We start from the raw sequence: 140,400 nt of genomic DNA, 5'->3' as shown, positions 1-140,400 counted from the left end.
TTATTCCTTCAATAGCTCCATCAACAGAGATTATTTCTCCAACAACACATGTGGTTTGACTGTCAACCAGGACACACAGGCCCTACAAGATCCCAGCCCTCCATCACGGATGCCTGAGCCCTCCCATTTGACTGCACCCATGTCTGTCTGTGCTGGTGCTCTGCCCTGCTCCTGTCACCCGAGGCGTCCTTAGGGTAGGAATGCCAAACAGGCTCCAAGCGAGGTGTCAACTCTGAGTAAATACAAGAGGCTGCTAGGAGCCCCCAGCTGAGGACTGAGAGGCAGGCTGTTTCTGGGTTCCATGTCAATGAATGCTCTGATCCATTAGCAACGTCTGCCATGGCAACGCCCATTAGGAGTACCTGGAAGGAAGGTTTTGGGAACAGATTCAGAAAGGAACAAGGCGTGTCTGTTCCATTCTTCCCCTAGGTGGCTGTTTTGCCAGCCAGGCTGTGCTGTCTCAGTGGCCAGGTGGCTGAGGAGGAAGTCTCAAGGCCACAGAGTTGCAAGTGGCTTTCTGGGGCCTGCAGGGAATAGCACAGGCCCCAAGCTACAGGAAGCTCGCAAGGGCACCCACGCCGGGTCCTATGGGGTTCTGCATACGGCAGGCCACCTGGCATTATCAGCTCTTGACCCTTTGGAGTCCGTCTCATCCAGGAGAAGACAGCTGGCTGGCCTCAGAGCGTTAGCTGCAACTTGGGGATAAAAACATTTACCTCTGGATAAGCTTAGAAACTTTCCATCCAAACAAAAAGGGTGTATCTTCTATATGTTGCCAAGAAACCTAAACTGAGGACAAGGACAGTTTTACTTTAATCAAGTTCCAGAATGAGGGTGCACAGCTTCAAAGAGCAGTCTGTAGCAGAAGACGCGAGGGTGTGTGTAAAGCCGTGTGTCTAGAATATATCAAAGGAAACACACACCACCCCAGTGTGGCCTTTGGCGAAACCTCGATGCTGCTCCATCCCAGGGGCAGGCAGCTACTTCGTCCAGCTGACTTTGGGAATGTCGTAATGCTCCGTGAGTGTGTCCAGGTGTCTGTTAAAGTCCTGGGAAAGTGGAGTGGAAGGCCGGTGTCAGCACAGACCCAAGCGGGGTGCTGGGGAGAAGAGGCACTGCCCAGCCTCATCTCTCCCACATCCCATCTCTCCTGGCCCCTCCTCTCAAACTCACCCTGCCAGGCCTTACAGATGCCTGAACCCTGGGCTCACCTTTGAGTAGCCCTAGGGAAGTCTCATTTCTGTTGGGTAAGCTTCCCTTCTCATCAACATGCCAACAGCTCCCTCTGCCAGGCTGTCAGCCTCTGGGCCCAGCTGGGACCCTGAATGCCTCAGCCTCCCCCACCGGACACAGTGACTCACCTCCACTCTCTGCTTGTGGGTTTTGGATGCTTTCTTCAGGATCCTTTCCATTTGCTGAAGAGAGAAGAGACACGGAGGTGAGTTTACAGGCTCCACACAGCCCAGGCCGGCATGGGATGGAAGATGGAGCCCTGGCCAGCCCAGCTCTCACGTTTACAACATCTGGAGGTTTCAGGCTGTGTGCCTTACCCCCTCCCCCTCAGCTGCACTCAGGCTAGTCCAACAGGGAACCCAGGTCAGTTACCAGCCTCGTGAGTGGCAGAAATGAACCAGCAATGCCTGAGTGCGTACCATGAGCAGATTCTGCTGGGAGCTGTCAGCACGCTTCCTGCATCCTGAGGTGACACTTCCCATCCTGATGTCAGGGCTACAAGACTAGGATCACCGTCCCCAGCGTGACTCTAAAATATGTATCCTGCACAATGACCTGCTCCAACCTTCACTTCAAACACTCAATGACACCTGGAAAGGTCAGTATCTGGTAGCAGCTGGGACTGTGGGCTGGGCACGGTGGCCCATACCTGTAATCCTAGCACTTTGGGAGGTTAAGGCAGGAGGAGAGCTTGAGCCCAGGAGTTTAAGGCTAGCCTGGGCAATGTGAGGAGACCCCAACTCTACAAAAAAAATCAGCTGATTGTGGTGGCACATGCCTGTGTTCCCAGCTACTGGGGAGGCTGGGGTGAGAGGACTGCTGGACCCAGGAGGCTGAGGCTGCAGTGGGCTATGATCACACCACTGCACTCCAGCCTCGGCAACAGAGTGAGAGAGACCCTGTCTCAGAAAAAAAAGTTGGGAGTGTGGGACACAAAGCCAGACAGATCTGAGGCCACACACTTCCTGGCTGGATGACCGTGGCCCATTCTTTGGTGGCCACCATGAACCCTTCTGCCTATTAGTCATTGCTCGTGCAGTTCCCGTGCCTCTGAGCTGGCTGTGGACTCAGTTAACTCAAAAGAACACGGTGCCAGTTCTGGGTCCACGCATAAGACCTGGCAGTGTTAGCTTCAAGCCCTTGGAAGCCAGTTGCTGTGCAGGAAGTCTGATGGCCTTGCTGGAAAGAAAGGACCTGGAGGATGAGATGACATAAAGGGAGAGGCCACGAAAGAAACACCAAGAGGCCGGGCATGATGGCTCAAGCCTGTAATCCCAACACTTTGAGGGCAGAGGCGGGCAGATCACTTGAGGTCAGGAGTTCGAGACCAGCCTGGCCAACATGGCGAAACCCTGTCATTACTAAAAATACAGAAATTAGCCGGGTGTGGTGGCGTGCACCTGTAGTCCCGGCTACTCGGAAGGCGGAGGCAGGAGAATCACTTGAACCTGGGAGGTAGAGGTTGCAGTGAGTGAGATCGTGCCACTGCACTCCAGCCTGGGAGACAGAGCAAGTCTCTGTCTCAAAAAAAAAGCAGCAGCTGAGGCACCAGTTGGCAAAGCCAACTTAGATGCTTCAGCACGGCTGCACCTGCAGACTCCAGGCCCAGCTGCCGTCTGACTGCACCAGACTCCAAGTGAGGTCAACAGGAGAACTACCCCACTGAGCCCAGTCCACCCAGAGCACCATGAGATATTATTAGTAGGGGCCACCTGGCTGCTCCTCTCTGTCCCCTCTTCTCCTTGTCTCCCTCCTTCTGTGTCCAGTCAGCCCCCCCCGGCTAATTTTCCCACTAAGGGGTGCACCCTGCCCATCTCTGTCCCTCTTCCTGCTGCTGTGAGCACAGCCGAAGCCTGTGTCTCCTCACGAGAAGCCACACTGACTTGTCCAACTGCCACACAATGCCAGGTACCTGGCTGGGCTCTACCCACAAGTGTGGCACCCAGCTAATATTTTAGTGTTTGCAGAGACAGGGTGTCGCTATGTAACACAGGCTAGTCTCAAACTCCTGGCCTCCCAAAATGTTGGGATTCACTGTGCCTGGCTGACTCCACTTGGATTGGATTTCTAATGGGGCACCCCATTTACCTTTTTTTTTTTTTTTTTGAGACAGAGTCTCCCTCTGTCACCAGGCTGGAGTGCAGTGGCGCGATATGGGCTCACTGCAACCTCCGCCTCCTGGGTTCAAGCAGTTTTCCTGCCTCAGCCTCCTGAGTAGCTGGGACTACAGGCAGGCACTACCACACCTGGCTAATTTTCGTATTTTTAGTAGAGACAAGCTTTCACCATGTTGGCCAGGAACATCTCAATCTCTTGAGCTCCTGATCTGCCTCAGCCTCCAAAAGTTCTGAAATTACAGGCGTGAGCCACCACACTCAACCTCCCATTTACCTTCTTTAAAACTCTAGCTTTGGTTCCCATCCCTTGACCCCCATCCCAGAAAACCTGCTTTACCTGCAATCCTTCCCACCCCAGTAAACCTTCATTCATCAAACTGCCCAGCCCAAAGACTTGACTCTTCTTTCCTTCCCAGCTTACATCCAACCCATTCATTCATCCAGGGCTAGATGAACGAAGCTAACCCTGCATTCATCCTTGAAAACCTATCCCCAGCCTGTTACCTTCCACTGGCTCCACCATGACTGCTCTACTCTGAGCTGCCGTTATTAGTCTCTTGATAGTTGCATCAGTCTCTCATCCTGGCTCCAGCAATAAAATCTCAGCCCTGCCTCTGACTACAGCCTCAGGGTTAGAAGGGACAGAAATGCATTCACTTGGCCAGTCTCGGTGGCTCACACCTGTAATCCCAGCACTTTGGAAGGCTGAGGCAGGTAAATCACTTGAGGTCAGATCATCAGGACCAGCCTGGCCAACATGGTGAAACCCTGTATCTACTACAAATACAAAAATTAGCTGGGTGTGGTGGTGGGCGCCTGTAGTCCTAGCTACTTGGGAGGCTGAGGCAGGAGAGTTGCTTAAATGCAGAAGGCAGAGGTTGCAGTGAGCAGAGATCGTGCCAATGCACTTCAGCCGGGATGACAGAGCAAGACTCCAGTTCAAATAAGAAAAATAAAAAAAGGCTGGGTGCGGTGGCTCATGCCTGTAATCCCAGCACTTTGGGAGGCTGAGGTGGGCGGATCATGTGAGGTCAGGGGTTCAAGAACAGCCTGGCTAACATGATGAATCCCCATCTCTACTAAAAATACAAAAAAGTTAGTCGGGCGTGGTGGCAGGTGCCTGCAGTCCTGGCTACTCGGGAGGCTGAGGCAGGAGAATCGCTTGAACCCAGTAGGCGGAGGTTGCAGTGAGCCAAGATGGCACCACTGCATTCCAGCCTGGCGACAGCGAGTCTCCGCTCCTCTCAAACACACCCAAAGAAACGTATTCACTTGTTAAATCCTTACCACAACCCTGTGAGGCAGACTTTAGTGCTACTTTAAGTAAAAGGTAACTAACTTGCACAGAGTTATGCTGCTAATTCATGGTAGAGGCAGAGTCAAACTCAGGTCTGTCCTGCCGGAGCTAGCGCGTCCGTGTTTTCCGTATGCCTGAATTAGACCTGGGAGTAAGGAGTCCATTTTCCCTAGTGTCACCATACAGAATCACCTCGACCAGGGATTTCTCAGCCTCGGTACCACTGATATTTGGAGTCGGATTATTCATTTTTTTTTTTTGAGATGGAGTCTCACTCTGTAGCCTGGGCTGGAGTGCAGTGGCCCCATCTTAGCTCACTGCAACCTCTGCCTCCCGGTTCAAGCAATTCTCCTAAACTCAGCCTCCCAAGGATTACAGGCACCAGCCACCATGCCCAGCTAACTTTTGTATTTTTTAGTAGAGACAGGGGTTCACCATGTTGACCAGTTTGGTCTTGAACTCCTGACCTCATGATCTGCCCACTTTGGCCTCCCAAAGTGCTGGGATTACAGGCATGAGCCACCGCACCCGGCCTGGAGTTGGATGGTTCTTGGCTGCAGCTGGCTGTCCTGTGTATTGCAGGGCAAGAAGCATTATCCCTGGCCTCTAGCCACTGTTGCCGGTAGTCCCTGCCCCAACCCAGCTGAGAACCAAAAATGTCTCCAAACCTTGAGTTTAGGGGAGTGGAGACTGCACCCGTTGAGAATCACTGACCTTGACTGATTATTCCCTCTCCCCAGCATAATGAACCAAGTTTATTTATGTTACTATGAACTCTTTTGTTCTCCATTGCATACCACACATTTATTGTGTTTAATATCAAGAAAAAACAATTGATTGGAGCCTTAAAATACAACACAAAGTCGTCATGGGCATGGCCATTAAATATCAACAACTGAGACTGGGAGCAGTGGCTCACACCTAGAATCCCAGCACTTTGGGAGGCTGAGGCAGGAGGATCACTTGAGGTCAGGAGTTTGAGACCAGCCTGGCCAAAGTATCGGTGAGATTGTGTCTCTATTAATCCCAGTTACTCGGGAGGCTGAGGCAGGAGAACTGCTTGAACCCGGGAATCGGAGGCTGCAGTGCTCTGACCCACGCAAAACAAATAAATTTTTAAAATATACAACGTCTGAATCTGCCAAAAAAAAGTCGTCATGGAAACCACCTTTGCGGTGACTTCGAGCAGTGAGCACGGTGAAACCTCATCTCTACTAAATATACAGAAATTAGCTGGGCATGGTGGTGGGTGCCTGTAGTCCTAGCTACTCGAGAGGCTGAGACAGGAGAATCGCTTTAACCCAGGAGGCAGAGGTTGCAGTGAGCCGAGATCACGCCAATGCACTCCAGCTGGGCAACAGAGTGAGGCTCCGTTTCAAAAAAGGGAAAAAAAGGTCATTTAATATCACTTAATATCAACAGCAGACATCCACTGAGCATTTATGCATTGCTTTTTACCTTCATGACTTCCTCTAAAGTTCCCAACCCTCTTAAAATAAATTACTACCCTAACTCGCACAAAGAAGGAAACTGAGGCACGGAAATAATAAAGTCACTGGCCTAGTGTCGCAGGGAAAATGAGCCACAGCGCTGGAATCCAAACCCGGGTCTCCAGCTCTGGCCTCTTTTCAATGCCAGCTCTAGCTCTCCCCTCTGCTGTCCACTCTGGCCAGCGGAGTCTTCGCGTCCTTGGAGCGCCCCAGGCAGGAGACGACTCCTCTCTCACTCAGGCACAGCATCATCTCCCCGTAATTAAGGTCTCCTCTGACTGCTCCCCTGCCCTCCGAGAGTCCCAGCCCTGACCCCAATTTCGAGTCTCCTGGCGCCGGACGTCCCCGCCGTCCCCGCCGCCTTCTGCTTCTGCTCACCCGCTTCTCCTGCATTTTCTCGAAGGCCGCCTGGGCCGGGGTCCGCTTGTCCAGGCCGCGCCGCTTCTCCTCCTCGTTCTTTTTGCTCGTTCCCATTGCTTCCAGGAGTTTCGCTTTGTCTTTGTCCTTCTTTTTCTTCTTCCTGGAAAATGAAACAAGGAGGGGTCGGTTGAGGGCGGGTCGGAGGGTCAGGGCCAGGGTTTCCCAGAAAAGGTCTAAGGGGAGTGAAGACGGAATTCCGCAGGCCCTAGGGCCTCACCGCTTAGTCACTCCGAGCTCTGCGACGCCTTTCAGCTTCAGGGGTCCCTTTTGAACCTGCTCGTAGGCCTCCATGACACTCCCCAGTGGTTCAGTAGATGGACTGCCACACTTCCTGTTTGCAAATATCATTTCCGCCCGAATGCCCGCCTTGCTTCTCTTTGATTGGCTGAGCTACAGGATGAGCATACGTTCTTGGTTCTGGACCCGCGACACTCTTCGGGTAGTGGGCGGGACGGCGAGCCAAGCGAGTGTGCGCCCTTCTCATTCAGTCTCCTGCCACACTTCCTTTCTCCCATCCCTTAGACAGGGAGCTGGAAACCTAACCCCTTTTTGAGCGTTTTGCCCGCTTTTGCGTGTCCTATTCTCTCTCTCTGTTCTTTTTTCTTTTTTAGAGACAGGGTCTTGGTCTGTCACCTAGGCTGGAGTGCAGTGGCGCGATGTTAGCTCACTGCAGCCTCGAACTCCTGGACTCATGAGATCCTCCCTCTTCAGCCTCTCCAGCAGCTGGGACTACAGGCGGGTGCCACTGAGCGCGGCTAATATTTTAATTTTTTTGTAGAGATGGGGGTCTTGCTATCTTGTCCAGGCTGCTCTCAAACTCCTGAGTTCAAGCCATCCTCCTGCTTCAGCCTCCCAAAACACTGGATCACAGCCCTCAACCATGGCGCCTGTCCCCTGTTCTGGGAAGCTGGACCTAATTTTGTAAATCTACTCAGTATTCATTAATTTTTCAGCTTTTGGTAAATGACAATATTATGTGGTATGTTAAAATAATTAAAAATCAATTTTATGAGGCATATTTTACATACAGTAAAATGCAATCAATTTTATTCATTTATTTCTTTAGTTGACACAATTGTATATTTACTGTTGTTCACAATATGATGCTTTGAAGTACGGGTGCATTGTGGGATGGCTAAGTCTAATTACCATGTATGACCTCAAATACTGATTTTTTTATGGTGAGACCACTTAAAATCTCTCTTAGCAATTTTCAAGAGTATAATACATTGTTATTAACTATAGTCACCATGTTTTAAAATAGATGTCTTGAACTTATTTCTCCTCTCTTTTTTTTTTTCTGAGACGGAATCTCGCTCTGTCACCAGACTGGAGTGCAGTGGTGCGATCTCAGCTCACTGCCTCCCAGGTTCAAGCAATTCTCCTGCCTCAGCCTCCCGAGTAGCTGGGATTATAGGCACACACTACCATTCCTGGCTAATTTTTGTATTCTTAATAGAGATGGGGTTTCATCATGTTGGCCAGACTGCTCTCAAACTCTTGACCTTGTGATCTGCACAACTAGGCCTCCCAAAGTGCTGGGATTACAGGCGTGAGACACCGTGCCCAGCCTTCTCCTCTCTTAACTGAAATTTTATGTCCTTTTTTGATTCTCAGAAGTGAGATCATGTGGTATTTGTCATTCTAAAATATACCAATTTGGTCCGGGCACGGTGGCTCACTCCTGTAATCCCAGCACTTTGGGAGGCTGAGGTGGGTGGATCACTTGAGGTCAGGAGTTCGAGACCAGCCTGGCCAACATGGTGAAACCTCGTCTCTAGTAAAAATATGAAAAATTAGCTGGGTGTGGTGGTGTGCCCCTGTAATCCCAGCTACTCGGGAGGCTGAGACAGGAGAATTGCTTGAACCTGGGAAGTGGAGGTTGCAGTGAGCTGAGCTCTCACGACTGCATTCCAGCCTGGGAGACAAGAGTGAAACTGTCCCAAAACAAACAAGCAAACAAATGAAATAAATAAAAAGCTATGTGCATGTACACATCCCATATTAAAAAAAAAAAACACAAAGTGCAGAAGGGGTTAAAGAGAGAAAGGAAGGACCAAGTGCAGTGACTCCTGCTTGTAATTCTAGGGCATTGGGAGGATTGCTTGAGGACAGGAGATCAGCCTGGACAACTTAGTGAGAATCTATCTCTACTATTTAAAAATATACATTAAAAAAAAAAAAATATATATATATATATATATACACATATATTTTTAAAAGGTCAGGCATAGTGGCTCATGCCTGTAATCCTAGCACTTAGGGAGGCAGCGGTGGGCAGATCACCTGAGCTCAAAAGTTTGAGACCAGACTGGGCAACATGGAGAAACCCCATCTCTACAGAAAATTTAAAAATCAGCTGGATGGGCCAGGTGCAGTGGCTCACGCCTGTAATCTCAGCACTGAGGCCGAGGTGGGCAGATCACAAGGTCAGGAGATCGACACTATCCTGGCCAACATGGTGAAACCTCGTCTTTACTAATTATACAAAAATTAGCTGGGCATGGTGGTTTGAGCCTGTAGTCCCAGCTACTCAGGAGGCTGAGGCAGGAGAATCACTTGAACCTGTGAGGTGGAGGTTGCAGTGAGCCAAGATCATGCCACTACACTCCAACCTGGGCAACAGAGTGAGACTCCGTCTCAAAAAAAAAGAAAAAAAATTAGCTGGTTGTGGCGGCATGTGTCTGTAGTCCCAGCTACTTGGGAGGCTGACGTGGAAGGGTCACTTGCATTTGGGGGAATAAGGCTGCAGTGAGCTATGACTCTTTTCAGTGTGAAGTGTGTATATGCAACATCTATATATCTGCAATGTTCTTTTTTATTTCTGTCCTTAGCTTTTTATTTTATTTTATTTTTTGATAGAGTCTCACTCTGTTGCCCAGGCTGGAATGCAGTGATGCAATCTCAGCGCACTGCAACCTCCACATCATCCTGGGTTCAAGCGATTTTTCTGCCTCAGCCTTCCGAGTAGCTGGGATTACAGATGTGAGCCACCATGCCCAGCTAATTTTTGTATTTTTAGTAGACACAGGGTTTTGACATGTTGGCCAGCTGGTCTCAAACTCCTGATCTCAAGTGATCTGCTTGCCTTGGTCTCCCAAAGTGCTAGGATTACAGGTGTGACCCACCACGCCTGGCCAACTTTTCACTTTAGTAAAATATCTTGAAGTGTTTTACGTGGCAGAAAGCTCACCTCCACTGCACCTACCTGGAAGGCTGGATGGACTGGGGCCGAATAAACCAGTCTTTAATAGATGGCCATATTCATGACCACAAATTTTTTTTTTTTTTTGGAGACAGAGTCTTGCTCTGTTGCCCAGGCTGGAACACAGTGTTGCAATCTTGGCTCACTGCAACCTCTGCCTCCTGGGTTCAAGCGATTCTCCTGCCGCAGCCTCCCGAGTAGCTGAGATTATAGGAGCATGCCACCATGCCCAGCTAATTTTTGTCCAGTTAAAATTTGTATTTTGAGTAGAGATGAAGTTTCACCATGCTGACCAGGCTGGGTCTCAAACTCCTGACCTCAGGTGATCTGCCCACCTCGCCTCCCAAAGTACTGGGATTACGGATGTGAGCTACTGCGCCCAGCCTGGTTTTCTTTTTTTAATTCAGGATTTTTACTGAGGATATATTCAAAGCTCTTCAAACTCAATGATAAGATAAAGCCATGTGAAGATATGATACCAAAGGTAAACAGTGGCAATTAACACATGAAAAATATATCATTAGAGAAATGCAAGTTATAATCACCATGGTATACACACCTGTTTTACGGAATTCTGTTTTTAAATTTTTAATTAAAAATAAAAGACAGCTGGGGGTGGTAAGTTTATGCCTATAATCCCAGCACTTTGGGAAGCTGAGGCAGGAGAATCACTTGAACCTGGGATGTGGAGGTTGCAGTGAGCTGAGATTGTGCCACTGCACTCCAGCCTGGGTGACAGAGCTAGACTCTGTCTCAAAAATAAACAAACAAACCAAAAAATAGAGACAGGGTCTTTCTGTGTTGCCCAGGCTGGTCTCGAACTTCTGGGCTCAAGTCATCCTCCCATCTCAGCCTCCCAAACTGCTAGGATTACAAGCTGGAGCTACTACACCCAGCCCTTAGAAAAAAGCAGTATAGTGTGTGTGTGTGTGTGTGTGTGTGTGTGTGTGTGCGTGTGTATGTTTAAATCAGACTTCAGGAGGCCAAGGTTCATTTGAGTTCAGGAGTTCAGGACCAGTCTGGCCAACATGGTGAAACCCTGTCTCTATTAAAAAAAAAAAAACAAAAACCAAAAATGAGCTGAGCGTGGTGGCATGTGCCTATAATCCCAGCTACTTGGTAGGCTGAGGCAGGAGAATCGCTTCAACCTGTGAGGTGGAGGTTGCAGTGAGCCATAATCATACATGCATTCCAGCCTGGGTGACAGGAAGGAGACTACATCTCCAAAAAAAAAAAAAAAATCAATAGCGATAGGATATTATTACTGTGTTGTCCAGGTTGGTCTCAAACTCCTTCCTCCTGAAGTGTTAGAATTACAGGCGTGAGCCACCACTCCTGGCCCTTTCTTTCTTTTCACCCTTTCAGCACCGTGTGGTTTTCTCACATGGGATGTATACACACACACACACACACACACACACACACACACACACATATATATTTTTTTTGAGACAGAGTCTGGATTTGTTGCCCAGGCTGCAGTGCAGTGGTGAGATCTCGGCTGACTGCAACCTCTGCCTCCTGGGTTCAAGAGAGTCTCCTTTCTTAGCCTCCTGAGTAGCTGAGATGACAGGCGCCTGCCACCGCACTCAGCTAAATTTTGTATTTTTAGTAGAGACGGGGTTTTGCGGTGTTGTCCAGGCTGATTTCAAACTCCTGACCTCAGGTGATCTGTCCACCTCAGCTTCCCAAAGTGCTGGGATTACAGGTGTGAACCACCACGCCCAGCCTTTGCATATATCTTTTTAACGTCAGCAGAGTACTATGGAAATTTTTCGTTTCTTCTCTGTTCACCTCTGTATTAAAAACCTAGTGGGGGGAAAAAAAGCCTGTTATAACAAGAAGAATGTAAAAAGACTGTGCCTACCAAGAATCTGTGAAGATGTGGTAAAACTAGAACTCAAATGTACTGCTGCTGTGAATGTGAAATGGCTTAGACGGTTTAGAAATCAGTCTCACAGTTCTTTAAGAGGTTAAACATTCATGGCTGGATGCGGTGGCTCACGCCATAATCCTAGCACTTTGGGAGGCCAAGGCGGGTGGATCATGAGATGAGGCGTTTGAGACCAGCCTGGCCAGTACGACAAAACCTGTCTTTACAAAAAATACAAAAAGTTAACCGGGCATGATGGCGCATGCCCTAGTCCCAGTTACTCAAGAGGCTGAGGCAGGAGAATTGCTGGAACCTGGGAAGTGGAAGTTGCAGTGAGCCGAGATGGCACCACTGCACTCCAGTCTAAAAAAAAAAAAAAAGGAAAGTTAAACATTCGCTTACACTATGACAAAATAATCAAATTCCCAGGTTTTAACCCAAGTGAAATGAAAGAATAGACCCAGATAAGATTGTGTACATAAATGTTCACTGCAGATTTATTTGCAATAGCCAACAAATTAGAAACAGCCCTGATACTGCCCCTAGATAAATGAAGGGACATGATGCGTGCCCACACATCTTGTCTGAATTTTGCAGCTAATGGAATTGCTAGGTCCAAGGTTATGCACATCTGTACATTTTATTTCTCATAGCTTTTGTCCAAATTGTGCCAGGGAGGTTTTTTATGAGGGGCGAGGAGAGGGGAGTGGTGAGAAGACGAAGGACGTGGAGAAGCAAACGTCCCCAAATCTACCGGACAGAAGAAAAAGAACAAAGGGGCCGCCTTTCTCATTCCTACCTGCAGGGGGCAACAAGCCACTGCCTAATTCTCCGTTCACAATTGGATAAGACGTTGGAGAGAGAAGGGGCTTCTGGTACCAGGCTATCGGGACTGCCAGCACTTTTGTGTCAAAAGAAAGGCGATCTTTTGTCTGGGCACAGTGGCTCACACCTGTAATCCCAGCACTTTGGGATGCCAAGGTGGGAGGATCGCTTGAGGCCTCGGAGTTCAAGACCAGCCTGGGCAACATAGCAAGACCTCATCTCTGCAAAAAGTAAAAAATTAGCCAGGTGTGGTGGGGCACACTTGTTGCCTCAGCTCCTTGGGAGGCTGAGGCAGGAGGATCACTTGAGCCTGGGTTTGGGTGTTAGAGGGTGCAGTGAACTGTGATCATGTTGATGGATGCACTGTAGCTTGCACAATAGAGCAAGACGCTATCTCAAAAAAAAAAAAAAAAAGGAAAAGGAAAGGATTGTGTTGAGTCTTGAATACAAATTTAAAAAATAAATAAAAAGAAATAGTCATGTACCAGTGTTAACTTCTCAGTAGTGCTAAGTGTGCTGTGGTTGTATAAAATGTTAACATTGGAGTCGGGTGTGATAGCTCACACCTGTAATCCCAGCACTTTGGAAGGCCGAGGTGGGTGGATTATTTGAAGTTAGGAGTTCGAGACCAACCTGGCCAACATTGTGAAACTGTGTCTCTACTGAAAATACAAAAATTAGCCAGGTGTGGTGGTGCACACCTGTAGTCCCAGCTACTGGAGAGCTGAAGCAGGAGAATCGCTTGAACCCTGGAGGCGGAGGCTGCAGTGAGCCGAAATTGTGCCATTTGCCATTTGACTCCAGCATGGGTGACAGAGTGAGCCTTCATCTAAAAACAAACAAAACGTTAGAGGAAGCAGGTCAAAAGGCTTACGGGAGTTATCTGTATCATCCTTGCAATTTTATTTATTTATTTATTTTAAGATGGAGTCTCACTTTTATCACCCAGGCTAGAGTGCAGTGGCACCATCTTAGCTCACTGCAACCTCCACCTTCCAGGTTCAAGTGATTCTTCTGCCTCAGCCTCTCCATTAGATGAGATTACAGGAGTGTGACACCACACCTGGCTAACTCTTGTATTTTTAGTAGATTACAGGCATGAGCCACCATGCCTGGTCCATCCCTGCAATTTTAATGTACATTTAAAATTATTTCAGCAGCCAGGTGCGGTGGCTCAAGCCTGTAATCCCAGCACTTTGGGAGGCCAAGGCGGGTGGATCATGAGGTCAAGAGATTGAGACCATCCTGGTCAACATGGTGAAACCCCGTCTCTACTAAAAATACAAAAAATTAGCTGGGCATGGTGGCGCGTGCCTGTAATCCCAGCTACTCAGGAGGCTGAGGCAGGAGAATTGCCTGAACCCAGGAGGCGGAGGTTGTGGTGAGCCGAGATCACGCCATTGCACTCCAGCCTGGGTAACAAGAGCGAAACTCCGTCTCAAAAAAAAAAAAAATAAATAAATAAATAAAATAATTTCAAAACTAAAAGTGTATTACGAATAGAGGCTAGGTGTGGTGGCTCATGCCTGTAATCCCAGCACCTTGGGAGGCTGAGGTGGGCGGATCCCCTGAGGTCAAGAGTTCGAAACCTGCCTGGCCAACACGGTGAAACCCCATCTCCACTAAAAATACAAAAATTAGCCGGGCATGATGGCAGGTGCCTGTAATCCCAGCTACTCGGGAGGCTGAGGCAGGAGAATCACTTGAACCTGGGAGGCGGAGGTTGCAGTGAGCCAAGATCGAACCACTGCACTCCAGCCTGGACCACAGAGCAAGACTCCATCTCAAAAAAAAAGGTAAAGAAAGAATCTGTAAAGGATCTGTAAAGAATTTGTAAAGTGCAGCTGGGGCTGGGCTTTCTAGACAGCTTTGCAATAATGTCAAGCTTGCTGGCTGAGCTCCCACTTCAGGAATGTTGCTAAGCGCATAGGATTCCACACCCCCATTCCTCACATCCTAAGGGATTTTCTTCGCAGCCACTGCCTCCATTCTGTGAGTTTTGAAGATGATGCTTTGAATGGGTGTGCATGTATAGGCAATGAGAATGCTCCAGCAGCACTTTCTAGATGCATCTTGATTCTGGAGGTATTAAAATGTGGAACAAAATGTGTATGTTTAAATGGAGGGGAAGTAAGTTTTTTTTTTTTTGAGACGGAGTTTCACTCTTGTTTCCCAGGCTGTGGTGCAATGGCGCGATCTTGGCTCACCGCAACCTCCGCCTCCTGGGTTCAGGCAATTCTCCTGCCTCAGCCTCCCGAGTAGCTGGGATTACAGGCACGCGCCACCATGCCCGGCTAATTTTTTGTATTTTAAGTAGAGACGGGGTTTCAACATGTTGACCAGGATGGTCTCAATCTCTTGACCTCGTGATCCACCCGCCTCGTCCTCCCAAAGTGCTGGGATTACAGGCGTGAGCCACCGCACCCAGCCAGGTTTTTTTTTTTTTTTATTAAACTTTTAATTTGAAATAATGGAAGGCTCACATGCAGTTTTAAGAAATAAACAGGCCGGGCGTGGTGGCACATGCCTGTAATCCCAGCTACTCGAGAGGCTGAGGCAGGAGAATCACTTGAACTCAGGAGGCGGAGGTTGTGATGAGCTGAGATCATGCCACTGCCCTCCAGCCTGGGCAATAAGAGTGAAAATCCATCTTAAAAAAAAAAGTTCCTCTTCTTGCTCTTTTATGACCGTACATACTTATCCCCTCACCCCCATTTCTGCGCAGCTGGCAGCAAAAGATCTGTTCTCTATTTCTCTGATGTCATTCATTTTAAGAATGTGACATAAATGGAATCATCCAATATGTAACCTGCTAGGATTGGTTGGTTTTCCACTCAGCATAATTCCCTAGAGGTTCATCCAAGTCGTAATATTTATCTTGTCTGTTTCCCATAGTTTTCTATGGTATGGATTCATTTGCTTAACTATTCACATGTGGGTTGCTTCCAGATTTTGGCTATTGCGATAAAACATCTGTTACAGATTTTTATGTGAACACGTTTTCATTCCTTGGGAATTGCCCAAAAGTGTAATTGCTGGATGCTATGGTAGCTGCATATTTAAGACACATTTTTAAAAGTTTTGATAAAGGCCGGGTGCCGGGGCTCCCAGCTGTCATCCCAGGCACTTTGGGAAGTCAAAAACAAAAATCGTGGTAAAATCTGGGCATGGTGGCTCATGCTTGTAACCCCAGCACTTTGGGAAGCCGAGGTCGGTGGATCACCTGAGGTCAGGAGTTTGAGACCAGCCTGGCCAACATGGTGAAACCCTGTCTCTACTAAAAATGCAAAAAATTAGCTGGGTGTAGGGCAGGCGCCTGTAATCCCAGCTACTCAGGGGGCTGAGGCAGGAGAAGTGCTTGAACCCAGAAGGCGGAGGTTGCTTTGAGCCGAGATTGCGCCATTGCACTCCAGCGTGGGCAAACTCCGTCTCAAAAAACACTGTGGTAAGAACACTTCACGTGAAATTTGCCGCCTTCTTCTTCCTCTTGTTTTTTTAGAGTCAGGGTCTGTTGCCTGGGTTGTAGTCCAGCCGCACAATCATGGCTCACTGCAGCCTCAACTTCCTGGGCTCAAGCAATCCTCCCACATCAGCCTCCCAATAGCTGGTACCTCAGAGCATGCCCCCACGTTTGGCTAACTTTTGTATTCTTTTTTTTGTAGAGACAAAGTTTCATCACGTTGCCCAGTCTGGTCTTGAACTTCTAGGATCAAGCGATCCACCCACCTTGGCTTCCAAAGTGCTGTGATTACAGGAGTGAACCACCACGTGGCATAATGTTTTTATTTGGGTTATTTGTCTTTCTATTTTTAAGATGTAAGAGTTCTTAGCTTTTATTATGGTTTGTTTTTGTTTTGAGCTAGAGTCTCACTCTTGTCCAGGCTGCAGTGCAATGGTGTGACCTTGGCTCACTGCAACCTCTGCCTCCTGGGTTCAAGTGATTCTCCTGCCTCAGCCTCCTGAGTAGCTGGGACTACAGGCATGTAGCACCACACCTGGCTATTTTTTGTATTTTTAGTAGAGATAGGGTTTCACCATGTTGGCCAGGCTGGTCTCGAACTCTGGACCTCAGGTGATCCACCCATCTTGGTCTCCCAAAGTGCGGGGATTACAGGTGTGAGCCACCACGTCTGACCTATTGTGGGTTTTGTTGTTGTTGTTGTTCTTGTTTTTGATGGCGTCTCTCTCTGTCGCCTGGGCTGGAGTACAGTGGTACAATTACAGCTTACTTTATCCTTAAAGTCTTGGGCAATCGATCCTCCCTCAACCTCCTGAATCGCTGGGACCACAGGCATGTGCCACTGTGGCCAGCTTTTTTTTTTTTTTTTTGAGACAGAATCTGGCTCTGTGGCCCACACCAGAATGCAATCTCATTGCAACCTCCACCTCCTGGGCTCAAGCGATTCTTCCCTCAGCATTTCTAGTAGCTGGGACTCAGGACCATAGGTGCATAGATAGCACCTATGGCTAATTTTTTGCAGAGACAGAATTTCACTATATTCAAGCCTGCCTTGGCCTCCCAAAGTGCTAAGATTATGGGTGTGAACCCCTGTGCCTGGGCTAATTTCTTATTTCTTTTTTGTAGAGATGGGGGCCTCCCTATGTTGCCCAAGCTGATCTTGAACTCCTGGGCTCAAGCAATCCTCCACCCTCAGCCTCCCAAAGTGCCGGGATTACAGGTGTGAGCCACAGCACTAGGCCAAGAGTTCTTTACATATTCTGAATAGTAGTTCCTTATGAGATATATGATTTGCAAATACAGTTAGCCCTTCATATCCACAGGTTCCTTATCCATGAATTCAATAAACCATGGAGTAAAAATATCTGGAACCAATAAAATAAAAATGCATAACAACTATATAGCATTTATATTTCATTAGATATTATAAGTAATCTAGAGGTAATTAAAAGTATATGGAGAGTTGGGCACAGTGGCTCACACCTGTAATCCCGGCACTTTGAGCGGCTGAGGTGGGCTGTTCACTTGAGGTCAGGAGTTCAAGACCAGCCTGGCTAACATGGTTAAAGCCCGTCTCTTCCAAAAATACAAAAATTAGCTGGGTGCTAATTCCAGCTACTCAGGAGACTGAGGCAGGAGAATAGCTTGAACCCGGGAAGTGGGGGTTGCAGTGAGCTGAGACCATGACACTGCACTCCAGCCTGGGTGACAGAGTGAGACTCTGTCTCAATAAATAAATAAATAAATAAAGTATATGGAGGATGTGCATAGGCTATATGCAAATATTACATCATTTTATTTAAAGGACTTGAGCATCTGAGCATTTGCCCCATTCTGTGGGCATGACAGGTTTTTGTGTGAACCTAGTTTAAATTTTTAAAAAAATTATACCTTATTTTTTAAAAGCAGTCTAAGGTTCACAGCAAAATTGAGCAGAAGATACAGAGAGTCCTGGTACACCTGCTGCTTCCAAGCTTGCCTGGCTTCCCCTGCGATCAAGATCCACCCCCCCCCCCGCCCCCCGCAAGTGCATGTCAGTAGCAAGTTTGTTACAATTGATGAACTGACATTGATACATCATTATCACCCGGAGTGGATAGTTTACATTAGGGGTCACTCTCAGTTGAACATAGGTTTTTATTTCCCTTGGGTACACACCCAGGAGTCTTTTTTGCTTTTTTTTTTTTTTTTTTTTTGAGACAGGATCTTACTCTGTCACCCAGGCTGGAGTGCAGCGCAGTGGAGTGATCACAGCTCACTGCATCCTCGATCTCCCTAGCTCAAGCAATCCTTCCAGGTAGCTGGATGCCACCATGCCTGGCTAATTTTTATACTTTTTGTAGAGATGGGGCTTCACCATGCTGCCTAAGCTGGTCTCTGACTCCTAAGCTAAAGTGTTCCTCTTGCCTTGGCCTCCCAAAGTGCTGGAATTACAGGCATGAGACCCCACACTGGGCCCTGAGGCTTGTGGTAAGGTTAATTCTATTTAAAAAAAAAAAAAACAAACCCAGCCATCCTATTTTCCAGAGTGTCTGTACTATTTTTCATCCCCACCAGCAATGTATGAGCATTCCGGTTGCTCCAGTCCCTCACCAACACTTGATATCGTTTATTTTTATTTATTTATTTATTTGAGAGAGAGTTTCACTCTTGCTGTCCAGGCTGGAGTGCAATGGCACAATCTTGGCTCACCACAACCTCTGCCTCCTGGGCTTAAGTGATTCTCCTGCCTCAGCCTCCTGAGTAGCTGGGATTACAGGCATGTGCCATCCTGCACGGCTAATTTTGTATTTTTAGTAGAGATGGGGTTTCTCCATGTTGGTCAGGCTGGTCTTGAACTCTCGACCTCAGGCGATCCACCTGCCTCAGCCTCCCAAAGTGCTGGGATTAAAGGCGTGAGCCACCACGCCCAGCCAATATAGTTATTTTTTAAAAAGTCATTCTTGGATGGCTGGGCATGGTGGTTCATGCCTGTAATCATAGCATTTTGGGAGGCTGAGGTTTGTGGATCACTTGAGGCCAAGGGTTCAAGACCAGCCTGGGCAACATAGAGAGACAAAAAATACAAAAAATTAGCCAGATGTGGTAGCATGTGCCTCTAGTCCCAGCTACCTGAGAGGCTGAGGAAGGAGGGTCACTGTAGTGAGCCATGATTGTACCACTGCACTTCAGCCTGGGTGACAGAGTGAGACTCTGTCTCAAAAAAAAAAAAAAGTCATTTTTTGGGGCATCTTTCAAGCCTGATCAGGGTCCCCTTTTACAAGATGACTGCACAGATTTGGTAGAGGATGCTTGATGAGGCTGAGGCAGGGAAGCCTGAAGGGAGATACTGCATAATTCAGGCCAGGGAGAGAAAACACAGCTGAGACCCACAATGAGAAGGGCGTGGAAGGCTAGGCTAAGAACTTTAGATCCCCAGATTCTCCACCCAAGAGGATTCTGGGCCTTAATAAAGTTGGTAGCTCTACCCTTTGGCCTGGAATCCCAGCACTTTGAGAGGCTGAGGCGGGTGGATCATCTGAGGTCAGGAGATCCAGACCAGCCTGGTCAACACAGCAAAACTCTGTCTCTACAAAATACAAAAATTAGCCAAGCATGATGGTGGGTGCCTATAATCCTAGCTACTCGGGAGGCTGAGGTAAGAAGCACTGCTTGAACCCGGGAGGCGGAGGCTGCAGTGAGCTGAGATCGTGCCACTGCACTCCAGCCTGGGTGACAGAATGAGACTCAGTCTCAAAAAAAAAAAAAAAAAAAACCCTTAGAAGATGCATGGTGTACAGTATAATTTTATAATTCTTTCTCTTCCCTTTTTTTAAAATTTTTTGAGATGGAGTCTTGCTCTGTCTCCCAGGCTAGAGTGCAGTGGCACAATCTCAGCTCACTGCAACCTCCACCTCCAGGGTTCAAGCAGTTCTCCTTACCTCAGCCTCCCGAGTAGCTGGGATTACAGGAGTCCACCATCACACCTGGCTAATTTTTGTATTTTGTAGAGATAGGGTTTTGTTGTGTTGACCAAGCTGGTCCCTAACTCCTGACCTCAGATGATCCACCAACCTCAGCCTCCCAAAGTGCTGGGATTCCAGGCATGAGCCACCGCGCCTGGTTAATATATATTTTTAGAGATAGGGTCTCACTATATTGCCCAGGCTGGAGTGCAGTGGCTATTCACAGGCACCGTTCCACTACTGATCAGCATGGGAGTTTTCACCTGCTCCGTGTCCGACCTGAGCCAGTTCACCCATCCTAGGTAACCTGGTGGTCCCCTGCTCTCAGGAGGCCACCATACTGATGTCAAACTTAGTGTAGACGTCCAATCAGCATAGTGCACCATAGCCCAGAATTCCTGGGCTCCAGCGATCCTCCTGCTGCAGCCTCCCAAGTAGCTGGAACTACAGGCATGCACCACTGTGCCTAGCAGAATATTAAAGGCTCTGACAATTCCTGCAACAGAGAACTCTTATCCGGCGTTATTTAACCCACTGTTTATCAACTTCAGACCTTGGATCACCTTTTTCAAGTCACAACGTAATACTTATAATAATGACAATAACAATAGGAATAATAATAATAGGCTGGGCAGGGTGGCTAACAATTGTAATCCCAGCACTTTGGGAGGCTGAGGCACAAGGTTTGCTTCAGCCCAGGAGTTCGAGACCAGCCTGGGAAACATGATGAAACCCCATTTCTACAAAAAAATACAAAAAAAATCAGCTTGGCGTGGTGGTGTACACCTGTGGTCCCAGCCACTCGGGAGGCTGAGGCAGGAGAATTCCTGGTCTCAAGCAGGATGAACCGCATGCTTCGTCCTCCCAAAGTCCTGGGGTTAAAGGTATGAGCCACCTCGCCCAGCCAAAACCTTTTTTTTTTTTAAATTAAATCTCAGATCATGGCCATGTGCGGTGGCTCATGTCTGTAGTCCCAGCACTTTGGGAGGCCGAGGTGGGTGGATCAACAGGTCAGGAGTTCGAGACCAGCCTGACTAGCATGGTGAAACGCCATCTCTAATAAAAACACAAAAATTAATTGGGCGTGGTGACACGCACCTATAATCCCATCCACTCAGGAGACTGAGGCAGGAGAATTGCTTGAACCTGGGAGGCGGAGGTTGCAGTGAGCCAAGATCATGCCACTGCACTCCAGCCTGGGCTACAGAGTGAGACTCCATCTAAAAAAAAAAAAAAAAAAAAAAAATCTCAGATCCTGAGAGTGACGCTATGAGGCAGGTATAACGTAATTTTCATCTCATGAATGAGGTTTAGAGGAGTCAGATGACTTGTCCAGGGCCACATAGCCAGTGGACAGAGAGCTGGAATTTGAGCTGGGGTGTGCCCATAGTCCCTCCACACATCCTGCCTGTCCCTTGAATGAGCCCCATACCCCCAGCCTCACCTGGTGGTGGCAGGTGTGGTCTCCCCACGGAGGGCTTCTCTGTGACATCCCATAGCCCTTATCCTCACCCGTGGACACATTCAGGCTGCAGTCCAGAGAGCCTGTAATTTGAGTCTCATCAAGCAGGGGGTGACGACATGGGTGGGCAGGTGACAGCCAGGGCAGGGAGATTTGCCCAGTCACTGGTACACAACAGCCTGGCAACCCGTGTGGCTCCGAGGAAGCTGGGGCTTAAGGGGTGCATCCTGGAGCCTGGGGTGTGGCTCATACCATGGGCAGCAAGCAGACGGTCTTCACTCATGAGCAGCTGGAAGCATATCAGGTAGGGGGGGACAGGATTGGTCCTCAGTGGGTTTGACAGCTTTGGTTTCCCAGTCTGGGAAATGGGAACAGAATCCCTTCATCCGGGTATACCATCCACCAGGGTTCCTGGTTGGGCTCTGTGTGTGGCGGCACCGGGCCTTCTGTGTGTTGAGTGTGGGATGAGGGAGGAGGTGGGGGAAGGAGGCCCCAGTGGCAGGGTTCGGGTTAAGACAACACCTCTCTCCGCAGGACTGCACATTCTTCACGAGGAAGGAGATCATGAGGTCAGTCCAGGGAGGAAGGGAGCGAAGATCTGGAAAATCAACTTTCTAGTCATTGCTGGAGGATATTTGCAATTTGGGTGTGTGTGTGTGTACATTTTCTTTTTTCCCTCCCTCCCTTCCTTCCTCCTTTCTTTCTTTCCTTCTTTTTTTCTTCCTTCCTTCCTTTCCTTTCTTTTTCTCTCTCTCTCCTCCTTCCTTCCTTCCTTCCTTTCTTCTTTCTTTCCTTTCTTTCTCCCTCCCTCCCTCCCTCCCTCTCTCTCTCTCTCTCTCTCTCAATCTCTCTTCTTTGAGACAGGGTCTCTGTTGCCTAGGCTGGAGTGCAGTACTGCAATCAGGGCTCATGGTAGCCTTGATCTCCCAAGCTCAGTTGATTCTCCCCCTCAAGTAGCTGGGACTACTACTTGAGGGGTGCACCACCATGTGTGGCTCATTTTTGTGTTTTTTTTTTTGTAGAGATGGGAGTCTCACCATGTGAGACCCAGGCTGGTCTTAAACTCCTGGGCTCAATCAATCCTCCTGCCTCAGTCTCCCAAAGTGCTGGGATTACAGATGTGAGCCACCATGCCCAACTGGTATTTCCAATTTGATGGGACTCAAATGGGGAAGGGGCACAGGTGTGGTCAGTGGATGGAGGCAGAGACAGAAGAGCTGAAAAGTTCCATCTTGTCATATTGTCCCAGTCTCTAGGCTTATGAGCTTGGGCTTGGGAGCTGTGGAGCATGTGTGTGAGCAGGAGAGAGACCATCAGCATGTTAGAAAGATTCTCCTGAGGCTGGACGCAGTGGCTCACGCCTGTAATCCCAACACTTTGGGAGGCCAAGACGGGTGGATCACCTGAGGTCAGGAGTTCCAGATCAGCCTGGCCAACATGGTGAAACTCTGTCTCTACTAATAACACAAAAATCAGCCAGGTGTGGTTACGGGTGCCTGTAATCCCAGCTACTTGGGAGGCTGAGGCAGGAGAATCACTTGAACTCGGGAGGCCAAGGTTGCAGGGAGCTTAGATTGTGCTACCGCACTGCAGCCTGACACAGTGGCTCACACCTGTAGTCCCAGCACGTTGGGAGGCCGAGGCGGGTAGATCATGAGGTCAGATTGAAACCATCCTGGCCAACATGGTGAACCCTGTCTCTACTAAAAATACGAAAATCAGCTGGACCTGGTGGTGTGCGCCTGTAGTCCCAGCTACTAGGGAGGGTGAGGCAGGAGAATTGCTTGAACCGAGACCTGGGAGGTAGAGATCGCAGTGAGCTGAGGTTGCATCACTGTAGTCCAGCCTGGAAGGAAGGGAAGGGAAAGGAAAGGGAGAGAAGGGGAGGGGAGGAAAGGAAGGAAGGAAGGAAGGAAGGAAGGAAGGAAAGGAGGGAGGGAGGGAGGAAGGAAGAAGGGAGAAAGAAAGAAAGAGAGAGAGAAAGAGAAAGAAAGAGAGAGAGAGAGAGAGAGAGAGAGAGAGATTCTCTGGAGGCTCGGAGCCCAGGTGCAAAGTCCAGAGCCCGCTCTGGGTTGTGGAGTTGGCATAGGTGAGGGTGTGGGGAGGCGGCCCAAGGTGGCTGCAGGTCCCTGGCGTGACCCAGCAGGATGGGCACGGATGAGTATCCCACATCATCACTAGGCCTGTAGGGCCATTGTCCAGAGGCCCCGACCCATGAACTCGGAGCTGTGAAACCCAAGCTGGGCAGGGTTCGGCTGCAGTGTGATCGGGGCCAAGGCCCCATGTGTGTAGTCACAGGACATCCATTATTGATGGCCACACCTTTTACTAGTGAGCCCCATTGTCTGGGTGAGGACAGCTTGCAGGGTTACCTTGGCCATCACGATCAAATTACTGATGGGGAAACTGAGGCTCAGGCAGGGCGATGTTGACCCCAGAAAGAAGGGTAGATGGGCAGAGTCCCAAGGAGGTTGAAGGTTGACTGACGTTTCATCTGTCCCAAGCTTCTTGCTTGTCAGCCAGAATAACCAAGGCAAAGAGCGGGAGAGGAACCTGCTCAAAGCCACACAGAAACCTAAAGCCAGGGTGTTCCCTGAGGGGATCCCGATAGGGAACTGGGTGGTCAGGATGGACGTTCCCGGTCTCCCTATTCCACCTTCACCGAGTTCCTACTCATCCTATGACCCAGGGACTCATGTCTCTCTCAGAGACAGTCCCCAGCAGCTTGGGGACCTCAGACCCACCAAGGATGGTCTCTGCAAGGTTGCCGCTCAGCATGCCCTCATGAAGGGATGGCGTCAGCAGGTGAGGGCATTTGAGTGAAGAACTGGCCTTACAGTCTAGATAGTGTGTGTGGTATTCAGTTATTTAGAAAATGCCTTTAGTCAGCCCTTTAGAAAAACGTGAATATTAGCTGTTTGCCTCTGCTCTGTCCCATTGAGGAAACCCTTCCTCCCATTTTTTTTTTCGAGATGGAGTCTTGTTCCTGTTGCCCAGGGTGGAGTGCCATGGCACGATCTTGGTTCACTGCAACCTCTGCCTCCTGGGTTCAAGTGATTCTCTGCCTCAGTCTCCCAAGTAGCTAGGATTACAGGTACCGGACGCCACGCCCAGCTAATTTTTTTGTATTTTTAGTAAAGATGGGATTTCCCATGTTGGCCAGGCTGGTCTCGAACTCCTGACCTCAGGTGATCCTCCTGCCTTGACCTCCCAAAGTGCTGGGATTACAGGAGTGAGCCACTGCACCCAGCTCCTTCCTCCCATTATGAGGAGGGGAAGGGAAGATATGAAAATGAGGGTACCAGCCGGGCGCAGCAGCTCACACCTGTAATTTCAGCACTTTGGGAGCCGAGGCAGGCGGATCATCTGAAGTAGGGAATTTGAGACCAGCCTGACCAACATGGAGAAACACTGTCTCTACTAAAAATACCAAAAAAAAAAAAAAAAAAAAAAAATTAGCTGGGCATGGTGGCGCATGCCTGTAATCCCAGCTACTCAGGAAGCTGAGGCAGGAGAATCGCTTGAACCCAGGAGGCGGAGGTTGAGGTGAGCTGAGATCACACCATTGCATTCTACCCCAGGCAACAAAAGGAAAACTTCATGAAAGAAAGAAAGAAGAGAGGAAGGGAGGGAGGGAGGGAGGGAGGAAGGAAAGAAGGAAATAGGAAGAAAGAAAAAAGAGAGAGAAAGAAAGAAAAAAAAGAAAGAAAGAAAAGAAAGAAAGAAAAAGAAAACAAATGAGGGTATCTTTGGAGGCAGGATCTTGCTGATAACATGATGATATCCAGAGATGGTAAATTATGTAGGATTGTCTGAATGCTTGCTGTGATCTGGCCATAAGCACCCTCCCTTCTCCCAACTTCATCTGCCTTATAAACTCCTACTCATGCTTCAAAGCCCAGCACCAATGTCCCCTCTTCCAGGAACCCCCTTCTCCTCCCTAGCTTGCTTTCCCCAGTCCAGTCTCCCTGTGTCCTGTGGCCCTCTCTGCACCTTGGTCCTGCCCCGAGGGAGGTAGAGTTGCCTGTGTCAGACTCTGTATGCTTGAGGTCCAGGCCCAGGGCTGAGGGTTCTTGAGGACCTGGTATCACTTGGTCTGCAGTGGGCAGCTGTGAATGTGAAAGAGAAGGGACTTGGTTGGGCACGGTGTCTCGGGCCTGTAATCCCAGCACTTTGGGAGTCCAAAGCAAGTGGATCACCCAAGGTCAAGAGTTTGAGACCAGCCTGACCAACAAGGTGAAAACCCATCTCTACTAAAGATACAAAACAATTAGCCAGGCGTGATGGGATGCACCTGTAATCTCAGCTATTCAGGGGGCTGAGGCAGGAGAATAGCTTGAACCTAGGAGGCAGAGGTTGCAGTGAGCTGAGATCGAAGCACTGCACTCCAGCCTGGGCGACAGAGCAAGACTCCGTCTCAAACAAACAAAACAAAACAAAAAAGGGACAAGCCTCTTGCCTACTCCCTGCCCCCAGCCTCTCTCAGCTTTTTTCTCCCCACATCAGGCTCTTCCATCGGTACCAGGACCTGGCCCCGCAGCTCGTGCCCCTCGACTATACCACCTGTCCTGATGTGAAGGTGCCCTACGAGCTCATTGGCAGCATGCCCGAGCTGAAGGTATGCCCAGGCCATGGGACAGGCAGGGGAAAAATTACTACAGATGTCTCTCGTTGCATTCTTATGAGGTGGGTGTTGCAGTTATCTTCATTTTACAGATAAGAAAACTGGCTCCGAGAGGTTAAGACACTTGTTCATGGTCACACAGCTACAATGCGACAGAGGCAACGTTAAAACCCAGAGCTCGCCAGTGTGGTGGCTCACGTCTGTAATCCCAGCACTTTGGGAGGCCGAGGCGGGTGGATCATGAGGTCAAGAGATGGAGTCCATCCTGGCCAACATGTTGAAACCCCATCTCTACTAAAAATACAAAAGTTAACTGGGCATGGTGGCACACCCCTGTAGTCCCAGCTACTTGGGAGGCTGAGGCAGGAAAGTTGCTTGAACCTGGGAGGTGGAGGTTGCAGCGAACGGAGATCGCACCACTGCACTCCAGCCTGGCAACAGAGTGAGACTCTGTCTCAAAACAAACAAACAAAAAACAAACCTCAGTACAGGGTGTGTTGCATGTCAAGTACTCAGAGAATGTTAATTCTTTTTGTAACAGGAGCTGCTAAATGCAGGCTTTCTCAGTAGGATGTTTGACACATGATTTGTGCCTTTGAGGGGAACTCGTGGATTGAGTGACTGTGAGTAGGATTGATTTTATTGGAAGTGACAAAAACCTTATTTGAGAGGGACAGAATGGACTGGATCAGAATGGATCGCCCCTGAGCAACAACAAAAAAAATCCAGGGGCAGGGACAGTGTCAGGCATGGCTGAAACCAGGGGCTCTGATGATGTGCTCAGGAATCTTCCCCATCTCTCGGCTTCTCCCTGGAAGAGGTTTCAGTCTCAGGGAGCCTCTCCTCTTGAGGCTGTGAAAAGACCTCTCAGTCACTCAGCTTTAGCTTCTGTGAGCTCTGCAAGCAACAGAAATCAGATCCTCTCCCTCCCAATTTTTCAGAAAAATGTCCCAGGGCAGCCTCTGATTGGCTAATTTGAGTTACATGCCCATCCCAGAGCCAATCACTGTTGCCAGGTGAATGGAACTCTATGATTGGCCTTGCCTGGGTAATATGGCTGCTCCAAGAGCTGGAAGTGGGAGTCAAGTTTGCTCAGACCACAGGGGCAGAAGAAGGTGGAGTTGTCCAAAGTCCTGTCCGGGAACTGTGGGAGAGAGTGAGTCTTGACGGAGGGTACTTGGAGGTTCCCATAAAATGGGTGCTGACAGTGAAACCACATGGAGCCCTAGAGACCCTGGGTGTCGGAAGATGGCCTCCCAGCTTCCTTTCTCTCCCCAGGATAACCCCTTCCGCCAGAGGATCGCCCAGGTCTTCTCTGACGATGGGGATGGCCACATGACCTTAGATAACTTTTTGGACATGTTTTCCGTGATGAGCGAAATGGCTCCCCGTGACCTCAAGGCCTACTATGCTTTTAAAATTTATGGTAGGTGCACAGCCCCGGGGTTGGGGATCATGAGCATGGGGTGGACAGTGGGAACTGGGTGGGGGGCACCTCCATCACATACATCTCCCCAAGGGCTTTGAGACCCTGTGTGGTCCGGTCCTCCACCCCACTCCAATGCCTCCCCACCTCATTTTTTTGCTAACTCTATTCCAGCCACAGTGGCTTTGCTGTTCCTCAAACACACCACACTCTTTCGGCCTCTGGGCCTTTGCCTCTGCTAAACTCTCTGCCTAGAACACCTTTCCCCTGGTTCCTTCTTTATTTATTTATATTATTTATTTTTTTTTTTTGAGATGGAATTTCACTCTTGTTGCCCAGGCTGGATTGCAGTGGCTCAATCTTGGCTCACTGCAACCTCCACTTCCTAGGTTCAAGTGATTCTCCTGCCTCAGTCTTCTGAGTAGCTGGGACTACATGCATGCACCACCATGCCTGGCTAATTTTTGTATTTTTAGTAGAGATGGGGTTCTACCATGTTGGCCAGGCTGGTCTCGAACTCCTGACCTCAGGTGATTTGCTCACCTTGGCCTCCCAAAGTGCTGGGATTACAGGTGTGAGCCACCGCGCCCGGCTCTCCTGGCTCCTTCTTTTTTGTTTTGTTTTGTTTTGTTTGAGATGGAGTCTCACTCTATCGCCCAGGCTGGAGTGCAGTGACATGATCTCAGCTCACTGCAACCTCTGCTGCCTGGGTTCAAGCAATTCTCCTGCCTCAGCCTCCTGAGTAGCTGGGATTACAGGTGCCTGCCACCGTGCCCAGCTAATTTTTGTATTTTTATTAGAGACGGGGTTTCACTATCTTGCCTAGGCTGGTCTTGAACTTCTGATCTCATGATCCCCCTGCCTCAGCCTTTCAAAGTGCTGGGATTACAGGCGTGAGCCACCGTGCCCGGCCCCCTGGCTCCTTCTTATCTTTGAAGTCTAGGTCGAAAGTACTCCTCTCCCCATTCACCCCACCAATCCCACCATCCTATTTCTCTTCTAGCACCAGGCAATGCTGCTTAATTTCTTGTTCACTGACCTGTTCACTTCTTATTGACCCCAAAGGTACTGACAGTATCTATTTTGCTCACTATGTCTTACATGCCTGGCTCAGTAAATATTTGTTGAATGACTGAATGAAAGAAAAGCAGTTACCTTAGTGCCTGGCACCTTGTGTGTTTGTTTGTCTGTTTGAGATGTCTTGCTCTATCGCCCAGGCTAGAGTACAGTGACACGATCTCAGCTCACTGCAACCTCCGTCTCCTGGGTTCAAGTAATTCTCCTGCTTCAGTCTCCCAAGTAGCTGGGATTACAGGCACCTGCCGTCACGCCCGGCTAATTTTTGTATTTTTAGTAGAGATGGGGTTTCACTATGTTGGCCAGGCTGGTCTCAAACTCCTGACCTCAGGTGATCCACCTGCCTCAGCCTCCCAAAGTGCTGGGATTACAGGCATGTGTCACCCACCCAACCCTAGTTTCCCCTTCTGTAACATGGGCACAGTATGTGCCCACAGCCGGCCCAGCCTGCCTGCCACCTGCTGGCACTCCCTGTCTGTCTTGCTTTGCAGATTTTAACAATGATGACTACATTTGTGCGTGGGACCTGGAGCAGACCGTGACCAAACTGACTCGGGGGGAGCTGAGTGCCGAGGAGGTGAGCCTGGTGTGCGAGAAGGTGCTGGATGAGGCTGATGGGGACCATGATGGGCGGCTGTCCCTGGAAGACTTCCAGAACATGATCCTCCGGGCACCAGACTTCCTCAGGTGACGCTCTTCACCACGTCCACAGTTCATGTGCACATCTGACGGGGCTCTGACGGAGACAGTTCGCAGACTGTTTCTGAAGATTCCTTTATTCGTTCTTTTGCAACTGGGGAAATTTCTCAATTTCCCTGGTCTCAGTCCTTGCATCTGTGAAATGGGGAGAATTTGGGACCCCAGGCACCTCTTGCGGGTGGATGCACCTCTTTTTTTTTTTTTTTTTTGAGATGGAGTTTTGCTCTTGTTACCCAGGCAGGAGTGCAATGGCGTGATCTCGGCTCACCACAACCTACGCCTCCTGGGTTCAGGCAATTCTCCTGCCTCAGCCTCCCAAGTAGCTGGGATTACAGGCATGCAACACCATGCCCAGCTAATTTTTTGTATTTTTAGTAGAGATGGGGGTTTCACCATGTTGACCACGATGGTCTTGATCTCTTGACCTCGTGATCCACCCACCTCGGCCTCCCAAAGTGCTGGGATTACAGGCTTGAGCCACTGCGCCCGGCTTTTTTTTTTTTTTTTTTAATGGAGTCTCACTCTTGTCGCCAGGCTGGAGTGCAATCTTAGCTCACTGCAACCTCTACCTCCCAGGTTCAAGCAATTCTCTGCCTCAGTCTCCCGAGTAGCTGGGATTACAGGAGCGTGCCACCACGCTCAGCTAATTTTTGTATTTTTCAGTAGAGATGGGGTTTCACTATATTGGCCAGGCTGGTCTCAAACTCCTGACTTCAGATGATCCACCCGCCTTGGCCTCCCAAAGTGCTGGGAATACAGGCATGGGCCACTGTGCCTGGCCTGGATGCACGTCTTTCAGCAAGGAGAATGTGGACTTCAGCCCTTACTGCCTGAACAATTTGCAGTGAAAAGACTGTGCAACTGTACTTGGCAGCCTTGGGGGAAAATCAACCCCCACTGCAGGGCAAAGAATGGCTGATAGGCTAATCTGCCCCGAAGCCTGCTCTTGTACCTCCTGTGAGCTAAGAATGGCTTTTATATTTTCAAAAGGTTGGGAAAAAATCAAAGAACAATAATATTCCAACCAGGTGTGGTGGTTCACGCCCTTTAATCCCAGCACTTTGGGAGGCTAAGCAGGGAGGACCTCTTGAACTCAGGAGCTTGAGACCAACCTGGGCAACATAAGGACAGCCCATATCTACAAAATAATAAAAATAAAAAAACAGCCAGGCATGGTGGTGTATGCCTGTAGTTCCAGCTACTTGGGAGGCTGAGGCGGGAGGATTGCTTGAGCCCAGGAGGTCAAGGGCACAGAGAGCTCTGATTGTGACATGGACTCCAGCCTGGGTTACGGAGTGAGACCCTGTCTCAAAAATAAATAAATACATTTTATACATTTTAAAAATTAAAAAAAAAAACTTGGCCGGGCATGGTGGCTCATGCCTGTAATTCCAGCACTTTGGGAGGCTGAGGTGGGTGGATCACCTGAGGTCAGGAATTCGAGGCCAGCCTCGCCAACGTGGTGAAACCCCGTCTCTACTGAAAATACAAATTTTAACTGGGTGTGATGGCAGGTGCCCGTAATCCCAGCTACTCTGGAGGCTGAGGCATGAGAATTGCTTGAATCCTGGAGGCGGAGGTTGCAGTGAGCTGAGATCACACCACTGCACTCCAGCCTGGGTGACAGAGTGAGACTCCATCTCAAAAAAAATAAAATAAAATAAAAAAATGAAAGGCATGTGCTCTCAACCCCTCTGGGGGTCCCCCTGCCTAGGGTTGTTTGAGGGGTCCACATGGCATCCTTCCTGCCTGACCCAGGGACTTCCCGTGAGCATGTTGAGGGAGAGGAGGAAGAGGGATTGTCCACTCCTTGAAGGCACTGAGTCCTTTTCTCTCTGTACACAGCACCTTCCACATCCGAATCTGATGGTGCCACAGAGGAGCCGGGCTACAGGAGGGAGGGTGACCCCTCACCTGCTGTGGACTCTTGTTTCTGGGAATAAACAGAAGTCACCAAGTCATGCCTGCTGGGAGGACGCATTTTCCCACCTTAAAACTGGAAGATGGGAGGGAGGCAGCCTAGAATCTTATCTTTGACTTTGCTGTGTGACTCTGGGTGTGGCCACACCCTCTCTGTGCCATGATCTCCCTGTTTGTACAAGGAAGGGGTGACTCCTAGATCGTCTTCACTGTGAAGCCTGGAAATACCTTGTTGGTTGTGGGTGTCCATGGCGGAGATGAGGTGGGGAGATTGGGCCCATGCTGTCCTACCCGAGGCTCCCACTCCGAAGGCCAAACCTCACCCTTGACTGCCCAAGTTGCCTTTTTTTTTTTTTTTTTCTGAGAGAGTCTCACTCTGTAGCCTAGGCTGGAGTGCAGTGTCATGATCTCAGCTCACTGCAACCTCTACCTCCTGGGTTCAAGTGACTCTCCTGCCTCAGTGTCCCCAGTAGCTGGGATTACAGGCACCTACCACCAGGCCTGCCTAACCTTTGTACTTTTAGTAGAGATGGGGTTTCGACATGTTGGCCAGGCTGGTCTCAAACTCCCAACCTCAGGTGATCTGCTCGCCTCAGTCTCCCAAGGGGCTGGGATTACAGGCGTGAGCCACCGTACCTGGCTCAAGTTGCTTTTTATTCCTCAATCCCTGCGTCATCAAAGGGACTGAAACTTACTCCTGGCTGATTCAGTAGAGCTGCCAAGAGGAGGCATCTGATGGGAAGGGGTGGGAATGTCATTCACTGAGGTGGCACTGCACTTTACAGTTTATGATGCATCTGCCCCCTGCCGTGACATTGACCCCCATAACAACCCTGCAGGATCGCGCCCTCATTTGGAGGGAGGAGACAGACTTGCCTAAGGCCATGCCACAAGTCATTTGCAGGGGCGGGCTTGAAGCCAGGTGCCCCTCATACCGGATCCCACCTTGTACATTTGGGGAACCCCACGGCCCCTCCACCTGGGGTTGTCCCAGGGCTTCCATCTATGCCCCAGTCGGTCCAAGGAATGCTCACTCCTGCAACCAAGACCAGCCCCTTGGAACCTTCCCAGACACCTCCACTGTAGGTATGTCACATTTAGAGTCCTTGCTCCCATCCTAAACCCCTAATTAATAAAGCAGCTACTGAGCCGGGTGTGGTGGCTCAAGCCTGCAATCCCAGCACTGTGGGAGGCCGAGGTGGGCAGATCACCTGAGCCTGGGAATTCAAGACCAGCCTGGGCTACATGGTGAAATCCCGCCTCTACCAAAAATACAAAAATTAGCTAGGTGCTGTGGTGGATGCCTGTAGTCCCAGCTACTTGGGAGGCTGAGGAGGGAGGATTGCTTGAGCCCAAGAGAGGGAGGTGGTAGTGATTGGAGATCGTGCCACTGCACTCCGGCCTGGGCAATAGAGAGAGATTCTGTCTCTAAATAAATAAATAGGCCAGGCGCAGTGGCTCATGCCTATAATCCCAGCACTTTGGGAGGCCAAGGAGGGGGTGGATTATCCAAGGTCAGGAGTTTGAGACTAGCCTGGCCAACATGGTGACACCCAGCCTCTACTGAAAATACAAAAATTAGCCAGGTGTGGTGGTGGGCACCTGTAATCCCAGCTTCTTGGGAGGCTGAGGCAGGAGGATCAATTGAACGGGGAGATGGAGGTTGCAGTGAGTTGAGATTGTGACACTGCACTCCAGCCTGGGCGGCAGAGTGAGACTTTGTCTCAAAAACAAAGAAAAAAAGAAAGAAAGAAAAAAAAGTCCGTCCAGAGACGTCTAGATTTGCCAAAGGTCACACAGCCCCACAACCAAGGATTCTTTCCAGAACCCTCCACCAGGCACAGCCCTGTGATGCCTCCCTCCATCCCCTGCCTTTTTTTTTTTTCCCCCAGAGACTTGCTCTGTTGCCCAGGCTGGAGTGCCGTAGCTTGATCTGGGCTCACTGCAATCTCAGCCACCCAGGTTCAAGCGATTCTCCTGCCTCAGCCTTCCGAGTAGCTGGGATTACAGGTGCCCGCCACCACACTTGGCTAATTTTTTATTTTTAGTAGATATGGGGTTTCACCATGTTGGTCAGGCTAGTCTTGAACTTCTGGCCTCAAGCGATCCTCCTATCTCGACCCCTCAAAGTGCTGGGATTACAGGCGTGCGCCGCCTCGCCTGGCCTGCAGTGTACTTTTAGACAATAGGACAAATAGATGACATGGGAAGAGGGCTTGGTGATTCACCTGGCTCCAAATGCTGGTGCTGACACCCACAGCTCTGTAGCCTTGCTCATGCTGCTTCTCCTCTCTGAACCTCAGTCTCTTCTTCAAAACGTGGAGGATAACCCTACCTAAGGGGCTTGCTCTGGGATAGAAAAGAATGGATATAGCGGGTCCGGTGCAGGGGCTGACGGACAGGAGGTACCGCAAACCATCAGGATCACTCTGATGATTATTGCTAAAATAACCAGCTCACCCCACGGGTGACTGTAGGAACAGACTCCCAAAATGTCTTTATTCCATTTCCCGGGTTCCCAGAGACTCCCGAATGCTGTGGTCTGGGGCCATGGAAGAAATGTTAGGACATCCAGGAGTGTGGCAGCCCCTGGCACCAACAGTCCCAGAGCCGGGGTGGACCCGTTCTCTAGCAGTACCCGGGGGCAAAGGGTGGCGGTGGTTGGTACTCCTCTGGGAGCTGGTCATTCTCAGGCTCTGCCAAGCCCTGGCACTCCGGCTTGGACTCCTGGGAGGATACAGCTCTCACTACCGTTTGGTGCCAACTCCTGTCCCCTGAAGTCACCTCATTGCAGCTGGCTGACCTCTCGGCCTTCCTGGTGGGGATCTTTCTGTCTTTTGGCGCATGAGGCTCTGAGGGGTTTTCAAGGGACGTGGCCACAAAGGGGTCTGTGTAGACTCTGTCCCCTAAGGTGGTGTCCCCTGATGGTTCTTGGCTGCCTTTTCCGGTCCCAGGGCCTGAGGTCACCGTGGATCTCCGGACATCCAAGAGTGACGACAAGTTCACAGTGGCGAGGTGGGTTTTCAGCTGCTGCTGGACCCTCTGGCCTCTCTTGGGGAGCATTTTGAGGTTCCTCCAGAGTTTCTGACGGGCCTCTCCAAGAGGGGCTTTTGGGGGGCAGGAGGAAGTGGCTTCCTCAGAGGTTATTCTGTTCATCTCTGCTGACAGCTTCCTTTCCTTTGATTGGTGAAGCAGGACTGGCTTTGGGGAGGGCTGAAAATGAGAGCCCGTGAGGCCTGGGGCAGTTCGCCCACCAAAGCACCACATCTGTCACAGACGTTGGAGCCAGGGTTCCACCCAGATGCCCGGGGCTGAGAAACGTCCCCACGTGAACCCCCAAATCTGATCCCATTCCCTATCCTTCTCATCTCAGTACATGGCTTCATTGTCTCACTGTCTCCCTCAGGGGTTGACAAACTTCTTTTTTTTTTTTGAGATGGAGTTTTGCTCTTGTTGCCCAGGCTGGAGCGCAATGACACGATCTGGGCTCATCGCAACTTCCACCTCCCGAGTTCAAGTGATTCTCCTGCCTCAGCCTCCCGAGTAGGTGTGAGTACAGGCACGCGCCACCATGCCTGGCTAATTTTTGTATTTTTAGTAGAGATGGATTTCTCCATGTTGCCCAGGCTGGTCTCGAACTCCCGACCTCAAGTGATCCGCCTGCCTCAGTCTCCCAAAGTGCTGGGATTATAGGCATGAGTCACCGCACCTGGCATGTTGGCAAACTTCTTTTCTGAGATGGAACCTCACGCTGTTACCCAGGCTAGAGTGCAGTGGTGCAATCTCGGCTCACTGCAACCTCCACCTCCCGGATTTAAGCGATTCTTCTCCCTCAGCCTCCTGAGTAGCTGAAACTACAAGCACACTACCATGCCTGGCTAATTTTTGTATTTTTAGTAGAGACAGGGTTTCACCATGTTGGTCAGGCTGGTCTCGAACTCCTGACTGCAGGTGATACCACGGTTTCCCAGAGTGCTGGGATTACAGGCATGAGCCACTGCACCCGGCCTGGCAAACTTCTTTTACAAAGGGTCAGAGAATAGATATTTCAGCTTTGCAGGCTGTACCATCTGCCTCAATTACTTAGCTCTGCTGTTATAGGGGAGCCAGAGATTACATGTCAACCAACGAGTGTGCCCGGGTTCTAATATAGCTTTATTTATAAATATGGACCTCTGAATTTCATCTGATATTCACAGGTTACAAAATACTATCTTTACAAAAATGTGGGGCCAGGCGTGATAGCTCACACCTATAATCCTAATGCTTTGGGAGGCTGAGGCAGGAGGATTGTTTTGGGCCAGGAGTTTGAGATCAACCTGGGCAATGTAGTGAGACCCCATCTCTTTTTTTATTTTTTTTGAGATGGAGTTTAGCTCTTGTTACCCAGGCTGGAGTGCAATGGCATGATCTCGGCTCACCACAACCTCCACCTCCTGGGTTCAGGCAATTCTCCTGCCTCAGCCTCCTGAGCAGCTGGGATTACAGGCATGCACCACCATGCCCAGCTAATTTTTTGTATTTTTAGTAGAGATGGGGTTTCACCACGTTGACCAGGATGGTCTCAATCTCTTGACCTCGTGATCTACCCACCTCGGCCTCCCAAAGTGCTGGGATTAAAGGCTTGAGCCACCGCGTTCGGCCCTGAGACCCCATCTCTACAAATTTTTCTTTTTGACAGGGTCTTGCTTTGTCATCCAGGCTGGAGTGCAGTGGTGCAGTCATGGCTCCCTGCAGCCTCAACCTCCTGGTCCTCCCACCTCAGCCCCCAGAGTAGCTGACTACAGACATGTAATACCAGGCCTGGCTAATTTTTAAATTTTTTGTGGAGGCAGGGTTTTGCTATGTTGCCCAGGCTGGTCTCAAACTCCTGGCCTCAAGCAGTCCTCCTGGCTCAGCCTCCCAAAGCTCTCGGATTACAGGTACGAGCCACTGTGCAGACCAAATATCCACTTCTCTTTCCACCAACCCTGGGCTCTCATTCTCGTCCCTCTCACCTTGACACTGTTCCCCACTCTGACCCCACTTCCTCCTTCTTTTCATCTCCACCAGTGCCCCCGAAAGCCCCTTCTGCACCAAGTAGCCACAGGAAACATTTAAAACCACTAGCCCTGACCGGGCACGGTGGTTCATGCCTGTAATCCCAGCCCTTTGGGAGGCCGAGATGGGCGGATCATGAATGAGGTCAGGGGTTTGAGACCAGCCTGGCCAACATGGTGAAACCCCATCTCTACTAAAAATACAAAAATTAGCTGGGTGTGGTGGCAGATGCCTGTAATCCCAGATACTCAGGAGGCTGAGGCACGAGAATCGCTTGAACCTGGGAAGCGGAGGTTGCAGTGAGCCTAGACTATGCCATTGCACTCCAGCCTGGGTGTCAAAGCAACACTCCGTCTCAAAACAAACAAACAAAACACCAGTCCCGCCATGAACACATCTTCCTGTGGCTCCCTGGTGCAACTGGAATAGAATCCCAAATTGGCCCCTGCTGAGCCTGGGGTTCCGATTCTGACAATCTCTTTCTTTCTCTTTCTCTCTCTCTCACTAATCCCACTCCATCTATATGCTGGCTTTTATTGTTGTTTTCCAAACAACCAAGTCCCAGGACTTTTGCAAGCACCATTCCCTCTGCCTGGAACGTCCTCCCTGTGTCTGTGTATTTGACTGGCTCCTCCTCACCTGGACATCTCAGCTGTATGCCACCTCCTCTAGGAAGCCTTCCCTGACTGCCTTCCCCCACTTGCACTCCGCCCCTCCACTGACGTCCATCACACCAGCCTGTTTCATTTGTACCACTGTCATAACTTCCCAGAACACTTAGGTTTCAACACAGAGGTCCCTAAAGGTCTCCCAAGCCCCAAGATGCTGTGATACATTCATTCATCTACTTCACAGAGTCCTTGGTTAAGCACCTTCAATATGGCAGGTCCTCTCAGAGGGGTGGGAGAAACAGAGGCAAACAAGCCAGATGGATTCTCCAGTCTCTCAGAGCTCACAGTCTGATGGGGGAGGGAGCATGTAAGCCCATAAGTAGACAGGGTTGGGGGGAACATTTTTAGGAAGTCACTGCAGTAAATAAACAGGATAATGTGAAGGAGAATGTGAAGGCGTTGCTTTAGGTCTGGAGCCTGGGGAAGGAGGCACTTGAAGGAGAATTGAATGAAGACATGGGACATCTAGGGGGAGGGCACAGAGTTTGTGCAAAGGACCTGAGGTGGGACCGGCACATGCAGAGACCCTGAGGCTAGCTTGCTGTGTCTGACAGCAGATGGTACGGCAGCAGGGCTGGCGCTGGTAGGTGATAGGCAGAAAGAGGAACTGAGATTGCAGTTAAAATTTTTTTTTTGTTGAGGCAGAGTCTTGCTCTGTAGCCCAGGCTGGAGGGCAGTGGCGTGATCTCAGCTCACTGCAACCTCTGCCTCCCAGGTTCAAGCGATCCTCCTGCCTCGGCCTCCCAAGTAGCTGGGATCATAGGCGTTCACCATCACGCCTGGCTAATTTTTGCATTTTTAGTAGAGACAGGGTTTCACCGTGTTGGCCAGGCTGGTCTTGAACTCCTGACCTCGCGATTCACCTGCCTCAGCTGCCCAAAATGCTGGGATCACAGTCGTGAGCCACTGTGCCCAGCCTGCAGTTTGAATTGTAGTCTCAGTGTTGGGAAATCACTGGAAAGGTATGAAGCACCAAGCTGTAGGATCTAATTCTCATTCTAGAAGGAGCCTCCTCTGGTAGCTGTTGGCCACCTCTGCTCCTGCCCCTCCGCCAGGTGGGAGGTGCCAGCCTCCTGTCATATACATACCTCCTCAGGTGCAGACACCCGGCAGGCAGCTTCCTCGGCCACTGCGTTGGAGTAGAGAAAGAGATCCTCATAATCCACATTGGCAGGATCCTTCTGCAGGGCACAAGGGACTATAGCTCAGTACTAGGGAGGGGGAAAGGTTCTGGACCGACCCTGGAAGGCAGGTCTCAGGGACCGTCCTTTGAATGGCAGTTTCTTAGTACCTAGGCCACATCCACTAAGCGTTATAAGAAAATATGCCCCACCCACAGCCATTTCTTGGGGGTTGGGACACACCCACTGAGCCTTCTAAGGAAAGGTGCCCTGCCCACAGCAGTTTCTTCGGAACTCACTGAGCCTTCTAAGGAAAGATGCCCCGCCCACAGGAGTTTCAGGGGACAGGCCACACCCACTGAGCCTTCTAAGGAAAGATGTCCCGCCCACAGGAGTTTCTGGGGGGCAGGCCACACCCACTGAGCCTTCTAAGGAAAGATGCTCCGCCCACAGCAGTTTCTTGGGAGCTAGGCCAGACCCACTGAGCCTTCTAAGGAAAGATGCCACACCCACTGCAGTTTCTTGGGAGCTATACCAGACCCACTGAGTCCTATAAGGAAAGATGCCCTGCCCATAGCAGTTTCTTGGGAGCTAGGCCACACCCACTGAGCTTTCTAAGGAAAGATACCCCGCCCTCAGCAGTTTCTTAGGGGCTAGGCCATGTCCACTACTGGGTCTTCTAAGGAAACATGCCTTGCCCACAGCAGGTTATTGGGAGTCTATAGGCCACACCCACTGAGCCTTCTAAGGAAAGATGCCATTCCTTCATTTGAGCCAAGAGTATATCTGGCACATGAACCCTTGTAAAAAAAATCAGCCTGTTGACATGGGCCTGGAGGGTGGAGCGATGGGGAATCGGGGACCACAAGGGACATGGCCGTGGGGGGCAGAGGGACTAGGAGGGGTGGGGTTGTAGGGACCAAGGACCATGAGAGTGACAGAATCAAGAGGAGCTGATGGAGATGTGTGGAACAAAGGGGTCCGGGGGGCTTGGCCCCAAGGAGATGGCTCTGAACCACGTGTCCCCCCCCTCACCTGCCTGCAGGGCTGTGTCAGCAGCTCCCCGAGTGCTTCAATTGGCTTCTGCTTGTGGAAGGTGACCAGGGCATCTAGCGAGGTGTGGGCCACCTTCTCCCCAGGGATCATGAAACTCCCATCATCCAAGAGCTTCACCATGAAATGGCAGCAGCTGCTTTGGCCTCTGCAGAGACACTGCAAGAGCTGGAACATCTCACTCTCCCTCATCCCTGCTCCAAGTCCCCAGCCCTTGGGCTGGCAGCATCACTGCTACAGCCAGACTATCCCAGGTTCCCGTGCAGGCTTCTTCACTCATTGGCCATTCAACACCCAGCAGGTTGCTAACCTCACTGTGCCTCAGTTTCCCCCATTTATAACATAGGGCTACAAAGGCCGACCTCAGATCAAACATGTTACTACAGGCAAAAGCTTAATTTATTGCCTGGCTAGGGGTAAATAATCAATAGAAATGATAATGAAAGCTGGGCACAGTGGCTCACTCCTGTAATCCCAGCACTTTGGGAGGCTGAGGCTGGCTGATCACTTGAGGCCAGGAGTTCGAGACCAGCTTGGCCAACATGGTGAAACCCCATCTCTGCTAAAAATACAAAAATTAGCCAGGCATAGTGGCAGGTGCCTGTAATCTCAGCTACTGGGGAGGCTGAGGCAGGATAATCGCTTGAATCTGGAAGGTGGAGGTTGCAGTGAGTCGAGATCACACCACTGCAGTCCAGCCTGGGTGACAGAATGAGATTCTGTCTCAAAAGAAAAAAAAGAAAAAGAAAGCAAGCTCCAGCCTAAGGCTGTGTTCCTGGCACACAGCAAGTGCTCAATAAATGCCCAGTTAACCAATAAATGTATATTAATGTCACTCGATGTGCTGACTGTATCTCATTTAATCCTCACATGAATACGCTGAATTAAAATGTGACATTCCTTTACTGGAGGCACAGAGAGGTTGAGTAGCTTCTCTAAGGTCACACAGCATGTAATGGCAGAGCTGAGCCTTTTCCCACTGTGGGTAACTGTAAAATTGAGCCACTGGGTTTTTATTCCTTTGGCCTGGAATCCTCCGGCTTTGTCTGGCTTCCAGGTCTTAAGGAGCTGGGCTTTCCTGGGTTTCCCTAACACACAGTCTGGGAATTGCTAATTAGATTGTGAGGAGTGGAGGGAGAGAAGCCACCAGCCAATCTTAGGTCCCCAGCAGTCCCGGTTCTCAGACCCACAGCCTCAGTTGCTGCCACTCTCTGAGAAGCAGTAACCCCTTTCCCACTCCAAGGAAGCCCCAGAGCCCACCTGCCCCTGCCCTGGCCCCTGGCCCAGGCCTTACTTGTAGGAGAGTGTGTAGCCCACGTGGCTGTGGCTGACCCTGATGAGAAAGGATCCCGGTGGCTGTGACTCCAGCAGGTTCTCAGCCTCCCTGGAAGGGCACACACAGAAAGGAAATGACACAGTCCAGCCACCCCACGTACCAGTCAGACTCCTGGGGCCATGGGGTCATGCATGCAGAAGACTGGTAATTTCATTTTTCTTTTCTTTTTTTTTGAGACAGTCTCACTCTGTCACCCAGGCTGGAGTGCAATGGTGCAATCTCGGCTCACTGCAGTGTCAACCTTTGGGTTCAAGTGATCCTCCTGCCTCAGCCTCCCAAGTAGCTGGGATTACAGGCATGTGCCACCACGCCCAGCTATTTTTTGTATTTTTTTTTTTTTTGAGACGAAGTTTCGCTCTTGTTACCCAGGCTGGAGTGCAATGGCGCGATCTTGGCTCACCGCAACCTCTGCCTCCTGGGTTCAGGCAATTCTCCTGCCTCAGCCTCCTGAGTAGCTGGAATTACAGGCACCATGCCCAGCTAATTTTTTGTATTTTTAGTAGAGACGGGGTTTCACCATGTTGACCAGGATGGTCTCGATCTCTTGACCTCGTGATCCACCCGCCTCGGCCTCCCAAAGTGCTGGGATTCCAGGCGTGAGCCACCGTGCCCGGCCTATTTTTTGTATTTTTAGTAGAGACGGGGTTTCACCATGTCGGCCAGGCTGGTATCAAACACCTGTCCTCCAGGGATCCACCGGCCTCAGCCTCCTAAAATGCTGGGATTGCGCCCAGCCTGTTTTATTTTATTTAATTAATTAATTAATTTATTTATTGAGATGGAGTCTCACTCTGTCACCCAGGCTGGAGCGCAGTATCGTGATCTCAGCTCACTGCAACCTCCGCTTCCCAGGTTCAAGCAATTATCTGCCTCAGTTTCCCGAGTAGCTAGGATTACAGGTGCCCACCACCACGCCCGGCTAATTTTTGTATTTTTAGTAGTGACAGGGTTTCACTGTTGACCAGGCTGGTCTCAAACTCCTGGCCTCAACTGATCCGCCCGCCTCGGCCTCCTAAAGTGCTGGGATCACAGCCAGCCTGTTTTCTAAATGAACAAACACCCCAAGCCCATCTTTTTTTTTCTTTTGTCAGTTGTTGCAGACGCTGAGCTATTCATGGACTAGGGATGTTACCACAGAGGACCTAGGAGACCTCCAAAGACCTTGATCCCAGGCCAGACCTCCTCCCAACTCCCACAGCACCTGCCTGCCTTCCCAATGTCTGGAATCTCCCGATTAAGGCACCTTTGGGTAGATCAAGGTGTCACAAGTAACAAAGAAGGACCTGTGTACTCAGATGCATTCAAGTTCAAAACCCAGCTCTACTGTCCATCAGCTGCGTGACTTCAGGCAATTGTCTATCCCTTTCTGAACTTCCGCTTCCTCAAGGGGAAAGTAAAACCCACTTCCAAGGCTGCTGTGAGAACAGAAAGAACTTGCAACGTAAGTGTGACAGCTGCTGCCTGGTAAGTGCTCCCAAAATGTTTGCTGTTATTATTACTATTACTCTCTCTACCTCTTTTTTTTGGACACAGAGTTTTGCTCATTGCCCAGGCTGGAGTGCAATGGTGCGATCTCGGCTCACTGCAACCTCCGCCTCCTGGGTTCAAGTGACTCTCCTGCCTCAGCCTCCCAAGTAGCTGGGATTACAGGTATGTGCAACCAGACTCAGCTAGTTTTTTGTATTTTTAGTGGAGATGGGGTTTCACCACGTTGGCCAGGCTGGTCTTGAATTCCTGATCTCAGGTGATCTGCCCGCCTTGGCCTCCCAAAGTGCTGGGATTACAGGCATGAGCCACCATGCCTGGTTAATTTTTGTATTTTTAGTAGAGACAAGGTTTCACCATGTTGTCCAGGCGGTCTCGAACTCCTGACCTCAGGTGATCTGCCTGCCTCAGCCTCCCAAAGTGCTGGGATTACAAGCGTGAGTCACTGCACCTGGCCTAAAATTCCTTTAAGAGATGGAGTCTCGCTATGTTGTCCAGACCAGCCTTGAACTCCTGGGCTCAAGCAATCCTCCTGCCTCAGCATCCCAAGTAGCTGGGACCAAAGGTATTGCTACTGTGCCCAGCTGCTTCTTTTAACATAGCTACGAAATTTTATTTAAATTGCAATGTGCAGCTCATTTCTGTTGGATAGTGAGGCCACAGAGCTCAGAAACCATGACCAACACTACTTCCTCTCTGTGGCCTTCACAGAATTTTCTCAATTTCCTGCATACAGAGAGTGGCAATAAATGTTCTTTTCTCCATTCAGTTAGTGCTGTGCCCACATCCTCAGAGGTCACACCGTCTGAGGTAGAAAGGACACACTGGGGCCAGGTACAGTGGCTCATGCCTATCATCCCAACACTTTGGGAGGCTGAGGCAGGCAGATCACTTGAGGCCAGGAGTTCGAGACCAGCCTGCCCAACATAGTGAAACCCCATCTCTACTAAAAATACAAATATTAGCCAGGTGTGGTGGTGCATGTCCCAGATGCTCTTGAGGCAGGAGGATTGCTTGAACCTGGGAGGCGGAGGTTGCAGTGAGCTGAGATCACACCACTGCACTTCAGCCAGGGCGACAAGAGTAAAACTCTGTCTCAAAAAAAAAGAAAGGGTACCCTGGTTGTATCTTGATGGGTTGAGAGCAGCTGCTTGGGATACCGTGTCAGAAAGATTTTGGCCAGGCACGGTGGCTCACGCCTGTAACCCCAGCACTTTGGAAGGCTGAGTCGGGTGGATGGATCACTTGAGGCCAGGAGTTCGAGACCAGCCTGGCCAACATGGTGAAACCCTGTCTCTACTAAAAATACAAGAATTAGCCGGGTGTGGTAGCATGCACCTGTACTCACAGCTACTTGGAAGTGAGGCGGAAGAATCACTTGAACTCGGGAGGCAGAGTTTGCAGTGAGCCAAGTCTGCGCCACTGCACTGCAGCCTGGGCGACAAAGAGTGAGATCCTGTCTCAAAAAAAAAAAAGAAGAAAGATTCTGAGGCTGCATTCTGCTATCATTGATTGGTAATGCCTGGCCTGGGCGAGGTGTGGGGTGCTGCCAGGTCCCTGGCAGTGCTGGCCTTTTGGCCACTTATACAGAGAAAGCTGAGGCCTAGAGAAGGCAAGGAACTTTCCCCGGGTCACACAGTGAGCCCACAGAGGTGGCAGGATTCAAGCCTGGGAGTCCAGAGCTCATTTTAGCCTCTTGCCGCACTGAGCTGAACTAAGCCCAGAACTCTGCAGTTAAAACCTGCCCAGAGCAGAGGCAGACAAGGAAAGAGGTGGGTGGGCCGGGGGAGGGCGTGGGTATGTCCTCACTCTCTTGAGATTGCACCATGGAACCACTCGGGGACCACGTCTTGGGCCAGCTGGCCCACCTGGGTGTGCACGAACCAGTCCAGCCGTGGGGGTAGTGGTGGGGGCAGCTTCCTGGCCTCTGTCATGGCTTCCTGGAGTGGGGCGAAGGTCACCTGGGTAGGGAAGGGAGGGAAGACAAGAATCAAGCTTGATGCACCTCTTATTTTTGCTCTATTCTTGCAGCTCATGGTGCCTCCTCCTTTGAGAAGTCCTCCAGGCCGGACAGAGCAATGGGCTTAAAACTGGCTTGTGAGGGCCAAGTGCTGTGGCTCACGCCCTCCCTTTGGGAGGGCAAGGGGATGTGGACTGCCTGAGCCCAGGAGTTCCAGACCAGCCTGGGCAACACAGTGAGACCCCATCTCTACAAAAAAATTAAAAAATTTGGCCAGGCATGGTGGCTCATGCATGTAATCCCAGCACTTTGGGAGGCTGAGGCAGGCAGATCACCTGAGGTCAGGGGTTTGAGACCAGCCTGGCCAACATGGTGAAACCCCATCTCTACTAAAAATACAAAAATAAGCTGGGCATTGTAGTAGATGCCTGTAATCCCAGCTACCTGGGAGGCTGAGGCAGGAGAATCACTTGAACCTAGGGGGTGGAGGTTACGGTGAGCCAAGATCATGCCACAGAGTAAGACTCATTCTCAAAAAAAAAAAAAAAAAAAAAATTTAAAAATTAGCTGGGTGTGATAGTGTATGCCTGTAGTCCCAGCTACTCAGGAGACTGAGGTGGGAGGATCTCTTGAGCTCGGGAGGTTGTGGCTGCAGTGAGCCGTGGTTGTGCCACTGTATTCCAGTCTGGGGAACAGAGCAAGGCTTTTTGTTTGTTCAAAAACAAACAAGCAAAAACACCGGCTTGTGTAGCTGGACATGGTGGCTCATGCCTATAATCCCAGCACTTTGGGAAGTCAAGGCAGGTGGATCACCTGAGGTCAGTAGTTCAAGACCAGCCTGGGCAACATGGTGAAACCCCGTCTCTATTAAAAATACAAAAATGAGCCAGGAATGGCTGCACATGCTTGTAATCCCAGCTACTTGGGAGGCTGGGGCATGAGAATCCCTTGAACCTGAGAGGTGGAGGTTGCAGTGAGCCGAGATTGTGCCACTGTACTCCAGCCTGGGCAACAGAGTGAGACTCCATCTCAAAAATCCAAAAACCAAACCAAAACACAAAAACAAACAAAAATCTGGCTTGTATTTCCTCAGCACCTACTATGTGCCTGGTACTTTTTATCTATTGTATTTTTTTGAGACGGAGTTTCGCTCTTGTTACCCAGGCTGGAGTGCAATGGCGCGATCTCGGCTCACCACAACCTCCGCCTCCTGGGTTCAGGCAATTCTCCTGCCTCAGCCTCCCGAGTAGCTGGGACCACATGTGTGTGCCACCATGCCCAGCTAATTTTTTGTATTTTTAGTAGAGACGGGGTATCACCATGTTGACCAGGATGGTCTCGATCTCTTGACCTCGTGATCCACCCGCCTCGGCCTCCCAAAGTGCTGGGATTACAGGCGTGAGCCACTGTGCCCTGCCTGTTATGCCTTTATTGCAAGAACTAGAAAGTTCCTTTTATAAATAAATCTTTTGAAATTTAAGAATAGAGTTTTTAAATATTAAGTGAATATCAATGTCCCCAGAGGAATAAGGAAATGGCAAAGTGGCAAGTGAATGAACAAAATGGCCGACCCAATAGTAGTGGGTGTCAAAAAGGGTTGCCCTGGTTTCTTTTTTCTTTTTGAGATAGAGGTTCATTCTTCTTGCCCAGGCTGGAACACAGTGGCGCGATCTCGGTTCAATGCAACCTCCGCCTCTCTGGTTCAAGGGATTCTCCTGCCTCAGCCTCCCGAGTAGCTGGGAATACAGGCGTGCACCACCAAGCCCAGCTAATATTTTTTTTTTTTTTAGTAGAGACAGGGTTTCACCATGTTGGCCAGGATGGTCTCGATCTCATGACCTTGTGATCCACCCAGCCTCCCAAAATGTTGGGATAACGGGAGTGAGCCACTGCGCCTGGCCCTTTCTTTCTTTTTCTTTTTTTTTGAGACAGGATTTCCCTCTGTTGCCCAGGCTGGAGTGTGCAGTGCTGCAATCACAGCTCACGCTCACTGCGGCTGCAACCTCCCAGGCTCAAGCAATCCTCCTACCTCAACCTCCCGAGTAGTTTAATTTTTTAAAATTTTTTGTAGCGATGGGGTCTCGCTATGTTGTTCAGGCTGGTCTCGAGCTCCTGGGCTCAAGCGATGCTTACATCTCAGCCTCCTAATGTACTGGGATTACAAGCATGCGCTACCATGCTTGGCTGCCTTGGTTTCATTAAACAGGAAAATGTGGCTCCAGATGGTTGCTTCCGCCACCAACATCACCACACACAGTAGCCACTGACGGCACACCTGCAATGTGTCAGGTGCATCATTAATTCACACACTTTCTTGATAATTTTAAGCAAGAGGTACCACGGGACTCTGAGCATCAATGACAAAGCTAGAGAAAGAGAGAAAGCAGACTGTTTTGCAAAACAGAATTAAGTGAATGTAAAATGAGCCAAAGGATTACATCTTGCTAGATAGTTCCTTCAAGATCCCCCTTGCTCACCCTTTTGCTTTCTTTCTTTTTTCTAGAGATAGGGTTTCTCCATGTTGGCCAGGCTGGTCTCAAACTTCTGACCTCAGGTGATCCACCCGCCTCTGCCTCGCCAAGTGGTGGGATTACAGGGGTGAGCCTGAGCCGCTGCGCCCAGCCTGCTCATCATTTTTTTTTTTTTGAGATGGAGTCTCACTTTGTTGCCGAGGCTGGAGTGCAGTGGTGCGATCTCAGCTCACTGCAACTTCTGCCTCCTAGGTTCAAGCGATTCACCTGCCTTAGCCTCTTGAATAGCTGAAATTACAGGCATGCGGCACCACGCCTGGCTCATTTTTGTATTTTTAGTAAAGATGGAGTTTTACCATGTTGGCTAGGCTGGTCTCAAACACTTGATCTCAAGTGATCTGCCTGCCTTGGCCTCCCAAAGTGCTGGAAGTACAGGTGTAAGCCACCACGCCTGGCCACTCACCCTAAATTCTGTCCTCAAACGGGAGCTCAGTCCCCCACACACTGGCCCCATCTAACTTTTCACTACCTCAAAAGGTCTTTTTGCTGGGCTGTTTCTATGAGGAGGTGGGGCCTGTTGACCAATGGTATAGTCAATATTGACTCTTTTTTTTTTTTGAGACAGAGTTTCGCTGTTGTTACCCAGACTGGAGTGCAATGGCACGATCTCAGCTCACCACAACCTCCGCCTTCTGGGTTCAAGCAATTCTCCTGCCTCAGCCTCCCGAGTAGCTGGGATTACAGGCGCGTACCACCGTGCCCAGCTAATTTTTGTATTTTTAGTAGAGACGGGGTTTCACCATATTGACCAGGAAGGATGGTCACGATCTCTTGACCTCGTGATCCACCCGCCTCGGCCTCCCAAAGTGCTGGGATTATGGGCGTGAGCCACTGCGCCCGGCCTGACTCTTTTTTTTTTTTTTTTTTTTGAGACAGAGTCTGGCTCTGTTGCCAGGCTGGAGTGCAGTGGTCCAATCTCAGCTCACTGCAACCTTCATCTCCCAGGTTTAAGCAATTCTTCTGCCTCAGCCTCCCAAGTAGCTGGGAATTACAGGTGCCCACCACCATGCCCAGCTAATTTTTGTATTTTTTAGTAGAGACAGGATTTCACTTTGTTGGTCAGGATGATCTTGCTCTCTTGACCTTGTGATCCACCCACCTCAGCCTCTCAAAGTGCTGGGATTACAGGCCTGAGCCACTGAGCCCTGTGTCAATATTGACTTTCTCCAGCCAGACATCAAGCATACGCTCTAGGGTGCGGCCTGAAGGAACTCTGAGGTTTATTAAGAAATGTTTAATATAGCAGGGTGACAAAGCGATTAAGAGCCTGGAATTGGAGGCTGGGCACAGTGGCTCACGCCTGTAATCTCAGCATTTTGGGAGGCTAAGACAGGTAGATTGCCTGAGGCCAGGGGTTCGAGACCAGCCTGGCAACCATGGTGAAATCCTGTCTTTACTAAAAATACAAAAATTATCTGGATGAGGTGGCACACTCCTGTAATCTCAGCTACTCAAGAGGCTGAGGCAGGAGAATTGCATGAACCCACGAGGAGGAAGTTGTAGTGAGCTGAGATCGAGCCACAGCACTCCAGCCTTGGCAACAGAGTGAGACTCTGTCTCTAAATAAATAAATAAGATAAAGTAAAATAAAAATACAAAAATTACAGTGGTTTGTGCCTGTAGTCTTAGCTCCTTGGGAGGCTGAGGCAGGAGAATCACCTGAACACAGGAGGCAGAGGTTGCAGTGAGCTCAGATCGCCCCACTGCCCTCCAGCCTGGGTGACAGAGCGAGACTCTGTCTCACAAAAACCCCTCAAGAAACCCCACCACCACCACCACCACCACCACCAAAAAGGCCCAGAATTGGAGCCGGATGGCCTGGGTTCAAACCCTAGCTTCCCACTTAGCCACTGCGTGACCTCGGATAAGTCACTTAACCTCTCTCTGTGCCTGTCTTTCTGTCTTTAATCTGGGGATGATATTTACCTAGGAATGCTTAGTTAGCGCTGCATATATATAGACATATACATATTCATGAATCCAGTTGTGACCTAGCATGCGATAATGCTGACAGGCTTATTCTTTTTTTCTACTTGGAAAACTCCTATTTATCCTTCAAAACTCAGTAAAAATGTCCCCTCCTCCAGGCAGCTTTCCTGCCTCTCCCCCCCAGACAAAGCCCTGCACCCCTCTCTGTCCCCAGTGTTCCCCTTTCTTCCTCCCTTTGGTCCAGCCATGCCGCATGGAGGTAGAATATATCTGGCTATCTCCACTAGCCTGAGGGCCTCCTAAGGATCAGGGCCTAAGGATCCGAGTCATTGTTGTTTTCTGGGTCCTGGTGCTGGCCTGGCAGAGAGGAGGTTGCAAGAGTCTTTGCTGATGAACAGCTATCTAGTGATGAAAGAACTCACGCTGAAATTCAAACTCCTGACCCTGGCTGGGGGCCTCCTCTACTTCCTCACTACCCACATTCCAAACCTAAAGACCTCCCTGCTCTCTCTCCCGCCTCTCCACACCTTTGCTCATGCTGTTTTCCTGCCAGGACTGCCTTTCCCCAACTCCGGCTCCATTTTCCAGTGGTGACCACAAATGCCCCTTCCTCCCAGAAGCCCTCCCCCATGCAACCAGAAAATCCCTCCCGCTACCCCAGGCCCCACCAGCCCTGTCCCTCCTTCTGGACTAGCCCGGCTCCTACGCTCTGTCTCCTCGAGGGCTGAGAGGAGGGCTGAGGCTCTTGGGGCACCTACCTGGGAGATCCTTGGATGGCCGAGGCCCTTGCGGTGGCTGTGGCAGTGCTGGCAGGAGGCTGGGTTTCGATTCAGGGTCCCCACGTCAATGGGGCGGGGCTGGCTGCCCAGATGAGGTTCCTGTTTCCTTAAGCAGGTGAGCCCTGGGGGCGGGACAAGGACAGGCCCAGTCACCCTGTCTGCAGTCCAACAAAGCAGCTGGTGCCACAGGTGCAGGGACAGCTTGCTCCTGCCTTGCCCCCAGCAAGCCATTATTGAGTGCCTACTGTGTGCCTGCTCCTTGGAGGACACAGGGGTGACACCGAGACAGGTGCAGGGCCCCGCCAACTTCTGGCATCTATAAAATAACAAGCCGTGAAGAGGAGGAACACGCCATTCCAAAGGGAGAACAGGCGACGGGAGCAGTGGCTCATGCCTGTAATCCCAGCACTTTGGGAGGCTGAGGCGGGTGGATCATTTGAAGTCAGGAGTTTGAGACCAGCCCGGCCCACGTGGCAAAACCCCGTCTCTATTAAAATACAAAAATTAGGCCGGGCATGATGGCACATGCCTGTAATTCCAGCACTTTGGGAGGTCAAGGAGGGCAGATCACCTGAGGTGAGGAGTTCAAGATCAGCCCAGCCAACATGGTAAAATCTGATCACTACTAAAAATACAAAAAATTAGCTGGGCATGGTGGCAGGCGCCTGTAATCCCAGCTACTTGGGAGGCTGAGGCAGGAGAATTGCTTGAACCAGGGAGGCGGCGGTTGCAGTGAGCCAAGATCGCACCACTGCCCTCCATCCTGGGCAACAATAGGGAAATTCCATCTCCAGAAAACAAAACAAAACAAAACAAAAATTAGCCAAAGGAGGCGGTATGCACCTGTAATCCCAGCTACTCGGGAGGCTGAGGCACAAGAATCGCTTGAACCCGGGACTCGGAGGTTGCAGTGAGCCAAAATCACAGCACTGCACTCCAGACTGGGCGACAGAGTGAGTCTCCTTCTCACGAAAACAAAAACAACAAAGAGGGAATAGAGGCCAGGAGCAGTGGCTCATGCCTGTAATCCCAGCACTTTGGGAGGCTGAGGCAGGTGGATCGCTTGAGGCCAGGAGTTTGAGACCAGCCTGGCTAACATGGTGAAACCCTGTCTCTGCTAAAAATACAAATATTAGCCAGGCGTGGTGGCGGGTGCCTGTAATCCCAGCTACTCAGGAGGCTGAGGCAGGATAATCGCTTGAACCTGGGAGGCAGAGGTTGCAGTGAGCCGAGATCATGTCACTGCACTCCAGCCTGGGCAGCACAGGGAAACTCTATCTTCAAAACAAAACAAAACAATCCAAACAAAAAAAACCCAAAGAGGGAACAAGAAGGGGGAGCAGCAATTACGCAGTCCCCCAGAGGTGGCCTCACTGACCTGGAGGAAGGGGCATTTGGGGGTGAGGTGACATCTGGATTTGGGGAGTGTGTGCTGCCAAAAGAGTGTATTTTTTGTAGAGATGGGGTCTTGCTATGTTGCCCAGGCTGGTGAGGGGAAGAGCAGGCACAAAGACCTTGAAACTGAATGCAGCCTGGACAAGCTGTGATCTCAGGGCCCGCAGAAATCCACACCAGGACTTCCTCAATTACAAAGTGTTCAAAAATATTTTTATTGATTGATTAACTTATTTTAGAGACAGGGTTTCAGTCTGTCACCAAGACTGGAGTGCAGTGGTACAGTCATAGTTCACTGCAGCCTTGAACTCCTGGACTCAAGGGATCCTCCTGCCTCAGCCTTTCAGGTAGCTGGGACTACAGGCAGGCACCACCACACCTGGCTCATTAAAACAATATTTTTGCTGGGTGCTGTGGCTCACGCCTCTAATCCCAACACTTTGGGAGGCCGAGGCAAGTGGATCACCTGACATCAGGAGTTCAAGAGCAGCCTGGCCAATATGGTGAAACCCCATCTCTACTAAAAATACGAAAAATTAGCCCGGGGTGGTGGTGGGCACCTGTAATCGCAGCTACTCAGGAGGCTGAGGCAGGAGAACCGTTTGAACCTGGGGGGCGGAGGTTGCAGTGAACCGAGATCGTGCCACTGCACTCCAGCCTGGCAACAGAGAAAGACTCTGTCTCCAAAAAAAAGAAAAGAAGAGGAAGAAGGAGGAGGAGGAGGAGGAGGAGCAGAAGAAAAAAAAACTCAGGGAAAGCAGCCCCACTCACTGTAAAGAGGCTCCAAGCTCCAAGGTGGGGAACCAGGGCTGCCAGTGCAAATGTCTTCATTCTTTTGAAGGCCTCCCTCTCGGGACCACCGATGTGGTCCAGGCTGGATTCCTTCTTGTGTATTTATTCTTAGGAGGTTCAGTGTTTTTCTTCTGATTTTAAATAAGCTGAAGCCCTCTGGGAAGGCCTACTCAGCATTGGGTCCTGGGTACAGGCCTGGTGTGCCTAGCAGATTGGCCAGCCCTGGCTGTGTGCTCAGGCAGACAGGCAAAACGACTTCCTCCTCTCCTTTTGGGCAGAAAGGGCTCAGATCCTGCTGGGGGCCTCCCCACGGGCCTATCACACTGGCCCAGCTGGGCTAGATAAGCTCACCTACTGTAAGCCCACCTGGGTGCTCTGTCACGCCCCCGTTCCCCCTCAAGGCAGCAGAGGCGCCTTGTTTGCCCTCTGAGGTCAACAAAGCTAAAGCAGGGGACACATGGCACCTGGCTTCTCACTCACCTGTTGTGTGTCCTCAGGTGAATTGCTCAGCCTCTCTGAGCCTCAGTCCCGCATCTGTGAAATGGGCATAATAGCCCTCCTTAGTCAGGTGAAGATGATAGGCGTGGCAACCCTCCAGCACAGCGCATGGAGATCAGTTGTGAGTGAGAGAATCAGCACTCTTTGTTGTGACTTAATTCAAACAAGGCCTTTGTGTTTGGCTCGGGGAGACACTGGCTTGGGCTTCAGACCTCAGAGGCTGAGCCGCCTTGGGCAACTTGCTTCACCTCTCTGTGGCCAATTTCTTTTTTTCTTCTCTCTCTTTTTTTTTTTTTTTTTTTTTTTGAGACAGAGTTTCACTCTTGTTGCCTGGGCTGGAGTGCAATGGCACGATCTCAGCTTACCGCAACCTCTGCCTCCTGAGTTCAAGTGATTCATTCTCCTGTCTCAGCCTCCTAAGTAGTTGGGATTACAGGTGCCTGTCACTGCGTCTGCCTAATTTTTGATATTTTTAGAAGAGACGGGGTTCACCATATTGGTCAGGCTGGTCTTGAACTCCTGACCTGAGGTGATCTGCTCACCTCAGCCTCCCAAAGTGCTGGGATTACACTGTGAGCCACTGCGCCTGGCCTTTTCTTCTCTCTCTCTCTCTTTTTTTTTTTTTTTTGAGACAGGGTCTCTTTGCTCTGTTGCCCAGGCTGGAGTACACTGGTGTAATCTCAGCTCACCACAGCCTCTACTTCCTGGGCTCAAGTGATCCTCCCATCTCATCCTCCTGAGTAGCTGGAACTATGGCACACCACCACCACACCTGGCTAATTTTTGGATTTTTTGTAGAGATGGGGTTTTGTCATGTTGCCAGGTTGGTCTTGTTCAAGCGATCCTCCTGCCTTGGCTTCCCAAAGTGTTGGGATTACAGGCGTCAGCCACTGCGTCTGCCCTTTTTGTTTTGAGATGATGTCTCGCTCTATCACCTCAGCTGGAGTGCAGTGGTGTGAGCTTGGCTCGCTGCAACCTCCACCTCCTGGGTTCAAGCGATTCTCCTACCTCAGTCTCCAGAGTAGCTAGGATTATAGGCATGCGCCACCACTCCCAGCTAATTTCTGTATTTTTAGTAGAGATGGGGTTTCGCCACGTTGGCTAAGTTGGTATTGAACTCCTGACCTCAAGTGATCTGCCCATCTTGGCCTCCTAAAGTGCTGGGATTATAGGCCTGAAGTATTCTTTTTTTTTGAGACAAGGTTTTGCTCTTGTTGCCCAGGCTGGAGTGCAAGTGCAATGGCGCGATCCTGGCTCACCACAACCTCTGCCTCCCCAGTTCAAGTGATTCTCCTGCCTCACTCAGGCTCCTGAGTAGCTGGGACTACAGGCACTCGCCACCACACCCAGCTGATTTTGTATTTTTAGTAGAGATGGGGTTACTCCATGTTGGTCAGGCTGGTCTCGAACTCCTGACCTCAGGTGATCTGCCCACCTCGGCCTCCCAAGGTGCTAGGATTATAGGTGTGAGCCACCGCACCCAATCCCCACTTTTTTTTTTTTTTTGGAGACATGGTCTAGTTCTGGTGCCCAGGCTGGAGTGCAGTGGTGTGACTATAGCTCACTGCAGCCCAAACTCCTGGCTTCAAGCAATCCTACTGCCTGGGCTTCCCAGAGTGCTGGCATTACAGCTGTGAGCCCGGCCTTCACTTCTCTGATCCTCTTTGGAAGGTCTGATCATCAGGGGTCTTATTTGCATGGGGTTTAGAGACTCCAGGAACATTCGGGTACGTCGGCCTAGCTCCGGCCCAGCCCCATGAGACCCCACCAGGAAGGGCCCAATCTCCTTCCCCTGATCTGCTTGGCTGATGTAGTCTCCCACAAACTAACGTTTTCCGTTCAGATGTCACAACGGAATCACCCCCACACCCCTGTGTCCACAAGCCTCAGCCCAGCAAACGGGTATGTGGCCCCAGAGGAAGGAAGGGTGTGGTGGGGAAAATATCTGCCTGGAGGGGAGATAAGGGGGCCAGAATGCCAAGGACGCCCCCCTCTCTGATGTCAGCTTCTCCAGGGAGACAGATCTGGGCTTCTGAGCAGAGGCCGCAGCTGGTAAGCGGGCCATTCACAGCCTCATGTGGGGTGGCTCTTAGGGGAGGTGGCTATGATGCCATCTCAGTGCTGGGGAAATGATGGGACCCTACATGCCAAGGAATGGGGAAGTCCTTAGGCTCTGCGGACACTGGGCTTGATGCAATTCTTACACAGTTTTTTTTTTTTTTTTTTAGGGAGTCTCGCTCTGTTGCCAGACTGGAGTGTGTGCAGTGGCGAGATCTGGGCTCACTACAACCTGACTCCCAGGTTCCAGTCATGCTCCTGTCTTAGCCTCCCGAATAGCTGGGATTACAGGCATGCACCTCCATGCCCAGCTAATTTTTTATATTTTTAGTAGAGATGGGGTTTCACTGTGTTGGCCAGGCTGGTCTCAATCTCCTGACCTCATGATTTGCCCGCCTCAGCCTCCCAAAGTGCTGGGATTATAGGTGTGAACCACCGCGCCCGGCCTGATGCAATTCTTTTTAGAGACAGGGTCTTGCTCTGTCGCGCAGGCTGAAGTGCAGAGTATCATCATAGCTCACTGCAGCCTCAAACTCCCGGGCTCAAGAGATCCTCCCGCGTCAGCCTCCCAAATAGCCGTGACCACAAGCTCACACCACTATGCCTGGGCTACTTTTTCCATACTTATTTATTTATTTATTTATTGAGACAGAGTCTCTCTCTGTCACCCAGGCTGGAGTGCAGTGGCGTGATCTCCGCTCACTGCAACCTCCACCTCCTAGGTTCAAGCGATTCCCCTGTCTCAACCTCCTGATTAGCTGGGATTACAGGCACCCACCGCCAGCCCGGCTGATTTTTGTATTTTTTTTTGAGACAGAGTTTCCCTCTTGTTACTCAGGCTGGAGTGCAATGATGCAATCTCAGCTCACAGCAACCTCCGCCTCCTGGGTTCAAGCAATTCTCCCACCTCAGCCTCCTGAGTAGCAGGGATCACAGGCACACGCCACCATGCCCAGCCAATTATCTGTACTTTTAGTAGAGACGGGGTTTCACCATGTTGACCAGGATGGTCTCGAACTCCTGACCTTGTGATTTGCCTGCCTCGGCCTCTCAGAGTGCTAGGATTACAGGCGTGAGCCACTGCACCTGGCTAAATTTTTATTTTGTAGATACAGGGTCTTGCTCTGTTGCCCAGGATGGTTCTGAATTCCTGGGTTTACTCAATCCTCACACACCAGCCTCCCAAAGTGTTGGGATTACAGGTATGAGCCACTGTGCCCAGCTCTGGGCTTGATGTAATTGTATGGTTTTAGCTTCCTACGATGCCTGCATTCTACTCATTCACTGATCTCACAAACACTAGCTGAGCTCCATCTCTGGATGGGCACCATGCTAGATGCTGGGAAGGAAGCAGAAGGCAAGATTGGGCTGGGAGCAGTGGCTCAGGCCTATAATCCCAGCACTTTGGGAGGCCGAAGCAGGCGGATCACCTGAGGTTAGCAGTTCAAGACCAGCCTGGCCAATGTGGCAAAATCCCGTCTTTACTAAAAATACGAAAATTAGCCTGGCGTGGTGGCAAATGCCTGTAATCCCAGCTATTTGGGAGGCTGAGACAGGAGAATCACTTGAACCCAGGAGGTGGAGGTTGCAGTGAGCCGAGATCGCACCATTGCACTCAGTCTAGGTCACAGAATGAGACTCTGTCTTTAAAAAAAAAAAAAAGAAGGCAAGATCGGCATGGACCCCACCCTTCTGGCCCCTGCAGTTCCTGAGGAGACAAACGTTGAACAAGTTCACCTGCAGATAGTCAGGCAGAAAATAAAACAGCAAGAGCAAAGTCCCTGAGGTAGGAATGAACTTGGCATGCCTGATACAGATGACAGCTAAGGTGTCCAAATGGTGAAAACAACCCAAACGTCCATCAGTGAATGAATGGATAAAACATGGCTCATCCACACAATGGAATTTGATTCAGCCACAAAAAGGAAGGAAGCACTGATCCATGCTACAAGGTGGATGAACCCCAAAAACACGATGCTGGGTGAGAGAAGCCAGACGCAAAAGCCAGCTTGTCCATGATTCCACTAATATGAAATGTCCAGAACCGGTCGGGCGTGGTGGCTCATGCCTGTAATCCCAGCACTTTGGGAGGCCAAAGCAGGCGGATCAACTGAGGTTGGGAGTTCGAGACCAGCCTGGCCAACATGGCGAAACCCCGTCTCTACTAAAAAATGCAAAAATCAGCTGGGTGTAGTGGCATGTGCCTGTAGTCTCAGCTACTCAGGAGGCTGTGGTAGGAGGATTTTCTAAGCCCGGGATATAGAGGCTGCAGTGAGCCCAGATGGTGCCACTGCACTCCAGTCTGGGTGACAGGAGTAAGACCCTGTCTAAAAAACTAAAAACAAAAAAAACCCATAAAGGCTTAGGTGTCATTTCTCTATATGATGACTGTCTGAGAGTTTTCCAAACAATGACGGCTAAGAGTCCCCTGTGTGCCTGTCATGCCATCAAAGTCCTTAGAAATAAGAAAAATTGGCCGAACGTGGGGGCTCACACCTGTAATCCCAGCACTTTGGGAAGCTGAAGTGGGTGGATCACTTGAGGGTAGGAGTTCAAGACCAGCTTGGCCAACATGGTGAAACCCCATCTCTACTAAAAATATAAAAATTAGCCAGGCATGGTGGTGCACACCTGTAATCCCAGCTACTCAGGAGGCTGAGGCAAGATAATTGCTTGAACCCAGGAAATGGAAGTTGCAGTGAGCCAAGATCACACCACTGCACTCCAGCCTGGGCGACAAAGTGAGACTGTCTAAAAAAAAAAAAAAAAAAAGCCAAGCAGGGTGACTCATACCTGTAATTCCAGTACTTTGGGAGCCCAAGGCGGGTGGATCATGAGGTCAGGAGTTCGAGAGCAGCCTGGCCAATATAGTGAAACTCCAGTTTTACTAAAAATACAAAACATTAGCTGGACGTGGTGTTGCATGTCTGTAGTCCCAGCTATTCAGGAGGCTGAGGCAGGAGAATCGATTGAACCCAGGAGGTGGAGCTTGCTGTGAACAGAGATTGTGCCACTGCACTCCAGCCTGGGCAACAGAGCGAGACTTTGTCTCCAAAAAATAAAAAAGAAGAAGAAGAGAAATTAATGACACTCTCTGAGCAAGAGATCAGGTCTGAGGTAGAAGTGAGGAGTTCAGGGAATTTCCTTGCCCTGACTGGGGACAACTGGCTGGAAATTCAGGGCAGAGGAGGGGCAAATACAATGATGACTCAAAGCTGTAAGTCATTTTGCTGACCTGTTAGAGACAAGGTGAAGAAAATCAGTGAGCTCTTTTCTTGGGGCACAAGATGAACAATAGTGGTCATAGTAATAACAGGGTAGGTGTGGTGGCTCACACCTGTAATCCAACACGTTGGGAGGCTGAGGTGGGAGGATCATGGGAGGCCAGTTGAAGACCAGCCTGGGCAGTGAGATACGATCTCTACAAAAAGGTAAAACTATTAGTTGGGTGTGGTGGTGTGCACCTGTAGTACCAGCTACTTGGGAGGCTAAGGCAGGAGGATTGATGAGTGTGGGAGGTTGAGGCTGCAGCGAGCCATAATCCCACCACTACATTCCAGCCTGGGCAACAGAATGAGACCCTGTTTCTTTCTTTTTTTCTCTCTCTTTTTTGAGACAGAGTCTTGCTCTGTTGCCCAAGTTGGAGCACAGTGGCGCAATCTTGGTTCACTGTAACCTCTGCCTCTCAGGTTCTAGTGATTTCTGGTTAATGTTTGTATTTTTAGTAGAGACGGGGTTTCACCATGTTGGCGAGGCTGATCTTGAACTCTTGACCTCAAGTGATCTGCTCGCCTCAGCCTCCCAAAGTGGTAGGGTTACAGGCATGAGCCACCACGCCGCGCCGTGAGACCCTGTTTCAAAATAATGATAATAACAATGATGGTGGTGAAGACGGCAATGATGCTGATAACAGCAGCCTGTTCTGTCCTGTGCTCATCACGCAGCTGTGCCTCCTCTGGGATCTACCATCTCCCTTGCTCTTTATAACCATCCTCTGAGGTGGAAACTGTGATCACCCCTATTTTGCAGGAGAGGGAACTAAGATTCAGTGGGTGAGGATATGTGCCCAAGGTTGTCCCACTGAAACAGCCTCATCTGGGGTATACCCGAGATTCATTGTCCCACGGCCACGGAGAACAAGGACATGGACACACAACACAAGAGTGAGGTTAAGAGTAGAAGTTTAACAGGTGAAAGAGAGAAAGAGCTCCCTCCTGCAGAGAGAGGTTGCTGGATGCACAGTGAAATGCAGGGGTTTTTACAGATGCCTAGTGAGGAGGCGGTGTCTGATTTACATAGGGTGTGAAAAACTGGTTAGGACTAGGTGTCTCATTTACATAGGTTGTGAATTTCTGGCCACACCTACCCTAAACTTTTATTATGCAAGCGGGTCCTCTATCTGAGCTGTGCCGTGTTGCCCATCCTTTACTGTACACCTGGTAATAAAAAAAGGGAAGATGGAGCCTCCGTGTTGGACATGCCTGGCTCCCAGGCTGCCCTTTTCTATTGGCACAGCCGCCGCCATTCTTCCGTGCAAGCTTCCAGCTTGCTTATCTAGGTTTGCAGCTGCATTTCTCAGGCTGCTTTTTGTTAGAAAAAAATAATTTATTGGGCTGCTTTTATGTTAGAAAGGAAATTCCTCTGAGGACTCTGGTGCCCTCAATATCTGCTGAAATTAGTATTATTATTATTTGAGATGGAGTTTCACTCTTGTTGCCTAGGCTGGAGTGCAATGATGGGATCTCGGCTCACCACAACCTCCACCTTCGGGGTTCAAGCAATTCTCCTGCCTCAGCCTACCTACTAGCTGGGATTACAGGCATGCACCACCATGCCCGACTAATTTTGTATTTTTTTTTTTTTTTGAGACGGAGTTTCACTTGTTACCCAGGCTGGAGTGCAATGGCGCAATCTCGGCTCACCGCGACCTCTGCCCCCTGGGTTCAAGCAATTCTGCTTCAGCCTCCCCAGTAGCTGGGACTACAGGCATGCGCCACCATGCCCAGCTAATTTTTTTGTATTTTTAGTAGAGACGAGGTTTCACCTTGTTGACCAGGATGGTCTCGATCTCTTGACCTCGTGATCTACCCGCCTCGGCCTCCCAAAGTGCTGGGATTATAGGTGTGAGCCACTGCCCCCGGCCGTATTTTTAGTAGAGATGGGATTTCTCCATGTTGGTCAGGCTGGTTTCGAACTCCCAACCTCAGGTGATCCGCCCACCTTGGCCTCCCAAAGTGCTGGAATTTATAGGCGTGAGCCACTGCGCCCAGCCTAAATCATTTCTTTCTAGCTCCTGTATCACTGTGGGTCTTGAGTGGTGCTGGGATTTGAGCCCAGGCAACTCCCTCTTATCCTTGATCCTTAATGGGCTCAGAAGAAAGCCAAGCACAGGATGGGTTCCCAGTTGGCATTTACTATTCGTTGCAATTGGCTGTCACTGTTTCTGAATTTTGCAGTTTTGGGCAGAAACCACAAAGTTTCCAGGAAAGAAAGCAAGTTTCCCAAAGTGGCTGTTTATCAGTCATCCCTGGCTGGGGGCAACTTTGATTTTTGCTATCAGGATTCAGGGTCCTCCTGAGTGGGTGCTCGGAGGCTCAGGGATAGAGATGACAGAAATGTTGATGGCAGCTAAGCCAGGGGTCACCAGGGCAGGCCTCTAGCCTGGTCAGGTAGGAAGGGGGTTTGTGGCTGGGGGTTCCCAAACCCATTGAGTTTGCAATGCCTGCCTTCTCCTCAGTGGATCTGGGGTTTACCTGGGGATGGGAAGCTGCCTGCTAGGCTGCAGAGGCTGCAGGATCAATACTGGAAGCGGTTTGTTTGAGGGAAGAGGATGTCAGCTCCTTTGTGCTCACCATGCGGGCACCCTTCATTAATTCAACGGGCTCAGGCCACACACAAGCATACCACAGGAGTTCCTGTCCTCATGGAGCTTCTGGGCTAAGTGAGGACAGAGTTGGTAATCCAAACAGGTAACTTTTCATAAATGCTATGAAGGTGAGCTAAGAAGAGAGGGGCATGGCTGAGAGGACCCTCTCTGCAGAGGTAGCCCTGGATAGTCAGGACGTGATGGATGAGCAGGCCATGCACATTTCAAGAGACTGCAGACTAGGGTGTGGCAAGTGCAAAGGCACTAGGGCCTGCTCAGTGATGAGTGTGGCGTGAAGGAGTAAGGAAGGAGAGGACTGGAGTGAGCCAGGGAGGGCAGCCAGAGAGAGGAAGGGGTGGGCGGGGCCATGGCTGCAGCGTGTAGAGCTTGTGCCCCACAGTGAGGGGCGTAATTTGTATCCCTAAGCCCAAGGGAGACCTGAAGTTTTTGCGCTTTTGTTTTGTATATGTTTTCTTTTTTGAGACAGGGTCTTGCTCTGTCACCCAGGTTGGAATGTAGTGATGTGATCATAGCTCCCAACTCAAGTGATCCTCCCTCCTAAGCCTCCTGAGTAGCTGGGACTACAGGTGCATGACACCACATTTATTATTTATTTATTTGAGATGGAGTCTAGCTCTGTCGCCCAGGGTGGAGTACAGTGGTACAATCTCTGCTCACTGCAACCTCCACCTCCCAGGTTTAAGTGATTTTCCTCCCTAAGCCTCCTGAGTAGTTGGGTATTTAGATGCATGCCACCATGCCTGGCTAAGTTTTGTATTTTTAGTAGAGACAGGGTTTCGCCATGTTGGCTAGGCTGGTCTCGAACTCCTGACCTCAGGTGATCCACCTGCATCGGCCTCCCAAAGTGCTGGGATGACAGGTGTATTCCGGCCAATTTCTGTATTTTTTTGTAGAGATGGGGTCTCACTATGTTGCCCAGACTGGTCTTGAACTTGAACTGGCCTCAAGCTATTTCCTGCCTCAGTCTCTCAAAGGCACTGGGATTACAGACATGAGCCACACACCCCAGCCCCTGGGGGCTAGGGGTTTAAACAAGGGGGTGACACTGCCTGATTTCAGTTGCTTAAGGATGCCCTGAAAATAGTATGAAGGACAATGGAGGGCCAGAAACTTGAGGAAGTAGTCACAGAGGTCCAGGCAGTGGTGGCTACAACTCGGGAGGGGTCAGCTGTGGGCATGATGGGGAAGGCAGGGATAGAGTCCAGGGTCAAAGCTGTGTTACGCATATGGTGCTGATGAGACATTCAAATTGGAATACAGAATGGCAGGTGGAACCCAGACACGAGTCTGACCTGGATTTGAAGCTTGGAAGCCACTGGTCTAACTAAAGTCATAGAGTATGTGCAGGAAATAATGAACAGATCTGAGGCTGCTTTCTGAGAAAGGCCTGCTGGCAAGGTGGCCCAGCAGTTGGTAAAGTTCTCTACAGATATAAGACTTCCTGGCTGGGTGTGGTGGCTCACGCCTGTAATCCAGGCACTTTGGAGGCCAAGGCAGGTGGATCACCTGAGGTCGGGAGTTCAAGACCAGCCTGATCAACATGGTGAAACCCCATCTTTAAAAAAGAAAAAAAAAAAAAAGACTCATGACAGGTGCATACACTTTCTGTACAAATGATGCAGGTTTTTTTTTTTTTTTTTTTTTTTTTTGAGACAGAGTTTCACTCTTGTTGCCCAGGCTGGAGTGCAATGGCGCGATCTTACCTCACCGCAACCTCTGCCTCCCAGGTTCAAGCAATTCTCCTGCCTCAGCCTCCCAAGTAGTTGGGATTACAGGCATGCACTACCATGCCCAGATAATTTCGTATATTTATTTATTTATTTTTGAGACGGAGTCTAGCTCTGTCACCCAGGATGGAGTGCAATACCACGGTATCAGTTCACTGCAACCTCTACCTCCCAGGTTCAAGTGATTCTCCTGCCTCAGCCTCCTGAGTAGCTGGGATTACAGGCGCCTGCCCCCACACCCAGCTAATTTCTTTTGTATTTTTTATTTATTTTTTTTTGAGATGGAGTTTCGCTGTTGTTACCCAGACTGGAGTGCAATAGCGCAATCTCGGCTCACTGCAACCTCCGCCTCCTGGGTTCAAGCAATTCTCCTGCCTCAGCCTCCCGAATAGCTGGGACTACAGACGCGTGCCACCATGCCCAGCTAATTTTTGTATTTTTTAGTAGAGATGGGGTTTCATGTTGTTGACCAGGATGGTCTCGATCTCTTGACCTCGTGATCCACCCTCCTCGGCCTCCCAAAGTGCTGGGATTATAGGTGTGAGCCACCACGCCCGGCCTCTTTTGTATTTTTAGTAGAGATGGGGTTTCACAATGTTGGTCAGGCTGGTCTCGAACTCCTGATCTAGTGATCTGCCTGCCTCAGTCGCCTAAAGTGCTGGGATTACACCACCATGCCTGTCCTCATTTTGTACTTTTAGTAGAGATGGGGTTTCTCCATGTTAGTCAGGTTGGTCTCAGATTTCTGACCTCAGGTGATCCACTTGCTTTGGCCTCCCAAAAATGATGCAGTTTATGCTAAACCGCTCCTTTCTTTGTAGGAGTCTGGAATCCTGCTAAGTGCCAGGTAGAGGGTTCCTATGTGACTGGCTCCAAAAACACCCGGGCACAGAACTACCAACCAGTTTTCACAAGACACACTTTGTACACATTGTTACAACTCACTGTTGGGGAAGTTAGGCATGGGGTGTGTGACCCCACTGTGAGAGGATTCTGGAAGCTTCTGCCTGGTAGCCTCAGGACTTCACCCTGCAGGCCTTTCCCTTTGCTGATTTTGTTGTTATCTTGGCTGAGTACAGCTTCCAGGGAACGGCTGGACCTGGGAGTGGTCGTGGGAAGGACCCTGGATAGAGTGAAAGGAATGTCCTGGAAAGCCAGCCAGGAGAGGGCCCCGGAAAGACCCACCATGGAGGCAGGAGGGAAACAGTGGCTATGTGCCAGAAGCCAGGTGACGCAGGCTCTTGGAGAGGATGGGGTCTCCTCAGAGGTGATGGGTAGAGAAGCAAAGGTTCAACTTGGCCATACAGGTACAACTGGGGACCAAGGCAAAACAATCTTGGTGGCATGACAGAGCTGATGTTGGCTGAGCACGTTAAGCAGAGGACGTGGGGCAGAGAAGTGGAACCGGAGAGAGATGCTTTCCCATTTTCCTGCAGAGGGGTGGAGGTAGGACTGTGGCTGCAGGTGGGAAGGGCTGGGGAGGGAGCGCTTTTTTGAGACAGGGTCTTATTCTGTGGCTCAGGCTAGAGTGCAGTGGTGTGATCTCAGCTTGCTGCTGCCATGACCTCCTGGCTGAAGTGATCCTACTGCCTCAGCCTCCAGAGTAGCTGGTGCATGCCACCATGGCTGGCTAATTTTTTTTATTTTGTATTTTTAGTAGAGATGGGGTTTCACCATGTTGGCCAGGCTGGTCTCGAACTCCTGAGCTCAAGTTATCTGCCCACCTCAGCCTCCCAAAGTGCTGGGATTACAGGTGTGAGCTGTCACACCACGCCGGGAGGCTGCTTCTCCCAATTTAGTCTTTTGAAGATGGGTGGCATCTCCTCCAAGGTGGTCCCTCGCTGGGGTAACCCATGGGCTCTACCAGCTTGTCCAGACCCACCTGCAACACCTGGCCATGAGTGTGTCACCTACAGGGAAAATGTGGACATAAGAATCCTTGGACTTTAAGAGGAGCTTTAATTCGTTTGTTTTCCTTAAGTGCATTTATTGATGTAAACAGAGCATGTTAAATTCCCGGGGAGAGCAGACTATTACTGATATGTTGGTTTTAATTCAAAAAAAGAAGAAACTATGATACCAATGGTTTGGATCAACAGCAGCTTAAGGAGGAAAAAAAAAAAAAAGATAAAAGGAAAGGAAAAAAAGTGACACCCCTCTGGCTTGGTGACCTGGTCCCAATCGCAGTCTCTACAGGACAGCAGAGCTGTTAAAACAGAACCCAATGATGATGGCTGAAAATCAACCCAGAATGCTGTGGGGTCAGCCTGCTGCCATGGAATGCCTCGTGTCTCGGCCATGTCCAGCCAGAGGTACGTCACACTTGTTCCCGATAACCCGGGTCTGCCATTGGAAGTTAAAGACAGAATCGCTTCATGGCACTACAGATCTGGAAAAATAAAAATCTCAGCTAGAAAGAACGTCCAATTTGGAGACAGCGGGAGGAAGCGAAGGGGTGGGGGCCATTTTCGTGCTGAGCAGAGTGTGTTCTGAGTTCAGAAGGACCACGCGACGGCTGCGGCTGTGTTTTCGGGGTCATTTGTAGCAGACACAGTGTCCCCTTGATGCTCGATGGGGACTGCGGATGGGCATGACGGGACTGGAGAGGCTGCTCCAGGCTTCTTTCCTTCTCAATGCTTTACACAGGATTTCCTTAATTTGTGCTTTCCTTTGGTTTAACAGTGAAATAAGAAGAGTGAGGGGGCAAAATGGTTTGTTGTCACTTGTCCAAAACTGAGAGAAGAGGTGGAAGTGGGTGCCAGACCTCCTGGGTGATGCTTCCTGGGCCTGGTGGTTGGTTGCCTTGTTCAGGGTATGGGACCAGTTGCTCCTGGAGCCACTGCTGGCCTTCTGGGACCTCGCTTCTGTGGTAGGGGATGTGACTGAGCCTCCTGGTGGGGCTTTGTGTCGCAGAGAGGCAACGAAGCAAAGGCCCAGAGACAGAAGCCTGACACTGGCTATGGTTGACGGTCGCACCTTAACTCCCTCTCTCTCTGGACACACAACATCTGGGTGGGCCCATTCAGCAGACATTACAGGAAAAATAGCAATTTTAACTTATTCCATCTCCGAAGTTGAAAAAGATCAGACAGTTACTAAAATAAACGATTTCTCAATTGCATTCTGGTGGCCGTGGGCCCGGTGGCCACGGCGTAGGTGGGGCATTGGAGGTGGGAGGGCCCCGGCTGAGTGAGGGGCTCACTCAGAACAGGCACAGTCAGCTGGGCTGAGCGAGGCTCAGAGTAAGGCGGTGTCCCTCACAGAAGAACACATCGGAAAAAGCTGCTCCTCTTCTGCTGGTCTGGTGTGATTTTGACTCCCTGGTTACTCCCCTGGGGGCTGTTGCCTTCCTGAAATCCAAGAGGTTTTCTGAGGTTATCACTGAGCATCAGCGCTACGTTTCACAACCATCCAACCATCCATCCATCCATCCATCCATCCATCCATCCATCCATCCACCCAATCAACCAACTAACCATCCATCTAATCAACCATCCATCCATCCATCCATCCATCCATCCATCCATCCATCCAATCAACCAACCAATCATCCAACCATCCATTCATCTATCCAATCAACCATCCATCCATCCATTCATCCAATCAACCAGCCATCCATTCATCCATCCATCCATCCATCCATCCATCCAATCATCCAATCAACCAATCATCCATCCATCCATTTATCCAATCAACCAACCATCCATTTATCCATCCAATTAACCAACCATCCATTCATCTATCCATTATCCATCCATCCATCCAACCAATCAACCCAAACATCCATTCATCCAATCAACCAACCAATCATCCATCCATCCATTCATCCAATCAACCATCCATTCATCCATCCAATTAACCAACCATCCATTCATCTATCCATCATCCATCCAACCAATCAACCCAAACATCCATTCATCCAATCAACCAACCAATCATCCATCCATCCATTCATCCAATCAACTAACCATCCATCCATCCATCCATCCAACCAACTAACCATCCATCTAATCAACCATCCATCCATCCATCCATTCATCCATCCATCCATCCATTCAACCAATCATCCATCCATCCAATCAACCAACCAATCATCCATCCATCCATTTATCCAATCAACCAACCATCCATTTATCCATCCAATTAACCAACCATCCATTCATCTATCCATTATCCATCCATCCATCCAACCAATCAACCCAAACATCCATTCATCCAATCAACCAACCAATCATCCATCCATCCATTCATCCAATCAACCATCCATTCATCCATCCAATTAACCAACCATCCATTCATCTATCCATCATCCATCCAACCAATCAACCCAAACATCCATTCATCCAATCAACCAACCAATCATCCATCCATCCATTCATCCAATCAACTAACCATCCATCCATCCATCCAACCAACTAACCATCCATCTAATCAACCATCCATCCATCCATCCATCCATCCATCCATCCATCCATCCATCCATCCATCTATCCATCCAATCAACCAACCAATCATCCAACCATCCGTTCATCTATCCCATCAACCAACCATCCATTCATCCATCCATCCATTCAACCAATCATCCATCCATCCAATCAACCAACCAATCATCCATCCATCCATTCATCCAATCAACCAACCATCCATTCATCCATCCAATTAACCAACTATCCATTCATCTATCCATCATCCATCCATCCATCCAACCAATCAACCCAAACATCCATTCATCCAATCAACCAACCAATCATCCATCCATCCATTCATCCAATCAACTAACCATCCACCCATCCATCCAATCAACCAACCAATCATCCACCCATCCATCCAACCAACCAATCATCCATCCATCCACCCGTCTGTCCATCCATCCATCCATCCATCCATCCATCTATCCATCCATTCAATCAACCAACCAATCATCCATCCATCCATCCATCCATCCATCCAATAACCAACCATGCATCCATCCAATCAAACAACCCAACCAAACCAATCATCCATTCAACCATCCATCCATCATCTGCCAGTCCATCCATCTGTCCCCTTCCAATCATCCAAACCAACCAACAAAACAACCATTCATTTATACCCTTTCATCCATCCATCCATCCAATCATCCATCCATCCAATCAACCAATCATCCATCCATCCATCCAATCAACCAACCAGTCAGCCATCCAATCAACCAACCAATCATCCATCCATCCATCCATCCAATCAACCAACCAATCATCCATCCATCCATCCAATCAACCAACCAATCATCCATCCATCCAATCAACCAATCGACCAATCAACCATCCATCCAATCAACCAATCATCCATCCATCCAAGCTATTCCCTTCCATTCATCCACCTGCTTGCAACCAACAAACCAACCAACCATCCATCTCCTTCCAACCATCCTTCTAACCACCTCATCCAACCAACCACCCACCGCTTTCCAACCATCCACCCATCTGTCTCCTTCCCCTCATCCAACTTCTTCCAACTAACCATCTCCTTCTAACTACCCCTTCTGACCAATCAATCATCCATCCATCCCCTTCCAAATAACCACCTCCTTCCAACCAACCATTCATCCATCCCATTCCAGCCACCTAACAAACCAATCATCTACCTATCCAACCGTCTCCTTCCAACAAATCAACCATTGATTTATCCCTTCGACCAACCATCCATTCAGTTCTCTTACAACTGACAATTATTTTCAAAAACAGATCTCTTTGCCATCTGCTATCTACCACCCCTTCCAACCACTCTCTCACTTATCCACCCCCATCATACCCTTCCCACTCACCCTCTCAACATCTTTCCAACCCTTCATTTTCACCCAAGCCACTCTCTTCTTTCCGTACTTTTTTCCCTCTATTCATCAGCTCCTGCTCCTCCTTCTCTCCAGTCACTGCCCATCTCTGCTGAGCACCTTCTACTGAGGCAGCGGGGGTGGGGGGAGAGCAGCAGAAAGGCTGTGTCCCTTAGGATTTGGGAAGCCCAGGTTCAAAGTCCCACTGTCACTTGCAGCTGACTGGTCTCCATGTCCCTGTGCTGTGGCTCTGCCTCACCACCTCTCCCCTCTAATCTGACTTCCACTTGCTGCTAGGGACATGAGACCTAAGCTAACTGTGTCAACACATTCCATACTGAAAATCCATGAGTGCCGCCCATTATTTTCAGAGAGGAATGCCCTCGGTCTGTACCATTCAAAGTGAATCTGGCCTGTGACAATCCCAGGAGCTCACATCCTATTCTCCCACCTCCCCTTGTTTGAAAGACTTGCACCTGCCTCCCCATTTTCTTTTCTTTTCTTTTCTTTTCTTTTTAAAGATGGGGTTTCACCATGATGGCCAGGCTGGTCTTGAACTCCTGACCTCAGGTGATCCATCCACCTCAGCCTCCCAAAGTGCTAGGATTACAGGCGTGAGCCACCACGCCCGGCCAGCCTCCCCATTTTCTTTGACGAACTCCTCTCATCTTTCAGCTCTTAGGTAAAACCTGGATTGATTCAACAGTAACTACTGAGGGCCTACGATGAGCCAGGTGTGTTTCTGGGCCCTAAGCATGCAGTGGCAGGCGATACAAAAGGGCCTACGATGGGGAGCTCACATGGACAAGGGAGACAGAAATCATTCGGGAAAGACAGAAGCATGGTTTCCCACAATGGCCAGTAATGAGAGAGACAGAAGGCAGGGAAAGTGGGAGAGGTGACAGCAGGAGGTGTGTTTTGACAGTGACATCTGAACAGAGGCTTCATGATGGGAGGAAGTGAGACCAGGGATGGTCCAGGGGTCAGCAGATTATCGTTTCCCAAAGATGTTCATGCCCTAAGCCCTGGAACCTGTGGATATGTTACCTGATATGGCAAAAGGGACTTTGTGGATGTGATTAAGGTGAGTGGGGAAAGGAGCCTGGTGGAACCAATCAGATCACAAGAATCCTTAAAAGTGGAGCAGCTGCCCCAGCTGTGGTCAGAATAAGTGGCAGGAAAAAGTGAGGAACTAAACTCGCTTGTTGGTGCTTTGCAATTCAATTAAGAAAATGAGAAATTGCAAGGATTCGGGTCAAGCATTGGCCGCTCATAACCTATGCCGGGAAAGGATCCAGCACGTTCTCCAGCAATCAGTAGGCCGGCTAGGAAGGCAGAGTGCTGCCATGATGCAAAATGAGTCAGAAGGGTTGTGAAGAGTCAAACCCTGAGCTGGGCGCCATGGCTTTTGCTTGTAATCCCAGCACTTTGGGAAGCTGAGGTAGAACTGCTTGAGCCCAGGAGTTTGAGCCCAGCCTGGGTAACAAGTGAGATCCTGCCTCTTAAAAAAGAAAAAGATTAGCCAGGCACGGTGGCACGCGCTTATAACCCCAGCTACTTGGGGGGCTGACGTGGGAGGACTGCTTGAACCCAGGAGTTCAAGGCTGCAGTGAGCTGTGAATGGTGCTGATGCATTCCAGCCTGGTGTGGCAGAGTGAGAGTCTTAAAAAAAATCTCTTTTTTAACTAAAAAAAGAAAAAAAGAAAAGAAAAAAGAATCAAACCTTGACCATTATAGTGAAGAAAAAAAATACAAGAAAATCCCAACTTGTTGTTGGTCAGTACATTGGTTTCCATGAGCTGAGCTGTTTCCCATTTTAATGGCCGAAGAGCTGCTATTAAATCAATCACATGCCTCACTGTTCAACTCACAGCATCTTAGAATCACGAAATAGATTTGCTTCACATCAGATGTCAACCACTTGAATGGCATTTTGCATTTTATGTGCATTCTTGAGTGGCCAACCTTAATCCACAAATAGAGCAGTGTGTGGTCTTCGACTGGGTAAGAAATTTAAGACAGCTGGGAAAGGGCGGCTGCTGGAACCAAGGTGAGGGAGGAAGGCTCGCGACGGTGTTTAAATGCCCCAAAGTACAGGGAAGTGTTTAGATTCTGTCAAGAAAGCACCATTGACCCTGAGCACAGTGGACTAGGAAATTGCGAGCATGGTAAACAAAAAAAAGCAAGAAACAAATAAGAGGGTGGATGGGAGGGATTCATGCAGACTTCCCTGGAGGCCTCAGAGCCCTGGGATGCAAGGGAGGTGGCAGAGCTGTGACAGCCTGTAGCATCTGGGGCTGGGTGGGCCAGGGGCAGCATATGAATCTGCCATGCTTGTCAAGATGGTGAGCCCACAGTTATCAGACACCAGCCCTGGCCCTGCCTGAGCGACCTAGGAAGCTTTTCTCCAGGACATGGCTCTCTGTCCTTGCACACCATGTCATCTTTCTGGCCCTTTTCAGAGGTGGAATGGAAAGGGCCATGCGTACCCTGCTAGCCTGGGGACTCACCGGGAACAGCCCTGTCTGCTTGGGCAGCGTCCCCAGGCTGGCACTGCCTGATGCCCCAGCCACACCTGCAAACTCTTCCCCTCTTTCCTAGCAACGTCCCATAGGGTCTGGCTGGGCCCTAAAAAGCGGGATCTAGGGTGCGTCATGTCACTGCTGCTAACAACGACGGCTGGATTCCACAGAGATCCACTCAGGGATCTGGGAAGGACACACACTCACCAATTTTTTGTCCATTTTTGCTTTGATGTCTCTGGCAAGAGTGAAAAATGCCTGCGGAATAAGCACACTTAGTACTTGCAATGACAGCACCCCGAGTCCTCAGCCACCTGTGTGGAGTGAGCGTGGTGGGACAGCTTCCCAGACGTGGGCCTCCTATGGCAGTGGGTTCAGCTGGTTTGCCCAGCCCCAGCTCCTGTCCTTCCCCAGTCCCTCCACCTCCCAACGGCCTTTCCTCTCCAATGCCAACTCTCACTTCCACAGAGCACCTTAGTGTTGACGGGGCCTCCCCTAAGCCCTGTGAGATGGGGCTATACTCGGTTGGCCAGAGACGAAACTGAGACTCAGAGAGGCCAAGTGACTTGACCAAAGGCAAGTTAACCGACTGATCCAGAAGGATTTAGATGGAGTGCCCAGTTCTTCATCTCTGACTCCTCGGTTCTGTCTGCTCAGGGGAAAAGGCAAGAGCTCTGTGGCCAAACAAGCTTCACCTGGAGTTCCTGCCTGGCCGGGCCGGGAGCAGGAACAGGTTCATGCCCCAGCACAGCCAAGGCTCCAGCTGCTGTTACGGCCTTGAGTGTGGGACATACAGAGATGGTGGGAGGCATGATCCCAACACACATACCTATGACGTGGGAGGTTCTGGAGAGGAAAGTGGCTTGGGGTGTGGAGGAAGGTCTAGCAGAGGACGAAGACAAACTTGGGGAGGGACCTCCTAGGCTGGGCCCTGACTAGCAAAGGGAACCTGACAGGTGGAAAAGGGGGCACACGGGCGGGGAATGCAGTAAAGTCTTGGAGAAGGAAGAAAGCGGGGTGGGCAATGCCTGAGTCCTGGGTGACAAACACCAGCTGTAGCCAGCGAGGGAGGGCTTTCCATGCCAGGCGAGGATTCTGGCCTTGGTCTTCCAGGCAGCACAGACACTTCGGGTGGGAGTAATGTGGAAGATCCCACCTTGGAAACATACCCAGGAGGGAGAAACATCACGGGGTCGGCCGCAAGGGCTGGGGTCACCCGTGGAGAGGGGAGGGTGCATGGACCAACTCCTATCAGGGCTCCCTGCTGTGTCTGAGCTTTTGACAGGGGCCTCTCCAGTGTGACTGGCATGGCTGAGAGTGTAAACAGAGTTGGGGCTCTCTAAGCCTCAATTTCTTCACCTGTAAAACCATGCCTATTCCCCAGGGCTGCCCAGGGGCCTATGAGACGCGTCCTAGGTGCCCTTTGTGGGCCTGCCCCTGCTGATGGCAGATTCCCACAGGCCGCCTGTGCCTGGCATGTAGCACTGGCCAGCAAGTGTCCCTCAGAGGACTGACTGGCAGCATGGAGCCAGAGGCTGGTCTGTCTGGCAGACCTCCCCAGAGGATGCCAGCTCCCTCTTAAGCATGAAGGGGCTGATCCTGCAGGCCCCGTGTCTCCCAGCAGGGCCTGGGACTCACGTTTTCCACGTTGATGTTGGCCTTCGCGCTGGTCTCCATGAACTTGATTCCATAGTCGAGGGCTAGCTGTGAGAAAGGGAGGCACACATATAAGCACACCAGCTGCTGGGCACATCTGAGCTTGCCCAAAACAGGAGTGGAAGTCGGGGCTGGTGCCAAGTGGGAGCACCAACGGGGCTGGGGCTGGGGCTGTGGCTTCCTGGGTGGCTCCCTCGATTCTCCAATGGGGAGCCCATTCCGAATGCCCCTCCACAGTGCTGTGCAGGGCATGGAGCGCCGGGGAGGGCAGCTGAGATGGGAGGGTGGCAGGGCCCTGCTGGGATCAAACCACGGCTCTGTCCCCTGCTCCTGTGGCTTTGAAGGCCTGGAGTGGGGCCATGCTGGGTTTCAACGAGACGCCCACAGAGTGCACCTGAGAAGCCCCAGCTGGGCATGTGCTTCCCACTCTGCTGTCCCCTGGCATGTGCCACAATGGGGTGACCAACTCGTCCCAGGCAAGCCAGGATAGCATGTACTTATAAAAGGAACCACCAAAACCCAACTTTTCTACCCGAGAGCACTCAGGGGAGCCCCTGGGGCAGCAGAGGGATGGGGAAGGCCTCTGCATGGGAATCCTGAGACCCCCCAGGCCCTCTGCCCCTTGTGCCACCATGCCCACCTTTTCTCCCCGTTCCTTGGAAACTTGTCTCTTGTCATTCACATCACACTTGTTCCCGAGTATCATCTTTTCGACATCTGCAGAGGCGTGCTGAGAGAGAGGGGGAGAGACAGGGAGGGGATCAGACTGGATGACACTGGCCAGGTACCTTTGACAGCACAGAGCCTGTCCCCAGAAATCAGAGTGGTGGGGTCAGGACTGCTAGGCACAGCCTAGTCTAAGGGAGAAGCTGAAGCTCAGAGAGGCCGAGCAGCCAGTCCCATGTCACACAGCCAATGCCAGGGCCAGGGCCAGGGTTCGAGCTGCTACTCTGACCAAATGCACATTTTCTGAAATGCTTTCTGGCAGCTTCTACGGATATGTCAATCAGGCTGCTGCAGGGGTCTGGCCTCTGCAGGGGTGAGTGAGGCTGAGACATTTACCCCCCACCCTTGCCTCCCTCCCTCCCTCCCTCCCCTCCTGGCTCCTCTGCAGGAGGCTTTAGCTGTTGTCCTGGGACCTTCTGCTCTACTCTTTTTTTTTTTTTTTTTTTTTTTAAAGGAAGGAGTCTCGTTCTGTCTCCCAGGCTGGAGTGTAGTGGCATGATCTCAGCTCACTGCAACCTCTGCCTCTGGGTTCAAGTGATCCTCAGTCAATAGCTGAGATGACAGCGGTGAGCCACCATGCCTGACTAATGTTTTATATTTTTAGTAGAGGCTGGGTTTCACCATTTTGGCCAGGCTGGTCTCAAACTTCTGACCTCAGGTGATCCACCAGCCTTGGCATCCCAAAGTGCTGGGATTATAGGCGTGAGCCACCATGCCTGGCCTTGACATTTCAACTCTTTCTGTGGGCTCCAGAAACGGGCCATGCCTGAGGTGATCGCAACTCGAGGCTGTCACCAGCCCCAGGCACTTCACCATACCATGTGGTGCTGCCCAAACTCTGCCTTCACACCCACAGGCAGCTCCTTCATCAGACCTTCCTGGGTCCTCATGGAGTCAACCGTGCTTCCTGAAGAATGGGGACACTGGAAACTGCTGTCTTCTTTCACCAGCTGAGGCCTGGTCTCTGGAACCTACTGTGCCACTCCCTGCCTCACTGCCCATGAATAAGAAGGTGCTCCTGCCTGCTGGCCAGAAACAGACCGTTCGCAAAGACCAGGCTCTGCTCCTCTCCATGGATGAAGACGGCTTCCCCAGCCAGGGTGCAGCCTTGCACTGGCTAATTCGGCAGCTCAGCCCTCTCAGGATCATTGAGGAGCTGAGCCCAGTGCAATGACTCATAAATGATGGGGTGGCCTCTCAGCCTGGCCTGAGGGGGTCCATGAGTCCTGGGTGGACAGTGATGTGCCATTTTGCGCTGGCATTATAGATGGGAAAAGTTATCTGGCTGTGCCTCAGACCTGAAGCTCCACCTGGTTAGCTGTCAAAAGCTGCAGGTGCCGCTGGCCAGGAAGGCTTTGGGGGTGAGGTCAGTTTTTTGGGGAGCAGGAAGATAAAGATGGCTTTGGGAGGGGGAGGAGGGATTGGCTTCCTCCTCTCCCTTCTATGGGTCAAGGTCTGAACACAGGTAGTTTGTAGCAGGTCACACCCAGCTCTGATACAGCTCAAAGTACAACTGACTGGCCAGCTACCACACCCTCCGACTACAAGGGTCACACCTGCGCTAGAACCTTCCTTCTCTAGAAAGCAGCCAATGCGCATGGTGACCACAAGCTTGGATGTTCCTTCTCTTATGACTGTGACGCTGGCCAGATCCAACAGCCCAGCTGGAGGGGTGGGCTCCGAAGGGCTCTGGGGCGGGGCCAGGCCAGGGTGTGGTCCCTGGGGCCGGCTGCCTGTGTCTCAGTCCCTGCTCCCACTGAGTCCCTGATTTGGAGGCTATTGGCAAGTGACCTGTGTGTGTCTCTGCACCCTGGCCTTCTCATAGGTAAACCAGAGAGCGCTGGGACAAGGACTGAAGCAGGGACAGTGGGAAGAGCCGGCAGGCCTCACCTCCTCAATGTTTCGAATCCAGTTCCGGATGTTGTCAAAGGACTTCTCGTTGGTGATGTCATAAACCAGCATGATGCCCTGGGCGGGGAGAGGAGACACGGGTGTTTCATCAGCTGCAGACTCTGGAGGCAAGGCCCCAGCAGCACAGGAGAATGGTGCAGAGCCCAGCACCCGCCGCACAGCCAGGCCTGTTGCTGCCACTCTTCCCGCCTCTGTGGCACCCCAGAGGCCAGCCATCTCCTCTCCATCCCTGCGGCCCTTCCTTCTGCTGGGCTCTGGCACCAGTCTTGTCCCGCCCCCTGGGCTGCTGAGGTGACCCTTCTGCCTCACAGGCCCCCGCCACGCCCTCGATGACAAGCCCCACTGGCTCCCCTTGTGGCCCACAGGGTGGTGCAGCCTGACGCTGGGAGCTGTTCCACAGGCCCACTGCCAGCAGGGCTCCCCTCACGCTGACCCTCTCCTGCAGTCAGCCTCCTCTTCACCCCTTGCTCAACCCACGGTCTGCCAGAGCCACCTTCCAGGCATGACTAAACCCAGGGAGTCCTGACCTGACATCCACGCAACTTCCAGTGACCCCATCACAGAGGGGACCAGCTATGTGAAGAAGGGTTGGGTGCGCTGAGGCCTATCCGGTTCCCTAACCAACATATGAAGACGGCCCATTGGTCCTGAAAGAGCTTCGGGGCAGCCCTGCCTCAGCCTGGGTCCACAGCCTCACCACTGCTGTGGACAAGGGCAAACATGCCTATGTGATGCAAGGGGAAACTGAGGCACAGAGACATGACCTTTAAGATTCAAGCCTGGGGCCAGGTGCAGCAGCTCATCGGCCAGGTGTGGTGGCTCATGCCTGTAATCCCAGCACTTTGAAAGGCCAAGGTGGGTGGATCACTTGAGGTCAGGAGTTCAAGACCAGCCTGGCCAACATGGTGAAACCCTGTCTCTACTAAAAATACAAAAAGTTAGCCAGGCGTGGTGGCACATGCCTGTAATCCCAGCTACTCGGCAGGCTGAGGTGGAGAACAGCTTGAATCTAAGGTGGCAGAGGTTGCAGTGAGCTGAGATAGTGCCACTGCACTCTAACCTGGGCAACAAAGCAAGACTCCTTCTCAAAAAAAAAAAAAAGATTCAAGCCCCGGGGGTGGGGAGCGCTGGCGGCTAACTCCAAAAGCATTAATGACACCTACCCTCTCAGCAATGTCTCAGGGCCTTTTTCAGCCCCAGAATCCACATTCCACATGTGGGGGCCACCCTCTGATGGTCTGTGGTTCTATTTTTTGAGATGGAGTCTCACTCTGTTGCCCAGGCTGGAGAGTGCAGCGGCACGATCTCCGCTTACTGCAATCTTCACTTCCTGGGTTCAAGTGATTCTCCTGCCTCAGCCTCCCAAATAGCTGAGATTACAGGCATGCGCCACCACGCCCAGCTAATTTTTGAATTTTTTAAGTAGAGACAGGGCTTCGCCACATTGGCTAGGATGGTCTTGATCTCTTGACCTTGTAATCCGCCAGCCTCTGCATCCTAAAGTGCTGGGATTGCAAGTGTAAGCCACTGCACTCAGCCTGTGTGGCTCTTGATGTCCTTGTGGAGTGCCTACAGAAGGCCAGCCTGCAGTGCCATCAGAAGTCCCCTTTGTGTCCGGGGACCCTGGGCTCCAAGGCATGTGGCTTGCTCACGCCCAGGCCTGGCTTCCTTCGTTCCTTCCTCCCTGCTACCTGCTCCCCGGGCCCAGCCCTGCATCTGTGGCACCTCAGAGGGCACTGATGATCTCTGCTGCTGGCCAAGTTGTCTGAGGCTGTCCAGGTTTGCAGAATAAGGACACGCGCAGTGGTAATGGTGAGACAGGTATGAGTGCAAGGGCGTGGGACAAAACCACACAGATGGGGCAAGGGTCACTGCAACTCCAAATGCTCCCAGGAATTCGGGGACATGAATAATGGCCTCACAATCAGCCACAACCATGGCGAAGAACCTCAAGGCTGCAGTGGCCCATAATGTTTGCCATGCGTCAGCCACAGTGGGCAGACCTTGTGAATCAAGTGTGGTCAGGGTCGGGGACATGGGGCCCTTTATCCAGAGACTGGACCCTGTGAAGGCCCAGGAGTCCTGCCATCACCACTAAGTTGGTGATATGTGCCCAAGGCTCAAATTCCTGGATTTGTTTCAAGGAGCTGAACCTGGGCATTAGCAGGGCAGTGGGTAGAGCTCTCTCAGAATCACACAGAAGCACCTGGAAAACACTGAGCCAGCCAGCCTATTCCAGGTTTTCCTGGAAACGCCCCTCAGGGCTCCAAGTGACTATTTTTCAGGCCCTCCTCTGGGCAAACCTCACAATAGGTCTCCAGGCATCCAGTGCTTCCTGTACCTCGGACTTTGAGGCCCAAGGGTCTAGAAGCATGCTGACAGAGATGACGACCCAGCTGTAATGGCGGCACTGTCCCATGTGACTGCTACTGGCTACATAAGGCTCTAGGGCACCAGAAACATGGCTGCTTTGACCCAAGAAGCTGGATTTTCAATGTTTTTAGAAATCATTGGCCAGGTGTGGTGGCTCACGCCTGTAATCCCAGCACTTTGGGAGGCTGAGGCAGACAGATCACCTGAAGTCAGGAGTTTGAGACCAGCCTGACTAACATGGAGAAACCCCGTCTCTACTAAAAATACAAAATTAGCCGGGCGTGGTGGTGCATGCCTGTAATCCCAGCTACTCGGGAGGGTGAGGCAGGAGAATGACTTGAACCTGGGAGGCAGAGGTTGCGGTGAGCCAATATTGCACCAACTGCACTCCAGCCTGGGCGACAAGAGTGAGACTCTGTCTCAAAAAAAAAAAAAAAAAAAAAAAAAAAAAAAAATTAATTGATTAATTAAGAGATGGAGTCTTGCTCTGTTGCCTAGACTGGAATACAGTGGTATAACCTGGTTCACTGCAACCTCTGCCTCCCAGGTTTAAGCAATTCTCCTGCCTCACCCTCCAGAGTAGTTGGGATTACAGGCACCCGCCACCACATGTGGCTAATTTTTGTATTTTTAGTAGAGATGGAATTTCATCATGTGGCCAGGCTGCTCTCCAGCGCCTTACCTCAAGAGATCTACCCACCTCCCAAAGTGCTGGGATTGCAGGCATCAGCGACTGTGCCTGGCTAGACTTTCAAAGTTAATTGTGTAAATTCAAATAGCCACACGCAGCCAGCAGCATCTGTTCAGGTTATCTTGGGTCTAGGAGGATGGAGAGCGACAATCATCTCAGTGCTGGTTGAGGATGTGAGTGCTGGAGACAAATAGCCCAGTGAAGCCCAGCCATTTACCTGCTGAGTGAAGCTCAGCAGGGCAAAACACCAGGCCAAACCTCAGGCTCTTCGTTATAATACAGGAATGACAAGGGGTGGGTACACAGACAAAACGCAATGAGATAAACTGAGCTAAGACCTGGGCCCTTTACCTGGTGCAGGGGAGGGCTTGGTGATCAGAACAGGGAGGAAGGTGGCTATTTTGGCCCAGAGAAGATTGGGACAGACCCCAAGTCACACAGCTTTCTCCAGAGGCTGAAGTTCCCCAAGACCCCAGTGCCCTCAGGCCCTCTGCCCCCCTTCACCAGAGCACAAGAGGGGAGAGGAAAGAAATACATTAATTTTACTGAGGTGCACTAAGGCTGCAACCCACACGAGTGAGTGTCCATGAGGTTTCGGACGCCCGCCACGTGGGATGCTCTAAATACATAATGCCTCCATTCACCTCCACAGCCCACAAGTCTTTCCTGAGCAACTACTGCAGACCCAGCAGGTCCCCTGGTGCCAGGCAGATGGCAGGGACCGGGACATGGCACTGCCCTCATAGAGGAAATAGGCAGTTGCCCAAGCAATTAAATGATGGGGTGTGCCAAGCAAAGAGCAGGGAACAGAGGGAACTGGGAATGGAGACAGACAGCCATTTATCCTCAGCACAGCCTGGGACACAGCGCTGTGCTGTTCCACTTTCCAAGTCAGGAGATGGAGCTCAGAGGGCAAGCCAGGGTCTCAGGCCAGGTCCAGGGGCTCCACCTCCTGCTCTCTCCGCCCCTCAGTGCCTGCTGTTTATACACAGGGCCTGAGACAGGACCTCGCCCTGTCCCCTGCCGCCTTCTGCATCTAGTTCAGGCCTGGCCCAGAGAAGGTGCTCGAGCAATGTTTGAGGGATGATGAGTGAGTCTTCCTGTCACGTCATCCTGCCTCAGGCCCGGGCGATGGATATAACAGCCGACAGCCCAGGGCAGGTAAGCTCCTGGAAAAGCTTCACACTTCTGATGGCAAATTCCATCGAGACTGATGTGGGTCATGTGACCGCTCCTAAAAGTCAGGGCATGCTGACTCCAGTTGCACTGAGCTCACCTGGAAGAACCGGCTTCCTGTGTCTTCCTTCATTCCCAAAGAATTATGTTTCTACTTTATTTAAACCCTGCATGGTCTCTGCAGCCAGAAGGGAGGTATGTACACGGGGGCGGGCCTGGGGTCGCAGCCTCTTCCTAAGACTAACTTAGGACCAAGGAGCCCCGAGGAGTTGGGGCACAAGCTCCACAGAACATCTAGGCTTCAGTAATCAACGCACAGTTACGCTCCCGTGTTGACTTGAAAAGGAGATACAAATAAACAAACCGAAAATCCCTACCATCGCGCCCCTGTAGTAGGCTGTTGTGATCGTCCGAAACCGCTCCTGACCGGCTGTGTCCCTAAACAGGAAGAGAAGGGACATGAGCAACATCAAAGGCAAATAACTGTCCCCAATAGGAGACAAGGAGCATCTACCCGGGATGCCTGGCTTTCTCACCGGTCATCTGCTGCGAGTTCTTCTGCTGAGGCAGCACCTTGTAATCAATCTACCTATTATAACAGGGAAGGACATTGTGGCTTGGAAGGGTTCAGGTCATTTGATGAGGCAGAGCCATGACAGGATTCCTGACCCACGCGCCCTCTCCCTCTTCTGCACCTTTGCTTCTAGGGAATTCTCCTTGGAGTTTCTAGTTCATAGACGAGCCAGTCATGTGGCTGGGAAACGTAGCTCTTGGTTGTTGGGTGCAGCTGGGACTCAGGCTCATGCCTGTAATCCCAGCACTTTGGGAGGCTGAGGCGGGCAGATCACCTGAGGTCAGGAGTTTGGGATCTGCCTGGCCAACATGATGAAACCATCTCTACTAAAAATACAAAAATTAGCCAGGCGTGGTGGCGCGTGCCTACAATCCCAGCTACCTGGGAGGCTGAGGCAGGAGAATTGCTGGAACCTGAAAGGTGGAGGCTACAGTGAGCTGAGACTGCATTACTGCACTCTAGCCTAGGTGACAGCAAAACTCCATCTCAAAAAAAAAAGGTAACCTAGCTGGCTGGGCGAGTGGCTTATGCCTGTAATCCCAGCACTTTAAGAGGCAGAGGCAAGTGGATCATTTGAGGCCAGGAGTTCGAGACCAGCCTGACCAACACAGTGAAACCTCATCTCTAATAAAAATACAAAAATTAGGCGGGCATGGTGGCACGTGTCTGTAGTCCTAACTACTTGGGAGGCTGAGACACAAGAATTGCTTGAACATGGGAGGTGGTGGTTGCAGTGAGCTGAGATCATGCCGCTGCACTCCAGTGTGGTTGACAGAGTGAGATACTGTCACAGGAAAGAAAAAAAAGCCAGGCATGATGGCTTACACCTGCAATCTCAGCACTTTGGGAGGCTGAGGCTGGCGGATCACTTGAGATCAGGAGTTCCAGATCAGCCTGACCAATATGGTGAAACCCTGTCTACTAAAAATACAAAAACCAGCCTGGCGTGGTGGCAGGGGCCTATAATCCCAGCTACTGAGGAGGCTGCGGTAGGAGAATTGCTTGATCCAAGGAAGCGGAGGTTGTAGTGAGCTGAGATCATGCCATTGTACTCCAGCCTGGGTAACAGAGTGAGACTTTGTCTCGGAAAAAAAAAAAAATTAAAAGTGACCTAACTGATTAGTGGCAGAGCCAGGTCAGTACTCATGTCTTTTGTCTCCAAGCCCAGGGTTCCTCCCACAGTCCTGCAGGGACCTGGAGGGCTCTGTATGTCTGGACCACACAGAAACACCTTGCTTGGAGCTGACTTTCTGGAACCAGCAGCAGGAGACATGAGTGGTTAAGAACAGCCATTTTTTCCTCAACTGCCGTCCTAGTTGTCTTAGAAGAGATTTGAGTCACTGACCTCACCACAGGTGCTAAGAGCAGAAGCAGGAGGGCAGGAGGAAAGTGAAATTTCTGCTTGCTGGTGCAGCGTCACTTTGGACTTGGGAACAAAGGGTGACGTGGCACCAACGTGCTGGAAGTGGAGAAACTTCCATGGCTCAGAACTTACAAGGCAGCCAGAGCTTGACTGACTACCAACGTCTGCAGGATGGACTGCGCGTTAAACCCGCTCCAGACTCCCCAAGCCAGATTAAGAGGTGAACATCACCTGGAGCCGAGGGGACCTGTGGGGCTCCCTGAAACTGGCAAGTGGGGGCGACGGCTCACACTTTGAGACTTGAAGGAGGACAGCTTCGTGGTCCATCTCCCGGCACACATCTCCCACCCAAAGGCACTTGCCTGGTTTGGGTGACAGGGAAATTGCACTGCTGTTTTTTTTTTTTTTTTGAGATGGAGTCTCACTCTTGTTGCCCAGGCTAGAACGCAGTGGTGCGATCTCAGCTCACTGCAACCTCTGCCTCTTCAGTTCAAGCAATTCTCCTGCCCCAGCCACCCAAGTAGCTAGGATTACAGATGCCTGCCACCAGGCCCAGCTAATTTTTTGTACTTTTAGTAGAGACAGGGTTTCACCATGTTGGTCAGGCTGGTCTTGAACTCCTGACCTCAAGTAATCTGCCCGCCTTGGCCTCCCAAAGTGCTGGGATTATAGATGTCAGCCACCGCACCCAGCCTGCACCAGGCTCTTAAATTTGACTTCTCTTTATTTTGCTCAGGGCCAGTGACTCTATGCAAGTGGCATATGTGTAGGGCAGGACCCCACTATACCCGACCACCTGAACTCAGTCTCTGGAAACTACAGTCAGGCCAGAGAGGGCAACTTGGAGCCTCACCACTTCCCTAATTGTATGTGCACAGGAAGTCACCCACAGGTCTCAGGAAAAGAAACAGGTCTTGCCAGGGGGCCCAGCCTTGGCTTAATTTCGGTTTGGGGGTTTTGGGTCTATATGCTGGGAAGGGAGGCCTGGGCTGCCCCAGGAGAGAAAAGAGGAAGTGAATTTGGACCTTTATGCTTCTGAGTGGGTGGAGAGGCTCAAAAGGAAACTCTCGGCTGGGGCATCTCACGGTTCTTGCAGCCGTCACCAGCACCTGGCACTGAAAGGGCTCTCTCCCCGTTCCACGTAAGCAGCCCACTGTGAAGCCCAAACCCAGACAGTGCCCACAGTGGAGCACTGAGCTAACTGGGGCTGGGCAGATCTGTGCCCATGCTATAGACCCTGGCACCTCTGGGCTGGGTATAAAACTCCAGGAGTTTCTGAAAAAAGTCCCATGTGCCAGGACTGGGCACCAAGAAATGGAGGCCAAGGTCACAGGGAGGGTGGAGGGAGAATACCAAGGGCTTCTGGTTCAACGTCCTGGCCAGGTGAAGAGAATGACAGAGAACAAAGACTCTTACCATATCTGCAGCTTAATTCTCTTGCCATCGAGCTCTATGGTCCTAATTTTAAAGTCAATTCCTGAAAGAAAAGGAAAAAAAGGCATATCACTGTCAGCCCATTTCCTAAGCTGTCTGAGCTGGGCACTGCCAACCTGTGCAGGTGACAGCTGTCGTGGCTTACAGAGACCCTGCCTGGCACTGGGCATGCAGGATGTTGGAATCTCCAGATCTGGAAACTCCTGGAGATACATTCCCTCTCCAAGGGCTGATGGAAGCAGGCAGTGCAGAGCAAACCCAATGGGCATGGGTGGCAAAGCCCTGCTCTTGTCTCTTGCTGCCAGCTGAGCCCACCTCCCCGCCCCAGGCAGCTGTGCAGAGTGGGTCTCAGCAGAGCCACTCTGAGTCCCTCGCTCCCCGCCACCCTGCAGTCAGGCCCCAAGCACACAGGGCCTTGAGCCCCACAATGTGCAGGTGCACATGGTCACGTCAGTTTTTGCAGATGTTGTTGTTTTTCTGTGGGTGGTCTGTGTTCTGCTGGCCTGTCAGCTGGGCAAACTTCTCCTTTAAGGCCCTCTTGAAGATCACCTCCTAATAGGTGTTTCTGACCCCATCCTTCTTGTCTCCTACCTCCCACTTCCATCCCTCTTCCCCACAGTGACCTCGCAGCCACCTTGACGTTCCCCAGGCTCCCATTGTTCCCTCAGTCCCCTCCTCAGCCTTCAAAAATACAACACTAACCACCACGTCACACAGCTAACCTCTGCTCCAAACTGTCCCTTTTTTTTTTTTTTTTTTGAGATGGAGTCTCACTTGTTGCCCAGGCTGGAGTGCAGTGGCACCATCTCGGCTCACTGCAGCCTCCGTCTCCCAAGTTTAAGCAATTCTCCTGCCTCAGCCTCCTGAGTAGCTGGGACTACAGATGCCCGCCACAATACCTGGCTAATTTTTGAATTTTTACCAGAGATGGAGTTTCACTGTGTCAGCCAGGCTGACCTCAAATGATCCACCTGCCTCAGCCTCCCAAAGTGCTGGGATTACAGGTGTCAGCCACTGCGCCCGGCCCTCTGCTCCAAACTTTCTATTGTGTGTCCACCAAAGAATGAATGGATAAACAAAATGTGGTCCAACCATACAATGGAATATGACTCAGTCATAGAAAGGAACAGAGCACTCACCCATGATACACAACGTGGATGAAACTTGATGACATGAGACTGAGAAAAGCCAGACACTAAAGGTCACTTAGTGTAAGATTCCATTAACAGACACGTCCAGAACAGGCTCATCCATAGAAGCAGAAAGTTGATTAGCGGTTGCCAGGGGCTGGGGGAGGCAGGGCATGCGGACATTGGAAGGGTTGGTGTCTTTTTGGCATAATGAAAAATGTTCCCAAATTGCTTGTGGTTGTAGAACTCTGTGATTGCACCCAAAGCCACTGAATTGTACACTGCAAATGGGCGAACTGTACGAGAGTATGAGAATTCTTTTTTTTTTTTTTTTTTTTGAGAAGTTTCGCTCTTGTTGTCCAGGCTGGAGTACAATGGTGCAATCTTGGGTCACTGCAATCTCTGCCTCCTGGGTTCAAGTGATTCTCCTATCTCAGCCTCCTAAGTAGCTGGGATTACAGGCATGTGCCACCATGCCCAGCTAATTTTGTATTTTTTTTTTTTTTTTAGTAGAGACAGGGTTTCTCCATGTTGATTAGGCTGGTCTTGAACTCCTGACCTCAGGTGATTCCCCCCACCTCGGCCGCTCAAAGTGCTGGGATAACAGGTGTGAGCCACTGTGGCTGGCAGGAGTATGAGAATTCTATCTCAGTAAAGCTATTTTTTTTTTTTTGAGATGGAGTTTCACTCTTGTTACCCAGGCTGGAGTGCAATGGCACAATCTCGGCTCACTGCAACCTCTGCATCCTGGGTTCAAGCAATTCTCCTGCCTCAGCCTCCTGAGTAGCTGGGATTACAGGCATGCGCCACCATGCCCAGCTAATTTTTTGTATTTATTTAGTAGAGATGGAGTTTCACCATGTTAACCAGGATAGTCTCGATCTCTTAACCTCGTGATCCACCCACCTCGGCTTCCCAAAGTGCTGGGATTACAGGCTTGAGCCACTGCACCCGGCCATGTAAAGCTATTTTTTTTTTTCCACAAAAAAGCATCTTCCAGTGGCTTCCCGGTCCCTCTTCCCTCGAATAAAGTGGAAACAGCTGCCCCGGTGTGCCGAGGTCCCGCCTAACCTAGTCACCTCTTGGGACTCTGGCTCATGACCTTCTCTTTCCAGCCACACCATCCACACAGCTATTTCCTAAACATTCCAAGCACGCTCCTGACTCGGGGCTTCTACGCTTGCTCTTCCCTGTCCTGGAAAGTTCTTTCCTTCTGTAGCTCCCTGGCTATCCCTTTGTTCAGGTCCCTATTCAAGATCCCTCCCGAAGGGAGCCTTCCTGACCATCCTCATCCACTTGCTCTTACCTATTTATTAACTTATCCGACCTATATTTGTGTCACCAGCTGCATGGACCTGGGTGTAATGCTTGCAGATCCTAATGACCCGGGTGGACGAGGAACAGCCAGACTCAGCCTTTGCCACTAGGAGTTTCTTCAAATCCCTGCCGGGGAAGACTTGAGGCCCAGGCCTGGCTGGACCTCTCTGAACCCAGGGTGGGGATGCTAATTCCATCCAGCCAGCCTCAGCACTGGAATTTCGCCCTCTCAAACATAAGCTCCCTGGAGGCAGGGACTTGATGGTCTCATCCACTGCTTTTCCCTCCCAGTGACTCAATATGCATTTGCTAGAAGCTGGTAGCACAGTCCTGCGTGCACCTTGACTCACTCGGTCCTCTCTGCAGCCCTCGTGCCAAAGCGGCTGCCTGGCCCACAGAGGCCTTGGCAAAATATGGCCGGATCAAAGAAATAAAGCGCAACAGGGTCTATGCGGTGCTGAGCGGTTCACAAAGCACTTTCTCACACGCCAACCCTGTCACTGGAGGAATGAATGGGCCCCTGAGGAGTCAGTGGCACTCAGCCAGGCTGGTGAGAACCCATTCCAGGGAGCCACAGGGCCAAGTTCACACCACAAAATGATCGATGGGGCTTCTGAGAATAGATTTTGGCGATATGTTACTTTTGGCAAAATGTTAAGGACTGAGTGGCAGAAAATGAACAGCCACTCAATCCTTGGTCTATAAAGAAAACCCAGAGGTGCCCTCAGCCAACACGGAATCGCTTTTTTTTTTTTTTTTTGAGACAGTCTCGCTCTGTTGCCCAGGCTGGAGTGCAGTGGCACAATCTCGGCTCACTGCAACTTCTGCCCCCTGGGTTCAAGCGATTCTCCTGCCTCAGCCTCACGAGTAGCTGGGACTATAGGCAAGTGCCACCACGTCTGGCTAATTTATGGAATTGTCTTTAAGCATTGAGAGATTCTGCTTCAGGATTAGACAGCCCAGTGTGCCTAGGCTTCCTAAAGCATACCCCACCTCCTGCCATGCGTGCACAGGGACACACAAAATCAAGGAGCACTGTTAGGTTGGCTAAGCTCCACAGTAGCGCTCTGCCCTACACTCCTGCTGGGTTTTATTAACACGCCAAATTTAATTAGGAAGTGCAAACTTTATGAGACCTAAGAATTATGAGGCCTGAACTTCAAGGTCACGGTGAATTAGACTTTCCTAGAAGACAGAAGGCTACAAATGGAAGGAGCGGAACGCTGGGGTGGGAGGGAGGGATCTTGGGGTCACCTTGCTAGGTTAACTTTCACCAAGTCATATCCTCATCTGCAAATGGAAGATGGCCTCTTTAAAGCTTTAAAGTAACTCTAAAGAGGGGGTTTGAGGGGAAGGTGCTGAGGCTAGGAAACTGGGAACTGGGTAAATGCAAGCCACAGTCTGCCCACAGTTGTATTCTTTTTTTTTGAGACAGGGTCTCGCTCTGTTGCCCAGGCTGGAGTGCAGTGGCGCCATCAGAGCTCACCGCACCTTGACCTCCTGCGCTCAATCCACCCTCCCACCTAAGCCTCCTAAGTGGCTGGGTCTACATGGGTGAGCCACTATGCCTAGCTAATTTCATTTGATTTTTTGCAGAGATGGGGTTTTGCCCTGTCGTCCAGGCTGAATTAAAGCCACTTTTTGATTGGCTGGGGCACAAGGGTTACCCTAAAGCTTGGCCTTGGAGTGGGGGAGGGGGAAGAATTCAGAAACATCTGTCTTCAGAGGGTGGAAGCTGTCACCACAGGAGCCATTCATTTGTTTTCTCTAGATGGCCTCTGGTTGTGATGACAACCCCTTATTGTCTAATTCTAGTCCTCAACCACCAGGGCACTAGCCCAGGCAGACAGCGTCACTCCTGCTCTGAAGACAGCAGGGGTCAGAGAGGGGTAGTGCACGTTCAAGGGCCAGCAGCAACTAGGAACCAGACATGATGATTTCCAGTTAATTCTCTCTACTTTACATCTGGCATATAACTGTTTCATAAAGTGCAGCTCCTCGAGGGGGGCAAGAATGGAATTGGCACATTATCATGAGATTTAGGGAGATAACACGATTCTGTTGAAGTCACACATAAAGCAAAGGCCATTCTCTATGTTTTCTTGACTTTGAATAAACTCCTTGACTTAGTGACCGTTCCCTCACTATCCCCATCCCTAGCAGGGCTGCAGAGCTCACAGGCCACTCTGATCGGTGTTACTCCCAGGTCTAACCTTTTCATCGTGGGCCAGGACTGCTTCTGTGGCGCTGAGAGAGGTCAACTCTACTTCTGTGGACATCACAACTGAGACATCACAACAAGCCAATTTTGTTCAACCACGATGTGGGCTGGCCCTACGGGAAAAGCTGTTCTAAATTGACAACCGGTGTCCTGGGCCCTTTGATAGGGAAGTCAAGGCTGTCTGTGGCAGTGGCTGATTTAGTTTCTCATTGAGGGTTTTATCTTGCATCTTCTTGGGGATGACAGGTCCCAGGGCAGGCAGCACTGTCACTTGCCATTGCTGTCATCCTGGAGCAGGATAAAAGGCAGGCAGGGAAAAGGTCCTGACTCCTCTTATCATTTCTTCTAGAGGAAAATACACTTATGGGGGAAAACATGGCAAGGAGAGGGACTCAACCTCTGGATGCTCCAGAGAAGAGGAGGAATGGTGTGAGTTAGAGTCCCGGCTCCAAGGTGCATTAACTGAGTTTGTCATCAGCCAGGGGTGTGTGGTGCTAACTCTCTAGAAGAGCTAAGCCTCGAGTTTTGGGGTGAGACACAGCCAGGATTAAATTCCATTAAATCCCATTCTCACCACCTGCAGACTGTGTGGCCTTGGATAAGTCCCACGCCCTCCCTGAGCCTCAAATTACTCATCTGTGAGACGGGCTCATAACAGCACTTAAAACACCGAAACTAGAGTGTGGAAATGCACGTGAAGGACTTGGCACATAGCAATTGCTCATTAAGGCGACATGTCACCGTCTTTTTCCCACAGCCAATTCCTCATGACTCAGTTTCCACCTCTGTAAGACAGGAACCGCAAAAGAACCGCTTCGAGGGCTGCTGCTAGGACAGACCGAAAGGACGGGTGCGAAGACGCCTGCCCAGGACATAACACTCCCTAACGAGCGGGCTGAGGATGGGAGCCTCAGTCACCCCATCTGCAAAATGGGCACCTGGTCTCCCCCGCCACGGCCCATGAACCCCGAAACGGCGGTGCAGGCGGCTGCTCTTCTCCCTTCGACCCTCTCAGAGCCCTCGGCCCGCCCAGCAGGGTAGATTTCTCAGCCCCAGCCCCTCAGGGGCGCGCCCAGCCCGGGCCTCCGGCGCCCCTAGCCACTCCCGGATCCCGCTACCTATGGTGGAGATAAACGTGGAGTTGAAGGCGTCCTCGGAGAAGCGGAACAGGACACAGGTCTTCCCCACCCCCGAGTCCCCGATCAGCAGCAGCTTGAACAGGTAATCGTAGGTCTTCGCCATATTACACTCTCTCCCCGACAGGAAGTGCAGCTAGCGCCTATCCACTGGCCACCAGCCCCGTCCATCAGCGCCGAGCCCGCCCCTTATTGGCTCCAGGCCCGCAGCGTGTCACCGCGGCCGACACTCGCCCCTGAGTCCCGCCCGCCGCGGGGAGACCTGGGGAGGGGGCGAGCGTAGCGCGGAGCCGGAAGCAGCCCGAGCGTACCTCCCATTGGCCAGCACTGATATGAGGACGGGCTCTGATTGACCAGCAGTAAAGAGTCGAGGGGCTTCAAAGGGGGACGAGACGGGGGCGTGGCATTATGTGGCCCCTGCCTCCACCACAGACTCGGCGGCCCGGCCCCGCCCCAAAATGGGAGAGGGAAAGCAGCGAGCAGCGCCAACGGCTCGCGCGCCGACAGTCTGTGGGCGGGGCTTGGGGTGCGTGCGCACGCGCACCCGGAGGTCCGTTAGGCGCCAGCAGAGGGCGCACGCGCATAGTTGGGGAGGGTATCTCTGGGTCTCGCCCTCACAATTCGCGCAGCCTCAGTAGGCGCCGAAGCGAGCGCGGGAAAGGACTGAAGAGCTTTTTTATACGTCTGTGGTCTGCCGGGGCAGCGTGAGCCGAGGGAGGAAGGAGAGAGGAAGCGCTGTATAATCGAAAAGTGACCCCCGAGGCGAGATCCGAGGTCTCGGCTGTGGCTTGGCAACCTGCTTAGAGATACCCAAGCTCTCCGCCACCTGAGCGGCGTCACCGCCACGAGCTGTGCCCCAAGGCGCGCGCCGTCCCCCTCAGGGCCCGCCCTCGGCCGCCTTAGGGGTTGTCCGGGCCAGCCTTGCGGGTTAGGGCAGTGAGGATGCTGGGTCCTATCTAGGGTCGGCGGTTCTGTGTCTGGTGGTCCTCTCAACATTGAAAAAACAGACCGTCGCGGTGGCTTCCGCCTGTGATCATAGCGCTTCTGGAGGCCGAGGCGGAGGATCGCTTGAGGCCAGGAGATTGAGGCTCCACTAGCCTTGATTGCCCCACTGCACTCCAGCCTGGGCGACAGAGCGAGACACTCGAAAAAAGAAAAGGAGGGATACATTAGGAAAATCGGGCTTGCAGCCGGGTCTGGTGGCTCATGCCTGTAATCCCAGCAGTTTGGGAGCTGAGGCAGGCAGATCACTTGAGGTCAGGAGTTCGAGACCACTGCATTCCAGCTTGGGTGACAGAGCGAGACTCTTTCAAAAAAAAAAACAAAACAAAAAAACTTAAAAAAAATTAGCCAGGTGTGGTATTGCATGCTTGTAGTCCCAACTACTCAGGAGGCTAAGGTGGGAGGATCCCTTTAGCCTTGGAGGTCAAGGCTGCAGTGAGCCATGATTGCACCACTGCACTCCAGCCTGGGTGACAGAGCAAAGCCCTGACTTAAAAAACTTTAATCCCAGTACCAGCCCAGCAAAATGATACTGTTTTTTTCCCATTTGATGGTGAGAAAACTGAAGCCAGAGGAGGTTAAGTGACTTTTTCCCCCTCCCCACTCAAAAGTAGAAGTTGGTATCAGAATTCAGAGTGCCAGTCTTCCCAGGCTGCAATTTGCTCACTAGGGCTTCCTGCTTCTTAGAGATGGCCCAGTCTCTCTTAGGTCACTCTGGGGCCTCCAGGGCCTGGAGGCTCACTTAAGGGTCTGCAGAAGGATGGCCCCAGCCTTTCCTCCTCCCTTCCACTTCAGCTCATTCTGCTAATATAGCTCTGGCTAAGAAAAGCTTCAACAAGAGCCACTGACCACTTCACAGGCCTCAGCCTCTGTGGGATTTGAAAGTCTTGACCACCTCTGAATAGTCTATTTTTTCTTGGTATCATCCTCATTTTATTTATGTACTTATTTTTGAGACAGGGTCTTGTTCTGTCGCCCAGGCTGGAGTGCAGTGGTGTGATTTTGCTCACTGCAACCTTCGTCTCCAGGATTCAAGAGATTCTCCTGCCTCAGCCTCCCAAAAGAGCTGGGATTACAGGTGCCTGCCACCACACCTAATTTGTATTTTTAGTCGAGATGGGGGTTTCACCATACTGGCCAGGCTGGTCTCGAACTTCTGGCCTCAAGTGATCTGCCCTCTGCCCCCTGCCTCTGCCTACCAAAGTGCTGGGATCACAGGTGTGAACCCCACGCCTGGCCCTATCTCTATTTTATTTGCTGGTTTCTTCTCCCTACCACCTCTCCCTCCCTTTCTTTGATTGGTTATTTTTCTCAGACCCCAATGCAGTCTTTTTTGGGGGGCAGGGGGTGGTTTCTGCTTGTCCCTTAGAATTTGTGTTTCTCGTGTTCTGTCTCTGTTCTCACTTTCTGGGTGCTCCTAATGTCTCCACGCTGACCAGTCTCATTGTTTGACCCTTAGCCAAGCCATCTCTTCACATCCATCTGTGTTCTGGACATCTCACTTTGGATTTGTCAGCTACTCCTAACTCAGCATGTTCACAACTGAACTCATCAGCTAATATCCAGACCGGCTTGTCCTGATTTTCCTTGCGAGTGAAACTTAAGCCATTTGTGACAGCTGCCTTTCATCTCTCATCTGTCACATCCTGGTTTTTAAGGAGGTTCTAAATAGCTCTTGAGGGCCGGGCGCCATGGCTCACGCCTGTAATCCCAGCACTTTTGGAGGCTGAGGCGGGTGGATCACCTGAGGTCAGGAGTTCGAGACCAGCCTGGCCAACATGGTGAAACCCCGTCTCTACTAAAAATTTTAAAAAGTAGCTGGGCATGGTGGTGCGTGCCTATAATTCCAGCTACTCAGGAAGCTGAGGCAGAAGAATGGCTTGAATTGGGGAGGTGGAGGTTGCAGTTAGCTGAGATTGCACCACTGCACTCCAGCCTGGGTGACAGAGCAAGACTTGGTCTCAAAAATAAAAAATAAAACAAACAATATCTCTTGAATCTGGTTCTTCCTTTTCCATTGCCACAGTGGAATCATCGCGTTTCTCCACTGGTCTCCCTGTCCATTTTGTCTAATCCAGACTCCACCCTGCAGTGTGGTTATTGTAAAACACTTACTTTACTCTGGGCACTGTGGCTCACGCCTGTAATCCCAGCACTAAGGGAGGCTGAGGCAGCCAGGTTACTTGAGGTCAGGCATTTGAGACCAGCCTGGTCAACGTGGCGAAACTGTCTCAATTAAAATTACAAAAATTAGGCTGGATGTGGTGGCTCACGCCTGTAATCCCAAGCACTTTGGGAGGCCGAGGCAGGCAGATCACCTGAGGTTGGGAGTTAGAGACCAGCCTGACCAACATGGAGAAACCCCATCTCTACTAAAAATACAAAAAAATTAGCCCGGCGGGGTGGCATGTGGCCTGTAATCCCAGCTACTCGGGAGGGTGAGGCAGGAGAATCTCTTGAACCTGGGAGGTAGAGGTTGCAGTGAGCCGAGATAAGCACCATTGCACTCCAGCCTGGGCAACAAGAGCCAAACTGTCTCAAATAAATAAATAACAAAAATTAGCTGGGCACATACCTGTAGTCCCAACTATTCTGGAGGCAGAGGTGGAAGGATTCCTTGAGCCCAGGAGGTCGAGGCTGCAGTGAGCCATGATCGAGCCTCTGCCCGCCAGCCTGGATGACAGAGTGAGACCCTGTCTCAAAAAACAACTCACTTCCTTTAGTAACTATCCGTGGTCTCTTGGCAGGATAAAGTTCAAAATCTTCCTCTTAGCCTTTGATATCCCTCCCAATCCAGTTCTATCCTCACCCTGTGTTCCACCCGTACTTCATGGCATTGGGAATTCCCCAAAAGTCGGGCAGGTCTGTTGAACAAACATTGAACACAGTGATGTGTTAAGTGCTAAGGCCACAGGCATGACTAAAACAGTATCCTGAGATGAGATTACAACCCAAGTGGGGAGGGAGGGGGGAGAAAACACACACACAAAGGGACAACTGTGGTCCAGTCATGGCAGGGCCCTTATTGGCAGGGTGACTTCATTCATTCATACTCCCTGTACTGACCATCTGAATCATCCCAGTGTCAGTTAAAGGTTGGATTGGTATAAAGGAAATGCTTTAATTTTTTTTTTGAGCCGGAGTCTCGCTCTTTCACCCAGACTGGTGTGCAGTGGGGTGATCTCAGCTCACTGCAACCTCCACCTCTCGGGTTTAAGCATTTCTCCTGCCTCAATCTCCCGAGTCGCTGGGACTACAGGCGAGTGCCACCACGCCTGGCTAATTTTTGTATTTTTATTAGGGACGAGGTTTCACTGTGTTAGCCAGGATGGTCTTAATCTTCTGACCTCGTGATCCACCCGCCTCGGCATCCCAAAGTGCTGGGATTACAGGTGTGAGCCACCGTGCCTGGACAGTTATTTTTAATTTATTTTTGGAGAACGGGGTCTTGCTATATTGCCCAAGCAGGTCTCGAACTCCTGGCTAGGCTCAAATTATCCTCCCCTGTCTCTGCCTGCTGTTATTTTATTTTGTTTAATTTTTGAGAAGGAGTCTCGCTCTGTCGCCCAGGCTGGAGTGCAGTGGCGCAATCTCAGCTCACTGCCACTTCTGCCTCCTGGGTTCAAGTGATTCTCCTGTCTCAGCCTCTCGAGTAGCTGGTATTACAGATATGTGCCACCATGCCTGGCTAATTTTTGTATTTTTAGTAGAGACGGGGTTTCACCATGTTGGCCAGGGTGGTCTCGAACTCCTGACCTCAGGTGATCCACCCGTCTTGGTCTCCCAAAGTGCTGGGATTACAAGCATGAGCCACAGCGCCTGGCCTATTATTTTTTTGATAACAGAGTTGTCTGCAGATTCCATTAATGTTTTAAAGGCTTTCATTTCTTTTTCCAATTCCCTGCCTCTCCTCCTCAAAAAAAGATCTCAAGGCAAAATATCAAAATCCAGGTAGTGAGACTGTAGTGGTCTTTGGCACTCTAAGTTGTCTGCCATCCAACGAGCTAAATTTTAAGGTTACTTCCTTTGGCTCACTTCTTCCCTTGTATTCCATGGCAACCCATACTGGATTATTGAAACCTTTGCCTAACTGGCCTTTCTGCCTTAGTCCACCCCAAAGCTAGACTTTCTCGAAGATGAATGCTAAATGGATTTTTCTAGTGTATTGCTTTGACTTGTTTCCTCATCTTTTTAGTCTTTTTTTTGTGGTGGGGGATAGTCTTGCTCGGTCACCTGAGCACGAAGTGGCGTGATCTCGGTTCACCGCAACCTCTGTCTCCTGGGTTCAAGTGATTCACCTGCCTCAGCCTCCAGAGTAGCTGGGACTACAGCTAATTTTTGTATTTTTAGTAGAGATGGGGCTTCGCCATGTTGCCCGGGCTAGTCTTGAACTCCCAAATGATCCACTTGCTTCAGCTTCCCAAAGTGCTAGGATTATAGGCGTGAGCCACCGTGCCTGGCCTCCTACGGTCTTTAGCGGCTCTCCACTCCTGCCTAAATTATGTTCAGGCTTTCATCAGTGTGGGCCCAGCCTACCTTCCAGCTTTTCTACTTCTGCTTTGCTTTATTTATTTATTTTGAGAGGGTCTTGCTCGAAGACGGTCCCCCAGGCTGGAGTGCACTGGCGGATCATAGCTCATTGCACCCTCTGCCTCCTGGGCTGAAGCAATCCTCCTTCCTCAGCCTCTTGAGTAGCTGGGACTTACGGGCACGTGCCACCATGCCCCACTAATTTGTGTATGTGTGTGTATTTGAGACAGAGTCCTGCTCTGTTGCCCAGGCTGGATTGCAGTGGTGCAATCTTGGCTCATGGCAACCTCTGCCTCCCAGGTAACTGGGATTATAGGTGTGTACCACCATGTCCAGCTCATTTTTGTATTTTTAGTAGAGATGGGGTTTCACCATGTTGGCTAAGCTGGTCTTGAACTCCTGGCCTCAAGCGATCTGCCCGCCTTGGCCTCTCAAAATGCTGGGATTACAGGTGTATGTGGCCACTGCAGCTGGCCAAATTTTTGTATTTTTTTATAGAGATGGGGTCTCACTTTGTTGCCCACGCTAGTCTGCTTTGCTTTATATATGCAACTCAGAAAGCCTTAGCCAGGCAGGCCTTCCTAACTCAGCCAACAGAGACGATCTTGCCTGCTCTTATCTATTAAAATCCTACTCATTCTTTACAGCCTGGTTCAGGCAAGACGGGATAATGAAGGCCAGTTTTTGAGTTACTGAGGCTGAGTGCTCTTGCCAGTAATGAGATCGTAACATCCTTGTATCATGAAGTTATGACAGAAAGGCAATAGATAACCTTTTCTTCGTTCTCGGCTCTGTTATTTCCTCTTTCTGTCCCGTTAACATTTGTTGAACCAAAATGCGTTGTGTACCCGCACACATTCTAAAATTCGCACAAACTGTAGTTTATGTAAAAATTTATTTGACCAAAATGTAGAAAAGTGATACTATTACATATGATACAGTTGAAAGAATCTAAAGAAGAGTGTGGATTTCATTCAATTGCACAATTTGGCTAGTGTATTTCCTGGGTAGTGTGGTGCTGAATAAATAGGAGCGGGGTGGTGGGGCGGGGCGGAGAGGGGATTCAAATAAGCCAGAAGCAGGGTGATTTTTAGTCAGAATTGTAAACTTTAGTTGGCCCTGACACGCTGCTGGGGAATATGGAATGTTCCAGCTCTGAGATGTTAACTGAGAAAACAGAAGTAAAACAAAGCCAATGTGTGCAGCCCTGTCTACAAAATCCTCCATTATCCAGTTTAATCAGGAATTTCTTGGTCTTTTATTAACATGGTCCCAAAGAAGGAATTCAAGTCCTAGATAAGTAAATCTTCAGTTTGCTATTCCCTGAAGTATGGAAATGAAGTTGGGCCAGTTTTTAATCCCTGCTGCCAGAGAGGCCCTTTCTGCTAAGAGAAAGAAAAAAAAACTCTTCTGCTCAACTTATTAATGACTTGTAGTCTCTTGGATATGGCTGACCTGAACTGGACTGAAATCCACCATATTCCTGCTGAGTGGATGGGTCATTATTGGAATGAGACATTTGTTCCTCAGAGAACAACTTTATTTTTATTTTTTCTTGAGATGGAGTCTCTCTCTGTTGCCCGGGCTGGAGTGCAGTGCCATGATCTCGGCTCACTGCAACCTCCACTTTCTGGGTTCAAGGGATCCTCCTGCCTGTGTCTCCTGGAGTAGCTGAGACTACAGGCAGGTGCCATCATAATTTTTGTAATTTTAGTAGAGACGGGGTTTCACCATGTTGGCCGGGTTGGTCTTGAACTCCTGACCTCAAGTGATCTGCCCGCCTTGGCCTCCCAAAATGTTGGGATTACAGGCGTGGGCCACAATAGCCTGCCGGAGAACAACTTTAGAATGAAGGAAATATGCAGAACATAACATCACGGATCTATCCAGAAAATATGTGGGTGCTGGGTGCGGTGGTTCATGCCTGTAATCCCAGCTCTTAGGGAGGCAGAGGTGGGAGGATAGCTTGAGCCCAGGAGTTTGAGACCTGCCTGGGCAATATAGTGAGACCCCATTCTCCACAAAATGGAAAAAAACAAAAAGACAAAAAAAAAAAAAAAAAAAAAAAGGCAGAAAATATGTGGGTAATTACAACCATTTCCCAAGCATTCTACATTGACTGCTTGAGAGGATGTTTGTTCTGCATGGTGGAGTGTGGAGAAGGGCCAGGATTCTTAGGTTAATCTATCCATGGGTTATGACTTCCCACAATGCCCGCCCCCGGCCCACCCCGTTTATTGGCTCTGGATGGAAAACCCCACCCATGTGATGGTCCCTGTTCTCTCCTATAGTTCGACCAACCTTGACTCAAAAGGTTATGTTCTTCAGCATTTTAAATAGATCCACTAGATACTGGGGTCTGCGTTCTTCAAAGTGTGGGGCTGCCTATTCTCCCAGGAACCAAATGCCCTCCGTTTTAAGAAAGTATGCTTACTAGGAAATACCCTGCCTACCTTAGGAATAAATGCAACTTAAGGAAAAAATAAGAGAGCTGAAAAAGCTGGTGCCATTTGGGGGGGAAGAAAAAGGAAAGGAATGAGATTTAACTGGTGCTCAAAGCTTCTCCGATACAAAATATTTGGTCATGTATTCATAATTTGCTTGACATATCCAGCAAAGCGAAGATGGCAATAACAAAAGGAACTTCTTACAAGAGAAGAGAAAGACCCACGGAGCTCCGGAGTTTCTGGTGGAACAAGACTCTTCTGTTTTGATTATATACAGTTAAGTTCATTTAGTGTCTGATCCAGTGTCTGATGTAAGCCCACGTTCTCTTCTTTGGCCTGGGCAAGTTTCTCTGGTGAGGATTAAGAGTAGGGGGAAAGATAAATTAATAAGCATATTTGTTAAGCGAAAGAAAAAAAAGATTAAAATTTTTTTTTTTTTCTTGAGACAGGGTTTCACTCTGTTGCCCAGGCTGGAGTGCAGTGGTGTGATCTCAGCTCACTGTAACCTCTGCCTTCCAGGCTCAAGTAGCTGGTATTACAGGTGCCTGCCACCACTGCCCGGCTAATTTTTATATTTTTATAGTAGAGATGGTGTTTCACCATGTTGGCCAGGCTGGTCTCAAACACCTGACCTCAAGCAATCAGCCCACCTTGGCCCCGCAAAGTACTGGAATTACAGGCGTGAGTCACCATGCCTAGCCAAAAAAAATGGGGTTTCACCATGTTGGTCAGGCTGGCCTTGAACTCCCAACCTCAGGTAATCTGCCCGCCTTTGCCTCCAAAGTGCTTGGATTACAGGCGTGAGCCACTGCACCCGGCCAAAAAATGAAAAGGATTTCTAAACTTCAAACTGCCAGGGTGAAAGTCACAACAAATAAAGTATTTGTTGTTGTTGTCCAGGCTGGAATGCAGCGGTATAATCACAAAGCACCACAGCCTTGACCTCCCTAGGCTCAGGTGATCCTCCCACCTTAGCCTGCCAAGTAGCTGGGACTACAGGTGTATGCCACCACACCTGGCTAATTTTTGCATTTTTTAAAAAATAGAGACAGGGTCTTACCATGTTACCCAGGCTGGTCTCGAGCTCCTGGGCTCAAGGAATTCATCTGCTCAGCCTCCCAAAGGGCTGGGATTACAGGGCTATAGCCATCATGCCTGGCCAGTACTTTGTATTTTTAATTACAGCAGAACACCATGGAATACTAGGGACCAAGCACCAAATTTGGGAGTCACAGTTGTGAGACAAAATGCAGGGTGCCCAGTTAAACTGGATTTCAGATAAACAACAAATAATATTTTAGTGTTAGCATATCCCAAATGTTGCATGAGATGCACTTATGATTAAAAAATTATTCATTGCCTATCTAAAATTCAGATTTAACTTGGTGCCCTCTATTTTTCCTTGTGAACTCTGATAACCCTAGAGTCACAATACCTAGACTTAAGCCCCAGTTGTACCACTGGAGATAAGCATGTACCCTTCCTACGTCTGTTTTCCCCATCTGTCAAGTAGGGGTAACAATATCAACGCGTGGTGTGGGGGTTATGATGAGGAATGAATGAGAATCGCTTCAGAAACTACACAAAGATTTCCATCCTAGATACTCGTGACTTAATATAAATTTCCACTCAAGTGCAAGTTAACTGGTCTCTGAGCCTTTGATAGGAAAATCTAACCCTATAACCCCATCTTTCTTTTGGAGCTTCTGGGAATAGCTGTTTAAATTACAAGTGCGATTTTGTAATTGTCTATGCATCCAGAGGAATGGAGACAAACCCCAGGTAAATGCAACATGACTGAAATTTTCTTTTTTTTTTTTTTTTAGACAAGAGTTTTGCTCTTGTTATCCAGGCTGGAGTACAATGGTGTGATCTTGGCTCACCACAACCTCCGCCTCCTGGGTTCAAGCAATTCTCCTGCCTCAGCCTCCCGAGTAGCTGGGACTACAGGCGCGCACCACCACGCCCAGCTAATTTTTGTATTTTTAGTAGAGACGGGGTTTCACCTTGTTGACTAGGATGGTCTTGATCTCTTGACCTCGTGATCCACCCGCCTCGGCCTCCCAAAGTGCTGGGATTATAGGCATGAGCCACCGCGCCCAGCCTCTAATTTTTTTTTTGAAGATGGGGTTTCACCATGTTGGTCAGGCTGGTCTTGAACTCCCGACCTCAGGTGATCCACCCACCTTGGCCTCCAAAGTGCTTGGATTACAGGCGTGAGCCACCGTGCCTGGCCCTCATGACCGAAATTTAAGCCAGACTACAGGCATATTGTTAAGTGACTGAGCTGATGAAACAATTTAAATTAAAAAAGAAAGACAGAAAAAAGATGCCATTTAGAACTATGTGTGACAGAGCATGAGAGAGAACTTAGAGACTCATTAAAATACTGGGGGAAAGGAAAATTCCTCATAAAGTATAATATGATCAGCCTGGAAATTTACAGAATGAAAAAATGACTGCAGAAGATGGCAGCCCTATCTATCTATCTATCTATCTATCTATCTATCTATCTATCTATCTATCAGCAGGGTCTCACGTGTTGCCCAGGCTGGAATGCAGTGGCATGATCACAGCTCACTGCAGTCTTGGCCTCCCAGGCTCAAGTGATCCTCCCACCTCAGCCTCCGTAGCTGGGACTAAAGGTGTGCACCACTACACCCAGCTAATTCTTGTATTTTTAGTAGAGATGGGGTTTTGCCATGTTGCCCAAGCTGGTCTCAGGCAATGCACTCGCCTCAGCCTCCCAAATAGCCGGGATTACAGGTGTGCTGGGATTACTGCCATGAACCACTGAGAATCACTTGATGCCAGGAGTTCAAGACCAGCCTGGCCAACATGGTGAAACCCTGTCTCTATTAAAAATACAAAAAATTAGCCAGGTGAGGTGGTAGCAGGAGCCTGTAATCCCAGCTATTCAGGAGAATCACTTGATGATACTCCTGAGGCAGGAGAATCACTTGAACCTGGGAGGTGGAGGTTGCAGTGAGCCAAGATTGCACAAGATTGTGCCACTGCACTCCTGCCTGGATGACACAGCGGGGTTTCATCTAAAAAAAAAAGAAGTCGAGAGACTATGACCTGGGAGGATTCCATCAGATGGAGTGAGCTGGGCCTGTCCAGTCTGGGTGAACAGATGTTAACTGAACGCTGACTGTAGTATGAGCCAGTTTCTCCATGATCTCATTTAATCCTCATAATGGCGGCGATATCACCTTTATTTTGTGGAAAAGCTAAGCAGCTTGTTCACGTTGGCGTGGTTAAAGTGGTAGAGCTAGGATTTTAAATCCTGGTCTATTTTTTATTAATTTTTTTCTTTTTTTGAGATGGAGTTTTGCTGTTGTCGCCCAGGCTGGAGTGCAGTGACGCAATCTCGGCTCACTGCAACCTCTGCCTTCCAGTTTCAAGCGATTCTCCTGCCTCAGCCTCCCGAGTAGCTGGGATTACAGGGGCCTGCCACCACGCCCGGCTAATTTTTTGTATTTTTGTAGAGTTGGGGTTTCACCATGTTGGCCAGGCTGGTCTCAAGCTCCTGAGCTCACCCACCTCGGCCTCCCAAAGTGCTGGGATTACACACGTGAGCCACGAAGCCCAGCCTATTAAAATTTTTTTAAAAAAATAAAATATTAGTATTATTTTTAGAGATAGGGTCTTGCCATGTTGCCCAGGCTGCTCTCAAACTCCTGAGCTCAAGTGATCCGTCTGCCTTGGCCTCCCAAAGTGCTGGGATTATACATGTGAGCCACTGCACTGGGCCTTAAACTCTGGTCTCTTGACTACAAATCCTTCACTTCATCTTGTCACTTAGATGCTCTGGCATCTATTTTATTAGGTCTGAGATAAAAGGACTTTCCCTCAAAGTGTTAACTGCCCTTGAGAATCAGGACAAGGCTCACAGACTATCAACAGATAGTGAAGACCTCCACAGCACTAATCTCTCATTCATTCATTCATTCACATATACTGTGCAACCCTCTTCAGTGCTCACAGCCCACAGGTAAGGGGCTGGGCAATGGTTCGAGGCTGCCATTTACTCTGGCACGGTACACTATGAGAGGCCCACAGAGAAGGACCCCCCCATAAATCCATTACCATGCTTTTTTTTTTTTAACTTTTCATTCATGCTTTAAGGACATTTGAAGTCTCTCTTTTTTTTTTTTTTTTTTTTTTTTTTGAGGTAGAGTCTTGCTCTGTCACCCAGGCTGGAGTGCAATGGTATAATCTCTGCTCACTGCAACCTCTGCCTCCCGGGTTCAAGCCATTGATTTTCCCACCTCAGCCTCACTAGTAGCTGGGATTACAGACACCCACCACCGTGCCGGCTAATTTTTGTATTTTTAGTAGGACAGGGTTTCACCATGTTGGCCAGGCTGGTCTCAAACTCCTGACCTAAAGTGATCCGCCCGCCTTGGCCTCCCAAAGTGCTGGGATTATAGGCATGAGCCACCATGTCCAGCCATAGCACTAATCTCTGAAATTCCACTTAGGTACTTAGCTAGGTAGAATGACTGGATAGACAGGCTGCATAGTTACTTCAAAGGGTGGAGTCCAGAAATGCCTGGGAAAATTCCAGGGGCAAATACACGGATTGCCAAACAAAAACCAGTCCCTACACAGTCTATGATCTTTCCAAGGGCAGGTATATGGCAGTGTGTGAGGGGAATGGTTTTTGCAGAAGTTCAGGATGCACGGCGGTCAGGAGCAGGGAGAGGTCCGAGGTGGAAAAGCGTAGGTAGTTTAGCGTAGATGCATTTTGGAGGAATGAATGAATATAGAGAGTAACAGAGACAGAGCTTCCCACTAGACAAAAAAAAAAAAAAAAAATTGGAGTAAGAATGGATGACTGCAATTTGTGGATCTAGTTGGAGATTTTCTTGCCATTTCCAGGTTCAAGGGGTAGTATGGAAGATGTGCCTAGGACACCTGAATGTCAATGATATGTGATAATTTGAGGTGGTAGTGGTGGTGGGGTGTAGGGGAGAACTGGACAGACTATTTGAAACTTGGATTATCTTTGACAAATTGGTGTGTTTTTGATCATTAAAAAAGCATAGCCTGGGCCGGACACGGTGGCTCATGCCTGCTTCCCATGCACTTTGGGAAGCAAAAGTGGGTGGATCACTTGAGGCCAGGAGTTTGAGACCAGCCTGGTCAACAACAGCTGTCTCTACTAAAAATACAAAAATTAGCTGGGCATGGTGGTGTGCGACTGTAATCTCAGTTACTCGGGAGGCTGAGCCATGAGAATCATTTGAACCCAGGAGGTGAAGGTTGCAGTGAGCCAAGATGGCGCCACTGCACTCCAGCCCGGACAGCAGAATGAGACCCTGACTCAAAAAAAAAAAGGAAAAAGAAAAAAAGAAGGGCTGGGCACGGTGGCTCACGCCTATAAACCCAGCACTTTGGGAGGCCAAGGCAGGTTGATCACGAGGTCAAGAGATCGAGACCATCCTGGTCAACATGGTGAAACCCCGTCTCTACTAAAAATACAAAAAATTAGCTGGGCACGGTGCCACGTGCCTGTAGTCCCAGCTACTCAGGAGGCTGAGGCAGGAGAATTGCCTGAACCCAGGAGGCGGAGGTTGTGGTGAGCTGAGATCGTGCCATTGCACTCCAGCCTGGGTAACAAGAGCAAAACTCTGTCTCAGAAAAAAAAAAAAAAAAAAAGTGTGGCCTTGTTTTCTCCTTCATGCAGGAAAAAGTATGACCTTTTTTGTTTTTCCTTGTATTTTCTGTGGAGACCGGTTTCTCCATGTTGGTCAGGCTGGTCTCGAACTCAGGACCTCAGGTGATCCACCCATCTCGGCCTCCCAAAGTGCTGGGATTACAGGCATGAGCCACCATACTCAGCACTATGACCTGTTAATATCCACAGTCAACCTTATGAGTTATTCTAAGGCAAAGTTCCTGTTATTCCTGAGTCAGATATGAAGGGAGACTGATGTTAGCGTCCCAGGCAACTTTGGAAGTTGGGAAAGAATTCTGAATTCATTTCTTCTGAGGTCACAGCACTTTCCACTCCCCTACCCTGTTCATGGGAGGCCTGTCCACTCCCTGTACAGTCAGTTTTCTAAGGGCAGGGTGTGGAGGTGAACTTCCTCCCAGGACTGGAGATGGATGAGCAGTGAGCAGCCATGGGAAGCCCCAGGGTAACACAGAGAGAACACATGAGACAAGGAGGAAAAAGGAGAAACAGGTCATTGCCGCTATTTGAACTCGTAGTTCAAGCCCCATTCGAGGGGAGCCACATTTTTGACAACGGCTTGCTGGTTTTTCCAAATCCCTGCTGACTCTTAAGCTGCCTAAGCTGTTTATAAGGATGAGTCTCCATTCACAACAATTTCTATTTAAGGAAAACCACCGCGGCCAGATGCGGTGGCTCATGCCTGTAACTGCAGCACCTTGGGAGGGTGTGGCGGGCAGACTGCCTGAGTTCAGGAGTTCAAGACCAGCCTGGGCAACGTAAATAAGACCTCCCCACTTCTACAAAAAAGTACAAAAATCAGCCTCGTATGGCGGTGGTGCATGCCTGTACAGTCCCAGCAAATTGGGAGGTCGAGGTCGGAGGATCGCTTGAGCCCTGGAGGTGGAGGTTGCAGTGAACTATGATGGTGCCATTGTACTCCAGCCTGGATGACAAAAAAAGGCCAGGCATGGTGGCTCTTGCCTGTAATCCCAGCAGCTGGGAAGCCGAGGCAGGTAGATCATGAGGTCAGGAGTTTGAGACCAGCCTGGCCAACATAGTGAAATCCCGTTTTTACTAAAAATACAAAAAAATTAGCTAGGTGTGGTACACGTGCCTGTAGTCCTAGCTGCTCAGAAGGCTGAGGCAGGGGAATCACTTGAACCGGGGAGGCGGAGGTTGCAGTGAGCCGAGGCCACACCCTTGCACTCCAGCCTGGGTAACAGAGTGAGACTCCATCACAAAACCAAACCAAACCAAACAAAACAAAACTAACGGAATGCAGATGCTGTTAGCTACCGGGTATCTGAGAGCACACGCCTAACTTGCTTTTGTTTTCACGCCTTCAGAAAAGCATCCTGTAGGCATAATTTTCTTTTTGTAATGAGCTTTTCATTTGTGAGTGCGAGGCTAACCTCACCCACTTTGTGTTTCAGGCCACGGTCAGGGGGACACAGCTACGGCTCAAAGGCGGCAAGTGGAGAAAATGAGAATGAGGGGCATGAGGAGGAGGACGGCCCGTCTTTATTTCGGTTGCAGAGTCACAGACACATCGGAAGAAGGCTCTGACGTTCAAACCAGAAGAGGCAGGGCACTGGAGCTCCCAGAAGCCCACAGGGGCGCAGGAGGCACCACGTGAGAAGGACAGAGGACAGCAACCTGGCCGCCTCTCAGAGAGAGGTCATGTCGTTGAGCGCGTGGTCCAGCTCCTCGCTGATAGCTTTGTACTTGAGCTTCTGAGCGTATAACTCATCTAGAGGGTGAAGGTCCCCAGCGAGACAGTTCAGAAGAAGTAGGTAGGTACAGGGGACAGAAGGCAGGGATCAGAATGGAGTGCCACAGATGAACCACAAGAGGAAGAAAAAAAACGTGAGCAAACAAAGCACAGATGGGAGAAAGTTGTGTTCTGTGGGAACAGGTGAAGAAAACAAAAGATCTATGGACTGATTTCTAAGTGAGGTTTGGGGTTCTACAGGGGGATTAGCCAGAATGAAGCTTCAACTCAGTGGTGACCAGGAGTGACCAAGCTTCTCCCCACCAGCCCCCACCCCCAGTTTATTTCTGATTTCCAATGACATCACCCTGTCTAAAGATCATACTTTGGAATGGGGCATTTTCCCTTATATGGGAATCTCACTTCCCCAAAAAAAAACATGGGGACACGTGGTCTGAAGAATGCGTCCTTTCTGTGTGGGATGGGCAGTTTGGTGGATTCCATTTGAACCCCAAGATTCTGAAATTTCTGGGCTATAACATGAAGAACATGAGCCCAAATGTTAAACGTCGGAACCCTTCAAGAAATTCTGGGAGATGTGGGCCCCAGACCTGCAAGACTAGAGTCTTTATTGTGGTGCCTACATTTCCCGTAGTTCTGTTTTTCCCACTGTAATAAGCTTTGAGCCCGCTGGGACAGAGCTTCTGCAAAAATGCAAGGCATGTAAAAAAAAAAAAAAGCCAGCCGTCTATCAGAAATGAGCAAACCAAAGGAAATTGTAAAGACTTTTTTTTTTAGATGGAGTCTCACTGTCGCCCAGGCTGGAGTGCAGTGGCATGATCTTGGATCACTGCAACCTTCGCCTCCCAGGTTCAAGCGATTCTCCTGCCTCAGCCTCCCGAGTAGCTGGGATTACAAGCGGGCACCATCACGCCCGGCTAATTTTTTGTATGTTTGGTAGACACAGGGTTTCAGCATGTTGGCCAGGCTGGTCTCAAACTCCTGACCTCAAGTGATCCACCAGTCTCAGCCTCTCGAAGTGCTGAGATTACAGGCGTGAGTCACCACACCTGGCATGACTTTTATTTATTTATTTTTGAGACGGAGTTTCACTCTTGTTACCCAGGCTGGAGTGCAATGGCGCGATCTCGGCTCACCGCAACCTCCGCCTCCTGGGTTCAGGCAATTCTACTGCCTCAGCCTCCTGAGTAGCTGGGATTACAGGCACGCACCACCATGCCCAGCTAATTTTTTGTATTTTTAGTAGAGACGGGGTTTCACCATGTTGACCAGGATGGTCTCGATCTCTTGACCTCGTGATCCACCCGCCTTGGCCTCCCAAAGTGCTGGGATTACAGGCGTGAGCCACCACGCCCGGCAACGTTTTTTTTTTTTTAAACCAGAGAGAGCCATATCTGTTTCTCTGTACTTGCTCATGGGACTAACTAAGCAAAGATATTTTACCTCCTGAAAGTAACAACTCAAGTCTGAATTATTTGCATTATCCTATTCCAGTGTTCCAAGACATCCAGATATGACATCACTACACACTTTACTTTCCTAAGGCAAACAAGGCCCAACCCAGCTCCTCCACACATATCCCCCAGCTGTCCCTGGATGTGTCCCAGAGGGGGAGACAGGGCAGGGCACATTATTTAGATGGTAACCTCATACCTTCCAGGTCATCAATGGTCTTTTCCAGTTTTGCCACTGTTCTCTCTGCAAATTCGGCACGGGTCTCAGCCTAGGTAAGAAGAAAGGAGTTCCCATCATGGCTTCAAGACCAGCCCCAGGAGAAGACTAAGCTCGCTGGGTGGAAACACACTCACCTCTTTCAGTTTGTCAGACAGAAGTTTAATTTCTTCTTCATATTTGTCTTCCTTTTCAGAATACTATGGGAAAAAGCAAAATGCCGCATTAAAAAAAGGAGGGCACGGCCGGGCGCAGTGGCTCACGTCTGGAATCCCAGCACTTTGGGAAGCTGAGGTGGATTGATTACAAGGTCACGAGTTCGAGACCAGCTTGGCCAACATGGTGAAACCCCATCTCTACCAAAAATACAAAAAATTTGCCAAGCATGGTGGTGGATGCCTGTAATCCCAGCTACTCGGGAGGCTAAGGCATGAGAATTGCTTAAACCTAGGAGGTAGAGATTGCAGTGAGCCCAGATCGCACCAATGCACTCCAGCCTGGGCAACAGAACAAGATTCCATCTCAAAAAACAAAAGAAGTAGGCAGAGGAGAGGCAGGCACCTTTCCCCAGCAAAAGAAATATGTGTGAAATGCAGAGAATGTGGGGGAAAGTCCTCTAGGATGGTATTGATCAGAAGGCCTGAACTGGTAACTTGAGATAAAAGTATGCTGAAGAAAGGGAGGTAACTGGAAATCTGTGCCACTTCAGTCCTCACCACCTTCCCCAGGGTGACAGGCACTCCCTGATCATAATCTCTGGACTTCTGAGTCCCAGGCCCCGTCCATGAATGCGTCCCTTAGCATGGAACGTCCCCCTCCTCATGACGACTTATCAGAAATGATACTTGTCTTTTTTTTAATCAGACAGAGACTTGCTGTGTCGCCCAGGATGGTGTGCAGTGGTACAATCTCAGCTCACTGCGACTTGCAACTTTCGCCTCCCAGGCTCAAGCGATTCCTCTGACTTACCTCCCAAGTAGCTGGGACTACAGGCGCCTACCACTATGCTCTGCTAATTTTTGTATTTTTAGTAGAGACGGGGTTTCGCCATGATGGCCAGGCTGGTCTGGAACTCCTGACCTCAGGTGGTCTGCCTGCCTCAGCCTCCCAATAATAACTAATACTTATGATTTGCTGCTTGCCATGGTCCAGACACAGTCAATGGCATCACAGCCAGGTACCTGTAATCCCATTTTATAGGGAGGAAAGGGTCTCAGAAAGGTGAAGTTATTTTGCTTAGGGTCACATGGCTATTACATAATCAAGTCATGACTGAAGCCTGACTCTGGAATGCAGTGGGGCAATCTCGGCTCACTGCAACCTCCACCCTCCAAGTGATCTTCTCAAGTAGCCTCCCAACGTCAGCCTCCCAAGTAGCTGGGATCACAGGCGTATGCCACCATGCCCAGGTAATTTTTTAATTTTTAGTTGAGACGGGGTCTCGCCATATTGCCCAGGCTGGTCTGGAAATTCTGAGCTCAAGCGATTCTCCCATCTTGGCATCTTAAAGTGCTAAGATTACAGGCACGAGCCACCACGCTGGGCCTACAGCTCCTTTAAATGTTGCCTCCTTGGTGACACCTTTCACAATCTACCAAGGTCCCTCTATTGTATTCCCAAAGCACTCTGTGACTTTGTCAATCTCTTCCACTAGACTGGACTCTGAGCTCTTCAAGAGCAGATGGATGCCAGGCCGGAGGCGGTGGCTCACGCCTGTAATCCCAGCACTTTGGAGACCGAGGTGGATGGATCATTTGTGGTCAGGAGTTTGAGATCAGCCTGGGCAACATGGTGAAACACCGTCTCTACTAAAAAAACAAACAAACAAACAAACACACACACACACGCACACACAATACAGACATAGCCAGGCACAAGGCTAGTACTAGGGACACAGCTCTGAATAAGACGACATGGTCCCTGTCCTTACAACTTAACAATCTGGCAAGGAAAGCATGCAATTAATTGAGTAATGATAATAAATGTAAGAAATCACAATGGCAGGAAAAGTAGTAGACGGGGCTACACAGCAGAGAAATACCTCACCTAGAGGAGAAATCAGAGAAGGCCTCTCAGAAGAAGTGATGTTTAAGCAGAAGCTCAAAGGATGAATAGGAGGCCAGGCACAGTGGCCCACGCCTGTAATCCCGGCACTTTTGGGAAGCTGAGGTGCGAGGATCACTTGAGCCCAGGAGTTTAAGACCAGCCTGGGCAACACAGTGAGACTGCACTCTACCAAAAACAACAACAAAAAACCAAAACACTGTTTAGGAGCAGTGGTGCATGCCTGCGACTCCTAGCTACTCAGGAAGCTGAGATGGCAGGATTATTTGAGCCCAGGAGTTTGGGGTCTGCAGTGAGCTAAAATCACACCACTGCACTCCAGCCTGGACAGCAGAGCGAGAGCTCATCTCTAGGCTGGGCATGGTGGCTCATACCTGTAACCCCAGCACTTAGGGAGGCTGAGGTGGACAGATCACTTGAGATTAGGAGTTCAAGACCAGCCTGGCCGACATGATAAAGTGTCTCTACCAAAAATCATAAAAATGAGCCAGGCATGGTGGCTCATACCTGCGATCCCAGCTACTCGGGAGGCTGAGATGGGAGAATCACTTGAACCCAGGAAGAGGCGGCTGCTGTGATCCAAGATGGCACCACTGCACTCCAGCCTGGGTGACAGTGAGACTCTGTCTCAAAAAAAAAAAAAAAAAAGGGATGAATTGGGGGTTTATCAAGCAAAAAAGGAAAGCCACACCAAGGTGAGTGAATAGCAGGTGGTGGCTGAGGTAGGAGGGTCACTGGGGCCCGGGAGTTCAAGAATGCAATGAACTATGATCGTGCCATTCAATTCCAGCCTGAGTGACAGCGAGACTGTCTCAAAAAAAAAGGCGGGGTGTGGAGGCGATGGGAGGACAAAACATGTCTGTGAAACTGCAAAAGCAGGAGCAAGAATGAGGAAGAGAAGAGGCTGGGGAATTCAGTGGGGTTCCGCCATGGAAGTGTGTCCTTTGTTCCTGATACAGCTGCCATGTCCTGACTGCTTTGGGTGCTGTTTCAACCTAAAAAGCCCAATTCCACCTCTGATCGTTGTTGCACCTTTGAGATGGTATTTCTGGAGGAACCAGGTAATCAGGTGAGAGGGAGGCTCTGTATTTACACGACTATGCTCAGATCTCCCTAAAAGGGGCCTTGTGTTCTTTTGTTTGTTTGTTTTTAAGAGAGTCTTGCTCGGTCGCCCAGGCTGGAGTGCAATGGCATGATATCGGCTTACTGCAACGTCCGCCTCCTGGGTTCAAGCGATTCTCCTGCCTCAGCCTCAAGTAGCTGGGATTATAGGCTCCTGCCACCACGCCTGGCTAATTTTTGTATTTTTAGTAGACACAGAGTTTCATTATGTTGGTCAGGCTGGTCTAGAACTCCTGACCTTGTGATCCACCCACCTTGGCTTCCCAAAGTACTGGGATTGCAGGCGTGAGCCATCGCGCCTGGCCACCTCATGTTCCATCTCTATCCTCCCGAGATGGAGATCAGAGATGGTGCTCAGACCCCATGGAAGAGGACACCCAAGAGTGCATGAGAAATCCAGCTCTTTCTGTGAGGGAAAAACCCTGGCTGCCAGGCACCAACGCTACTGTTAAATAAAGGTCAGATTCCCCATACCCTGACACGCTTCCCCATCCCTCGGGGGAAGAGAAGAGCCCAGTCAGGCAGGCCCCCCTCCAGCTCCAGCCAAACACCAACCTTTTCAGATGCGGCCTCCAGCGACTTCAGATTGTTAGTAACATTCTTTAGTTCTTCTTCCAGGTCACCACATTTTCTGCACAAAGACAAAGGATTTTTGTGTCTTATCTTCCCTTATAGCTGGGCAATAGCAATCGACCCTAAAAGAAATTTTTGAAACGAGAAACCCACACAGCCCCGGGGGAGGGGGGGGGGCCCAGAAGGAATGTGGAGGAAAAATGTTAATGCATTTTTCTGCAGTGCAATGCTATGTGCTTAGCAAAGCCCTATCATACCAGGCAGAGGCGAGGCCGGCCCAAGGAGTCTTTGGAGGACTTAGAGAGCACTCCTAGTCTTCTGCCAAGGGTGAGGCAACACTGACCTGTAAAATCTACGATTGATGACCCTGACTCCGAAAGGTGTAAGAATGGGATCGAGGGCAGGAGACGGGCAGACAGCAGTGAGAATTTGCATGGGACATGCCAGGAAGGAAGCCCGGAGTGGATTTGTGAAACCAGATCTCTCTCCACACTCCAGGATGCTCTGTGGGGCTGAATTCCTCGCCCCAAGCCAAGAGGGCAGGGGTTTTGTTTTTCAGTGCTAGCAGTGCTTGTGGGATTCCTGTCAAGCCTCTCACCTTCCTCCCAGGAATGTGCCTCGGCCTAACACTGACAGTAGGAGCAAGGCACTTAGATACGGATGGGGGTGCCTGCCTTCTGAAGCGGGTCAGGGTTGTGTTAAGATGGCACAGCCCCCTGAGATATCCTCTCTGGGAAAATGGGCTTCCCTGCTGCTTCCTGTCTCACTCCTATTTCCTCATATCTTTGCGGAAAGGGTCAAGATGTGGGCGGTGCTTCCCGTAGCACTAAGAACAGTCACCACCTCTCTTTGTCACGGAAGCCAAGAGAAAGGATGAGAGGATGAGCCATGAGCTCCTGACGCCCGTCCACTTGAGCAGAGGCCCTGGTCAGAGCCAATTCCCAGCACAGCCAGCTCCCTCCCACTCCACCCGGGAGCTGAGCCAGCCTCGCTCAGTCCTGTTCTGCTACTCACAGTTCAGACACCTCTGCACGCTCCTCTGCCCTCTCCAGCTCACCCTCTAGGATGACCAGCTTCCGAGCTACCTGCAGAGACAGAAAGGCCCAACTGAGCCCAATCCCCACCAGCTGTGCCCTCTCCCACCCACTGCAGAGGGCCCCCACGGATGCCCCACCCAGACCGCTAGATTAGCTGCAACATGGGGTTTTCTGCTGGTTCTATTTTTTAAATTTTTTTGAGACAGAGTCTCTCTCTCTCACCCAGGCTGGAGTGCAGTGATGCAATCTCGACTCACTGCAATCTCCACCTCCTGGGTTCAGGTGATTCTTCTGTCTCAGCCTCCGAGTAGCTGGGATTACAGGCCTGCACCACCATGCCTGGCTAAGTTTTGTCTTTTTTTAGAGACGGGGTTTCTCTATGTTGGCCAGGCTGGTCATGAACTCCTGACCTCAGGTGATCTGCCTGCCTCAGCCTCTCAAAGTTCTGGGATTATAGATGTGAGCCACCACGCCTGGCCTTTTAAAATTTTTTTGACACAGGGTCTTGCTCTGTCTCCAAGGCTGGAGTGCAGCGGCGTGGTCAGAGCTCACTGCAGCCTTGACTTCCCAGGCTCAAGCGATCCTCCTGCTTCAGCCTCCCAAGTAGCTGGGGACTACAGGTGCATGCCACCATGTCCAGCTAAGTATTATTATTTTATTTTATTTTGTAGAAATGGGGTCTCACTATGTTCCCCAGGCCGGTCTCAAACTCCTGGCCTCAGGCGATCCTCCCACCTGGGTCACCCAAAGTGCCGGGGTCATAGGTCCAAGCTGCCGAGCCTGGCCTTTTGCTGGTGCTTCAACTCAGAGAGCCATCCCGGGGCCTGGAGGAAACCTGATTCTCTTCCTTAGGCCCGAGGAGTGAGGCACACAAGAGGCAGGTGGGAAGAGCCGAGCCATCGAGGCAGGCAAAGGAGGGCCTGAGCGTGCGTGGTCTGAAAAATCCATGGCTTGGGACCGTGATCCTCCATTTCTGCCCAACTGTGCCAAAACGCCCAAGGACACAAGTGAGCTGATCAGTTTTCCCATTACGTTAGACAAGCATCCGCGGGACTTTTTGGCATTGTGGGAGACAGTTTCCTAGCCAAGCGCCTGTCTCTGGACAAACATATGTAAGCGCAGGAGGATAGCTGACCTAACCAAGAGCTTCCTTTTGTTGGCCCCAGTGTCCCTGCTATCTCGGCAGATGCATTTCCTCCCGCTTCCTGCTGCTGCGCCATCTGCCAGCCCCACTCACCTCCTCGTATTTGCGGTCAGCCTCTTCTGCAATGTGCTTGGCCTCTTTGAGCTGCATCTCCTGAATCTCCATCTTCTCCTCATCCTTCATGGCCCGGTTTTCTATCACCTTCATTCCTCTGCAAGGAGCGACCAGAAGCGCTTTCACTTACACCCTTCCTCCACCCATCTCTCATCTATCTTCTTCTTCTTCTTCTTTTTTTTTTTTTGAGACAGAGTCTTGCTCTGTCGTCAGGGTAGAGTGCAATGGCGCGATCTTTGCTCACTGCAACCTCCGCCTCCTGGGTTCAAGCAATTCTCCTGCCTCAGCCTCCCGAGTAGCTGAGATTACAGGCGCGCGCCACCACGCCCAGCTAATTTTTGTATTTTTTTAGTAGAGACAGGGTTTCACCATGTTGGCCAGGATGGTCTCTAACTCTTGAACTCGTGATCCACCTGCCTCAGCCTCCCAAAGTGCTGGGATGACAGGCGTGAGCCACTGTGCCCGGCCTCATCTATCTTCTTTTTTGAGACGGCAGCGGTGCAATCTTCACACACTGCAACCTCCACCTCTGGGGTTCAAGAAATTCTCCTGTTTCAGCCTCCTCAGTAGCTGGGATTACAGGCACCTGCCACCACGTCTGGGTAATTTTTATTTTATTCTCATTTTTAATTAATTAATTAATTAATTAGTTAATTTATTTTTGAGACGGAGTTTCGCTGTTGTTACCCAGGCTGGAGTGCAATGGCACGATCTCGGCTCACTGCAACCTCCGCCTCCTGGGTTCAAGCAATTATCCTGCCTCAGCCTCCCGAGTAGCTGGAACTACAGGCACACATCACCATGCCCAGCTAATTTTTGTATTTTTAGTAGAGACGGGGTTTCACCTTGTTGACCAGGATGGTCTTGATCTCTTGACCTTGTGATCCACCCGCCTCAGCCTCCCAAAGTGCTGGGATTATAGGCATGAGCCACCGCGCCCCGCCTTCATTTTTATGTATTTATTTATTTTTTTAAATGGAGTTTCGCTCTTGCTGCCCAGGCTGGAGTGCAGTGGTGTGATCTTGGTTCACTGCAACCTCTGCAAATTAAAAAAAAATTTTTTTTGCAGAGATGGGGTCTCACTATGTTGTCCAGGCTGGTTGCACACTCCTGGGCTCAAGTGATCCTACCACCTTGGCCTTTCAAAGCATTGGAATTACAGGCATGAGACATCACCCCGACCCATCTCTCATCTAAAGGCGTCTGTGAATCTACTGAGCACTGTGACACACTGCGAAGATGAAACTCTGCACACACATTCCCTTCATTTCTTTTGAGATATCTCGCTCTGTCACCCAGGCTGGAGTGCAGTAGCGTGATCGCTCCGCCTCCAGGTTCCAGCGATTCTCCTGTCTCAGCCTCTGAGGAGCTGGGACTATGTAGGTGTGCACCACCAAGCCTGGCTTTTATAATTTTAGTAGAGATGAGGGTTCACTATGTTGGCCAGGCTGGCCTCGAACTCCTGACCTGTAGGTGTGAGCACCGTGCCCAGCATCCCTTCCTCTTTACTGACTACCAGGCACTGTTCTAAGTGCCTTCACTTTCACAGCGGCCCTATGGTGCAGGTACATTACCCATATTTTACAGATGAAGAAACTAAGGCGCAGAGAGAGGTTAAGGAACTTGCTTAAGGTTACAGCACTGGTAAGTGGTAGAGCTGGGGCTCAGACCTCGGCAGTCCGATTCAAGTCTATGTTCTCTATTTACTTATTTATTTATTTTTCTGAGACAGGGTCTCGCTCTATTGCCCAGGCTGGAGTGCAGTGGTGTGATCTTGGCTCACTGCAACCTCTGCCTTCTGGGTTCAAGCAATTCTCTTGCCTCAGCCTCCTGAACAGCTGGAATTACATGTGTGAGCCACCACACCTGGCTAATTTTTTTTGTATTTTTAGTAGAGATGCGGTTTCACCATGTCGGTCAGGCTGGTTTTGAACTCCTGGCATCAGGTGATCCACCTGTCACAGCCTCCCAAAGTGCTGGGATGACAGGCGTGAGCCACCACGCCCGGCTCTTTTATTTTGAGAGATGGTGTCTTACTCTGTTGCCCAGGCTGGAGTGCAGTAATACCTGGAGAGCTCATGACAGCCTTGACCTCCCAGGCTCAAGCGATCCTGTTGCCTCAGCCTCCTGAGTAGCTGGGACTACAGGTGGGTGCCACCACACTTGGCTACATTAAAAAAAAAATTTTTTTGTGGAGGTGGGAGTCTTGCTATGTTGCTGAGGTGGGAGGATCGCTTGTACCCAGAGTTCAAGGCTGCAGTGAGCCGTGATTGCACCACTGCACTCCAGCCTGGGTGACAGAGCAAGATGTGTACTTTTATTTTTTTTTCTTGTGACAGGGTCTCACTCTGTTGCCCAGGCTGGAGTGTAGTGGTGCAATCATAGCTCACTGCAGCCTTGATTGGGCTCAGGTGATGCTCCGACCTCAGCCCTTTGAGTGGATGGGACTACCAGCATGCGCTACCATGCCTGGCTAACTTTTAGTATTTTTTTGTAGAGATGGGGTCTCATTGTGTTGCCCAGGCTCGTCTCAAACTCCTGGGCTCAAGCAATCCGCCCGCCTCCCAAGGGATTACAGGCATAAGCCACCGCACCCTGCCAAGACCTTGTGCATTTAAAAAAAGAAAACAAAAGAAGAAGCTGGCCTGGGATAACGTGTCACTGATGTGTATCATTGCCGCCTGACACAGAGACCATATACTTCTTGCTGTCCAATAAATATGTCCACGTGGGGTGTCACCCATTCTCAGTTAAGTCTCAAAACACCCTCACGAGGGTGTAAGAGGTCTCGCCCTCAGCACGTGAGCAAGCTTGCTGGGATATCTACTGCCCCCAAACCCCTTGCCGCACTCAAGAGATCAAAATGATCTAACAGAGGCTACACAGAAAGTGCCAGTGGGAGAAGCTAACTCTACATACCCCGCTTCAAGTATAGATTCTTTCTACTGAGACACAGCAGTCTTTAACAGGGTGTCACCAAAGACCTCGGGACAACATCATGCAAAGAAGAGACTGGCCTTTGCAGGCTCTCTTGGTTTGCCAGCACGGGAGCCCTCAACATGGGCACCCAGTCAGGCTGGTCTGACAGTGGCAGCAGCTAACCCAGACCCCAGGCACAGCCAGGAGCGCTTGTGACCAGATCTTCCACTGCCCCATGGCTGCCCGGAGTGGCCACTCTCTGCCTCGATTCAGTGGCTGAAGCAGAGTCTGCTGTGGTGGCTTTTCCCTCTGCCCTGGTTATTCCATTATTTGAGAAGAAATTTCCAGCTTGGACAACAAGCGATCTCCAACGTTCCCTAAGCCGGTTTCTAATCTCTGGTTAGCGGTCACCACAGTGCAGTGAGAAATGCACCTTAAATTAGCCGGGTGTGGTGGCGGATACCTGTAGTCCCAGCTTCACTCTGGAGGCTGAAGTGGGAGGATCGCTTGAGCCCAGGACGCGGAGGTTGCAGGGAGCTGAGACAGCGCCACTGCACTCCAGCCTGAGTGACAGAGTGAGACCCCCATCTCAAACAAACAAACAAAATAAGGAAATACATCTTTGGGAGGCGTTTATACTACAAAACCATGGTGGCTGGCTCAAGTGAGAACTCTGCTGTGACTGAGGGCAGACGCGATGATCAATACTTGGGCCCACAGCATTGCCACACAAGGAACTCCTTTTCCACGACACACAGAGACTGCTGCTTCTGTGAATTACACAATCTACTCTCAGTCTTCCAGAGAGCCTGTGCCAAGGCGTGCCAGAGAATGATCCGGCTCCTGAGGAGACAGCACCCTGCTGGTAGCCGGGATGCAGCACAGATGCCACGCGGGGGCGAGGAACATGGTCCGTTTCTTTCTTTCTTTTTTTTTTTTTGAGACAGAGCCTCACTCTGTCTTCAGGCTGGAGCGCAGTGGCGTGAACCACCGCAGAGTGCAGCCACCGCAACCTCTGCCTCCCAGGTTCAAGCGATTCTCCTGCCTCAGCCTCCCGAGCAGTGGGATCACAGACGTGCACCACCACACCTGGCTAATTTTTGTATTTTTAGTAGAGACGGACTTTCACCATGTTGGCCAGGCTGGTCTCGAACTCCTGACCTCAGGTCCACCCGCCTCAGCCTCCCAAAGTTCTGGGATTGCAGGCATGAGACACTGCACCCGGTTCAGGGTCAGTTTCAAGTATATTAACCTTGCTAGTTTGCACCCGTCCCTGAAATAGCTGTGACCATCCAAAAGCCTAAAGCCTACCTGAGAACTCCACTAACAATCACCGACACATCCCAAGTTTCCTTTCCTCCTTTCCACAGTATCCTGAAAAATTTTTTTTTTTGAGACAGGGTCTCACTCCTTCAGAGGCTGGAGTACAGTGGTGCAATCTTGCCTCACTGCAGCTTCAAACTCTCAGGCTCAAGTGATCCTTCCATCTCAGCCTCTTGAGTAACTGGGACTACAGGTGTGCATCACCACACTTGGCTAATTTTTGTATTTTTTGTAGAGACAGGGTCTCACCAGGTGGCCCATGTTGGTCTTAACGCCTGAGCTCAGGCGATTTGCCTGCCTCCGCCTCCCAAAGTGCTGGGATCACAGGCAGGAGCCACCACACCTGGTCTATCCCGAAATTTGGTGTCTCAAGAACACTGAGAAGAGGCACCGTGGCTTTCAGAGAAAATACTTCTCGTATTTTGCAATGCTTTGCAAACTAACTGCCACAGACAGTCATACCTGCAGTCTCACATCTGTCCATTTTGTCTGCCTTTCTGTCTGTTGGAAATTTCTTTTCATGGTTACCATTTGGATAAATGCCCTGCACCCCTTTTTTTGACATGGAGTTTCGATCTTGTTGCCCAGGCTGGAGTACAATGGCATGATCTCGGCTCACTACAGCCTGTGCCTCCCAAGTAGCTGGGATTACAGGCACCTGCCACCATACCTGGCTAATTTTTTGCATTTTTATTAGTAGAGATAGGGTTTTGCCATGTTGGCCAGGCTGGTCTCGAACTCCCGACCTCAGGTGATCTGCCAGCCTGGGTCTCCCAAAGTGCTGGGATTACAAGCGTGAGCCACTGCGCCTGGCCAAGGATAAACATCTCTACCCACGGAGTGACGGTTTACAAAGCGCTGTCATGCATTTGTGGACAGGTGCATGTCCCTGTGACCTTGTTTACTTTCATGCCAGCTCTGGGAGGTCGGCAGCACCATCCGATCCCCATTTTCCAAAAGCAAACATGGATGCCACCAGATTCAAAGCCTCCTTACCTCTCACTCTCATCTGCGGCCTTTTCCGCCTCCTCCAGCTTCTGCAGGGCTGTGGCCAGTCGTTCCTGAGCCCTGTCCAGCTCCTCCTCAACGAGCTGGATGCGTCGGTTAAGGGCAGCCACATCACCTTCAGCCTGGGGGGGTTGGAGGTGCAGCCAAGTTAAGAAGTATCGGGCCACCCACCAGTGGGAATCTCTCATGTGTGCCGCCCTCCATTAACCCGATTTCCCCGTCAAAGCCCACCCAGGAGTCCAGGCCATAAGAAACTGACACTCGTACCAAAATTTCAGTATGATCTTCCCTGAAAATGTCCAGGAAATACATCCACCACTCAATAGTAAAAGGCGAGTGTCCCAGTACAAGACAGGGAGTTGAGTCAACGCAGGAGACGAACATACCACGTGCTTTGAGATCAGTGTCAGTGCTGGCCTCCCCAGCAGCTCACAATAGACCCAACGTTAGGCTAAGACCTAAGATAGGCTATTCTCTGAAAAAGGCGCACAGTGTTACCGTGTAGAGTTCTAGGGCTCACTGTGGGATTCCTAGAAAGAAGGCCAACAGTGACCTGGCTCATTGTGTCCCGTGAGTCCCACTCCCATTCACTGGAACGGCAAGATAAATCCAAGAATATGAAGCCCTCAGTTAAATGTTGGCCACGCAATTACCAAGGTAGGAAAAGGTGGGGCAGCCTTGTTGGAATTCCATCCTTCCATCAGCCTGGCTGAGAGATGGCAGGACAAAAAGATATGAAAACGGAAAGAAAACTTGGCTGCAGGCATGGAAGACATACCCCAACAGTGTTACTGGCTTTTCGACGTGTTTTTACCTACAAGGAAGGAAGTACAATGGAAAGCAATAAAGCAGGAACTCCAGGGCCAAAAAGTGCTGGGTTGGAATCCCCCGATTTGTCATTTTCTTTTCCTTTTATTTTTTTGAGATGGAGTCTCTTGCTGTCACCCAGGCTGGAGTGCGGGGCACAATCGTGGCTCACTGCAACCTCCACCTCCCAGGTTCAAGCAGTTCTCCTGCCTCAGCCTCCCGAGTAGCTGGGATTACAGACGTGCACCATGCTTGTAATTTTTTGTATTTTTAGTAGAGCCAGGGTTTTGTCTTGTTGGCCAGGCTGGTCTCAAACTCCTGGCCTCATATGATCCACCCGCCTGGGCCTCCCAAAGTGCTGGGATTACAGACATGAGCCACTGCCCAGCCATACTTTGCCATTTTCTTCTTTTTGTTGTTGTTCAGACGGAGTCTTGCTCTGTCACCCAGGCTGGAGTACAATGGCGTGATTTTGGCTCACTGCAATCTCTGCCTCCCCGGTTCAAGCCATTCTCCTGCCTCAGCCTCCCAAATAGCTGGGGTTACAGGCACCAACCACCATGCCTGGCTAATTTTTGTATTTTTAGTAGAGATGAGGTTTCGCCATGTTGACCGGGATGGTCTCGAACTCCTGACCTCAGATGATCCACCTGCCTCGGCCTCCCAAAGCGCTGGGATTATAGGCATAGCCACCGCGCCCAGCTGCTTTGTCATTTTCATAGCCACGTGGTGTTGGGAAGGTTGCTTCACTGTCCTGGCCCTCTCCATCCCAAAGCCTGGTTAGTTACAGGACTGCCTTGAGGCTGTAACTCCAGGATGTGGCGCTGCTTACCCCCAGCAGGTGGGACATGCCAGAGAAGTGCATCTCTTACTGCCATGGTTTTATTTTACTGCAATTTCATCCTCACACACTGCACCCATTTTACAAGTGGAGAAACTGAGGGGCCCCACCAGGGAAAGTGGTTTTGTTCACTGACTCAGTTGGTAAGATATGAATGGCCTCTAAGACCCATCCAGGGCTCTTCCTTGTCGGAACCTGTCCCCTAGGTCCTGCCAGGGCTTCGAAGCCAGGCAAGTTGTCCAGTGATGCCCACTCTTCGGAAGGAATATTGAGAATAGGTCAAACAGGCGTCAATCAAGGGAAAAAAGGAAGCCACACTAGCTTTTTCCTATCAAGGCAAATGAAGAATCCCTGAATTGGGAAGGCTATCAAAATTATTAGGAAGGCCGGGTGTGATGTCTCACACCTGTAATCCTACCACTTTGGGAGGCCGGGCAAGTGGATGGATCACATGAGGTCAGGAGTTTGAGACCAGCCTGATCAACATGGTGAGATATCGTCTCTAATAAAAAAGCAAAAAATTAGTTGGGCGTGGTGGTGGCACCTGCAATCCCAGCTACTTGGGAGGCTGAGGCAGAATAATCGCTTGAATCCAGGAGGTTGCAGTGAGCTGAGATTGCGCCACTGCATTCCAGCCTGGACAACGGAGTGAGACCTGTCTCAAAGAAACAAAACAAAACAAACAGCCTGGCACGGTGGCTCACGCCTGTAATTCCAGCACTTTGGTAGGCCGAGCTGGGCGGATCACCAAGTCAGAAGTTCGAGACCAGCCTGGCCAACATAGTGAAACCCCATCTCTACTAAAAATACAAAAATTAGCTGGCATGGTGGTATACCTGTAGTCCCAGCTACTTGGAAGGCTGAGGCAGGAGAATTGCTTGAACCTGGGAGGCGGAGGTTGCAGAGAGCTGAGACCACATCACTGCACTCCAGCCTGGGTGACAGAGAGAGACTCCATGTCAAAAAAAAAAAAGAAAGAAAAAATTATTAGGAAACCACTCCCTGTCCTGTTCCCTAAGTTCATATGGGAAAAAAAAAAGAACGAGGTTAACATGGCTGAAAGACATAAGTAGTGTCAGGAAGGCTTCTCAGCCCCAGACTCCTAGAAGCAGATGGGCACTCCCACAGGTGTTTCTGATTGCAGCGTCCTCTGAAACACCAATGCAGAGAATCCATGAAAACCACTGATGAAACCGTCTTAAGAAACGCCACTCAGGCCTTCCCATGAATGGGTGCCTTTCATTCTTTTTAATTGCATCGATCTTAACTCCTCCTACCACCTTCAGTAACTGGGGCAGGAACTGATGTTGCAAAAAATAAAAATTAAAAAACGCCACCAACACCATTATCCAATTCCAGGACATTTTCCACCCGCCAAAAACAATCAATCAAAAACCAAAACCGTGTACCTATTAGCAGTCAAGGAATTGATTTGAAAGATCAAACAGAGGTGCTTGATTCCTGAGGTGTCTTTTAAGAAGTGAGTAGCCCTTACGTGGGAAATTCTGAATCCTGACAGCCAGCGCCTTTGGCAGATTTCCAACTGTCTGGAGCTGAGAGATACACGCATATCTATACACGCATACATATATATGTATTTTTGAAAAACTGCTAGTCACTGCCAGTCATTTTGGGTTCCGCCCCTTCCTGCAATCAAAGCCTTCCACAGGCTACAAAGGATTTCCCTTATAAGGTAAAAGAGGCTTGCTAGTTACATGTGGCAAAGGAACAGGAAGATGTCAGTTAATCACACAAAAATCTAAACGAAACCAGCTGTCGGGAAACAGGCCCAGAAGTCTACCACATGCCGGCTCCTGGCTTATTCTACAAGAGTGAGAGTTTTTTTTTTTTTTTAACCCACCCTGTTCTTAGTTCCTTTTGCCCTGGGAGAGGTTTTTCCCTCTCCCAGACAGAGAAGCATCCTTTGCTTTTTCAAGAACTTTTGAAAGTCTTCAACTTTCCAAAAAACATCATCCCTCCCAACTAAACGGTCCCACTCCTAAGTCTTGGCTTTTCGGCTGAGGGCCATTTTGAAGCCGAGTTAATTGTCCTCCAGTGAGATGACTTGGGATGAGATCAGAGGGAGAGCCGTGTCGGTTAAGTGTGAGAAAGAGGCCAGACCGGCTACCGATTGCGGCTTACACCGGGTTTCTAAGGACTCTTCAGGCCAAAGCAATCCTTACAGGATTAAACGCTTCAACCACGGCCCAGGTTGCGGCCCCCATCTGGACCCTTTCCAGACCTTGCAATTCACACCACCGATTCCATCTGGCCAGGCACCTATTGCCCCTCTAGGGTCCCCACTTGAGCCTTAACACTTACTTAGCTTTCAGGGCTCTTGGGCTTCGACCTCTACCCGCACTGCTCCCCATCCCCCCACACCATACAACTTTCTTGCCTCTGAGTCTGTGCACACTCATTTCTCTGGTCCCAGTAAACTTATTCTATAAGACCCTGCTCAACCTCCATTTTGGAGCCTCCCGCGTGGAATTCCTCTGTGGAATGCAAATCTCACTTCATCAGTGAGTCAGTTCCTCTGTCTCCATTTGTCTGTGAGCTCTCCCCAGGGCAGAGGGAAGGCACAGAAAACACAATCGAGGCCGGGCGCGGTGGCTCAGGTTTGTAATGCCCGCACTTTGGGAGGCGGAGGTGGATGGATCACTTGGTCAGGAGTTCGAGACCAGCCTGGACAACATGGTGAAACCCCGTCTCTACCAAAAATACAAAAAATGCCGGGTGCGGTGGCCCAGGCCTGTAATCCCAGCACTTTGAGAGGCTGAGGCGGGCCGGATCACCTGAGGTCAGGAGTTTGAGACCAGCCTGGCCAACATGGGGAAACCCTGTCTCTGAAAACAAACAAAAAACAAAAACAAAAAAATTAGCCGGGTGTGGTGGCGGACGCCTGTGATCCCAGCTACTTGGGAGGATGAGGCAGGAGAATCGCTTGAACACGGGAGGTGGAGGTTGCAGTGGGCTGAGATCGCGCCACTGCACTCCAGCCTGGGTGACAGAGCGAGACTCTGTCTCAAAAATAAAACCAAGAAACAAAACACAATTGAGCACTTACAAAGCACCAGGCTCCACGCCTGAGACTCCTGGGACCCTCCCTGCTACTCTGAGGGGTCGGCATTCTTATCAGTCCTACTCACAGATGGGGAAAACAGGTCCTAAATTGTAAACACCAAGTCATGCAGCTGGTAGGTGGCATGAGATGGGACCAGATCAGTCCCCAGCCCCTGGCGGTGCCACCTTCTGTCCCGAGGGACAGCCAGGGGATGATGCTGAGGAGGTGGTGAAACTCCCTCCTTTTTCAGACCCATTGTCTGTCTCGGGCCCCGCGACTCCTGGCGGAGGCGCACTGCAGGCGCTCAAACGATCGTGGGTCCAGGGCCCCGCGGTAGCGTTCCCAGGGCCTTCTGGAGGAAGGCAGGGTCCCGCCGCCCAGGTTCCCGCAGGAATCAGCTGGAGAGAGAAAGGCGGGCGGCTCGGGGCTGAACTTCCGCCACCCCCCCACCACGCCTGGAGCAGACACGTCGCCGCCGCGCCCCTGGGAACGGTCGGGGAAGTCCAGGCAGGAGCTGGGAAGCCGCGACAGAGGCGAGAAAGTGCGACCCCCTCCCCAGATCCCCGGACCGCCGCCGAAATCCCGGTCGGCCGGTCAAAGCCCAGACAATAGAAGCTCCACGTTTCCATCCTTACTCCCCGCCCCCAAGTCCGGCCGCGGGTTTCCCTCCGCCCGGGACCCCGGCGCCAGCCCCGAGCCGGAGCCTGCATGGTGCAACCCTCACGCCGCTCCACCTCTTCCACCCGCGGATCGCGCACCTCCTCGGTCCCATCCCCCATTTCCCGCGCGGCCGGCCCCGCCCGACCGGGATGCGGCGCCCCCTCCCCAGTCCCAGGCCCAGGAGGGAGGACGGAGGCGGAAGAAAGGGGTCCCAGGCGCGGGGAAGCGGGTCCGCGATCAGGCCCCGAGGGCTGCGCGAGGGCGCGCGGGCAGCAGGGAAGAAAGGAGGGCGCGCGGGGGAGGAGGCTGCGGGCGCAGGGCCGGGGCAGGGGCGCTCACTTTCTCGCGCCGCTCGCGCTCGCCGTCCAGCTCCCGCTGCAGGCCCTGCGCGCGGTCTTCCGCCTCGTCCGCCTGCTGCTGCAGGGCCTGGATCTTGCGTTTCACCGCCTCCAGGGAGTTGAGGCCGGCCATGGCGCGGAGGCGCAGAGGCGCAGAGGCGCACGGGCAGCGGCGGGCGCTCGGCTGGGCTCGGCTCCGGCGAGAGCTGCACGGCCGCGCCCCGGCCCCCCAGCCTTTGCCTGCGCGGGGGCCGCCCCCGCCTCTCCCCGCCCCCCGGGCCGGCCGCCGTCGGGGCGATGAGGTCACCCGGCCTGGCCGCCGACGTCAGCACCGCTGGGGGAGGGCCTGACGTCGGCACCGCTGGCCACAACTGCTGGAAAGTGCCCCTTTTCGGGACTTATTTGGAGAAAGCGCCGGGAGGCACCGCCTCCTCCTCCTCCTCTTCCTCCTCCTCTTCCTCCTCCTGCGGCGCTCTCCGCCCACCCACCCACCGGGCCCCGCCGCGGGCTCCCGCATCCCTGCGCTCGTACGTCGGAGGCTTTCTTCTCCGTGAGCTCCAGCTTCTCCTGAGCGTCCTTCAGATCCTCGGAATATTTGTCCAGCTCGTCCTCGGTCCCTTTTAGTTTCTTCTGGAGGTGCGTCAGCTCTTCCTCCACCTGGGGACGACAGAGCGGGGGACCGGTCAGCCTGGGGGCTGGGGCACGTCCCCGAGGTGCAGGGGTGCCCACCCATATTCACAAGTGCCCTGCCTCTCTCAGGGCCTCAGTTTCCTCATCTGTAAAACGGGTTACCTACCATAGCATGCACCACGCCATCCATGGTTACTTGATTGTCACATCGTCCTTCCCTCGTCCTGAGGACCAGCTGTTTTAGCCTTATTGGGGTCCTCAGGACTCTAGGGAAATTGATGACCGCTTTTGGGAAACTGAAGACGCCACACGTTTTCCAGAAATACACACGCCGGTTTCAGGGGTGCGGCCTCACCATGATCTGGGGTTAAGCAGTCTCATTCTCCGCGTCTGGATTCCCCCCACATCCCTGTCCCCACCCTTTCGTTCTGACCTCAACACGGGCAGTCAGAGAAACTTTCTAACCAATACATCTGCTCTCCCTCTGCCTAGAACGTGCTATGGCTCCCTATGGCCCAAGGCAGTGGTTTTCTCACTGTCTCACCAAAATACTCTGAAGGGCTGAAGGGCTCAGATCTAGGGCCTCATTTCCGGGCTTTGGAGGCTTGGCTAGAAGAGACTCATCGCTACAGGGTCACTTTCTTTGAAGGCTCCCGTTAAGTCTTTAAATTTTTTTGCATATAGGCCATGTTCATTTTAATAAAATGTCCCCTTCTTTCCCTACATTTTCAGTCCTCTGTTTATCCCAAGACTCTGTCCCTATCCTCCCACCACTCCCAGTTTGAGAAGTTCAGGTCTATGGGACACAAACCACAGCCCCCATCACCTCTCATCTTTGTCACCCCCCACCACACGGACCAAGAGCCGCCTCAAGAAGCCTTTCCTGTCACCTCCAGGCTCTAACTCCCTCCCTGGGCCCCCAACTCTGGCTTAGGATGATCATATCCAGTTCATGCCTGCATCTGAATTTTTTTTTTTTTTTTGAAAGTCTCACTCTGTTGCCCAGGCTGGAGTGCAGTGGCGTGATCTCAGCTCACTGCAACATCTGCCTCCTGGATTCAAGTGATTCTCCTGCCTCAACCTCCCAGGTAGCTGGGATTACGGGCACACACCACCACACCCAGCTAATTTTTGTATTTTCAGTAGAGATGGGGTTTTGCCATATTGGCTAGACTGGTCTTGATCTCCTGACCTCAAGTGATCTGCCTGCCTTAGCCTCCCAAATAGTTGGGATTACAGGCATGAGCACCACACCAGGCTTGGATCTGTCTTTTGCCTCAGATCATTTGGCACTCATCTTGTTCCTGCTCCAGGGTGGGCAAGCAGCCCCCACCGAGCCAAGCTTCATTCTCCTGCTTCCTCCCCACAGCAGGAGGCTCAGAGAGGTGGAATGATTTTCCCCAGGTCACACAGCACAGGGTTTGAGCCCTCGTCTTCTGAAGATAAGCCTATTATGAACTGAATGCTTGCTTCTGCCCCCTCTCCAATTAATATGTTGAAGCCCTCATCTCCGTGTGATGGTAACTGGTGATGGGGGCCTTTGGAAGATGATGAGGTTTAGGTGAGGTCTTGAGGGTTGACCCACCATGATGGGATTAGAGTCCTCATGAGAAGAGACCAGAGCTTGGTTTTCCTCTTCCCATGGGAGGACACAGCAAGAAGGTGACCATCTGCAAGCTAGCTAGAGAGCCCCCCCAGACATGGAATCTGCTGGCACCTTGATCTTGGACATCTAGCCTCCATACTGTAAGCAGTAAATGTCTAGTATTGAATCCACCAGTCTGTGGTGTTTGTTATAACTGCCTGAGCCGATGAAGAAGAAACCCTTGATCTTGTTGGTCACACCAGGCCAGCTTTCCTTCCTCCCTCTGTGACTTGCGTCTCTTCTTTTTCTTCCTGAAGAGGGTATGTTTAAAAAGCTGCCGTGCCTGTGGCTTCAGCTCTCAATCCTCTCTGGGTTACAGGCTCACCCCTGAGAGGATGTGCAAAATGTACCAGGTGCCCCATGTGTGTGTGCGCGTGTGTGTCTGTGTGAGCATGTATGTGCATTATTATTAATCTTTCATTTCTGAGACAGAGTCTGGCTCTGTCACCCAGGCTGGAGTGCAGTGGCGAGATCTCAGCCCACTGCAACCTTCGCTTCACGGGTTCAAGCAGTTCTCTGCCTCAGTCTCCCAAGTAGCTGGGATTACAGGCGTGAGCCGCTGCACCAGCCTCGTGTGTGCATTTTTTGGCTTTTTTTTTTTTTAAGATATGGTCTTGCTCTGTCTCCCAGGTTGGAGTACAGTGGTGTGATCATAGCTCACAGCAGCCTCAACCTCCTGGACTCAAGTGATCCTCCTGCAACAGCCTCCCAAGTAGCTGGAAAGTGTGAACTCTTAAAAGGCTGTATCACAGCCTGGCCAACATGGTGAAACCCCGTCTCTACTAACAATCCAAAAATTAGCCAGGCATGGTGTCCGGCACCTATAGTCCCAGCTACTCAGGAGGCTGACAGGAGAATTGCTTGAACCTGGGAGGCGGAGGTTGCAGTGAGCCGAGATTGCACCACTGCACTCCAGCCTGGTCGACAGAGCGAGACTCCATCTCAAAAAAAAAAGAAAAAGAAAAAAGGCATCCAGGCATCCTGTCTTGGGGGCTGCTGGAGGATGGGGTGGAGGCTGGCAGCTGGGGTTCAACTGAAGTCACTTAGGTGACCTGTAAAGGTCTCTAGCTGAGGTGCTGCAGAGAGCAGGGAGGGCAATTCTGTCTGACATCCCAAGCCCGACCAGGGCTGCCTGTGGATCAGGGCAAAGTCAGAGTCTACAGAGCCTGACCTTGACCTCCAGGCTGGGATCCTGGAAGCCAGACTCCACACCCAAGCTCTGTGACCCCCGTCCCCTTCTCTGTCCTCAGTTCCTTCATCTGCAGAGCAGAAGCCTTGACCTGCTGGTCTCTGAGCGTTTCGGCAGCTGCTTTTGCACTTCTGCCTGGACTTGAGAAAATGGGCCAGTTTCCTTAGAGACGTTTCAGACAGAGGTCAGCCCTGACCTATAGCGTCCACCTGACTTCCTTCCAGGTCTGTGGGTCACAGCGTTTACTGAGTGCCAACCGTGTGCCGAGCACTGGGCTCTCCTAACATGTAGGAAGAGGAAGAGCAAATCTGACAGCATTGGGTTCATCAGGATATGAAGATGGCTTGGGTGTTTTGCTTTTGGTTTTTTTGAAATAGGGTCTCGCTGTGTTATCCAGGCTGATCTCGGACTGCTGGTCTCAAGGATCCTCCCACTTCAGCCTCCTGAGGGGCTGGGACAACAGGCATAAGTCACTCCCCGACTGGTTGGGAGGTTTTTTGTTTGTTTGGTTTGGGGTTTTGACTACTTTTTTGGGGGGAATGTTCTGGGCAAGAACAAGGTGAGGACAGGGATAAAGGTGGCAGGAGGCTATCCGGCACTTAGCATGTGTTGGGTGTGTTACAAAGATATATATTTATTTTTGAGGTGGAGTCTTGTTCTGTTGCCCAGGCTGGAGTGTAGTGGCACGATCTCGGCTCACTGTAACTTCAGCCTCTCAGGTTCAAGTGACTCTCCTGCTTCACCCTCCCTAGTAGCTGGGATAACAGGCTCTCGCCACCACACCTGACTAATTTTTGTGTTTTTTGTAGAAACAGGGCTTCGCCAGGCTGGTCTCGAACTCCTGACCTCAGGTGATCGCCCCACCTCAGCCTCCCAAAATGCTGGGATTACAAGTTTGAGCCACTGTGCCCGGTCAGGGCGTGTTACAAATATTGTCTCTGGGAGGTCCAATACTACGGAAGGGCAAACAGAGTCTCTGAAAGGGGAATGGACTTGCCTGATGCCACACAGATGGGGGGTTTGAATCTTTGTTAGTCTGATTCCAAAGCTGGTTTGCTTGATTTCTAGACCATGCTGGACCCGCTGCTAAGAATGGCTTTCTGCTTTTCACTGGGAGGGCTTCTACTGTTCCTCCATGCCCAGTCCCAAGGCTCCCCACCCTGGTGGCCTGCTCTGCTGCCCTGAGCAGAGCTTTCGCCACCCCTATGACTCTCCCAACCTCTGTCCCTCCCTGTGGCCCACACCTGACCTCTGAGCTGGAGGTATTCATAGTCTGACTGTCGCCCTCAGCCTGGAGTTCCTTGGGGGTCAAGTCTGGGACTGAGGCCACTAAGGGAACACTGTAAGAAGTGTTTGGGATGACACTGCGTGTTCTCACTCATAAGTGGGTGTTGAACAATGGACACAGGGAGGGGAACATCACACACGGGCTTGTTGGGGGATGGGAAGCCAGGGGAGGGATAGCAGGGGGTAGGGGATAGGGGAGGGATAGCATTTGGAGAAATGCCTAATGCAGATGGCAGGGTGATGGATGCAGCAAACCACCATGGCACGTGTGTACCTAGGTAACAAGCCTGCATGTTCTGCAGCTGTACCCCTGAACTTTTTTTTTTTTTTTTTTTGAGACAGTTTCGCTGTTGTTACCCAGACTGGAGTGCAATGGCACGATCTCGGCTCACCGCAACCTCCGCCTCCTGAGTTCAAGCAATTCTCCTGCCTCAGCCTCCCGGGTAGCTGGGACTACAGGCATGCACCACCATGCCCAGCTAATTTTTGTATTTTTAGTAGAGACGGGGTTTCACCATGTTGGCCAGGATGGTCTCGATCTCTTGACCTCGTGATCCACCTGCCTTGGCCTCCCAAAGTGAGGGATTATAGGCGTGAGCCACTTCACCCAGCCAACCCCTGAACTTAAAGTATAATATTTAGAAAAGTGTTTGGGATGAATCAGTGACAACCCCAAACCCTTCAGTGGTAGGCAGTGGGTATAAAAATAGGTGAGCCCTCGCTGGGCGTGGTGACTCATGCTTGTAATCTCAGCACTTTGGGAGGCCGAGGCAGGCGGATCATGAGGTCAGGAGTTTGGGATCAGCCTGACCAACACTGTGAAACCCTATCTCTACTAGAAATACAAAAAATTAGCCAGGTGTCGTGGTGCGCACCTGAAATCCCAGCTACTCAGAAGGCCGAGGCAGGAGAATTGCTTGAACCCAGGAGATGGAGGTTGCAGTGAGCTGAGATGGTGCCACTGCACTCCAGCCTGGGGGATAGAGTGAGACTCTGTCTCAAAAAAAAAAAAAAAGATTAGATCAGGCTCTGTGGCTCATGCCTGTGATCCCAGCACTTTGGGAGGGTAAGAGGGGAGAATCACTTGCGCCCAGGAGTTCAAGACCAGAATGGGCAACATAGTGAGACCCTGTCTCTACAAAAAATAAATAACTAGCTGGGTGTAGAGGGGCATGCCGATAGTCTTGGCTACTGGGGAGGCTGAGGTGGGAGGATCATTTGAGCCTGGGAGTTCCAGACTGCAGTAAGCTATGATTGTACCACTGCACTCCAGCCTGGGCAGCAGAGTGAGACCCCATCTGTAAAAATTAAATAAAAAATTTAAACAATCAGACATGCACCAGGTTTCTTTCCATCTACCCAAATTCCATATGCCAGGTACACGCTAGTCTACAGAGCCTTGCTGTAACCAGTCATTGGCCCTCTGCAGGCCTCAGTTTCCCTGCCTGTAATATGATTACCTTAGTCCCTGCAAATGGGGCCTTGGGGCGGGGCCGAGGCAGGATGTGGGGTCAAAGGCCAGTGGTGGAGGATGTTGCTGCCCTGGGAGGGGAGGGGAGTAGGCAGGAAGCGGCTGGGCTGGGTCTCTTTGTCCTATTCCCACACTGGGTAGGCAGGGCCAGAAATCAACGCTTGGCTGCCCAGTCCCCCAGGGTCAGGCTGGCCCAAGAGCTGCTCTCTCTGGCCTCCTGCAGAGTCAGGCACTCTAAGTGCCTCTATTCCTCAGCAGGACTGGCCATCGGCCCTCGTGGGGCTCTGGCTTCTGCTTGGGAATTCTGGAATCTTGGGTTCCACACCTGAACAGCAGAAGGCATCATTTGTCCCCATTTCACAGATGGGGACACTGAGGGCTCAGAGACGCACAGGAACGTGTCCTCAGTCATGAGGCTAGGAGGGTCACAAAAACCAGGCTCCATGGCTCATGCCTGTGATCCCAGCACTTTGGGAGGTTGAGGTGGGAGGATCACTTGAGCCCAGGAGTTCGAGACCAGCTTGGGCAACATAGTGAGACCCTGCCTCTACAAAATGTAAAATAACTAGCTGGGCGTAGGGGTGCTTGCCTATAGTCCCAGCTACTGGGGAGGCTGAGGTGGGAGGATTGCTTGAGCCTGGGAGTTCGAGGCTGCAGTGAGCTGTGATTGCACCACTGCACTCCAGCCTGGGCAGCAGAGTGAGAGCCCATCTCTAAAAAATAAAAATAAGTAAAAGAAGACTGACATACACAACTTATGTGCTAGTCTATGGAGACTTGCTCTGAGTCCACGTCTGCTCCAGTGGCCATCTTTGTGGGACAAAAAAGGCGTAATCAAAAGAAGCTGTCCTCACCTCCTTGGCCACACAGCTGCCTGGAGGCTTTGAGGCTCCTTCCCTTTTGAACTTGTGGCCTTGGGAGATGAAGCTGTATCAGCCGCTCATACCTTAGTAAGAATTAGAGCTGTAAACTTGTTTCTCTTTGAATCTCTGGCTAAGTCCCTCATGGTGAGGGCTAAATGATGGATAGAAGCTGGCCCAGCACAGGATGGATGTCTGTGTTTGCCAGGGAGGGTCATACAGAAGGCAGAGGGAGCTTGTGGCGGGGAACACTGGGGCGTGTTCCCTGTGACACAGACTCTTAGGGCAGCCCCGGGGCACTGGAGGCTGGGGAGGCCCAAAGGGGAAGTAGGGCGGGGCAGGAAATCAACCCACATTTATTGAGCGCTTACTCTGCACCAGGCGCTGAGCCAAGGGTGCCATCTGTACAGTCACCTCTAATCCTGTCATGGGGCGGCGAGGGAGGCCCTACTGTCACTTCCGCATCTCACTCATGCAGCCGTAGCCGTCGAGAAACAGAGAGGCCGGGGTGTTTGCCCCGGGGCATCCAGCGACTGAGCCATAACTCAAACCAGTCTGAGCTCGGACTTTGCCTTTAGCTGCTGGCTGGCAGGCTCCTGGCCTGGGCGGGGCTGGACACTGGGTGCCACGGTCCTAGGCACCTCCCAGGGCTTTATCTGAGACCTGGACGCTCCCCAGGGCTTGGCAGTTGACCTCCGGGTGGATAAACCTTGTGGGGAACATGTCTCTGTGGGAGGGGACTCCTCCCTTCCTTCCTCCCACCCACTGTCCCCGTCTGCTCTGCCCCAAGCCATGGCCACGACCTTGGGATCCTCATTGCCAGAGTTTCTGGGACTCTAGTTTACAAAGTTCTGGGTCTGTGTGGGCTCTTGGCTGCCAGGAGATGGGAAATGGCCTCCTTGTCTTCTGTCTGCCATGGGCCACCCACCTCCCCCACCAGGGACCCCACCACACACACATCGAGACCCTACCCAGTCAGCCCTGCAGCAGGTCTCAGCCCTGGGACCCCACCACACACTCACACGCCCGGCCGCTCTCCCGGACAGCTGCCCATGAGACCTCGGGGTCCCGTTACAGTGGAGGCTTCCTGATCCAGGGGCACAGCATCACCTACAAGCACACACAGGTTGACACAGTCACCCTCACATCCACAAGCACACGCACACGCCAGCAGAAACAGTCACGGACACACACCCCGACAGAAACACACTCATCCACACATGCACCAATAGAAACACACACTCATCCACACACATACACACCCCAACAGAAACACACACTCATCCACACACCACCAGAAACATATCCACACATGCTCACACGCACACCCCAACAGAAACACTCATCCACACACACACACAATAGAAACACACACTCATACACACACCAATTGAAACACACATCCACCCCAAGAGAAACACACACTCATCTAAACACACAGAGACACACCAGAAACAGTCACCAACATACACGCAACCCAACCCAACAGAAACACACATCCGAATGTGTGCACGCCCACACACGCATGCCAGCAGAAACCCGTCACCCGGACATACATATGCCAACGCAAACATAGCCACGTCAACGCGTACCTTCGATCACCATCATGCCAACATTTGCACAAGCACACACACAGCCCGCCTCTCCCGCCACCCTCATGGCCCCCTACCACCCACACACACAGGCTCACAAACACACCCACACTCTCTCACACCTTCCCGCACTGCGGGCAGCATCCCGCACTCTCACAGCCCTCCTGGTACTCTCCTGTTCTCACAGTCACCTTCACCCTTCCACACTCTCCTCCCCTGAAACACACGCACATGGACCACAGACACACACAACTTATGTGCACACACAGAAAAGCTCACACAGATACACTCACATACAGACACACAGAGAACTGTTCAAACACACACAAGTAAGTATACACACACAGACACACGCAGAAATGCTTAAACATGGATATACGCAGAGACACACAGAGAATTGCCCAAATACACACAAATACGTGTACGCATGCTCAAACATGTAGATACAGAAATGCTCACATACACAGATGTACACACACAGAGACTTGCTCAAACACACAGAAATGGCCAGGTGCGGTGGCTCACGCCTGTAATCCCAGCATTTGAGGAAGCATGGGCAGATCACTTGAGGTCAGGAGTTTGAGACCAGCCTGGCCAACATGGTGAAACCCCGTCCCTACTAAAAATACAAAATTAGCCAGGTGTGGTGACGCGCGCCTGTAATCCCAGCTACTCAGGAGGCTGAGGCAGGAGAATCACTTGAACCCGGGAGGCAGAAGTTGCAGTGACCTGCGATCTGGTCACTCCAACTTGCACTCCAGCCTGGTGACAGAGCAAGACTCTGTCTCAAATACACACACATACACCCCTGTACACACAACCACACCCTATACACACATACATGCCCAAACACACACAAATACAAACCTGTATACACACACATGCTAAAACACACACACGGCATGACCCCAACTGCCCTATCTAGTACACAACCTCCCAGCGGAGACGACAGGTCCACCTCCCTCGCAAACGTTCTCACTCTCTCCCTCCCCCACCACCTCTCTGTCAGACTCAGTTTGTTCGCACTGGCCCTGCTGGGGGTGGGTCTGATCGTCACCCCCCTTCCAGCCCAGAGCCCCATCCAAGGAAGGTTACAGTCCCCTCGCTCTTCCTCGCCCAAAGCATCAGCTGCACCCCCAGTCCTCCCGACCAGGGCCCCCGCACAGAGAGGATGCCCTGCAGCCCGGCGCGGCCCAGCAGAGGGAGGCTTACCTGCTTGCACTTGTCCTCGGCGGCTTTCTTATCCGCCTCGGCCTGCTCTGCTCGGTCGATGGCATTCTCCTTGTCCAACTTCAGCATCTGCATTTTCTTCTTGATGGCCTCCATGGCTGGGTGCTGGTGTGGGGGACGTGGGGGGCGCGGTGGGCTCTGTGGGGGCTGCGGCAGGCGGGGGCTGTGAGCAGGCGAGTGAGCCTGGCAGGGTGGAGGAGAAGCCCTTATAGCCTCCCCGGGTGCACCCGCCCTCCTGCCGGGCGAGTCTTGGAGGAGGACCAAGCCCAGGCCGGCCGGGCCAGCCGCCACTCGCTTGCTCAGGAGGACTTGGCCAGCTCACCGTGCTCCCCGCAGTCCTCGCCTTATTTGGACGTGGGATTTTTTTAAAGGAAGGAAAAAAAAAAGGTCCTAGCTGCTTCCATTTTTAATCTGGTGACACAGGTCCCGCGTGGGCGTGTGGGCACGGCACAGACCCAGGAGAAGCTGCACGGGCAGGACCTGGGGTGGGTGCCGCTCTGGGCAGCCTCAGTTTCCCTGTTCGTCCTTGGGAGGAATGAAGAAGGCTTGCCGGTGGGTGCAGAGTCCTGGGGCTGCGATGTCGGGGGGGCTGCTGTCTTTTCTGCCTTGGGCTTGTCTGTGGCTCCCAAGTACCTGGTCCCCAGAAGATGGGAAAGTGCCTGTTAAGTAGAACGAGCAATCCCCCGCCCCCTTTTCTCTGCCTAGGAAACGTCTATCTTTCAAGGCCCAGATCTCACGGCCCCTCCTTCAGGAAGCCTTCCTGGATTCCTAAACAAGCTTGGCCTTTTAGCCCAGCATCAAACCTTCTCCTCTCCTCTAGGTCCTGGCTCTCTAGTGTCAGGGATTAGGCCTCCACTTCATTTCCTGCCACCATGCCCAGGGAGCCTTCCTGGATTTCTCCCACCTCTTTCTGTGGTGCCTCTGTCTCTCTTTTGGTGACTGTCTCTGCATCTCTTTCCATTGTCGCCGTCTCTCCTGCCCCCTGGTGGCTTTTACTGCATCTAGCTCACAAGGGCGAGAAGGCCACTCAACTGATCTGGGCCATCTCTGAAACTCTTGGAGCCCAAGGCAGGCTCCTGCTGTCCTCCTTAGGTCTCATGTCTTCCTTCCCTCCCTCTTGTGCTGGGAATCAAGCTATGGCTCCCCAGTTCCCAAAGAACAGGAGGCCTTAGCGCCTCAGCATCCCGCTTAAGACTCTGCCCCCAGGCCGGGTGCAGTGGCTCACACCTGTAATCCCAACACTTTGGGAGGCCAAGGTGGGCAGATCACCTGAGGTTGGGAGTTTGAGACCAGCCTGACCAACATGGAGAAACCCTGTCTCTACTAAAAATACAAAAAGTAGCCTGGCGTGGAGGCGCCTGCCGGTAATCCTGGCTACTTGGGAGGCTGAGGCAGAAGAATCGCTTGAACCTGGGAGGCGGAAGTTGCAGTGAGCTGAGATCCAGCCATTGCACTCCAGCCTGGGAAACAAGAACAAAACTCCATCTCAAAAAAACAAAAAACCTCTGCCCCCAACTCCCTCCACACAGGACCCTTACACGCCCGTTTTCCCACCCCCAGGCCTTGGCCTGCTGTCTCTGCCTCCCCTCTCCCTTCCAGCAATCCCTGGCAGGATTCACTGACTCCAGAAAGCGTTTTCCTTCCTTAGAGAGTAGAGCTAAAAGACTAAAACAAAAATAAAGACTTTTTTTTAAAAGAGAGAAAGTTTCATTTATTGGCTCATGCGTTCAGTCATTGAATTCCTCTCACATGCTGTGCTCTAGCAGTGCACACTCAGCATGCAGGAGCTGTAACCATTACTGTTATGATTCGAACAGCATTTGTGGGATGTGAACTGCTCTGGGGCAGGCCTGGGTCTTGGCCTTGTTGGTGGCCTTCTGGGTACCTGGCCCCTAGAAGATGGGAAAGTGTTTGTTAAAATGAACACACACACACACACACACACACACACACACACTCTTCTCTGACTAGGAAACCTCTATTCATCCTTCAAGGCCCAGATCCAATGGCTCCTCCTCCAGGAAGACTTCCTGGATTCCTAGACAGACTCCTGGACTCCCAGCCAGCATGAAGACTCCTGTGTGGGAGCCTTGTGGCAGGAGGCCTTCTTGTTTTCTGCCCAAGGCTGTAGAGGAAACCAGATAGTGGGAGAGACTGGGCAGTGGTCAGTGCCACTGGGGCCTGTAGGTTTCAGGCCAAGAGCGTCCAGCTCCCCTATGCCCCCTCCCAGCTGCCTCACTGTCCATTAAGCCAGCTTACTTCTCTTTGTCACAGGGAGAACATCACCCCTGTTGGTGCAGGGGCCGAAAACAAAGCAAATAGAACATTTTAGAACCTCTTACATGCGCTAAAGACACTGGCTTCTCCCTGTGTTGCGGAGTTAAGAGAGGCCAGCCCAAACCCCTCCCCAACTCCATTCTTCATCCTCCTCCCTTATCCCACCCCTCCCCCATGCTACACAGACTCAGTTTCCTCCTGTGACAGAAGCAAACCAGAATAATTTCGTTTCAAGGACTGTGGATCGCGGTGGATAAGGAAGTGCCGTTCATGGACTAAGCTCAGCACGCAACTCACAGATCCCACTTCACTCTCCTTGAGCCCTAAGAGGCAGGCACTGTTTTTATTCCCCCCTCCTTTTTTTTTTTTTTTTTTGAGACCGAATCTTGCTCTGTCCCCCAGGCTGGAGTGCAGTGGATGATCTCGGCTCACTGCAACCTCCGCCTCCCGGGTTCAAGTGATTCTCCTGTCTCAGCCTCCTAAGTAGCTGGGACTACAGGCGCCTGCCACCATGCCCAGCTAAATTTTTGCATTTTTAGTAGATTTTACCATGTCGGCCAGGCTGGTCTTGAACTCCTGACCTCAGGTGATCCTCCTGCCTCTGCCTCCCAAAGTGCTGGGATTACAGGAGGGAGCCACTGAGCCTGGCCTTTTGTTCCCATTTTTACGGAGCAGGAAGTTGAGGCTGGCCCTCCACATCAGACAAGCCTGCACAAGGCCATCCAGCCAGGCGAGGTGGCTCCAATGGGGCCCCTTCACCTTTACAACAAACTCCAGAAATGAGCTGTGGCTATGAGCCCCTCCTCATTTTACAGATGGGGAAACTAAGGCCTGGAGTGGCTCACCCACAATCCCCCAGCTTGTGAGTGGTCAGCTGACTCTAGGATCAAGCTGGTGAGAGGTCTTAAGACACCCCCGCCCTACCAGTAGCCAGACCTCCATGTCCACCATTTCTCATTCTCTTGACTGTCTCAGCCTGAGTCCTCAGAGGTCAGTCCTGATGTCCTCTCCACCCCTGCTGTCCCCCGCTGTCCCCAGAGACCCTACAACCAGCCTCACCACAGGTGGTGTGGCTAATTCCAGGCCTGACACCACCGGCCTGGGAAAGAGATCCCTCCCGCAGGAGACGCCTGCGTGTGCTGCATGGCCTTGTAGGGAAGACCCTTGTCCCTGGAATGGTGTCTTGCAAAGAGAGCCCCTGGAGGTGGGAGGGGAGAAGATGGCTAGGATTGCTGTTAGGGTTAGCTGTACGCCTCTGTCAGCATCTTCTGTGTGTCCTGCTCTGTAGCCTTGGTAACGGACTTACATCCCCTCTGGTATGTGCTCCAGGGAACACCCCAGGAGCCCGGGTCAGGGCTGGGAGGGTCATTTGGGGTTCCTGGCTGTGGGGGGCCCTGTCCCAGCTGTCCAGGCTGTGTATTCTGGGGCATGAGGCAGGTGGAGGCTGCCATTTATAGCTCACTCCTGAGCTTCCCTCCGGCACCGCAACCTCTCCATCTGGGGCTTCTAAGGACGGGGTGGGGGAAACGAAACGACCCATCGGCATCCCGGCCACCTCCCAGTCATGAGACCCAGGGTCCTTTATTAAGCATCTACTACCACGTGCAGGTTTTTGGAGCACTGTGGTGGGCATGACTCAGCCCAGTGGGGCAAGACAACCCATAACTGCAATTATAGAATTAACTACAATAGGGCAAATGAATGTCTCAGGCTGGGTTCCTCCCGAAGCCAACCTTGACACAAAAGTTCAAGGAGGTCGGGCAAAATGTCTCACGCCTGTAATCAGAGTGCTTTGGGAGGCTGAGGTGGAAGGATCACTTGCGGTCAGGAGTTTGAGGCCAGCCTGAGCAGCACAGCAAGACTCTATCTCTACAAAAGATGTTAAAAGTAGCTGGGCATGGTGGTCTGTGCCTGTCGCCCCAGCCACTCAGGAGACTGAGGTAGGAGAATCACATGGACCTGAAATTTGAAGCTGCAGTGAGCTTTTTCTTCCTTCCTTCCTTCTTTCCTCCCTCCCTCCCTGCCTTCCTCCCTGCCTTCCTTCCCTCCTTCCTTTCCTTTCTTTTCTCTCCTCCCTCCCTCTCCTTCCCTCCTTCCTTTTCTTTCTTTTCTCTCCTCCCTTCCTCCCCTTCCCTCCCTCCTTTCTTCCTCCTCCTCCTCCTTCTTCTTCTTCTCTCTCTCTCTCTCCCTCTCTCTCTGTCTCTCTCTCTCTTTCTCTCGCCCAGGCTGGAGTGCCATGGCATAATCCTGGCTCACTGCAGCCTACATCTTCCAACTTCAACTGATCTCCCACCTCAGCCTCCTGAATAGCTAGGACCACAGGCATGTGCCACTATGCCTAGATATCTTTTTGTTTTTGTAGAGTTGGGGTCTTGCTGCGTTGCCCAGGCTGGTCTTGAACTCCTGGGCTCAAGTGATCTTCCTGCCTTGGCCTCCCAAAGTGTTGGGATTACAGGCATAAGCCTCTGTGCCTGGCCCGCCATGAGCTATTATCACACCACTGCACTTCAGCCTGGGCATCAGAGTGAGTCCCCATCTCTTAAAAAAATTGAAGGACAAGTAGTTTATTTGGGAGGTAACCCAAGGAGACACGAGTAGATGGTGGGAAGTGAAACGGAATAGAAAGTAGCCATTAAGTCTGCATTATGAAGCCAGTTACTACCATGGGCAAACAGGGTGCAGTCCCACTGAGGGCCTCTGGAGGTAGCAGAGAGCACACTCTTTGGAGTTGTCCCAGCTGTGGGGCGAGGGAGCTGGGGTATTTATCCGCCAATGAATTCCATGCTGTCATTGGTTGAAGGCTGCTCTTAGGGGCTGTTGATTCTGCTGACCTGCCCCTGTATGGGCCACACCCACTTCAGCAGCTGGAGGAAGCCTTGGGGAGGACCTGGGGCCCTTTTCTCCCTGCCCACCCCACCACTGGCTTGCCCCTTCCCAGGTAATTCTTTTTTTTTTTTTCAGGGTCTTGCTCTGTGGCCCAGGCAGGAGTGCAGTGGTGAGATCTCAGCTCATTGCAACCTCCATCTCCCGGGTTCAAGCAATACTCTCCCTCTAGCAGAGAGATGAAGCTGCTAGAAGTAGCTCTTGGTATGGAGAGAAACAGTAGGACGCCAGTGGATCTGGACCAGCACTAAGATCGTGGGCTAAGTTTTTTTTTTTTGAGACAGTCTTGCTCTGTTGCCAAACTGGAGTGCAGTGGCACAATCTTGGCTCACTGCAACCTCCGCCTTCTGTGTTCCAGTGATTCTCCTGCCTCACCCTCTGGAGTAGCCGGGATTATAGGCATGCACCACCACACCCAGCTAATTATGTATTGTTAGTAGAAATGGGGTTTCTCCATGTTAGTTAGGCTGGTTTTGAACTCCCAACCTCAGGTGATGTGCCCGCCTCGGCCTCCCAAAGTGCTGGGATTACAGGCGTGAGCCACAGAGCCCGGCCTAAAAATGTTAATGAATGCAGAATGTGGGCACCTGATTAGTCTTGGGTGGAAGGCAGGAAAAAGCCTCCCTGAGGAAGTACACTGAGGGAGGTCTGAACGGTGGTTGTGGGGTCTATGCAAAAGTCACCGGTGGGAGGGCCTGAGGGCAAGTGAGCATGTCTGCTGTTAAGTGCGGAGGTGAGGCTGTGGTGTGGCGGCTGGTGAGGCTGCAGGGATCAAACAACAGAAGAGAGGATGGGGACCACCCCCAAACGTGTCTCCTGCAGTTTGAGACATGCAGAGAGACCAAGGCAACAGTGTGAGTTTACCGAGTTCTGATAGAAAAGAGCAAAGACGTTCTCAGCTTGCACTCTATAGAGTCTCGTTTCACGGGGCACAATCTAATAACACGAGGACAAGGGTGATAATTAAAATGACCCTGAAGCCAGGTGTGGTGGCTCACGCCTGTAATCCAAGCACTTTGGGAGACAAAGGTGGGAGAATTCCTTGAGCCCAGGAGTTCAAGATCAGCTTGAGGAACAGAGAAAGAACTCATCTCTATGAAAAATGTAAAAATTGGCTGGGTGTGATGGCATGCATCTGTAGTCCCAGCTACTCCAGAGGCTGAGGCAGGAGGATCACTTAGGCCCAGGAGTTTGAGGCTGCAGTGAGCCATGATGGTACCACTGCACTGCAGCCTGGGCAATAGAGTGAGGCCCTAACTCTTTCCTTTTAAGACGGAGTTTCGCTCTCGTTACCCAGGCTGGAGTGCAATGGTGAGATCTCGGCTCATGCAACCTCTGCCTCCTGGGTTCAGGCAATTCTCCTGCCTCAGCCTCCTGAGTAGCTGGGATTACAGGCATGCGCCACCATGTCCAGCTAATTTTTTGTATTTTTAGAAGAGATGGGATTTCACCATGTTGATCAGGATGGTCTCGATCTCTTGACCTCATGATCCATCTGCCTCAGCCTCCCAAAGTGCTGGGATTACAGGCATGAGCCACTGCGCCCGGTGGCCCCATCTCTTAATAAAAAGAAAAAAAAAAAGAGTTCCAGCCAGGCGTGGTGGCTCATGCCTGTAATCCCAGCACTTTGGGAGGCCAAGGTGGGTGGATCACTTGAGGTTGGGAGTTTGAGACCAACCTGACCAACGTGGAGAAACCCCATCTCTACTAAAAATACAAAAATTAGCTGGGCCTGGTGGCATGCACCTGTAATCCCAGCTATTTGGGAGTCTGAGGCAGGAGAATCACTTGAACCTGGGAGGTGGAGGTTGTGGTGAGCCGAGATTTCACCACTGTACTCCAACCTGGGTGACAGAGCCAGACTCCGTCTCAAAAAAAAAAAAAAAAAAGATGCGGTGGCTCATACCTGTAATCCCGGTATTTTGAGAGGTCAAGGCGTTTGGGTCCCTTGAGGCGAGAAGTTCGAGACCAGCCTGGCCAACATGGTGAAATCCCATCTCTTCTAAAAATACAAAAAAATTAGCCAGGCGTGGTGACATGGACCTGTAATCCCAGGTATTCGGGAAGCTAATGAGTATTGCTTGAACCCGGGAGGTGGAGTTTGCAGTGAGCTGATATTGCACTACTGCACTCCTGCTTGGGTGACAGAGTGAGACCCTGTTAAAAAAAAAAAAAAAAGAATAACCTGGGAAGAGGCAAGCCAGTGGCCAGGCAGGCAGGAGGAAAAAGGCCCCATGTCCTCCCCAAAGTCTCTGAGCCGCACTCCGAGGGAACTGTGTGGGTTAGAGAGCTGGCCATTAATGCTGTAAAACAGGCATGACGGTAATTAAAACACAGTAATTAATCATAATTACAGTTAACATGGACATGTCTTTAATGTGTCCATGCTGCTCTAAGTGACTTGCGCACATAAACTCACTTGGTTTTCTTTTTTGAGATGGTGTCTCACTCTGTCGCCCAGGCTGGAGTGCAATGGCACAATCTCGGCTCACTGCAACCTCCACCTCCCGGGTTCAAACGATTCTCCTGCCTCAGCCTCCCGAGTAGCTGGGATAACAGGCACGTGCCACCATGCCCAGCTAATTTTTGTATTTTTAGTAGAGATGGGGTTTCACCATGTTGGTCAGGCTGGTCTCGAACCCCTGACCTCAGGTAATCCACCCACCTCAGCATCCCAAAGTGCTGACATTGCAGGAGTGAGCCACTGTGCCCGGCCCTCACTTAATTTTTCCAATAACCTTATGAGATGAGTGCTATTGATATTTCAGTTTTGCAAAATGCAAAGAATTCTGGAGGTGACTCATGGTGATGGTTTCACAAGAATGTAAATGTACTTAGTGGCACTGACTGTACTATAAACTTAAAAATGGTTTAATGGTCAATTTTATGTGTGTTTTCCCAAAATTTAAAAAAGTAACACTAACAGTTAACAGTGAACATTTGTTGAGCACATACTGTGTGCCAGGCACTGAACAAGTGTTTTAGATGCCTTATGCCAGGGTTGACAAACTTCAGTCATTGACACATCTCATCCAGCTTTTGTCCATGTCTCAGTTTGGGTTTTCCCCAAAAAGTAGCCCTCCACACAAGGATTTGTGGGAGGGGGGGTCCCAGGAAGCATCGAGAGCAGGGAGAGGTGACGGTGAGGAGAGATATGTTCATGAGTGGGCAACTAGGGCTTGGTTCCACTCAGGATCTTCTGAGCAGCTGAGTAGGAGACACCGCAGAGTCATCCTATGGAAGGGTTAGGACGCTGTGAGCAAATTTCCCACCAATTCTTTTTTTTTTTTTTTAAGGAGGAAGAGAAGGAGTCTCACCCCAGTCTGGAGGGCAGTGGTGTGATCTTGGCTCACTGCAATCTCCGCCTCCCGGGTTCAAGTGAGTCTCCTTATCTCAGACTCCCAGATAGCTGGGATTACAGGTGCCCACCACCATGCCCGGCTTTTTTTTTTTTTGAGATGGAGTCTTGCTCTGCCACCCAGGCTGGAGTGCAGTGGTGTGATCTCGACTCACTGCAACCTCCGCCTCCCGGGTTCAAGCGATTCTCCTGCGTCAGTCCCCTGAGTAGCTGATTACAGGCATGCACCACCACACCTGGTTACTTTTGTATTTGTAGTAGAGACGGGGTTTCTCCATGTTGGCCAGGCTGGTCTGACCTCGTGATCCACCTGTCTAGACCTCCCAAAGTGCTGGGATTACAGATGTGAACCACCACACCTGGCCTTTTTTTTTTTTCTTTTTTCTTCGAGACAGGTATCACTCTGTTGCCCAGGCTGGAGTGTAGTGGCGTGATCGGCGCACTGAAACCTCCGCCTCCCAGGTTCAAGCGATTCTGTGCCTCAGCCTCCTGAGCAGCCAGGATTACAGGTGTGTGCCACCAT

At 50.9% G+C, this 140,400-nt stretch overlaps 5 protein-coding genes and 1 non-coding gene across 11 annotated transcripts in view; 1 reads left to right on the top strand and 5 right to left on the bottom strand.

The window, feature by feature from the left end:
- Positions 1–6,866, bottom strand: part of FAM32A (family with sequence similarity 32 member A) — a 6,946-nt gene extending 80 nt beyond the window's left edge. The window contains 4 exon segments of the mRNA NM_001253785.2: positions 1–1,049; positions 1,362–1,415; positions 6,516–6,657; positions 6,775–6,866. The exon segment at positions 1–1,049 is cut by the window's left edge and continues 80 nt beyond it. Coding sequence (NP_001240714.1) covers positions 981–1,049; positions 1,362–1,415; positions 6,516–6,657; positions 6,775–6,848 — 339 coding nt within the window. The 5' untranslated portion in view covers positions 6,849–6,866 and the 3' untranslated portion in view covers positions 1–980.
- Positions 6,867–21,489: 14,623 nt separating this feature from the next.
- On the top strand, positions 21,490–31,113 carry CIB3 (calcium and integrin binding family member 3). Its single transcript, XM_002761861.7, has 6 exons — positions 21,490–21,630; positions 21,861–21,895; positions 25,833–25,944; positions 27,229–27,376; positions 28,945–29,140; positions 30,998–31,113. Exons 1-6 carry the CDS (start codon positions 21,580–21,582, stop codon positions 31,017–31,019), a joined length of 564 nt encoding a protein of 187 aa, XP_002761907.4. The 5' UTR covers positions 21,490–21,579; the 3' UTR covers positions 31,020–31,113.
- Positions 31,114–33,542: 2,429 nt separating this feature from the next.
- HSH2D (hematopoietic SH2 domain containing) lies at positions 33,543–49,029 on the bottom strand. 3 transcript variants are annotated; one of them, XM_035285182.2, is made up of 6 exons: positions 48,957–49,029; positions 43,588–43,739; positions 40,252–40,341; positions 38,940–39,105; positions 37,872–37,964; positions 33,543–34,285 (listed from the first exon to the last, which is right to left on the bottom strand). In XM_035285182.2, exons 2-6 carry the CDS (start codon positions 43,710–43,712, stop codon positions 33,701–33,703), a joined length of 1,059 nt encoding a protein of 352 aa, XP_035141073.1. In that variant the 5' UTR covers positions 43,713–43,739; positions 48,957–49,029; the 3' UTR covers positions 33,543–33,700. The 3 variants fall into 3 exon arrangements, with proteins under 3 accessions (XP_035141073.1, XP_035141075.1, XP_035141074.1); XM_035285184.2 differs by having other exon boundaries at positions 38,944–39,105; XM_035285183.2 differs by having other exon boundaries at positions 43,663–43,739.
- Positions 49,030–63,300: 14,271 nt separating this feature from the next.
- On the bottom strand, positions 63,301–87,493 carry RAB8A (RAB8A, member RAS oncogene family). Its single transcript, XM_035287003.2, has 8 exons — positions 87,356–87,493; positions 81,552–81,612; positions 78,576–78,636; positions 73,938–74,015; positions 71,962–72,051; positions 71,304–71,369; positions 69,873–69,923; positions 63,301–64,684 (listed from the first exon to the last, which is right to left on the bottom strand). The coding sequence occupies exons 1-8, from the start codon at positions 87,477–87,479 to the stop codon at positions 64,592–64,594; spliced, it is 624 nt and encodes a 207-aa protein (XP_035142894.1). The 5' UTR covers positions 87,480–87,493; the 3' UTR covers positions 63,301–64,591.
- Positions 87,494–93,781: 6,288 nt separating this feature from the next.
- On the bottom strand, positions 93,782–131,538 carry TPM4 (tropomyosin 4). 4 transcript variants are annotated; one of them, XM_035286999.3, is made up of 9 exons: positions 131,342–131,538; positions 121,987–122,112; positions 115,734–115,867; positions 110,475–110,592; positions 109,215–109,285; positions 108,183–108,258; positions 104,579–104,641; positions 104,424–104,493; positions 93,782–95,702 (listed from the first exon to the last, which is right to left on the bottom strand). In XM_035286999.3, the coding sequence occupies exons 1-9, from the start codon at positions 131,453–131,455 to the stop codon at positions 95,620–95,622; spliced, it is 855 nt and encodes a 284-aa protein (XP_035142890.1). In that variant the 5' UTR covers positions 131,456–131,538; the 3' UTR covers positions 93,782–95,619. The 4 variants fall into 4 exon arrangements, with proteins under 4 accessions (XP_035142890.1, XP_035142891.1, XP_002761904.2 ...); XM_002761858.7 differs by lacking the exon at positions 93,782–95,702 and adding an exon at positions 102,538–102,788; XM_035287000.3 differs by lacking the exons at positions 121,987–122,112; positions 131,342–131,538 and adding an exon at positions 121,457–121,667.
- LOC118150373 (small nucleolar RNA SNORA42/SNORA80 family) lies at positions 99,314–99,449 on the bottom strand. Its single transcript, XR_004738480.1, has one exon. It is a non-coding gene; the product is annotated as a small nucleolar RNA SNORA42/SNORA80 family (small nucleolar RNA).
- Positions 131,539–140,400: the final 8,862 nt, after the last annotated feature.

This window comes from Callithrix jacchus, chromosome 22 (genome assembly GCF_049354715.1).
Source record: "Callithrix jacchus isolate 240 chromosome 22, calJac240_pri, whole genome shotgun sequence".
In the NCBI taxonomy this organism is placed as follows: Eukaryota; Metazoa; Chordata; class Mammalia; order Primates; family Cebidae; genus Callithrix; species Callithrix jacchus.
The sequence above is the reverse complement of the archived record's forward strand: the minus strand, read 5'-3'. Positions and strand labels throughout refer to the sequence as shown.

Coding starts and splice junctions, on each gene's coding strand:
- CIB3 (XM_002761861.7), top strand. CDS start 21,580: ATGGGCAGCAAGCAGACGGTCTTCACTCATGAGCAGCTGGAAGCATAT. Junction 21,631..21,860: donor AGCAGCTGGAAGCATATCAG/GTAGGGGGGGAC, acceptor CTCTCTCCGCAG/GACTGCACATTCTTCACGAG. Junction 29,141..30,997: donor CGGGCACCAGACTTCCTCAG/GTGACGCTCTTC, acceptor CTCTGTACACAG/CACCTTCCACATCCGAATCT.
- HSH2D (XM_035285182.2), bottom strand. CDS start 43,712: ATGACAGAGGCCAGGAAGCTGCCCCCACCACTACCCCCACGGCTGGAC. Junction 39,106..40,251: donor GGCTACACACTCTCCTACAA/GTAAGGCCTGGG, acceptor GTGTCTCTGCAG/AGGCCAAAGCAGCTGCTGCC. Junction 34,286..37,871: donor GGGTGTCTGCACCTGAGGAG/GTATGTATATGA, acceptor TCTCATTTTCAG/CCCTCCCCAAAGCCAGTCCT.
- RAB8A (XM_035287003.2), bottom strand. CDS start 87,479: ATGGCGAAGACCTACGATTACCTGTTCAAGCTGCTGCTGATCGGGGAC. Junction 81,613..87,355: donor CACGTTTATCTCCACCATAG/GTAGCGGGATCC, acceptor CTTTTCTTTCAG/GAATTGACTTTAAAATTAGG. Junction 72,052..73,937: donor GGATTCGAAACATTGAGGAG/GTGAGGCCTGCC, acceptor CCTCTCTCTCAG/CACGCCTCTGCAGATGTCGA.
- TPM4 (XM_035286999.3), bottom strand. CDS start 131,455: ATGGAGGCCATCAAGAAGAAAATGCAGATGCTGAAGTTGGACAAGGAG. Junction 109,286..110,474: donor CTGACCGCAAATACGAGGAG/GTGAGTGGGGCT, acceptor CTGTCTCTGCAG/GTAGCTCGGAAGCTGGTCAT. Junction 104,494..104,578: donor TGTCTGACAAACTGAAAGAG/GTGAGTGTGTTT, acceptor CTTCTTACCTAG/GCTGAGACCCGTGCCGAATT.